The sequence below is a fragment of the Vicia villosa genome, linkage group LG1 (assembly GCF_029867415.1).
Source record: "Vicia villosa cultivar HV-30 ecotype Madison, WI linkage group LG1, Vvil1.0, whole genome shotgun sequence".
Classification (NCBI taxonomy): Eukaryota; Viridiplantae; Streptophyta; class Magnoliopsida; order Fabales; family Fabaceae; genus Vicia; species Vicia villosa.
The window spans coordinates 72,614,291-72,758,469 of NC_081180.1; the positions used below are offsets into that span (position 1 = coordinate 72,614,291).

Sequence of the window (144,179 nt, forward strand, 5' to 3'; positions counted from 1 at the left end):
ATGATATAAGTCGGAATTGCTTGAAGAACTGATTTGATCATAACTTCTTTACCTGCTCTAGATAAGGACCTCCCTTTCCAAGAATTGATACGATTCCAAATGCGATCCTTAATGAAAGAAAATATGGCCCTCTTGCTCCTCCCTATCATAGATGGTAAACCCAAGTAAGTACCAGTGCCCAAAACATGTCGAACTCCCATAATATTGGCTAGATCCTCCTGCGCCGACAAGCTCAAATTACGACTAAAGAAAACTTCTGATTTTGTCAAGTTAATCTCTTCTTTTGAAAAATGATATTTGATACACAATTATTTTATTCATATTTTTTACATTGTATATTTAATTAGTAAACACAAGGTATTTTTCCGTATCAAACTAACTAATAAAGTACACGTAATCGGATGAACGTGTAATAAAAACAATCCACTTAAAATAGTAAATTTTCATAAATGAAATTGTAAGGGATAATAAACAAATAATTACATTCATTCATATTTGTTTATTTAATTTTCAGGGGGACAAATTCTATTTAAGGGGAAAGAATGTAATATCCAGTATAATTATCACCTAACTCCTATCACTAAGTTATTGATGGAGTCATTAGAGGATAATTAGTGCTAATTATATTATTTGATTTAATTTGAAGTGTAATTGACTAAATGAGTAGTAAGGGGTGTATTGGACTTTACACCCTCTTACGTGAGTTTATTAAGCTTTGTTTGGCATAACCCCACTTAGTTTTGAAACATAAATCAGATTTTGTTTGGAGGAGAACGTGGAAAGGAAGGAAGAAGAGAAAAATCTCTTTTGGTTCAAGCTCAAGCATTAACTCTTGCATGCACCAAGGATCATCTCCATTCTCTTGCTTCATCATCGTCAATTTGTCAGAAGCATCCTCCTCATCCTCTTGAAATCAAGGTGAGTCTCATTAGATACCTATGACTTGGGTATTTTAGAGATAATTGCATGAATTGGGAATTGAGGTTTGATGTGAGAATCTCTAAATGCATGTTGATATAAATTGTATGTATGCATGTGAATTTCTGCTATAAAAAAACGAGTTTGCATGATTTGGGATGATAATGGAGTGTTGGAGTGGTTTGGATTAGGAAAAGATTGGAGGTAGAACCTTTAAAATGCATAATTATGATTTTTTGTACGGTGTAACCGGTTACCGCGTGAGGGTAACCGATTACCATGCGTTTTAGAAGCGAGGGGAGATTGGTTACAGGGGTGTAACATGTTGCCACTAAGTCTAAGGGGGGAAATTCTAAGCTTCAAAAATTTGTAACTTTTGCATCGAATGTCTGATTGATGCGTAGTACGTATCATTGGAAAGCTAGTTAAATGTGCTACGTGTTACTTTTGACACCCACATTTTATTCGTGATTGCATTCGAACCTCGTTAGCGAGACTTACCATTTGTATCATGGAAGGTGTAATATCATGTATGATCTCTTATGTGTAAATCTCATGGATATGTATGATTAATGAGTGCATTATGTTGGAATGATATGCTGCGATCATTGGTTGTTTTCCCACTCGTTCCAGTAGAATGTTTGGAGACATTTGCATGTGTGGCTTAATACGAGATGTGATTGCTAATGTTATATAAATGATATGTTATGTTTTCATGCCTTGTTTTCTAATTATACCATATTGAGGAACACTGACAAGATAAACCTGGATATGGCGTCCAGTTTAGGCAAATCCTTTGTGTTGATTGATGTATGCTTGAATCAAAGCAGACCTAACTACTAGGTGTAAATCACGTACAACCACGACTGTGTTGTTGGCAGTTCTATACCATTGCGATGCGTTGAGAGGGCCGGTAGTGGCGTTTCCTCCGATAGATAAACATTGGTGTTCTTAGTATATTGTACACACCTGAACTACCATTGCAATGTGTTGAGAGGGTTTTGATAATGGCGTTCCTGAAGGTGGAGAAAAACACAAGAAAGGGAGTTTGAATTGGGTTTTCAAAACTTTTCCCTTCTTAGAAAAATATTCGTTTAGATAAACATTAGTGTATGCAATAAAGAGAAAGATGACACATTCATTTATCCAGGTTCCCCTTAGAAACGGCTAGTCTTGTCCATCCGCCAAGGTGATTTTGCCTTGGAAAATGATTAATCCACCAGTCATAGAAATAATTACAATTGCACGGGCCAACTGTCGGTGACTAACAATAAAACATTAATCCAATTCTGTTGGTGATCTCTTAAGAATTCTGACCCACATGGTCCCTTAAGAGATATAACGATCAATGACTTCTTTAAGAATCTTGACCCAACTGGTCCCATAAAGAAGATTTCTACCAAAAAGCGTTGATCAAATTTGTTAGTGATCCCTTAAGAATTCTGACCCAACTAGTCCCTTAAGAGATATAACGATCAACGACTCCTTTAAGAATTTTGACCCAACTGGTCCCTTAAAGAAGATTTCACACTATGACAAACTGTCACCGTCTTCTTGAGTATACAGACTAAGACTAGTCACTCAAGGAACAATCAATAGAAATTGATTATTAGTTGTGTTTACAAGATTGCTTCTTAAAAGCATACTACACAAAAGATTTAAGTACAAACAACACAAAAGTGTTAAGCAAGATATGAGCAACAACTCCTTGCTTTTAAAAGATTCTACAAAGATGTTTATAATAAATTATTGTGTTACATCTTGTCGTAATTTTCTTTTCTTGTTCTTGTCCTCTTCGACTTCAGCTTCATGATTTGCAATGATTGAGCTTCAACTTCTTCACATTGATGTAGCATTGCAGCTTTAGCATGTGCGACAAACAACCTCTTCATCTTTTTGGAATTTACACTAGCAGCATATTTGACTTTTATAGTAGCAATGCACAGCTTTGATTATTTGGCTTACAGCAGTTTTGGCTGTTTACTTTCCACCAGCTTTTCTTATGAAGTCTTGATCTTCATTTATAGTCTTCAGATAAAGAGACGTTGAGAGGATAGCAAAGTCTTTTCTTAAAAGTCAACGGTTACTTTCCAACAGATATAAGTGTAGATGTTGGATATATGAACACGTTACTTCCTTAGCCTGTAGCTTGCAACTTTAATGTGATTGCGGGGAAGGCAACTTTTAATTAGTACGAACGTCTTGATATTTATGATTTGTTGAGCAAACTCTTGTACTGAATCTTCTTAAGAAAGCTTCTTGATGTTATCTTCAAATAATGTACTTTTGGTTCTGAAGTAGTAAGCTTAGAAGAGAACGCTTTCTTTTCTATGTTCTTTTGATGATGTATCTGATGAGTAGTTCAGAAACTACTTTATTAGGGTATCATAAAAACATTAGAACAAAATAGGAGCAGAATTTTGTCTTTTAGAAATAATGACAACACCATTTCTAAAGAGTGACGCAGAACTTCCTAGATCAAATATTTATCTAAAGAGATAACTAATTTGATAGTAAGACAACATGAGCAATACAAGCAATAATGTTTGAGTCCTTTCATAATAGAACAATGTCTTCAGATAATAGTGCAACAGCATATCTGAGGAACACGTCTAGATATCTGAACAAGAGTTGTCAATTAAACTGTATTTCTGATTTGATCCTTGTTAGTTGATCTTTGATTATGTCTTCAGAGCAATAAGCAACAGCTCTTCTGATGAACATATCTTTGACATCTCATTTTGAAGTGATAACTTGTATTTTATGTAGACTTTGATTCTGCTATGGAGCAATAACTTCTTGTAGACTTTTTTCTTCTAGAGGCACTTGAGACTTATGAAGCAAGAGCTTGTTGAGAAGTATTCTGGAGATCTTCTTTCTGATTCATTCAGCATTCGATATAGCTACCGATGTACCTACAAAGATGAAAGAGAGTAGTCTTTCTGACGACAACATTTATGATGATTCTTTACATAACAGTCCTGAATCACACAGAGCTTTCTGATCTGCACACTTAAGAAAACATTAGAAACAAAATTGTTTGCATATAAAATACATGTGTTGTTATCATCAAAACTTAGAGATGAAGTGTAAAAACAAATATTATTATAACAATTCCTCCAATGGATAAAACATCTGCGTGCATGGTATGGTGGGGTTGTGATGCCATGTAGGCAATATCGCTCCTGATAACCACCACTAGTGATGCCACGTAGGCAATATCACTAGGCTTTCGCCCGGTGGACTCGTGTAGTCATGATGGCGCATTTGCACTAGGGGTTAACACATATGCGTATGGGTGATTCACAGGGTCGTGACGCCACTTAGGCAATGTCACTTCAATAACTCTTCACGAATGAGATTCCAAGTAGGAGTTACATGATTCATCTTGCGGTGTGCATGTGCAAGTCTCCTAACACTAGGCACGAGGGATAACCCATCGAGGGTGTGATAGTGTGGTCTATGTAGGGGCATTAACGTGCTTCTGAATTCCTCGTACACGGGTACGAGTCTGCATACTTGATTGTGTTGGTTGTGTTCTTATTTGTTTACTTTTATCTCATTGGTTAGTTTTGGGACTTCTAACGGTGATACTCTTGTTGTGTATTTGTACTCGACCGTGAAGAAACCTCGGATCCTTGGTGGACCCGTTTGATTATATGCACCCTGTAGAACCGAGTGAACCCTTAAGATAAGGTGACACACTGAGATTTTGTAATCTCACACCATTTCAATTATCTTATTTTCAGATGGTTCGAGGAAGGACAAGGGCAAAGGTAAGATAACTTAGTCTTACAGAGATGTTTTTTGACGATATTCTTTCTTCTGTATCTTTCAGCTTATGTATCTTTTGGGATTATGTATTAGTACCTTTATGGGGCTTGTGTATTTTGGCCATGATATATTCGGCTTTTGTACTTGTACTAATACTTTATCCATTTTCGCTGCTTATGTATGTATGACTTTCATGTACCTTTATAATGTCTTACTAGTGAATATACCCGTGCGAGGCACGAGTTTAAATTTATGAGAAAAAATATTTTAGATTCATTTATAATTCATAATTTAAAATAAAAAAGTTTTAATCGTTAATATATATATATATATATAGTATTAATTAAAAAAATTAATCTATAAACCAATAATTGATATAGATAATACAAAATAACAAATAAATATTTAAGGATAAAAATTTGTTTTGTTTTCCATAATTAAATATCTAAATAGTCATTCAATAATTTAAAAATACAAATTCAAAAATTTGTTTTGTTTTCCATAATGATGTGTCAAATAAAAAGACAGTTCAAAACTTAAATATAATAATAATATAAAAATATTTTTCATATTTTTAAAATAAAACATGATTTTAAAAAGTTTTTTGTTTTAACATAACATTTGTAGTTTAAATATTTATTTAAAATAGAGTGATTGTAACACCCCGTACATATATGTTTAGAATAATATGCAGTGATGCTATAAATGGTACAAGAAACATAGATGAGCGATAAAGACAAAAAATTAAAATCATATACAATTCAAGTTTCCAACTAGTAGGTATACAATCGGCTTGTCTTCAATAATGCATAGCGGAAAGATAACGTCTTACGAGGTCTTCCTGCCAATTGCTTATCCATAGGCTTCAAGCCATCCATCCAGCAATTCGTCTACCTCTAACCTGTTCCTGAAAAATATTAAGAGGATTGGGGTGAGATTACTAAATCTCAGTGAGTTCCCCTATCTTATGGGTTCACTCGATTCTACAAGGTGCATGCAATCAAACAGATTTACCGAGAATCTAGGTTTTCCTCACGGTCTGGTACAAATACACAACAAGGGCAATATCACCATTGGTAGTCCCATAACTAGCCAACGAGATAGCAAAAAAAATAGGCTCACAGCCAAAACAAGCAAATATGCATACTCGCACCCATGTACGAGGAATCCAGGAGTAAGTTTACTTGCCTGCTACATAGACTACGCATCTACACCCTCGGTGAGTTACCTCTCACGCCTAATTATCGAGAGACTTATACATGTACATCGCAGGTGAAACGAATAAGTCCTATGTGGTTTATCTGTGACGAGTTACAGCGGTGACTTGCGTATATAGCATCACGGCCCCGTCAATCATTATACGCAAATGTGATCGCTACAATGTACAAAAACGCCATCTGTTAGAACAAGATTTGTTCTGATCAATTATCTTAGTTTTGATGATAACAATAATATGAATTTTGCTTAAGATAATATGGTACTCTAATCCAATGCAATTTCCCTTTCAGGAAATATATAAAGAGTACGCATAATTCAGCGCTCAGAAGCTTTGTCTCAAAAGGTTCAGCATGCAACATCAGAACATGGTCTGGCAAGACATCAGAAGATGGTCGAAGCAGAATCAGAACATGGGTCTATGGAAGCATCAGAAGAACAAGAGAACAGAAGCACTGAAGTTCTGATGGTATCACGCTCAGAAGCACTTCAAGGTCAGAAGATCAGAAGATGCTATGCACCAAGCTGTTTGACTCTGATGATATTCAAACGTTGTATTCACAAACATCAGATCAGAAGGAAGTACAAGTGGCAGGCTACGCTGACTGACAAAAGGAACGTTAAAAGCTACTAAAGGCTACGTCAGTAGACACAGCGTGAACAAGGCTCGAGGTAGTTGACAAAAGCGTATAACATTAAATGCGATGCTGTACGGAACACGCAAAGCATTAAATGCATTCAACGGTCATCTTCTCCAACGCCTATAAATATGAAGTTCTGATGAGAAGCAAGGTTAACGATTCTGCACCAAAACAACTCATATCAAACTTGCTGAAACGCTGTTCAAATCTAAACTCAGAATCTTCATCTTCATCAAAGCTCACTACATTGCTGTTGTAATATATTAGTGAGATTAAGCTTAAACGATTAAGAGAAATATCACAGTTGTGATTATCGCTTTCAAGAAGCATTTGTAATACTCTTAGAATTACATTAAGTTGTAAGGAACTAGAGTGATCGTGTGGATCAGAATACTCTAGGAAGTCTTAGGAGTGAACTAAGCAGATTGTAACTAGAGTGATCGTGTGGATCAGTAGACTCTAGAAAAGTCTTAGAGGGTATCTAAGCAGTGTTCCTGGAGTGATCAGTGTGTGATCAGTAGACTCTGGAAGACTTAGTTGCTGACTAAGTGGAGAACCATTGTAATCCGTGCGATTAGTGGATTAAATCCTCAGTTGAGGTAAATCATCTCTGCGGGGGTGGACTGGAGTAGTTTAGTTAACAACGAACCAGGATAAAAATAACTGTGCAATTTATTTTTATCTGTCAAGTTTTTAAAGCTACACTTATTCAAACCCCCCCTTTCTAAGTGTTTTTCTATCCTTCAATTGGCATCAGAGCGCCGGTTCTAAGGTGCAAGCACTTAACCGTGTTTAGAAAAGATTCAGGAAGAGAAAAACGCTTCAGTAAAAGATGGTTGATGAAAGTGAAAAGTCTACACCTACACCTGCATCTACATCTGGCTCTGCTGAGCAATACAACGGTAACAATGGTTATACTAGACCGCCAGTATTTGATGGTGAAAACTTTGAATACTGGAAAGATAAACTGGAAAGTTACTTTCTTGGTCTAGATGGTGATCTTTGGGATCTTCTGATGGATGGTTACAAACATCCAGTAAATGCCAGTGGCGTAAAGCTGACAAGGCAAGAAATGAATGATGATCAGAAGAAGCTTTTCAGGAATCATCATAAATGCAGAACTGTTTTGCTGAATGCTATCTCTCATGCTGAGTATGAGAAGATATCTAACAGGGAAACGGCCTATGACATATATGAGTCCTTGAAAATGACTCATGAAGGAAATGCTCAAGTCAAGGAGACTAAAGCTCTAGCTTTAATCCAGAAGTATGAAGCCTTCAAGATGGAGGATGATGAAGACATTGAAAAGATGTTTTCAAGATTTCAAACTCTTACTGCTGGATTGAGAGTTCTTGACAAGGGATACACCAAGGCTGATCATGTAAAGAAGATCATCAGAAGCTTACCCAGAAGATGGGGTCCTATGGTGACTGCATTCAAGATTGCAAAGAATCTGAATGAAGTTTCTCTGGAAGAGCTTATCAGTGCCTTGAGAAGTCATGAAATAGAGCTGGACGCAAATGAGCCTCAAAAGAAAGGTAAGTCTATTGCATTAAAATCAAATATCAAGAAATGCACTAACGCTTTTCAGGCTAGAGAAGAAGATCCTGAAGAATCAGAATCTGAAGAAGAAGATGAACTGTCTTTGATCTCCAGAAGGCTAAATCAACTCTGGAAGACCAAGCAAAGGAAGTTCAGAGGCTTCAGAAGTTCAAAGAAATTTGAACGTGGAGAATCTTCTGATGACAGAAGATTTGACAAGAAGAAGGTCATGTGCTATGAATGCAATGAGCCTGGACACTTCAAGAACGAATGTCCAAATCTTCAGAAGGAAAGTCCCAAGAAAAAGTTTCATAAGAAGAAAGGTCTTATGGCAACCTGGGATGAGTCAGAAGATGATTCAGAAGATGAGCAGGCTAACTGTGCGCTGATGGCGACAGAAGATGACAGATCAGAATCTACATCAGAATCAGATTCTGAAGAGGTATTTTCTGAACTTACTAGATATGAGTTAGTTTCCGGACTAACTGAACTTCTGGAACTCAAGTCTCAGATTAGTCTCAAATACAAAAAGCTGAAAAAGCTATTTGAATTTGAAACAAAGAAGCTTGAGTTGGAGAATTCTGAATTAAAAGAAAAACTTTTAAAATTATCCAAGAATGTTGGATCTCCTTCTAATTCAGAAAATTCCACTCCTAGTCTAAACCATATTCTGAAAGAATATGATTTAAGTTTCAGGAAGTTCTTATCTAGAAGTATTGGCAGAAGTCAGCTAGCTTCTATGATATATGCTGTGTCTGGAAACAAAAGAGTTGGCATTGGTTTTGAGGGTGAAACCCCATACAAACTTGAACCTGTTGATGAAATGAAACTCACATACAAGCCATTGTATGATCAGTTCAAGTATGGCCACTCCCATGATATTAGGCACACTTCACATGCTCAAAGTTTTCACATAACACACACCAAAAAGCATGTGACACAACCTAGGAAATATCATGAAACTCACATTAAGAATTATCATGTTGTTCCTCCTATTGCTTACAATGTTAAACCCAAGTTCAATCAGAACTTGAGGAGAACTAACAAGAAAGGACCCAAGAAAATGTGGGTACCTAAGGATAAGATTATTCATATTGCAGATATCCTTGACTGCAAAAAGGACAAAGCACAACATGTCATGGTACCTGGACTCTGGATGCTCACGACACATGACAGGAAGAAGGTCTATGTTCCAAGACCTGGTGTTTAAGTCTGGAGGAGAAGTCAAGTTCGGAGGAGATCAGAAGGGCAAGATAATTGGCTCTGGAACTATAAAGTCTGGTAACTCTCCTTCCATTTCTAATGTACTTCTTGTAGAAGGATTAACACATAACCTCTTATCTATCAGTCAATTGAGTGACAATGGTTATGATATAATCTTTAATCAAGAGTCTTGCAAGGCTGTAAATCAGAAGGATGGCTCAATCCTATTTACAGGCAAGAGGAAGAACAACATTTATAAGACAGATCTGCAAGATCTTATGAGTCAGAAGGTGACTTGTCTTATGTCTGTTTCTGAAGAGCAGTGGGTCTGGCACAGAAGATTAGGTCATGCTAGTTTGAGAAAGATTTCTCAGATTAACAAACTGAATCTGGTCAGAGGACTCCCTAATCTGAAATTCAAATCAGATGCTCTTTGTGAAGCATGTCAAAAGGGCAAGTTCTCCAAACCTGCATTCAAGTCCAAGAATGTTGTTTCTACCTCAAGGCCATTAGAACTCTTGCACATTGATCTGTTTGGCCCAGTCAAAACAGCATATGTCAGAGGGAAGAAATATGGATTAGTCATCGTAGATGATTATAGTCGCTGGACATGGGTGAAATTCTTGAAACACAAGGATGAGACTCATTCAGTGTTCTTTGATTTCTGCATTCAGATTCAATCTGAAAAAGAGTGTAAAATCATAAAGGTCAGAAGTGATCATGGCGGTGAATTTGAGAACAGATCCTTTGAAGAATTCTTCAAAGAGAATGGTATTGCCCATGATTTCTCTTGTCCTAGAACTCCACAGCAAAATGGGGTTGTAGAACGAAAGAATAGGACTCTACAAGAAATGGCCAGAACCATGATCAATGAAACCAATATGGCTAAGCATTTCTGGGCAGAAGCAATAAACACTGCATGCTATATTCAGAATAGAATCTCTATCAGACCTATTCTAAATAAGACTCCCTATGAATTGTGGAAGAATAGAAAGCCCAACATTTCATATTTCCATCCTTTTGGATGTGTATGCTTTATTCTGAACACTAAAGATCATCTTGGTAAGTTTGATTCCAAAGCTCAAAAATGTTTCCTTCTTGGATATTCTGAACGCTCAAAAGGCTACAGAGTATACAATACTGAAACATTGGTTGTAGAAGAATCAATCAATATCAGGTTTGATGATAAGCTTGGTTCTGAAAAACCAAAGCAGTTTGATAATTTTGCAGATTGTGATATTGATATATCAGAAGTTGTTGAGCCAAGAAGCAACGCATCAGAAGCAGAGCTTCTCAGAAGCAAAGAATCTGAAGATCAAGTATCAGCTTCTCTGGAGGATCTAAGCATTTCTGAAGAACCATCTGTCAGAAGATCATCCAGACTCATCTCTGGTCATTCAGAAGATGTCATTCTTGGAAAGAAGGATGATCCAATCAGAACAAGAGCATTCCTCAAGAACAATGCAGATTGTCAATTAGGTCTTGTATCTTTGATCGAGCCAACTTCTGTTGATCATGCTCTAGAAGATCCAGACTGGATAATTGCTATGCAAGAAGAACTGAATCAGTTTACAAGGAATGATGTTTGGGATCTTGTTCCTAGACCAGATGGATTCAATATAATCGGCACAAAATGGGTCTTCAGAAACAAGCTCAGTGAGAAAGGTGAAGTGGTAAGGAACAAAGCCAGACTGGTGGCTCAGGGTTATAGTCAGCAAGAAGGGATTGATTATACAGAAACCTTTGCACCAGTGGCCAGGTTAGAATCTATTCGTCTATTAATTTCATTTGCCACTCAACATAACATCACTCTTTATCAGATGGATGTTAAGAGTGCCTTCTTAAATGGTTATATAGATGAAGAAGTTTATGTCCATCAACCTCCTCGTTTTGAAGACTCTATGTCTCCTAATCATGTTTTTAAACTTAAGAAATCATTGTATGGATTGAAACAGGCTCCCAGAGCTTGGTATGAACGCTTAAGTTCTTTCCTTCTGGATAATGGTTTCACTAGAGGAAAAGTGGACACTACTCTCTTTTGTAAAACCTTTAAAAGGGATATTTTAATTTGTCAAATATATGTAGATGATATTATTTTTGGAACATCTAATGCTACACTTGGAAAGGAGTTTGCTGAGTCTATGCAGGCTGAGTTTGAAATGAGCATGATGGGAGAACTCAAGTATTTCCTTGGAATACAAATAAATCAACATCAGAAGGAACGTATGTTCACCAAACCAAGTATGTGAAGGAACTTCTGAAGAAGTTTAATCTTCTAGACTGCAAAGAAGCCAAAACTCCTATGCATCCAACATGCATCCTAGGTAAGGATGAGGTAAGTAAGAAGGTAGATCAGAAGTTATACAGAGGTATGATTGGATCTCTTCTATATTTGACTGCTTCTAGACCTGACATTCTGTTCAGTGTTTGTTTGTGTGCTAGATTCCAATCAGATCCTAGAGAATCTCATTTAACTGCTGTTAAGAGAATTCTAAGGTATCTGAAAGGTACTACTAATGTTGGCTTAGTTTACAGAAAATCTAAAGAATACAACTTAGTAGGATTCTGCGATGCTGATTATGCTGGAGACAGAATTGAAAGAAAAAGTACTTCAGGAAGTTGCCAATTTCTTGGAAGTCATTTGATCTCCTGGTACAGCAAGAAGCAAGCAACTATTGCTCTATCAACAACAGAAGCAGAATATGTCGCTGCTGCTGGTTGTAGTACACAGATGCTCTGGATGAAGAGTCAGCTAGAAGATTATCAGATATTTGAGAGTAACATTCCTATATTCTGTGATAATACTTCTGCTATATGTTTATCTAAGAATCCTATTCTTCATTCAAAAGCTAAACATATTGAGATTAAACATCATTTCATAAGGGACTATGTTCAGAAGGGTGTTATATCTTTAAACTTTGTTGATACAGACCATCAATGGGCTGATATCTTTACAAAACCCCTGGCTGAAGATAGGTTTAAGTTCATTCTGAAGAACATCAGTATGGATTTATGCCCAGAATGAGAAGATGAGAAGTTCTTATGTATGAGTATCTTCTGAAATGAAAATGGATTAATTTTTTTTTCAGAAGTTCTGATTGAAATCTTTTAGAAATTATGATTCGGTTATTACTAACGTTTCATTGTCTAAGTTGATTCAGAACCTCTTTTAAAGCAAAACAGCTGTTACGTTTTTATCTCGGGATGATAAACCTGTCGTTACTATTCATGGATAAACGTGCGTGCAGTTGAAGGGACGCCGACCATAGGTAACTGTGCTAGTCACCTCATTTGTCTTTATTATCTCTCCTCACGTCACGTAACATTAAATGCTATTCATCATTAGTTTCATTTTATTTTCTTTTAAATACTCTTCAAACACTTCTCCTTCCCTCTCATATTTTTTCTATTCACTCTATCTTTTTGCATTCATATCAAACCCTACCTGTTCATTTTCTGCAAATCCATCATGAACTCCTCATCAAGCCCAGGAAATCATGAAAATGATCAAAACAACAAGAGAAAAGCTGTTGAAACATCACCTTCCAAACCCAAAAAGATAAAAATCACCTATGATCCTCTCAAGGTGAATCCATTCGAAGCAATGTTATCTGGAAACTATTCCAGACGTGTGTTTCAACCCCCTGGTGAAAGCCCTCCATCATCTCCATCTTCTTCCTCATCTTGTTTCCTTCTAGACTCAACCTCCTCTTCATCTAACCTTTCCTCTCCCTTAATCCATTCCGAAGAAATCTCTTCATCTTCACCCGCTGAGAATGTTGTCTCTGATAAAGATTGTGGCAGATCTGCATCAGAACCAAGTCTCCCTGATCCCTCGCCTGGAAGCCCAAGAAGCAGTCAATGAGGCGTTTCACTCCTTCATGGCATGCTGGCACAGACTTTGTCTTAGCTAGGGTCTTAGGCTTTGGTCTTTGTAGTTTTCTTTTCCTTGTTGCATCTGCTTGTTAAACATCTTCATGTAATATCTTTTGATTATCAATAAAAAGTTTCTTTGCTTTTACATTCCAGTGTTTTTATTTGTCGTTTTAATCATCTGAATCTTTTGAAATATTCTTTTTGATGATATGACAAAAAGGGGGAGAAAGATAAATGATAAATGATTTGATTAATCTATCAGTTGCTGGGTAAAGCTCCCACACATTTACTAACAAGAACTGCAAGTTCTATATGGTTTAAGTGTTTTGCAGGTATAAAGAAGTGAAGAGAATCTTCAAAGCAAACACAAGAAGCAAAACCATGGAAACTGAAGCAAGCCGAGTGCTGTCAAGCTTCAGAAATCAGAAGCAAGAAAGAAGAATGAATCAGAAGCACTGATAATAGAATTTGATCCATATTTGTCTATTTGATTTGACAAAATTCTATTTGCTCTGATACATATAATGTTATGGCTCTGATACATTATTTGCTCTGATACATTATTTTAGCCTATATGGCTCTGATTCATATAATGTGTTCAAACATAGATTCTATGTTCTAACTCGTTCATGCTGACTTTTGTCGTTTAGTTTTTGTTCTGTAACATTTCAGGATGTAGAGATGCTCAGATGATGCTCTGGTACATTCAACAATGTTCTGATACAAATCTAGCATGAAGTGATGTTGGTAGAAATTCAAAGCTCTGAAGCTATCCGAGGGAAGCAGAAATTCAAAGCTGTGAATGTTCTAAAGATCCAGAAAACTCAAGTTCTGAAGCTGTCCTAAATGGAAGCAGAAATCAGAAGCTGTGAATGTTCAGAAGATCAAAGAAATTCAAGTTCTGAAGCTGTCCTAGATGGAAGCAGAAGTCAGAAGCTGTGAATGTTCAGAAGATCAAAGAAATTCAAGTTCTGAAGCTGTCCTAGATGGAAGCAGGAATCAGAAGCTGTGAGTGTTCTAGGGATCTAAGGAAATTCTAGTTCTGAAGCTGTCCTATGGAAGCAGAAGTCAGAAGCTATGAATTCTCTAAAGACAGAAGCTTATATGATCGTCTCTACCGAAATAATCAGGGAAGTCTTTTATAAAAGTTCTTCGAGTATTTATTTCAGGGGGAGATTATTTATCTCAGGGGGAGATTGTTAATCTCAGGGGGAGACATATTCATATGCTTATGCCATAGCTGTGTAATTTGTCTTTTGCCATCTATTCTTTCTGATCGCAAATTCATATCATTTATATATGTTTTTGTCATCATCAAAAAGGGGGAGATTGTTAGAACAAGATTTGTTCTGATCAATTATCTTAGTTTTGATGATAACAATAATATGAATTTTGCTTAAGATAATATGGTACTCTAATCCAATGCAATTTCCCTTTCAGGAAATATATAAAGAGTACGCATAATTCAGCGCTCAGAAGCTTTGTCTCAAAAGGTTCAGCATGCAACATCAGAACATGGTCTGGCAAGACATCAGAAGATGGTCGAAGCAGAATCAGAACATGGGTCTATGGAAGCATCAGAAGAACAAGAGAACAGAAGCACTGAAGTTCTGATGGTATCACGCTCAGAAGCACTTCAAGGTCAGAAGATCAGAAGATGCTATGCACCAAGCTGTTTGACTCTGATGATATTCAAACGTTGTATTCACAAACATCAGATCAGAAGGAAGTACAAGTGGCAGGCTACGCTGACTGACAAAAGGAACGTTAAAAGCTACTAAAGGCTACGTCAGTAGACACAGCGTGAACAAGGCTCGAGGTAGTTGACAAAAGCGTATAACATTAAATGCGATGCTGTACGGAACACGCAAAGCATTAAATGCATTCAACGGTCATCTTCTCCAACGCCTATAAATATGAAGTTCTGATGAGAAGCAAGGTTAACGATTCTGCACCAAAACAACTCATATCAAACTTGCTGAAACGCTGTTCAAATCTAAACTCAGAATCTTCATCTTCATCAAAGCTCACTACATTGCTGTTGTAATATATTAGTGAGATTAAGCTTAAACGATTAAGAGAAATATCACAGTTGTGATTATCGCTTTCAAGAAGCATTTGTAATACTCTTAGAATTACATTAAGTTGTAAGGAACTAGAGTGATCGTGTGGATCAGAATACTCTAGGAAGTCTTAGGAGTGAACTAAGCAGATTGTAACTAGAGTGATCGTGTGGATCAGTAGACTCTAGAAAAGTCTTAGAGGGTATCTAAGCAGTGTTCCTGGAGTGATCAGTGTGTGATCAGTAGACTCTGGAAGACTTAGTTGCTGACTAAGTGGAGAACCATTGTAATCCGTGCGATTAGTGGATTAAATCCTCAGTTGAGGTAAATCATCTCTGCGGGGGTGGACTGGAGTAGTTTAGTTAACAACGAACCAGGATAAAAATAACTGTGCAATTTATTTTTATCTGTCAAGTTTTTAAAGCTACACTTATTCAAACCCCCCTTTCTAAGTGTTTTTCTATCCTTCACCATCAAGACTACATGAGCTCACCGGGCGAAAGCCTAGTGATATTGTCTACATGACATCACTAGAGGCGAGTTTACTGAGAAATGCATCTCATATGGTACTGTTGCACCCCAATATTTGCCCATTTATTTATTTCCCAAACGGATTTCATACCACATTCATATGCATACTTCATCTAGGTCATTCATCCAATACATTCATCCATATCACAGTTACTGTTCAAGAAACTTGACAAAAAGAGGCTGAGATGGAGGAAATTCCTGGTTAAGAAGAGTCTGGTTCGAGTTCTTATTGAAGATGTTCATTTCCATGACATACTCTTAGAATCAGGATTTCATTCTCAATACTCTGGTTAAAAGATATAAATCTCAGGTTCATCGGGGTTTTCAAATTAGGGTTTTGACCAAAGTCAACCCTGTGGACTTCCTAGTCAAGATTTAATCAGGAGATGATTGTGGATGGGAAATATGGCCGCCTTGAAAAAATATCCTTCACTGGAGTTTCTTGGGTTGAAAGATGATTGAGAATTAAATCAGGAAATTCATCTGAAATCAGAAAAAATCAGAAATGTTGACTTTTTGGTCAAAGTCAAAGTCAACTGTCAAATGTTGACTTTTGGTGGAAAATCGGTCAAAGAAAGTCAAAGAAATAATAAAAATCAAGAAATATTCAAAGTTGCCCAAAGTGGAAAGTTGGTTAAATTTGGAAAATTCTATAAAAGGGAAGTTTTGTAACTTAGAATATTTTGAGAGTTTTTGAGAATAGGTGAATAGCTCACTTCAGGCCCAGATTTTGTATGGTTCAAGGCATTATTTCAAGTTGAGTTCAAAAGCAAAAATACTCAGATCATGGCCTATTGCAATTCTCTAGTTGGAAGTTTTCTCATTCAAGGCTTGGTTAGAAAGATAAAAGGATAGAAAGTTGGAAGAAACACACTGGATTTATGCTCTATACTTAGAAAAATTTGAAGTTTTAAGATTGATCGACCAGCTGACTCTAGGGCACATTTACACGTGGATTCGGGCATAATTTCAGAAATATTTCAACATCAAAAGTATTCCCCTCATAGCCCTCTCCAACTTTGCAGTTGGAATTTTATTCATTTGAGGCCTAGAATTTGAGTTATAAAAGCTGGGAGATTGAAGATTCAAACTAATTCATGTTAAGCTGCCAGGCACATTTTCTGGACACACGCAAGCATTTGCTCAAACATATGGTGGGCCATTTTCAAGCTCAATTTTTAAGAACTACAGGTGCATTTTCAATCCAACTCAAAGATGAACCTCTTGTATCCCATGATCTCTATCTAAAGAAATAAAAGCCATGGATTTTGAGTGTATGGTGAGCAAAATACAAATCTCCAAAGTCATGCCCTTGAAACTGAAGTTGTTTGGCTTTTTAGCTAGGGCACACGTGAAGCGATTCAACGAACAGGTGGCATGCCGTATTTGAAGCCGACTTTAAAGAGCTGTAAGAATCATTTTGAATCAATTCCGATGCAAAAATGTTCTCCCCCATGCCCTTTATCTATTGAAACCAGAATCAAGAAAAATGGGTGTGTATTCAATCACTTGTAAGGCATTAAAGTCATGTCTTGATCCCTTCACGTTTTGCCAAGTTCCTGAAGCCAGTTTACCACAAAAGCCCATGCAAAACCTGAGGTTGGAAAAGGCTCTTTGAAACTTTGCCATAATTTTCCATGACTTGTTCACTAAGTTGGAGAAAAAGTCCCACTTTACTCACTCATCAAAAAGGGAGCTCCCACACTTGCTATATAAAGCTATTACCTCACAGGCTCACAAACACGCACACATTTTCTCTTCCACTCTAAAATCTCTCCTCACTCTCTTCTTCTCTCTCGGTTCTCTCCTTCCACCACTCATCCTCAAGAGTTTGTTACACCTTGTAACAAACTCCAGCCACCTTCAACAACCGCCCTCAACCTCCATCCTCAACACCACGCCGCCACCATCTGAATCACAACAACCGATCCTCATCTTCCTCACCTACAAGCTCCATAACCTTCCATAAATTCTCCACCACCGTAACAGAAAACCGTCACAAACTCCGGCCACCTTCAACAACCTTCGTCATCCTCCACCTCATTCTGCAACCGTCACCGCCACAATAATCGTTACGTTTCGGTCTTCATCAAGAACTCCACATAATCATCGTCATTTCTCTCACTTCGCGAGCTCTAAGGAAGGAAGCAGCGAGGAGCTTGGTGTTTCTCTTTGTGCCAAGTCTGCAACAGGTAAATCCATGAACTCCTCAACATCACATGTATTGATATCTGCCTTGCATCTCTGCGCCGTTCGTATTCTTGATTCAGTTTGCTTGAGATAACTGCCATCGGACTGTTTAAACCTTTCATTTGAGTTCTACGTATGTCACGAGTCACGTTGATGTACTCATATTGTGTTTTGATGAACTTGTTAAAAGTTAGGTTTTAAGATCTGTTTCAGTTAGCATGATTTATGCAAAACTAATGCCGGATTCGTGTTCTACGTGCAAATCCGAGTGGAGTGGTGGTATGTTTCGTTATTTCTGGGAAAGAGGTGGTGGCGCCGCCGTGAGACCGGCCAGGGAAGACGACCGGAGCCCTAGCTCCGGCGTCTCTGTTTGTTCATAATCCCTTCCCCACGAGTGCTGAGGTGTCACACATGTGATGGCTAATTTTCCATTTCTTGTGAGTTTTTGTCACTTTGCATATGATTGGAACGACTGGTTGGCGTATGATGATTGGATTGAACGTTTAATTTTGTCCTATATCACTTAAATGAGCATGACCAATTGATTTTGTTAATATGCTTTTTCATGTCACGTTCTTAAGCCATGTCATATAATAAAGATAACCATGCTGATAATGAATAAGTGAAATAAATTGGTTTGTGAGGTATCGGGCCTCATGCGCTTTGGGCCTGGCCTATTTCTGAATTGCACCCTATTTCACTAGCGCACCACCAAGTGTTTGGACTGGGCCTTAGCGCCATCTATTATCCGCACCCCTTGTTTAGAGCCCAATGAGTGTTGTGCATAAATTCAGTTGACTGTTAATTGCTAATTCACCCCCTGTATGACAGATTTTATGAAAAACAAATAAATGGTTCTTTTATTACTTTTATGGCTTGATAATTGATTTTTGCTTAGATAATAAAATCACAAAAATATTTTTCTACCCAAGTAGAATTTTAAAGACTTTTAGTTACTTTTCTTTTTAGAATTTAATTGTTGTTTTTTTTCTTTTATTTTTGATTGGTATATGATATTAAATAAATACTTAGTTTTTTTTTAGTTTTAATTCATGAAAAATAGTTTTAGCTAGAATAAAAATACCATTTGCTTGTGAATATTTTCATGTTAGTTTAGAATTTTAATTCTTGCTTTTTGTGAATATTTTCGTATTTTGTGAAATGTCAAAAACGCCCCCTAATTGTTGAAACAACTCTTTTTAGTTAATTCCCTTTAGATCTTAGTTTAGATTTTAATTAGAAATTAGAATAACAATTAGGATAGATTCTAGGTTAGTCCCCCCTCATTCTTTTTTCTTTTCAACTTTAATCCATCTAATAAATATCCAAAATAAATCCCCTTAAAAAATACCAAGAAAACACTTAAAACATTAATAAAAAAGTGAAAATCATTAAAAAGGGAATGGAAGCTTGAATCTCCCTTGCTTTAGGGAATCATTCGAGTGCTTGGATCTACCTTGCTTTAGGGTTCCATTCGGGCGTAAGTTCCCAAATTCTAAAAAACACAAACCATAGAGTAACTCGAGTTTCCCTTGCTTTAGGGATTTCCTCGAAACGCTCAAACTCTCTTCTATCTCTCGCCCTCGTGGCATTCTTAAGAACATGTTGAATCCATTCCATAATTAGGCGTATAAGTCTCCAAAGGTCGAGCATCGTGGAGTGCGACTTTAACCTCTGTTCACCTAAAAAACACAAAAACATAGAAAATATGGAGCCGAACTACGGTCGCTCTGATTCCTTGTAAGGGATACGTAGGCATTGGGTCGCGGGGCCTAAGCGAGCACACTTGTAAATAATTCTTTCTTTTCCCCGTATTTCTTTTTTGCATGCATTCGCATTTAGGTTTAGACATTGATACACCCTTTAGATAGAAACAAACATAGGTGGATACCATCGAGTACGATGGGCGTGAGGGGTGCTAGCACCTTCCCCTTGCATAACCGACTCCCGTGCCCTGTTCTCTGGTCGAAAGACCTTGTTATTATTCTGAGTTAGGTTTTCTGGTATTCCTTTCCCTTATGGGATAAATATATTAGTGGCGACTCTAATTCCATTTTTCGCGGTAGCGACAGGTACCACTACCTCACCATACCAAGCACGCAAATGTTTACCTGCTAGAAGAACGCCATAGAAGACCCTTTCACCGCATTGCAATGGTAGTTCAGGTGCGTAAGACATACCCAGAACATACAACAAGGTATCCCATATCACACATCAAGGCACGAACTAAATATCACACAGCAATACCCGTGGTCTTAAGCGATTTATCATCTATTAGCCAGGCCTACTCTGATTCAAGCATATATACACATCATCGAGATCACACAGCACGATATAGGCTATCACACAGGCAATCACATCCGAATGTTCAACCGGAACAAACGGGAAATAATGCATAATTATACATAACATTACATGTGATTCATAACTCATCAAACATGCATACCAATGTCATAACCATAATGTAATCATGCATTTAATCCTCATAGAAACATATATTCAATCAATTAATTCCACGATAATTCTCTTTTCAGAACACGAGGCTTTCGGTTCCTGATTCAGAACGAAACTGCACTCAAGAGGAAAAAGTATAAATTCTGCATCAGACTAGTTCGCCACGCGAACTGCTAGCGAGCTCCAACGAATGAAGTCAGAAGCTTCATCTAATTATGGAAAGGAAGGTTCGCTAAGCGAACCTGTAGCGAAGCCCCGATTCGCTACGCAAACTAAGTTCGCTAAGCGAAGTTATTAGCACAAGGAAGAATCAAAACTTCTATAGTACTTCTACACTTCCTTAAATAAGATCAAGGGTCCAATACTCAGGTTAGAACAACATTATACAGCCTAATAACCAAGACAAACATCCTAGCCTAAGTTCAACATAAGGGTAGCATCTTATAGACATAAACTCAAGGCTAAAAGTGCTTATTCCAATATCACGCAACACCTATTCATGTACCATAATTTATAATTGCATCAAAAGTATGGCTGTATCCAACGCTTCCGACGACACTCCGTTTCGAGTTGTAGAACTCAAGTTATGGTCGTTTTAGTGAAACATAAATTTGTGCAGTCTGCAGACATTCGCTAAGCGAACACAAAGTTCGCTTAAACGAACCTGACAGTGCAGAGCTCGAATTTTGGGTTTCTAAGTCCACTATTTGCATCCCCATTCAAACCCTAACATACAATAACGACCCAAGGCATATACTAATCACCCAAAGCATAAGGAATCATCATAAGAACATATTTCTATCAAATGATCAAGCATGCAAAGCATTACACTCAACCCAAACCCAACATGTAATAATTCCCAAACTTTCTACCCAAGTTTTATCTAATGGAACTCACCTCATCCCATGAAGATTATGAGTTGTAGAGATGAAGATGATGACAATGCTGCTCCTACAATCCTTTCTTGATCAAAGTTCTGCTCTCATCATCATCAATCCCGTAACCAATAATTCACATATTTCAGCAAGAATCACCAAACTCCAAACTCGCTTATCTTCACCAACAAAGAAGCTATGAATACGAATTAATATATCAAATCGAAGGAAATTTCATGTAGAATCTTAATCTTCAAGAATGACCTAATATGTGAAGGCTGCTACAGTACTACGAAGGTGAAAATGAGGAAGATGAACATAAGTTGTTCTTCCTTCTCTCTCTTTACTCCCACCTCTAAAATCTGATTTAGAAAGAACCAAACAATCCCTTAAGTTATACTTTCTCCTTATTCTCAAAATGCCATTTAACTAATCCATAATTTTTGGTTTGCCACTTGGTTCCTTTCTAACCAATTCCATTTGATTCTACTAATCTATCAATTATCTTTAGTCCTTGAAAGTGTATAAATATACATGCTTAGACAATATGGGAATTACAATGATGTTATTTGTAGCGAAAGTAAAATTCACGAATGATCACGAATAAACTACAGCCATTGGATTGTGTGTCATTTATTGAATACATGAACTGATGAAAAATAAAGAGGTCCCACAATATATGCACCATTATGCTATTTGTGTGACATTCACTCAATCCTTGAATCAATAAAAATAAAAAGGTCCCACCATACATACAAATTAAGCTGTCGTGATGCTTTCGGGACAAAACTATTTCGCTACATATATCATTATTTTTTAAAATAATACTCAAATATATTTTTATGAGAAGTTACTTAAATGGTTTAAATTTAAAAAAATCATAGGAAAAGAATAAAATACTTTAAAAAAATTGTAAGAAACTATTTAAACAAAAAATTATTAATTTTAATTATATTTTTAACAAAAATTCTAATACTATAGAACTCATTTTTAGGAAATCATAACAAAGAGGTACCTCTTTTGTTTCTATGAGTTTGAATTCTAAATTAAAAAAATATTTTATAACTACTTAATCTGGCTTTGTTATAAATGAAGTTATAGTAACATTATAATCTGGCTTTGTTTTATTAGCATTACACAAAATTTATTTTTTATCAATAATACATTTTTTATTTATAAAAATATATTTGTTACTTGAAAATTTAATTTCTTTAGCTTTAATATTTTAAATAATAATTAATAGAATTTATAGAAACAAAAAATAATGCATTAAAATTACAATTATAGTTACACCTCATAATTCTTCTTGAGCCGCAACACAAGCGTAGAGAAACACAATACTATAACGGAATTTGGCACATACGTAACCGATTCCAATCTATTACATTTGCATTATTATTTCATATTTAGGTATGAAATTTAGTTTAGTAAATGTCTTTTTTCATGTTAATTATTTAATGTAACAAACTAACATGCTCCCTAAGTGTTACTATCATATAAAGCTTTGCAAATAAATGCATATATACATACTAACAAAGCAGTTAAAAAAATAAATGACCACAATTACTATTTATTTAGTGGATTAATATTATAGAGTAATGTTGATTTAAATTTATTTATTAGAGAGAGGTCATAATTTAAACGCTAGTACAAAATAATGGAACTTAAGGTAACACATCATAGAAAAACCAACCAAACTGCAACATCAACTGAGAGGAAAACAAAAACATATTCAAACAGAAAACACCAGTAAGCATTGGTAATAGAATTAGCTAGAAGGGAAGGCACACTTGAGGAACATTTCATCCTAATGCTCAATATGCAGATTCTTGGTTTCCATTAGAATATCAATTTATTCGCTTTTAAATTTTAAAAAGAAACCGAATGTGATTAGTACAGCGAATACATGAATATGATCATGGTTTCTCGCGCAAAACACTTTATATATTTCTTTAGATAAATTTGAATCATTTTCATTGAATCACCAGGAACTCCATCCATATTCTAGATTATAAACATAGAACTTTGACTTTCCTAACGCACCGTTATGTTTGATTTTTTTTTGTAATGAAGTCCCCTGATGATAATGATAAAGTATAGCTTACATTGATTGGTTCCTTTAGTTACAGAACTTTATGCCTTTGTGGCTCCTGGTGACGGTCGTTACGTTTAAGACTGAAGTGAGGATTGTAGTAAGAAGTCGTAGTTGCATAAGCGAAGGTAAACTTGGGACAAGCCATCCTAAGCATTAGGGAATTGAAAGTTAAGACCAAGGATTTTGGAAATCATCTAAACAACATTGTATGGACTCGAGTGAGGAGTAATCTAAAGTGTAGCCGCAGGAAGGGACATTGTAATAGGAATTCTCGAATAGTAAGTGGTTCAAGGAGCTGAGGAAATCAGTAACGTATGTCGAGCAAGGATAACTCAACGAAGACTAAGAAAAGGATACCCGACAAGAGTGGATTGCTAGGGCCTTCGACATGGTGGAGTCTAGTGCAGAGCAATGGAGATCTAAGACCTTGGAAGGATCTTTTACTAGGTATGTCAAGACGAAGTAACCAAAGGGATGTGTTGTGTAAGGATTAGGGTTTCTAGTCATGAGCAGTGGAACACAAGTGTTTAGGTGGGTTGTGCTTCCTTGGGATAGGACAGTTTTCGGACGAAATCGTAAGATCTATCCAAAGGAAAAGACGTGAAGATATTGTTGTCATGGTGATCGGAAAGAATTCGAGGACGAATTATATTTAAGGGGGGAGGGATAATGTAACATCCCATATTGTTTAAGCAAGTATAATCATACAAAAGAGTATTAAGTGAGTAAGTGGATTAGTTAGAATCCAACTAAGTGGCATCTTGGTAATTACCACTTAGTTGAAGGGCAGATTGGACATTCAACATTATGCATGAGCCATAAAGACTTGTTTGAAATGGAGGAATATGTGTCCTTATTGTAGAATCACTTCTTTTAGAAGGAAGAGAGATTAGAGCAAAGAAGAAAAGAAAAACTCATAACTCAAGTTCCATTTTCCAACAATGGTGCAGCTCCCACTAAAAAGGTAATATCTCCCTGCTCGTAACTCCGATTGAAACATATTTGGACTTTTTGGAAAGCTCACAAAGTTCTCTACGATTTGTATATAAGATCCGCGTTCATAGGTTTAGTATTAGTGGAGATAAGTGAGTTTGAAGATTGGAGATTCTTGCTGAAATTGAGAAGAAGGAGATTACAGATTTCTTGGTGATGGAGGAGAGTTTTTGGGTAAGAGAAGAGTTCAATTGCTGCTTGGGCATCATCTTAACCTCTATTAAATTCAAGGTGATTCCTTAGATAGAGACTTGGGGAAATTACATGCAAGGGTTCATATTGGGGTTTGGGGTTTGAGTGAATATCCATGAAGATAAACATGTTTATGTGATAATTGTTGATTCTATGTGATACATACTGGCTGGATATACTGTAAATATTTACATGCAGGTGTTTGAGAGGGGTGGAAGAACCCCCAAGCAGGTATGTTATCTTATGCGTTTTTCTGCAAAATCGCTATCTCGCTAAGCGGACTTAGGTCGCTAAGCGGACTTAGGTCGCTAAGCGAGTGCTGTTACAATTTTTCTAAAATCGCGAGCTCGCTAAGCTAACCTATCCCGCTAAGCGAGATTGTGAAATGTGAACCCTTCTATTTTACGTCTGTGGTACGCGCTAGGAGCCCGCTAAGCGAGCCTTGTGTTGCAGAATTTTAATTTTGTTTCCCCTGAGTGTAGTTTGGTTCCGTAGCGAGAACCAAACTCCTCCTCGACTATTGTGACATACCCAGATGTTGTATCTAGGATGAAATACCGTATGTAATTCTGTAATTGTCCTTACATACTTATGTAGGCGTATTACCCATATGTTGAACATTCGGAGACACCTTGCTTGTGTGGCTTGATTGCGCGTGAGAAGTATTGATAGGGCAAACCTAGTATGACACCCAATATAGGCGGATCTTGTGTACTAGAGAGAGTACTGACAGTGCAAACCTGGCATGGTCACCAATTTATGCGAATCATGTATACTTCATTGTATGCTTGAATCGGAGTAGGCCTAGGCTATTAGGGGGTAAACCGCAAGAACACATGATACCGTTGCAATGTGCATGTGGAGGTCTTATAGGGCATTTCTCCAATAGCCGTTAACACATTGGCATTCTCGATATGTTCTACACACCTGAGCTACCATTGCGATGTGCATGTGGAGGTCTTATAGGGCATTTCTCCACTAGTCGTTAACACATCTGCGTGCTTGGTATGGTGGAGAGGTAATGCCATGTAGGCAACATTACCTTTGATTCACCTCTAGTGATGCTACATAGGCAGGATCACTAGCCTTTCACTCGGTGGACTCGTATTGTCAAGATGGCGTATTCGCACTAGTCGTTAACACATCGGCGTATGGACAATGATGGGGTCGGACGCCACTTAGGAAATATCACGGTTGTAACTCATCTCGGATGGAATCCATTTAGGAAGGGAATCTGATTAGTCTTGTGGTGTGCATGTGCAAGTCTCTTGATGCGATGTACGGGTGTAACTCACCAAAAGTGTGGATTCCGTAGCCTAATGAGTGGGCTGTAACTTACTCCTGGATTCCCTGTACATGGGTATGGGTCTGCATACGTGTTTGTTTGTACTATTTGTGTACTTGTGATATGATGACTCCTATGGTGGACGATTCGTGTGTTTGCTCCGTACTTGTACCGGATGTGAGGATAAACCCCTGATCAATGGTGGACTCGATTCTGTTAATGCATGTACCCTATAGAACCGAGTGGACACATAGGATAGGAGGACTCATTGAGATTTAATAATCTCACCCCAATCACCTTATCTTTTTCAGTTGCGGTTTAGTAGTGTTTGATTGGTAGCAGGTTTGGATTGAAGATTAAGAAGTGGCGATGGCTCGAAGACCTGGTTAGATCTCATTTTCTGTTGTGCAGATCCATTGAAGACACATGTTTTATAATTCCTAGTAGAATTTCATGTTGTATTTTTATGGATCATCTTGTATCTTTGCTTTTGTATGTACTCAATATCAATTTTAACGTTTCATGCATAATATACTAGTCAGTTATGTATGGGATGTTATATTTTAACTTAGTGAAATTATTTTAAAATTAATAATCCACATTTCTTAAAATTATATTTTTTACTAAATTATATTAAAAATCATGTAATTTTTATTAATATTATTTTAAAATACATGATTTTTAATATTTTTTAAGTAACAAATTTTATTTTTCATAAAATAATGTCTTATCTCAATTTGAAACATATCCCAATTTTTATAACAAAATAAAATTACTTCTATTCACTTATTCTTATTAATATTTCTTAAAAATATATGATTTTTAATATTTATTAATAACAATTTTTGTTTTTAAATAAAAAATATTTTTTCTGAACTTTAAACAAATTTAACTACTTTTTTAAATAAGATTATATTATATTTATTTAAAATATACTATAAAATTGATATGTTTTTAAAAAACATTTAAAATCATATAAAAACTATATAAAAATATTTATAAAAACAACAAATACTGAGTAATGACTAACCCGAAAAAATATTTATATATAGTGAACAATGAAATTGATAGGTTCTCTACCATTTTTAAACAACTTTCGTTTTACATATGCAGCATATTCATTTATATGAATTTTTGTATTTTTAGCCTAAAAAGAGCAATGCTTCCACGTTCGTTCCGCTCCACCCTCATTTTTATTGAGGCACATTGAGACTCACATCTTCAACTATACTTGCCAGGGAGGACATGCCCATTTACGACCCTTAATATATTGTTTACTTAATGAAATTTTATAAAAAAGCTTTTCTTTTTAAATATTTAAAAATTAAAAAAAAGAAAAATATACCACAACAGCTGAATTAAATAACCTTAGTGATATAATATATATTTTTTATTTTAAAATAAATCCAAATGAAAGACGCAACTAAAATATTAAAGAAGTCACGAATTTGTTGCCAGTGAGATTCAAACTCATAAAAGATTAAAGATATCACTATGATTGGTCTAAACAACCGTGACAATATGTTCACAATTTTTAATTAAAAAAAATTGACGTCTTAGTTTTGAGATATCTCCACGACACTTCAAAGGACCATAATAATTTAGTTGTTTGATAACGAAATATATATAAATTTTTTTAAAGTTAAATATTTTTATTTTTTCGTCTCTTTACATAATTTGATTAGAGAACCGTCCCTCTATATTTCAAATTTTTTTATTGACAAGAACAAAATTAACTCATATCATTAGTCAATACAAGGAGGAACAACATTAACGAAACTACACCTAGATCCAGAATTAGACGCCTTAACTAACGAGTCGGCGACCATATTTGCTTGGAGCTTAATAAACTTAACCTCGAAGTTTGTAACAAGTCTCAACAATCTCTGGATAGAAATAATATTAGTATTAAACTCAGAACTACCCGTAACAGTAGAAGTAATTCCATGAATCACCACTTGAGAGTCGCTTTCAAAAATCACATTGTTCAGATTCATGGTAATGACATTATGAATAGCCTCTTTTAGAGCCAAGGCTTCAGTTTCTATGGGGAACATAATACCATTATCCCACGCAACACCTGTAGTGATAAATCTTCCCATATTATCTCAAAGACACCAACCCCAATTGGTAGTTTGATAATGGCTATTAAAACCAGCATCAACGTTACACTTCATTTGGGGAATCCAAACTAACAGAAGCTGAGAATCAATATTCGAATCATGAGTTTCACGGACATCAAACCAATCAAGTCAATTATAATAAGCTTGTATACCTATTCTAGCAAGATCCTTCCTGTCATTATTCCAAACAATATTATTACGATTCTTCCAAAGACCCTCCAACACCATAGCAAATCTCCCAGCATCTTTCTTACACTACAAAAAAAAGGTCTCCTGCCACGCCCAAGAAACCAAGGCTATATGCAAAATAACCATGGCGTAACGCTGATGCCACGGTTTGGCCACGAAAATCCAACCGTGGGATATGCGACCGTGGCCTAAAGTATAGTTCACGGTTTTTTGGTATATACCACGTCTTTTTGACAACCGTGGCTTTTATAGGCCACGGTTTTGGTAGCTTGATTAAGGCTGCGGTTTACATTTGCCATGATTACAGAACTGTGGCTATATGGTAAAGCCACGGTTTCAATTTAACATTTACCATACAGTTTTGGTTCAAGATATAGCCACGGTTTGGTTATGACCACAAATTTAAAACCGTTGTTATATGTTATGCATTCTAAGCCATTTATCTTGCCACGGTTTATTTCGGTATCATTACATAAATATTTCATTTTATATATATCTGTATAATTACATAAATATGTCATTATATTTATATATATATATATATATATATATATATATATATATATATATATATATATATATATATATATATATATATATCAAGAGGAGGGATCAAATTACACCCGAAGAGTTACACCACGAGTTACACTCGTTCAATAACTACATCTCGAAATAATATTTTTTAAATTCAACCGTTGGATTGAAACATAATATCATATAGATCATTCCTATAAAGTTTGAGCTTAATCTATAATGATTTACTATGTCATTGAATAACATCAAAATTAACGTTATATGAAAGCTCATTTTGACGTTAATCTTTGGATATCTTGATGATATAGTAAATCATTATAGATTAAGCTCAAACTTTATAGGAATGATCTATATGATATTATGTTTCAATCCAACGGTTGAATTTAAAAAATATTATTTCGAGATGTAGTTATTGAACGAGTGTAACTCGTGGTGTAACTCTTCGGGTGTAATTTGATCCCTCCTCATATATCAATATAAAATTAACAATAATATTGATGATTAGAATCTAATTAATTACAAGCAAATTAACATTAACGTCAAAAGTAAGTTTTTTTTGTAGTGCCACTAATAAGTTGGATACTAAGTTTTGATGTCATCCCAAATTCAAAATTCAAAACAACCATGGGATTCAAAACAAGAGCTAAATTAAACACAAGTTTCTCTCAAAGAGTCATTCCAAAATAACAAAAAAAAGTTCTAAGAACTAGCTAGCTAGATAATATAAAACACAACTATTCTTCTTGATCTTCTCCTTGTTCTTCTTCCACATCTTCAGGACAACCTTCTTCCACATCTTCAGCACAACCTTCTTCGACATCTTCATGATCATCACAAGCTTCTTCCATATCTTCATCACAATCTTCTTCGTCTCCACCCTGCAATAAACATCATTCCAAACATCATTCAGCATTCATACGTGTACTTGGAACAAAATCAATAGAATTTATAAGTGTACTTGTCCAACATTCTATATTATTTAGAATTTATAAGTGTATTTAGAACAAAATCAATAGAATTACTAGTCATGTTGTGTAACAGAATCATGAATAAAAAGAAAGAGAGTTTTAGGCCATCACCACCAGAATCACACAGCTATTTCAGAAAGATACACCTATTTCAGAATCATACTATTTCAGAATCATACACCTATTTCAGAATCATACTATTTCAGAATCATACACCTATTTCATACACCTGTTTCAGAATCAAACTATTTCAGACAAATCACCAAACCAATCACCAAACAAATCACCAAACCAAATTCATACACCTATTACATTCTCATAAAACCCACTGCCAAACAAATCACCAAACCACATTCATATGAACATGCATAACACCAATCCATGTCAGTCCATCATTTACCCAATTCCAATTCCATTCATCCATAGCTATTGCACATACATGATTCATTTCATTCAGAGTATTCAACTCATTCTAAGTCCATTATTAGCATTGCAATACCCTAAGCTATTCATACATGAATCAAATTTCCCTACAAAACCAGCTCAACTGTCATTCAGTCATAACAAGGATTCATAAAACACAGTCTGAATCCAGCAGAAAACATTTTAGGTGTAATTTGGAATTTCAAGCAGAAAACACAGTCTGAATCCAGCAGAAAACACTTGCCATCAATACCAACAAAACCAGCAGAAAACAAAGAAATAGGCATATACATTCAGAATTTCAAGCACAGTCTGAATTCATAATCAGTTCACAATAGATCATGGTAGCCCTGCACTTGTTCATCAATGACAACCATACAATTTCAGAATAACACACTTGTTCACAATATGATCTTGAGCTACATTCTACAGTGCCCTATAGCTAGCTGTCCCTTCTTGCTGCCACTCTAACAGTAACAAACAAGAGCACTATCCTGATAAGACACTAGGGCACTTTTATAATGCAAGTAATTGACAATTCAGTTTGTAGTTTAGATCATTGGTATGTGACATATAGTTTGACAATTCAGTTTCTAATTCTTGATAATTCTAAGGAAACTTAGAGGTATACTACATTTATCATGGTACTAAATTTTGTAGTTTAGAGTATACCTGTTCGCAATGCGGAATATGAGTTGATGCAGACGAATGTGGATCAGCAGGAGCAGCAGTAGTACTAATGGAACAGTCCATAGCAGTTGCCATCAAATTAGAGATCTCCTCGTCCCTCATATGTGGGTTTTGTTGCTTTATCATTGTCTTAAATAGTGCCTTCATACCATCCATCTCCCTCTTCATGCTAGCCACTTCATCATTATGCTGCTTTTTAATAACCAGAATTTCTTCTTTTCTTTTAAGCATGGTAGGTGTTATTGTTCTTCCATAGCAACAAACTCGTCCAGATATTTCTTTCCCAAATAAGGAGTTAAATGTCTCAGATTCAGTTGAATTCTGAACTGATTCTTGAAGCTTAGACTAATTAAAAAATATTCACTTTAGAAAATATTCACATTAGAAAAAGACATAATTTGCTAATAGCCTAGTTTCTCAATTTCTTTCAAATGTTGATTAAAGGCATAATGAAATAGAAAACTTACAATTACACTTGAAGTTTCCTCAACCGGCTGTTTTCCTTTTCGACTTTGTCTAGTCTCAATGAACATCTCTTCCTGGCTAACTTCCTTTCCGTTCTCTTTCTTAGCACACTACATTGGTTGATAATAAACACATCAAAAGATGAATCACTCAACCAATACATAATTGTAAATTGAAGGATGTATAAACACCCTACCAGTTTTTCACGAATCCTCGCAAAGTTTATTGGGCCCATCCGATGCATATACTTTTGCTTAGCTCTGTTCACAACATTGATTTTGCTAATTTTCTACATTCAGAAACAACAAAGTTAGGGACAGCAAATGTTAAATTACAAAATTAAATATTAGGGACAACATTGATCATAATATACAGCATTGCATGATATTTAATATAGGATATCAATTGCTAATTTATCTTACTTGGATGTTATTGTTCTTCCAATAGGATATCAATTGCTTGAAATGAAATTCAGGTACGGTTTGGGGACGATGCTTCAATCTTTCACTCATAGTAGTGTACTTTAAAAAACAACTCTTTTTGAGATCTTTCTTGTAACGCCTCCAAGCATCATTTATGCGAGAGAAAACCACTCTACTTCCATTATCAGGGATAATGAATTTATCCTACAACAAAGAAGGAAATTAGTGACAAGTAAATAAGGAACACAAGTAACAAAATGATTCATACAGTGACAAATTCCCACATACAGTGACAAATTCCCATATACGGTCCTTGTTTGCTTTCTTCAAAGCTTTGAAGTTAGTATAAACTAAGGGACACAAGTCTGAATTCCTCGCGACAGTGCCAAGGAAACAACTCAAATCTGTCACAGTTCGATCATTGGGTCCAATAGGTTCTCCATCATCGTCTAAGATCACCTCTTCACGATCCGCACTCTTTCTAGCATGGATTTTCAAACATTGAGTTGGTCCACGTGTCCTTTTCTTACTTGCCCATGTGTTAGATAAAATATAATTAGAATGGGATATAAATTTGACTGAAACAATAATAAAGAATGACGCATGACACGAAGCTTAGTACGTACCTTCAGTTTGTTTACTTCCAATTTGCTGAGTGTTTTCTTCTTCACCCGTTATATTTTCTTCTTCCTCAAGATTTTCACATTCATCTTCTTCACTATTTTCCCCATTTTCTTTGAGGAATTCTTCAACTGAAGTTGATTTACACATTGGGATTCGTTTTGTCTTCTTCAAGCCACTTCCTTGCTCTGTCCCGGAATTTCCATCAACTTCTATCATTGCCCTTTTCATACGATTCTGGTTTGACCTTGAATCAGCAGTGTCAGCCACCCGTTTCTCCTTAGGTTGCTGCTTTGCACTTGAAGGATTCTGCTTTGCACTTGAAGGACGTTGCTGATTCGCACTTGAAGCTTGTTGCTTAGCACTTGAAGCTTGTTGCTTGGCACTTGAAACTTGTTGCTTAACACTTGAAACTTGTTGCTTAGCACTTCCTTGTTGCTGCTTGGCACTTGAAACCGATTGCTTATCACTTCCTTGTTGCTGCCTGGTCCTTGAATCAACAATTTCAGGCCCTGTTTTTTTAGTAAGTTGCTGCCTGGTCCTTGAAGCAACTTCAGGCCCTGTTTTGGGAATTACTTGCTGCCTGGTCCTTGAATCAGTAAATTCAGCCCCTAGTTTTCTGGGAGTTGTCTTCCTTGTCCTCATTTTGGTTGGATACAACACATCGGCCGAACTATCAATCCTTGAATCAGCAGTTTCAAACTTAGATAAGTTGAAAAGTTCCCTAGATGCAGGCACAAAAGGAGTCCGGATGCCTACTTTACTAGGTCCTTCACAGTTACTATTTACCATCTCACATTTGATATCATACTTCTTAGCCAATTTAGCACTGGATCTAAATAGAGGCAACCGAAAATTGGCGGTAACTTGTTCACCCTTTTGTGCGGCATCCGTCTTCTTTTGCAAGTTTGAAACCTTCTTCATTTTCTGTTAGCATTGCAAAAAACAAAACATTAGGAATAACTTTGAAAAAATAGGTTTTCCTAAGCAATTGAAAAATCATATCACTCATAAATTATCTTGTAGCTAGAAGGAAAGAGCCTTAAATGTACATGGGAAAGAGTCCATGTTAAGCAATTTCAAACTCAGTAGACATGTCAATCTATATCATCACCTCTTGACACTCATTGGGCTACTGGTACCAGAACACTTATTGTTTGTTAACATTTTCTTAAAGTGAAAAAAGTTAGTTTAAGCTTTGTTAGAAATTAGTTAGCACACTTAATCTCTATTACCTACATCTTCTGTATCGAATGACTACTGCTGTAATCTGAAAAGCAGGTTTTGTATACAATTTTAATTAAATTCACATGGACATGAAGATAAAGTCATACATACATTTAGCTACACAAATCTAGTCTATTGGAACCAAACATATTTCTATTTCAATATTTAAAAATATTGTTGTATATTGTGAAGAAAACATATAATGATTCTAATTCTAATTCTAATGATATTAAGATTCGGCTAATGAATACAGCTCATAAAACCAATCCATGAAAAGTTCAAATGGAAAATAAAAAAGAAAAACCACCCCATCAAAGACAAAGCTAAGCAGTTTCGTGTATGAATTTCAAAGACAAAGCTAACAATTAACAACATTAACAATATTCAAATAAAGAAATGGAAAAGAGATGTATTTGTTCAATGCCATATCCAATCAGTTACACCAGAAATGGAAAAGAGATGTATTTGTTGATGATATACATTAGTCCATGAAATCAAATAGGGTATCATCATAATCAAAATCCTCTCCATCACTTTCAGCTTCATTCATTTCATGTGGTGTTTCAGCTATTGTTGCAGGTATGTCTTCCCTAACCCAATTTAATTCACCACCACCATCACTATTTTCTCCACTAGAAGGTGTTTCAGCCTGTAAGTTTGACAGGTCAGCAATGTTAAAGAAATCTCGTGGAACTGTTTGCAGAGCATAATGCCGGTTTGGATTAAAAGGGTCTTGGACATAGTAACATTGGTGAACTTGAGAAGGTAGCACAAACGGGTCATTCTGATAAATTTTCTTATTGAAACGCACACAAGTAAGTCCATATTTGTCTTTTTCAACCTCAAACCAATCGCACTTAAACAAAAGAAAGTTGAAATTTCCATAATAGTATAACTCAATTATATCAACAATGGCTCCATAATATGTGATGGGTTCTGTCCTAGGATTTCCATCCTAGGAGCTAGCAAAACTTGAAGTTAGTGAAACTAAAGTTACGCCAGAATTTTGAGTTTTGTGATTTGTATTTCGTTTCGTAGTATGGAACCTATATCCATTAATGATGTAACCTGGATACCTCTTTGCAATAAAATTAGGACCTCTAGAAAGTTTTTCAAGTTGTAATGGCACATCATCTTTCTGGGCACGAGTTTTAAACCATTCACCAAATTCTTTACTTTGACTTTTGGCCTTGGTCCACTTCCTTTTGTTAGTGTTTGAATTAACACTCTGATCATGCTCACTACAAAGTCAACAAATTATATGTTAACATAACTCTAATCTTAGGATTAGTAGATAAACACATAGGAGGACAAATAGTTATTGTACTACCTGATGTAAATTTGAACCTCATTGCAATTGAATAAGATGTATCGATGGGCATCATCCTTTGATTTCACATCAAGATGAAAAGGTTCACCTGCCCCCCTAAAGGACGATCGACAGTTGTAAATTAATCATCTGGATCTGTTTCAAGTGAATCGGTAACATCATAATTATGACTCTTCCTATTCAACCTTGTATCTACATTGCTATGCAAATACCTTGAGCAAAATGTTATAACTTCTTCATCCAGATACCCCTCGGCATTAGAACCTTCAGGATAAGCTTTATTGCGGACATAGTTCTTAAGTTTACACAAGTATCTTTCGGTGGGACACATCCATCGAAATTGAACAGGACCACCCAATCTAACTTCATTTACCAGGTGAATAGGCAAGTGAACCATTATGTCAAAGAAACTTGGAGGAAATATCATCTCCAACTGACAAAGTATCTCTACAATCTCATCTTCTAGGTAATCTAAATCTTCCACTTGTATAACTTTCTGACATAAAGAGTGGAAAAAGGAACCAAGACGAATTAGTGGGGTTGCCACCTCCTTGGGCATTGTGCTTCTTACTGCAATTTGCAACAAATAGTGTAACATGAAATGCGCATTATGGCTCTTGTAACCAGATATTTTTTTTGTCAGCAACTTGTACACATTTTGAAATATTTGATGCAGTCCCATCTGGTAACTTGGCAGCCTTTATAACTCCACAAAAAATTGACTTCTCGTGCGGAGTCATTGAGAAACATGCTTTTGCAAACTCTGAACGTCCTCCACCAATCTCCCTTGGATGAAGTCTTTCTCTAACTCCCATTTCTTTCAAATCATAACGGGCTTTAATATGATCTTTTGTCTTCCCCAGAATGTCCAAAAGAGTTCCAACAATACTATCAAATATCTTTTTTTCAATGTGCATTACATCTAAATTATGGCGCAATGTATTTTGAGCCCAGTAAGGCAACTAAAAAAAAATTGACCTCTTCTTCCACGGGCCATCAACTTTCTTCTTTTTCTTCTTCCCGAATTCATTATTGAAATCTTTTAAGAGTTCAAGAATTTCTGCCCCGTTTAACATGGATGGTGCAGTCCTATGTTCTTCTTCTCCGTTAAATGATTTGACATCGTCTCTCCAAGAATGAGTTCTTGGTAAAAAGGTACGGTGGTCCATATAACACATCTTATGATTGTGTCTGAGGTATAACAAATTGGTGTTAGATTTACAACAAGCACACACCGATTTTCCTTTGGTGCTCCAGCCCGACAACATAGCATAAGCAGGGTAGTCACTAATTGTCCACAAAAGAGCTGCACACATTTGAAAAGTTTGATTCATTGAAGAATCATATGTCTCTATGCCGGATTCCCATAACTCCTTTAGCTCCTCTATCAGTGGTTGGAGGTAAACATCGATATCGTTGCTTGGAGATTTTGGTCCAGGAATCAACAATGACAACATTGTATATTCAGGTTTCATGGACAGACAAGGTGGTGTGTTGTATACCATCATCAAGACAGGCCATGTACTATGAGATAAACTCATGGTCCTAAATGGATTAAACCCATCACTCGTTAAGCCAAGTCTTACATTGCGGGACTCACTAGAAAAATCTGGATGGAGCTCATCAAAGTCCTTCCACGCTTTACCATCAGCACGATGCCTCAATTTTCCGTCCTTTAAGCGCTCTTCTTCATGCCATTGAAGGATAGAAAAACACTTAGAAATGGGGGGTTTGAATAAGTGTACTTTAAAAACTCTTAAGATAAAAACAATTGCACAATGATTTTTATCCTGGTTCGTTGTTAACGAAACTACTCCAGTCCACCCCCTTAGAGTGATTTATCTCACCTGAGGATTTAATCCACTAATCAATCTTGATTATAATGGTTTTCCACTTAGATACCCTCTAAGTCTTCTAGAGTATTTTGATCACAACCTGATCACTCTAGGAACACACTGCTTAGATACCCTCTAAGACTTTCTAGAGAATCCGATCACAACTTGATCTCCTTTAGTTCTTTACAAATGAATGTAAACAAATTCTTACAAGAGTTATACAATGCTTCTTAAAAATCTATAATCACAACTGTGATATTTCTCTTAAAGTTTAAGCTTAATATCACTAAAATATTACAACAGTAATGAAGTGAGGTTGAAGATGAAGTTTGAGAGCTTTTGAATTTGACAGCGTTTCTGTATGTATGCGCAAAGTGTTGTTTTCAGCTTCTCATCAGAACTTCTATTTATAGGCGTTTGAGAAGATGACCGTTAGGAGCATTTAATGCGTTGCGTGATCCGTACATCATTGCATTTAATGTTTCATTCTTTTGTCAACTACCTCGAGCCTTGCTTTTCCTGCTTTAACTGAATTTGCCTTTAAAAGCTTCTAACGTTCCTTTTGTCAGTCAGCGTAGCCTGCCATCTTGTACTTGCTTCTGATCTGATCTTTGTAGACACAACGTTTGAATTAATCATAGTCAAACATCTTGGTGCAAAGCATCTTCTTGTCTTCTGACCTTGAAGTGCTTCTTAGCGTGATACCATAAGAACTTCAGTGCTTCTGCTTCTGAACTCAAGTTCTTCTGATGCTTCAGTAGACCATGTTCTGATTCTGCTTGACCATCTTCTGATGTCTTGCGAGAGCATGTTCTGATGTTGCATACTTGAACCTTCTGAGTGAGTGCTTCTTGCGCTGATTTGTGCATACTTTATATATATTTCCTGAAATGGAAAATTCATAGGATTAGAGTACCACATTGTCTTATACAAAATTCATATACATTGTTATCATCAAAACTAAGAATATTGGTCAGAACAAATCTTGTTCTAACAGCCATCTCATTGACTCAGCTGTCTTTGAACACATGAACAGCCTTTGTAGTCTAGGAATCAACGGAAAGTGCCTCAAAACTTTTGCAGGAACTCTATAGTCATTTTTTGGTTGCTCAGACTTGCATCCTTCAGTTGGAGCATTTTGTTTCCACCGTGAAGCTTCATGATCAGTGCATTTTGATGCACGTTCTTCCATGTTTGTGCTCAAGCATTTCTTCCATTTAGTTCAATTATTTTAATGTTTTAATATGTTTTTATAATTTATTTTATTTTTAGCTTTATTTAATTTTCGCACTTTATTTTTCAGCTTTAGCAGTCTGCACGAAAACGATCATAACTGGAGTTTCAGGAGTCCGATTAAGGCGTTCTAATAATCGCCGGAAAGCTAAGAGAGAGAGCTACGACTTTCATGTTAGAGTCAAAGTCAGATTTGGAGCCGATAATTCCCAGTTTTGCGTTTAAAGCTGCAGCACTTTATATTTTCTGTTTCAGGTCGCTAGTAGTGGGTCGGGTTTTGTAATTCGACCCAGTTGGGTCATAAATAATTTTTGGATGATTCCTAATAGGTCTAGCAGCCCCAAAAACACGTTTCACGTTTTTCACTATTCACGATTTTTCCAAACTTTTGCTCTGTACGCTCGAATGGAGAACTAAACATCCAGAGTCGATCTACTGTAATCGAATTCCAAATGCTTTGAGGTTTTTATTTTATCAATTCAATTTCGTTTCTCTTTCAATTATATTCTATGAAATTGCATTTGCTTAATCTGTTATTTCGTGGAATATTTTGATTAATTTCGTATGATTGTATTCCTAACTGTTAATCGTTATTTACGTCGCTTCGTCGTTAAATTGCGTTTCTATATCGTGTTTGCTTAATTCGCGATTGTATTAATCCATTTGCTTAATTCGGAATAGGAATCCAATCTGTTTAATATCTTTTGCGCTTGTCATTTGGTATTGAAATCGAATAGAGATCGAAGCCGCTTAGGGAATTAGTAAGGTAGAAACCTATGATAAGCCGGGACCGAAAACAGTAGATTGGCTTAATTTTATAATCACTTTTACATAAACATCTTATTTTTAGAATCACTTATTTTAAGCACTTTTTGTTAATCAGAAACCAAACCAACCCCCCCAACTCGATTTCAGTTAGTAATAACTAAGAATCCTTGAGACGATATTCGAGTTAAATTGTCGCTGTACTACGGTTTTGAAAAACAACTCGTTTTGATCCGCGCGCGACAGTGGATCAAATTGGCGCCGTGCCGGGGATTCTTGTTATTATTAATCGTTTTTAGAGTCAAAGGTTTAGTGTTCTCGCGTTTAGGCCTTAGTTTCCTCACGGTTTTGGCCAATCCGCGTTTAGAGTCGAAAAATTCAGTTTTTGAAAAACATTGTGTTCGATTGTAAAAAGTTTTTGCCTGCTGGAAGTAGAAAAATCGTGCGATTAATACTCCCTTACTCTAGAAGAGTATGGGAATTTGAGCCAAAATTGCCAAATTCATCGTTTTTCTATTTTTAATGAATTTGTTACTGTTTTCATAGAGTCGAAAAAACCCAAAAAAAATCTCAAAATTCTTATTTCATCTAATTAGATTAAATTTTGTGTTTTTATATTTTTCTGAACTTATTTTAATCGTGTTCCTTCATTCTATTTGTTTATGACTGTTATAGGACATTGTTGGCAGTTTCGCATTTGTTGCTGCATTGCTTAATTGATTTTTATTCTGAACTTGATTTTGATAACATGGTTGATCAAAGAACACTAAGGCCTGCGCTTGATGTTAATTATAATGGTTTATATATTGAATATGCTGATGTTGTTGTTCCCTTTGAATTGAAATCTGGTTTAATACACTTGTTGCCAGGGTTTAATGGTCTTGCAGGTGAGGATCCACATAAGCATCTAAAGGAATTCCAGATTGTTTGTTCTACATTATTGAGACCTAAAGGAATAACAGAAGACCATATCAAGTTGAGAGTCTTCCCGTTCTCACTTCAAGGTGCTGCAAAAGATTGGTTATACTACCTTGAGCCGAACTCTGTTACAAGCTGGAATGATCTCAAAAAAGTATTCTTAGAAAGATTCTTCCCTCCCCAAGTTACCACTTTTGCATCTTCCGAACCTTCACTAGAGGACCTTGTTAAGCAAATGGCTATGAATAATCTCCAGTATCAACAACAAATAGATTCTACTCTTCAGACTTTGCAAACACAATTGGGACAGCTTTCCACTTTGATGAATGCCATACAGCAAGCTCAAGGATCAAACCAACAACCCTTGGAAGAGCATTCTATTTTTCAAATTGAGTCGCTTTGTGAAAATGTTGATGATACTCGTAATGATTTGCTTTCATCCGATTTTCTATCACTGTCTGATTTTGATGATGTTTACTCATGTTCTGATTGTACTGACACTAACGTGTGTGTTGTTTGTGCTGAGATTAATGATGCCTTGCAGGGTGACATTTTTCCAACAGGTGAAGTTGTCGATGAAGTTGTTTATGCAGTTGAACTTGAAATCTCGGCTGCCAAAACACACCATCCGTTGAACAACCACCTTCTTTAGAGTCTGAACTACTTCCTGAAGATTTAAATTATTCATCAAAGACTGAATTTGAGAATGAAGAGAAATCATTGAAGAAACATAGAAATGGAATTGGATGGAATTTGATTGACATTCTTGATATTATTCCATCATGTAATGAGCATAAGATCTCACTTTCAGATGAAGAAAAATTAGTGAGGCAGCCCTTTCATCCATTGATCTTTGATGTTGTGATAAATGACATCACTTTCACGTGCGGATTCGACACTTTTACTTTTCGGAGATTGTTCTTTGATCCTGGAATAAAAGGAGAAGGCACTAAAATAAATTTCAAGGTCAATGTACACCGTATTAGGCTATTCCATGAGAGCCCTACTTTGGAAGGAGAGATTGTAAAAGAGGCTTCACTAGCAAAGGCTGTTTATGCAATCACATATCCTCCTTGAATACTCGGGTGTGTTCTTTCCTTTCTCTCACTTTTACTTTATATTTGAGTTCTTTTCATTGAGGACAATGCTTGTTTTAAGTGTGGGGGAGGGAATCATTTATTTTCTTTGCTTTTGTTCTTTGTTTTATTTTCTTTTGTTTTCTTGTTTTGTTTTGAGTTTAAAAAAATAAATAAATAAATATGCATCGTTTTGAAAGTTTTAGGCTATAGACTGATTTGAGTCGAGTTTGTGGAGACTTGGGAAAAATTCACAAGATTAGTATCGTTTCTAACACCGTAAGTCTCCTGCATATGGAAATTGATTTGAATTTTTTATTATGTTTTAGCCTTAAATTCTCATTCTCTGAAAGCTCTTGAGTAGTTTATTTCAGCAGTCGGCACCATCTCTCACACACTTTATGCAGGGAAGCCGATGAACATAAGTGAATGTTCCAAAAAGAAAAAAAAGGAAAAAAAAGAAAAAGGTAATGCGCCTTCTAAGTTTGGTGACCCTCACCCAGTCACTTAACCCAACGGTTGTGGAACCTTCAAAAAAAAAAGATTTCAAAACTCTTTGTTAGTTGGTTCAGCGGTTTCTGGTGCTGAACTTGGTAGGGAGGATTACGGTCTGATCCCCCGCAACTACATCTGAGTAAGCAAAGGGTTATGCCACGCAAGTACCGGAACCCCATGCAAAAGGATCAGAGTCACTAACCGGTCGTCCTGCTATAAGTGTGTGGAGATAACGGGCTTAATGTGATTGCGCCTGAATGAAAAAGAGCAAAAAGGATGAGTAAGTTAGGCTATTGTATAATAATACGATTTGAATTGGTTTGTGTATTTAGGAGGCTTATGTCTGCATAACTGTGGTTAGTGTTCTTACGATGTCCTTAATGTTCAAGATTAGTACATGTTGATGCAAACTTACCCGAAGAAGATTTGTAGCCTAGGATGAGTAACTGTTGATGTATTTGTGCTTTCTTTGTTTTGTTTTTCATTTTGCTCGGAGTGCAAAAGTTCAAGTGTGGGGGAATTTGATCAGTGCATTTTGATGCACGTTCTTCCATGTTTGTGCTCAAGCATTTCTTCCATTTATTTTAATTATTTTAATGTTTTAATATGTTTTTATAATTTATTTTATTTTTAGCTTTATTTAATTTTCGCACTTTATTTTTCAGCTTTAGCAGTCTGCACGAAAACGATCATAACTGGAGTTTCAGGAGTCCGATTGAGGCGTTCTAATAATCGCCGGAAAGCTAAGAGAGAGAGCTACGACTTTCATGTTGGAGTCGAAGTCAGATTTGGAGCCGATAATTCCCAGTTTTGCGTTTAAAGCTGCAGCACTTTATATTTTCTGTTTCAGGTCGCTAGTAGTGGGTCGGGTTTTGTAATTCGACCCAGTTGGGTCATAAATAATTTTTGGCTGATTCCTAATAGGTCTAGCAGCCCCAAAAACACGTTTCACGTTTTTCACTATTCACGATTTTTCCAAACTTTTGCTCTGTACGCTCGAATGGAGAACTAAACATCCAGAGTCGATCTACTGTAATCGAATTCCAAATGCTTTGAGGTTTTTATTTTATCAATTCAATTTCGTTTCTCTTTCAATTATATTCTATGAACTTGCATTTGCTTAATCTGTTATTTCGTGGAATATTTTGATTAATTTCGTATGATTGTATTCCTAACTGTTAATCGTTATTTACGTCGCTTCGTCGTTAAATTGCGTTTCTATATCGTGTTTGCTTAATTCGCGATTGTATTAATCCATTTGCTTAATTCGGAATAGGAATCCAATCTGTTTAATATCTTTTGCGCTTGTCATTTGGTATTGAAATTGAATAGAGATCGAAGCCGCTTAGGGAATTAGTAAGGTAGAAACCTATGATAAGCCGGGACCGAAAATAGTAGATTGGCTTAATTTTATAATCACTTTTACATAAACATCTTATTTTTAGAATCACTTATTTTAAGCACTTTTTGTTAATCAGAAACCAAACCAACCCCCCCAACTCGATTTCAGTTAGTAATAACTAAGAATCCTTGAGACGATATTCGAGTTAAATTGTCGCTGTACTACGGTTTTGAAAAACAACTCGTTTTGATCCGCGCGCGACAGTGGATCACTTCACAAATAGTGCAAGAATTGTCCTTTTCATGCTCCTTCCAAAATAGCATGCAATCGTTTGGGCATGCATCTATCTTCTTATAATCAAGGCCTAAACCATATATCCTGGCTTTTGTCTTGTAAAATGATACCGGAATGTTCAAATCAGGCATTGCTTCTTTCAACAATTCTAATAGGGCAGTGAATGACGTATTGCTCCAGCCGTGGAGACATTTCAACAAGTAGAGTCGAATCGTGAATGATAACGAAGATAAGTCTTTGCATCCAGGGTACAATTCTTGTTCCCCCTCTTTAATCAAATTGTAAAACGTTCTAGCCTCGTCATTGGGACCTTCATGAACTTCGTGTGCTTCTGCCCTATCTCCATATATATCATGCAATAAGCTAGGAATGTCATCATGTGATCCCTCTTGATCTTCCATCCCATCACCAATTTCCATAGACCTTTGTAGTTTCTCCCCATGGTGCAACCAAACGTCATAACTGTTTAGAAAACCTTTGGCTATTAGGTGATCCTTAATAATATTCCTTGTTTTCCAATATATATTTTTACACTTAGCACAAGGGCATAGAAGCTCATCTCCTTGAGGTCTTCCATTAGTGAAGGAAAAGTCTAAAAATCGAGTAACACCGTTGATGTACTCTTGACTAAACCACGGTAATTTAGTCCACTCTTTGTCCATCACTTGATAATCTATATATTTGAAACACAACATATAACACATTCAAAACTAAATTCATACAAAAAAAAATGTACTAATAGTACCAAAACATGTGCTGCAATGACTTTAATTTCCAAAAACAGAACCAAAACATGTTCTCTCATATGGGAGTAGTTTTTTATTTTCAAGTGATACAACAGAATATAACAACAACTAGTAATATCTCTATTATTATTATTATTATCCTAACAAATCATGATACTAATGGGATATTTTATTTTGTGTCGGTCATTGAAAAAATATTACAAAAGCATGTAACTGTTAACTCTCAGAAACAAAAACAAACTCACATATAACATTTCATAAGACTAATGAGGTATGAAAAGAACTAACATTATACCTAATTGAAAGAATTATTGTCTATACATTATACCTAATTTACAACTAATTAGGTAAGAAAAGAACTAACATTCATATCAATCAGAATACATAAATTAAATAAAAAAGGTATTGTTACCTGGGAGGATGTAATCTTCCAGTAATTTTGTGACGACGCTGGGAAGAACAACTTGGATATCTACATAACAATCAAGATTCACATCAGAATCATCACAGGGTGTATGATTTCGAGAAAAAAACATAGTGATATTAATGACAACACTTCGAACCATAACCACTATACGACAACACTTCGAACTATAGCGTATCGATTTGTTCACAATAGAACATAAACATCACATAACCCTAACAAAATCTATCAACTTCAAACAACTCAGAATTGGTTTTTTCTTATAGTTGTAACTAACTTTCTCCTTGAGTAGTGGCTATAAGTATAGCCTTAGGAGGGAAAAGATTAATCTGAACTTTTCATATTTGACTACAAGTAGTAAGGAAAAGGAAAAAAAACGTCACTCACAAAAACACACAAAACCAACTGCACATTCAACAAAACCAAAAAAGAAAACAATCCAACATACATATATCAAATAACCAAGACAGTTCAAAAAAGACATTTAACTCCAAATAGTTCAGAATTCAAGCAATAAATAGTCCTACATATTATCAATCTCAGCCTTACATCTACACATACAATAACAAGAAAACTCCAAACAAAATTGTGCAACAGATCCGCAAGAAGCAGAATTCCTATGATAAACAGTTCCAAAATCAAGTTACCCTAGCTGCCATACATTCACAAACATGTTCATACCATCTACAAGAGCTCACAAAATCAGCCTACGCTCATTCACACTAAACCAAAAATCAGCCCTCCATATCACAATTGAAAAGAAACCACTTGCATCAAAACAAAAAAAGCCATAAATCCAAAACTCAACCAAATCGGTTCACAAAATCTGGCAATTTCTTCACATCATCCCTGCACACAGTAAACACGGAAAATTTTAACTATATGTCACAGAAGATTTAACATACGCTCTTGCCCACAGGACCGAAAGTTTCCCTGCACTAGAACAAACTAGAAATAGAAGACTCGACTGGCAGTTGCAAACCAAAAACAGCAGAGTACACCCACCTTGACCATACTCTCCGAAATCAGACTGCGACAGAAATGACGACTAAACCGCATATATTAGTCCTATGAATAACATATGCAAGCATGAACATTACACAAGATGCATGGATGCAAAAGTAAATAATACACTCTAAACTCACTCCACTATGTAGCAGTAATTATGCTCAGCACTATTCCATATAAATTTTAGCCAACGCTTTATAACGTCATCACCCCACTTTAAACTCAATACAAGTTCTCCATACATGCATGTATTTTGAATCCTAAATCCATTAGTTCTCTCAACATCATTCCTATTCAAATTTACTAATATACTTGAAACACGAACTGATGCCATTATTTAGTACACGATTTTAACAGACAACCAATTCGCTTAATACCAGAGAGCTGCTGATGCCCGCGGAAGAATGAAACAGCTCTGAGGATAGGCCGTAGCAGCCCGAAATGGCAGTGTGAATAGCCTAAAGCATACCAAAACATAATCGTGGATAGGCTGACTGGCTGTGGCAAAGCAAAAACTGCAAAGCACCAACTAATGCCACTATTTATTACACTATAGTTCTTTGATGACTTGAAATAAATATACTAATTCTCTGATGATTTGATGTAAAGATGCATATAATTTCATTGATAAATGTACTAGACCTTCTAAATAAAACATCAATTGTTGTAAGCTTGTGCTGTAAAGTATCAACTAATTAAGGGTTTTCTTATAACTCAAACCTATTTCAATAACTAAACACAACAACAACAACAACAAACACAACAGTTCACATAAACATCACATAAACATCACCAAACACAACAACAACAAAATCATCGCAACAAAATCTAACAGTTATAACAATACGGGAAAAAATTAAACCCTACCTTATTAGCACAGGTAATCGACTGCAACAAAAGCTTCTGTTGGTTCAACGGAATCAAAACTGCATGCAAAACAAAATGTATAGGTTAACTGCAAAACAAAATGTTATAGGGTAATAGATTGAATCACAGATTGAATTACAAACACATAAATCCTAGACCAATAGAAGATTTAGAAAAAGGATGAAGGGAAGAAGAAAGTTAGGGTTCGTGAGATGAAGAGATTTAGGGTTCGTGAGATCAAGAGAGTTAGGGTTCGTGAGATGAAGAGAGTTAGGGTTCGTGAGATGATTGAGGTTAGTGAGATGAAGGTGAAGCAGAGATGAAGGCTGAGATGAAGGTGAAGTATAGACGAAGGTGAAGCGGAGATGGAGCTGAAGAAACTAACCTGTAAGCGATGGAGGTGGCAGCAGCGGCGCATCGAGATGGGGATGGAGTTAGGGTCTTCAGATCGTTTTGTGAGAGAGATGGAGGTGGTGTGCGTGTTTTTGTTCAGCGTGTTTTTGGTGTGCGTGTTTTGTGTTCGTTTTACAATTCAGATGCTTTTGTTCTTTCAATTTTTTCCTTTTTTTTAATTAAAAAAAATAGAAAAGAAAATATTAAAAGATAGAGGGAAACTAAAAAAAAAGGAGGGAACTTTTGGAGGGGTATTTTTTGGGGCTTTGGCCACAGTTTGAATTGAAAATTATAAGGCCTCGGTTTTTTGATTGCGCCTTAAAATATCTACCGTTACATAACCGTGACAATTGAAGTAAAGGCCACAGTTTCACACTCCGGATTCAATATTTTATAACATAATTCTATGCTTTGATAACCATGGCCAAATCATATATGTGGCCACAGTTTTTGAACAGTGGAAAATTTTAGCATGGCCGTAGGCCAAAAATGTAGTAGTGTTATCTTCTCTACCACAAATATAAAGAATAATAGATTTAGCATCACTAAAGGTTTGTAAACGGTGGTCAACAATAATAGACAAACCTGCTGTCCTCTAATAATAACTAGTAGTATGATAGCCAAAAAACGCATGTCAATCATCTTCCACTTTCAAATCGCAAAGCGGGCAAGACAACGAACATTGAACATAATGTTGCCTAGAAATTAAAAATTAGAAAGAAAACATTTGCTGGACATTTTATGATTAGCAAGAAAACATTTTGCTGGAAACGAAGGTGTAAAACTAGTGTAATCTTGGGTGAACTAACAAGGAAACAACTAATAAGCGTTGTTTTCATAAGTGATTTTATCAGATGCTGCTGTATTGGTTTTATTGACTTCATTTTGTTTTAATTTTGAAATTTCATGTTTTCGTTAGAAAAATAAGCACTCATCAATCTACGACTAAACCTGTAAGATGAGGATTAAATGATATAGATTCCAAACTTTAGTTCACATAAAAAAGAAAATTTAAATGAAAGCTTTTTGAATCCTGGTATCAAATTCAAATGATCTATATTGATGAATTATTATTATTATTATTATTATTATTATTATTATTATTATTATTATTATTATTATTATTATTATTATTATTATTATTATTATTATTATTATTTATTGTTATTTTATTATTATTATTGATGTAAATATTATTAGTTTTTATGTTATTAGGTAAAATTAGTCCATGATCAATGAAACTACGAGCTTTCATGAACTATGATTAGTATGGTTAATTTCTATTCTTTAATTTAACAATTCATGTATATAATGTTGGGTTAAAATTTGAATCAGAAGAAGAATGATCAATAATGAAAAGATATAGAGAGCAAAAGAATTAGAGTAAAAATATGATATTCTAATATTATTGATCTAATATGAATATTTAAACTATTATATAAAATAATACAACTAATTAATTAATGAGAAAAATAAACTTTCTAGTCACGCAACTGGATGCTCTAAATCTATGTTTCAGAAAACACACAAATTGGAAGGGGTGCAACCAGTTGTAAAATTGGAGCAATCATTTGTTCCAAATCTCTGCCTTGTACTGAGTGCCGCGGAACAGACTTGTAACCTATTGTACATTTACTGCAATCTATTGCACTGACTTGAATTATATAATTTTCTCAACATGTAACACACTTGAGTTGATCAATAATAATCATCAAATATATAATTTTTTATGATATCTGCTAGGATTTTAATACCAAATCTCTCCTAGCCGCCGCACTGTCTCATATCCCTCCCATCTCAATGGTCGACACCTCTTCAATCTCTAGTGGTGATTGTTAGAATAATAATACAAGTGTGAGTAAGTGGGGAAATAGTTTCACATTGGATACAAGTGTGGTGACTTGAACATTTATAAGTGGGAGAACCCACTCACCTATCACCTTAAGATTTTAGGTGAATAAGTGGCGTGTCTCTCACGAAGGTGCACAATCCCTAACTTTGTATCAATGCTCTTAGTAACTCCCCGTAACAAATGGTATCATGAGCCTTTGGTTCGAGAAAGGGACTAGTTAACATGTATTGAAATGCCTAAGAAGAGGTATCTTGTTACCCAAGAAGAGGTAACAATAGTACAAGTGTAAGTGGGGGAGTATTGTGGACTCACACTTAAGATTTTAGGTGCCTAAGTGGCGTGTCTCTCACAAAGGTGCATAGTCCTACACTATGTATCAATGCTCATAGTGAATAACTCCCCCCAACAAATGGTATCATGAGCCTTTGGTTCAAAAAAGGGACTGACTTACGCGTATCAAAATGCCTAGGAAGTTGCAAGGTGTCAACGACGGTACAAGCTTGTGACAGGGAGCATTGTGGACTCAAACTAATAATAATTAAAGTGTGAGTAAGTGGGGAAATAGTCTCACATTGGATAGGAATGTGGTGACTTGAACATTTATAAGTGAGAGAACACACTCACCTATCACCTTAAGGTTTTGGGTGAATAAGTGATGTGTCTCTCACAAAGATATCTAGTCCTATACTATGTATCAATGCTCCCTAGTGAAAAATTCCCCTAACAGGGATGACACGTCATTGACCGCCATTCAACCTTCAATAGCGGCACCCTCCAAATTACATTTTGCTTTCTCCACTAAAAATGTCAAATAAACCATGCCGATAATGTTAAACACCGATTACAATATTTTTCTCACATGGTCATCTCTCTTCAAGATTCAAATAGGAGTTCATAATATGTTTGTTCACATCATTCCGCATATGAATAAGAAAGATCATCAAAAGACAACACTACCAAGAACAACAACACAAAAATATAGAATCTTCTCGACGTTCTGTTATTATGACATTTTATCACAAGATATTCTCAACTCTATACATGTGGTTGTGACTGGGTCGACGATGTTGTTGCGACTATGTTCCTCAATAACAAACACTCAAGTGTTGTCCAACTTGAGAACCAATTCAGCAACACAAACTTGGAGGATTTTCCCTCCACCAAAGAGTATTGCAACCATCTAAAGCTCATGGTCGATCAACTGGTGAATGTCAACTTCACCGTCACTGATACATGTTCGGTGTTAAAAAGGATTTTTCGGGATCACTAGTGCATATGTTGGTTTTGTGACGTACATTCAACAACATGAGTTGTTGTCAACTTTTGCAACAAAAAATCGAGATTAGAACTCAAAGAATCAACCATGTTTCAACATGTTGCATGCAAATCCAATTCCCTCCCATCTCACGCAACATTCATAATAAAATCTCCAAATTTTGATGTTGATTTTATTATCCAAACTTCTTCTCCACTATAGTAATTGAGTAAAGAAAAACAAACAAAATATGGTTGTCGAACTTCCGACAATGTCATCCAGAGTGGCACCAATGGTTCACTAAGCGACGACTATTATCTTCTTGGCGATGGAGGTTGTGGATAATAATGGAAGAAATACAATTCATGCCAACAATGAGCTCCATAGTCACTTACACAATGCATGTAACCTTTTTACAATTTGACCAGACCAAATGATGCCACTAGGCCTAAGCAACCAGGTCTTATAGGCTCAAGGCTGCAACCTGCTGCTTTCAATTATTGTACTCAGTCCAAATGATATAAAAGCGAAAAATCATACTCTCAATTACTAAATTTAATCCTTTATGGTACATGAACACTAGAGCAAAACCCCATATTTGTTGGGAAAATAACAAACATAGAGAAAAAGAGGAACAAAATAACAACACAAGAACATAACGTGGAAACTCCAAAATTGGAGAAAAAACCTCGGGTGTTGTCAATAGACAATCAGAGAATAATACTATGTGAAAATTGTTACAACACATAATATACCCTCAACTATCCCAAGCCCCAGTATACCCACACCTTCCAAAACAAATATTTAACTACATCTCATGACACTCTAATACAAGACTATAAGAGAACAAAGAAAGTCAAATACAAGCTTAAATTTTTTTGACTGGTGCATCTTGTAATGAAGAACTTGAATCCTATATATAGCCTTGAATTCTCTCTTTTATCACTAAAATAACCGATGTGGAACTTAGGAAAACTTTAATCCTATATATAGCCTTGGAATCATTCTTCCTTCACAAAACTAAGCAATGTGAGACTTCTTCAACATATATATTTTCAACCAAACCCAACATTTCCACCTTGATTGAAAATAATACATTAACTTCCATTGTCTTCACCAACAATCATACTCTGCTATAAAGAGTATAGTTACTTGAAGCTACATCGCTCCAAGAATTTTCACATTGTCTTCACCAACAATCATAGTTTTAAAAACTATTATACTCCCTCATGAAGAATATATTTCACTTGAAGATAAACCACTTCAAGAATTTCACATTTTCATCACCGACAATCATATACTTTATCATGAAGAATAAATTTCACTTGAAGCTAAACCACTCCAAGAATTTCACATATCAAAAACTAGGTTGAAAATTTATGGTATAGCTTCCTTGTTGGCAGAAAGCTCTTCAACCACTAACATAATCTCATAGTATGTAATCTTGATTATATTGACACATCTTTGACTTGAACTTTCCACAGCCAAAAAAAATCTCCATAAATTTTCTCTAGCCCAAAATGCACAACAGAATTTGAGATTGCAGCTCAATAACTCTTTCACAATACCACTCATCTTTTCTGATGTGGAAGATCATAAAAAGATGCAACCACATAGCATACTAAGAATCCCATGTCCAGATCGAACCAAAAGCTCTTATACTAGTTGTTAGGAAAATAACAAACATAGAGAAAAAGGGATAAAATAACAACACAATAACATAACGTGAAAACTCCAAAACCGGAGAAAAAAACACGGCCATTGTCAATAGACAACCAGAGAATAATACTATGTAAAAATTGTTACAACACATAGTACACCCCACCCGGCCCACACCCTCCAAAATAAATATTTAACTACATATCACAACAATCTAATACAAGAGTATAAGAGAATAAAGAAAGTCAAATACAAGCTTAAAGTGTTTTTGATTGATGCATTTTGTAACAAATAACTTGAATCTTATATATAGCCTTGAATTCTCTCTTTCATCACTAAACTAAGCGATGTGGGACTTAGAAAAATTTTAATCCTATATATAGCCTTGGACTCTTTCTTCCTTCACAAAAATAAACAACGTGGGACTTCTTCAATATATATAGTTTCAACCAAATCCAACATATATTATATCCGCACAAGGTAATCTCTTGTCTTATTTTAATTTAATAAAACAAAATAGTATAACTTTTGTAAATGGTCATTCTATTCCAATTCATAGTTTTTGTAGTGCTAAATCATCCCTTCTCACTCTTTATTACTGGAAAAATGTCCTTCAAACTCCAAACCTAGTTAAAAAGTTAGTTTTCGTTCGTAAATTCACTACAAATAACCAAGTTACTATTGAACTTTGTCCATTTGATTTTTATGCGAAGAGTTTTCATACATGAATGACACTAATGAGAAGTGAGATTCAAATATAATTGTCACCATTCTTCCTTAAAGCTTAGTCGCCTTTCCTTTGACATGACCGTTTAGGTCACCTGTAAGCACTTGCTTTAAACTCTCTCTTGAGAAATAATTGATTGAACATACTATAATTAAACATATCAATTCAAGTTTTTATCATTATTTACCTCTTGGTAAACATGTTAAATTTTCATCTGTTGATTTTTCTAACTCTACTTATATTCTATTTAATATTTCAGATAGTGATGTATGAACGTCTTCCGTATTGAGTTACTTTATCCACAAATATTATGTTCTATTTTTTTATGACTATTTGAATTACTTGTGAACATTTCCAATCTCAAAAAAATATCAATTTTATTCATATTTAAAAAAATTAAAAGCATATTTTAATATTCAATTTCAATGGAAAGTTAAAAACATTCAAAATGTGACAGTTATAGAGAATGTGTCAATGGTCAATTTCAAAAAATAATGAAGAGAGAAAATTTTTCTTTCGTCTCTCTTCTCCTTGCGCATCCTCTTGAAATGGTACCGCAAAAGAAAAATACACTCCATTAATGTTAATAATATTATATGCACCTAATTAGTTAAGACTAATGAAGCGTCTTTTTTGGCATCATGCTTTGCATATGACAATATATCTCTTAAACATTTTGTCAAACAAAAGTCTCAATTTTTAATCACCTCTTCGAATGCTCTACCAGAAAGACTCATCGTACTATCACTTATGAGTCTCTGGCTATTTATTTTATCATCTATTCCCTTCCACTACAATACATAAACTCCAACCACGTTCCACCCCATGTGTCTTATTATGTTATTTATCACATCATCGTGGTTACAAATGTTATAATTTATTATTCAATAAAATTATTATTTTTTGTCATGTAATCTTTGATGAAACCATAGTTTTCCTTATACAAGATATATACTCCAAAATCCACGACATAGAATTTTCTAGATAATGGCTTCTCACCTTACAATACTTGACATAGAACCACCCCTGGTGGCTGGTACTACATGCAATTGTGCAATTGTAATATAAATTAACATACTATGTATTATAATAAAATAGTTCAATATTTTTTTAAATCTAAAATAGTTTAATTTTATTTTATATATATATATATATATATATATATATATATATATATATATATATATATATATATATATATATATATATATATATATATATATATATATATATATATATATATATATACTACTAAAAAATTCGCTTTTAGTGACCGATTTAGTGACCGAAAAATTTTGGTCACTGTAGTGACCGAATTAGCCACCAAAATTTTATATTCATGAGAAAATTTTAAGAGGTCACTAAATCGGTCACTAAAATAAATCAGCCACCGATTTAGAGACCAATACTTTGTGACCGAAATTTTGGTCACTATAGTGACCGAATTAGCCACCAAAATTTAATATTCATGAGCCAATTTTAAGTGGTCACTAAATCGGTCACAAAAAATATTTTTATATACAATTTAATTTTTATATATAAATTAGAGACCGAAATTTCGGTCACTAATATTTTTTGTTTTCTTTTTCTATTTTTAATCCTCTTTATTATTTTACTATTTCCTTTCCGTTTTTTTTAATGATTTTAATTCTCTTTCAAATTTAATTTTTTACTAAAATTTTCATGTTTTTAAGGTTTTAACATATAATATATTTATAAAAAACTATATATATATATATATATATATGTTTAAATATAAAATATAACAATAGTTATTAAGTGGTGTAGTGGCAAGTTGTTAATAAAATACACAGAGGTCACAAGTTTGATTCCTAGGTATCACAATTTTTAATTTTATTTTATAAAAAAGAACACTAAAATCGGTCTCTAAAATCGGTCACTGAATTCGGTCACAAATTCGGTCTCTAAATTTCGGTCACTAAATTCGTCGCAAAAGCTTAGCGACTAGCACTTTTTCAACCGAAAAGTAATGGTCGCTAAATCGGTCTCTAAACGTTTTAGTGACCGATTTTTAAGCTTTTTCGGTCTCTAATTCGGTCACTAAAAGCGATTTTTCTAGTAGTGATATATATATATATATTATTTTTTTTAGAATTCTCTTTTAATTTTGTTGTTATAATTTATTTATTTAATTTAATTATTTAGTCTCGTCAATTTGTGTGTTATAAATTCTTTATTTAAAAATTCTTTTCATTGAATCATTAAATTTCAGAGATGAGGAGGTTTTTGGTTCCTAGAACAAGTATTGAGAAAGTGAATGTTAGACAACCGGAAGCCGAAGTAGAAGAAACATCCCCTAATGTGGCCAATGAGTTTAATCCAAATGATATGTGCGTGATCCAGGATGTAGGAAACAAATTCATGAGTATATATGCTCCGGATATTCAAGACCAAGTGAGGAGGGCATATATATTGAAGGGTCCAACACAACCAGATTTAGAAAGATTTCCTCGTACTCAATTTGGGAAGTCTTCAAGAGCATTTTGTAAAGCATGGTATAAGAATTATACATGGATTGAATACAGTGAGTCGAAGGATGTAACTTATTGTTTCTATTGCTTTCTCTTTAAGCCTCCCGGGAGGGCCGAACACTTTGGTTATGAAGTCTTCAACAAAGATGGATTTAAAGATTGGAAGTATGCAACTAAAGGCTTTAAAGATCATATTGGTAGTCATGATAGTAAGCACAACTCATGTATGAAACACTATGACGATTATAATAATCAAAGAAAAAGTGTGACAAGTATCTTTGCTAGAGCAACTAGGGAATCAGAAGAATTGTATAAGATCCGTTAACTTGTTCTTTAGATTGTACTAGATATCTCATAGCACAAAGCATTGCTTTCCGTGGCCATGATGAAAGCTCTACTTCTCTAAACAATGGAAATTTTAGAGAGATGGTGGATTGGGTAAAATCTAATGATGAAAAAGTGAGAGATGCTTTTGATCATGGTCCAAAAAATTGCACAATGACTTCTGGTGACATTCAAAAGGAGCTTGCAACGTGTTGTGCACATGAAGTTACCAAGGTGATTATGGAAGAGTTTGGTGATAGACAATTCTCTGTGCTTATTGATGAGTCACTGATATATCTGTCAAAGAACAAATGGCGGTGATGTTGAGGTTAGTATAATAAGTTTGTTATTGAAACTACTACAATTATTAACTTGAACTTGTAAATTTCATTTAAATTTAGATGAATACATTTGAATTTTTATTTATATTTCTAGATTGTCGGTGTCGACAGCATCTGTTGAAAGAGAATTTTCAGCAATGAAGATTATCAAGTCTAATTTGCGCAACAAGATTAATGATGTGTGGTTCAATGACTTGATGATATGTTACACCGAGCGGGATATATTCAAGTCACTTAAAGATGTTGATATTATTCGAACATTCACCGCAAAGAAGTCTCGGAGAGGGCATTTACCTCTTAATTTTATTTAGCACACTATTCGTAGGTTAGATTTCATCTCTCTTATGTAGCACACTTTATGACTATTTATATATGGTCACATGTAGCGTGCAGTTAAATTTATTTGCCCAGGCTGCATAAAATTTCTGGCTCCGCCACTGCATTAATCACCATATTAGATAAAATGCAAGACTTTGAAAGTAAAGAAGCTTTCATGCGTAAAAAAAAAAGATATTATTAATGATAACGATGTTCGTAAAAATGACATTCATAAAATAGAATTTAAAGATATTATGAAAATATTTGAACCACCTAAAATAGTTACTATTAACTATTTAAATAATGAAATAAAGATATTAAAGACTGAATTAGATATCGAAAGGAACGTGGAGATAACTTAGAATTAAATTTTTTGAAGCTACAAGGAAATTTTATAGTAAGTCAAGAAAAAAATATTAGACCAACAGAGACTTCTTCTACATCAAATACTAATAATTCTGAGAATTACATAGATAATATTGCTAGGATTATATCCCATAAAAAGGTATACAAGAGTCCAATTAATTATTCAAAATCAAACTTATGAATTAATTGCGTCCATAGATTCTGGAGCAGATTTAAACTCTATTCAAGAAGGATTAAACAAATGATTTAAACCAAACAAAAATCTGGAGCATAATCAAACAAATGATTTAGGAAGAACAATTAAATTTGAATTTTTAAATTAAACAAATATTAGGGATCTTAGCTCCATTAAAGAAAAAATTATATTCCATGTAAATCAAATAGATATAAAAAGAAAATAAATTAATTTTATTAATAAAGAAATTCATTTGAAAAGAATAGATGAACAATTACAATCTAAGAAAATTTAAGAAAAAATTAAGGAAATACAAGACAAATTTGTTAAAGACCTTTGTTCAGAACAGCCTAACGCTTTTTGGAAAAGGAAAGTTCATGTTGTATCTTTATCTTACAAATCCAACTTTAAGGCTATGTTTGGATTGATGGAACACGACGGAGTGGAGCGGAATGGAATGGAATAATATAATGTTCCATTGTTTGGATTGATAAAAAGAGGATGGAATGGAGCGGAACATGATAGAATGCATTCCATCCTATTCCATCCAATTCCCCATTTTTTGTTCCATCCAATTTGGGGTGTATGGGATGGAATGAGATATTTTAAATAAAATAACCAAACAATAGAGTGGGATTTATATTTCATTCCGCTCTGTTCCATTCCGCTCCGTCATGTTCCATTCCGCTCCGCTCCACTGTGTTCCATCAATCCAAACATAGCCTAAGGAAATTAATATACCTACTAAAGCTAGGCCAATTCATATGAATAAACAACATCTGAATTATTGTAAAACTGAAATACAAGATTATTTAAAAAAGCGTATAATTAGGCCAAGCAAGTCTCCTTGGAGTTGCTCTTCCTTTTATGTTGTCAATGCCTCTAAATTAGAGCGAGGAAGTCCTCGTTTGATAATTAATTATAAACCTTTAAACACTGCATTACAATGGATTAGCTATCCTATTTCTAATAAGAAAGACTTGATTAATAGATTACATAATAAAAGTGTATTTTTTAAATTTGACCTTAATTTTGGATACTACCAAATTCAATTAAAAGAAGAAGATAAATATAAAACTGTTTTTGTGGCACCTTTTGGAAATTATGAATGGAATGTTATGCCTTTAGGTCCAAAGAACGCGGCTTTGGAATTCCAAAATATTATGAACAATATATTTAATGATTATTCTCACTTCACCATAGTTTATTTGAATGATATTTTAGTTTTTTTCAGATTCTATTGATCAACATATATACCATATGAATAAATTCTATGAAATAATTAAGTCTAATGGTCTAGTTCTATTAGAAAAGAAATTAAAAATATTTCAATCAAAGATTAGATTTTTACGTTTTGATATCAGCCAGTAAATGTATACTCCTATTAGCCGGTCTTTAGAATTTGTTAGTAATTTTTCAAATAAAATAAAAGATAAAAACCAGTTACAAAGTTTTCTAGGTTGTCTTAACTATGTCTCGGATTTCATTCCCAATTTTAGAACTATTTGTGCACCATTACTCAAATGTCTCAAGAAAAATCCTCCTCCTTGGGATAACTCTATGTCTCAAAGTGTTGTTCACTTAAAGAAAATAGTCAAAAAATACCATGTCTAGGAATCCCATGTCCTAGTGCCAAATTAATAGTTGAAATAGAAGCCTCTGACCTTGGATTTGGAGGAATTTTAAAACAAATACTTCCGGGTTCAGAAAACGAACAAGTTGTCAGATACTATTCTGGGACTTGGTCTTCTGCTCAATTAAATCACAACACTATTAAAAAATAAATTTTAGAAATTTTTTTATGCATTATGAAATTTCAAGATGATTTATTTTCAAAATCATTTTTATTAAAAACTGATTACAAATTTGCAAAAAATTCTTACAAAAGGATGTAAAAAATTTAGTTTCTAAACATATATTTGCCAGTTGGCAATCTTTACTTGCATGTTTTGATTTTGAAATCATGCATATTGAAGGAATTAAAAATGTTTTGCCTGATTTTTTGACAAGAGAATTTATTCAGGGTAACCATGAACAACAAAAAGACGAATACTAAATCGTCTCATGGCCCCCTATTACCATCAAATGATAAGCATGTTATTATGGGTTCGCCCACCTACTTATCAAAGATTAGCCCTCCCAGTTCCTCTTCAAAGGAGACTGGAGTAAAAAATGCATTGATTTCTCCTTTACAGTTCACTTAGAAGATTACGGCATCCCCTTCTCCCTAGAAGGCCTCGCCACCAAAGTTAGCATATTACACTTCTCCTCCTACGGAGAGGACAACTTTTATTACAAATTTCTTTCATTGCCTATTATTCCTCTGGAACAACATTTATGCCCTTAGGGCTCTTATTTGACACATGTTATTACAAAAATATTTCCTCAAGGATTATTCTTTTTACCAAAAGATACATTAAAAATAAGAGAATTTTATGAGTTTATACTAATAGACTCAGACTCCATTACTCTCACTCATGAATATGATAACTCAGTTATTAAATTTTCAAAGTTTAAAATTAATAAGTTCCTATCACCCGCTGATTAGAATCTTCCTCCAACAGCAGTTAAATCATTTTCAAGGCAATACACTCCTCAACATTACAGCTATCGACGCTTGGTCCAATTTTCTTTGTGTTAACTTTTTGAACACACCTGGTTTATTTAGTTTAATAAGAATATTTCATTATCTTTTCCTAATTGGTTCATACTATGGTTCAATGTGAATGGACTCAATGAAAATATATTTCCAGATTATGCCTCCAAAGCCTATAGAGAATTTACTTCCACTGTTACGTGCTTCAAGCACAAATCTTTAATGGCTTTTTGCACCATCTTTGGCATTAAATGGATTACTTCTTGGACATTCTCCTCTAAACAAGTATGGCCAGAATGTCCAACCCAATAATGAGTTAAAAATATATCTATTAAATGGTGGGTTAGGTTTAACCCTGAATTACTATCACAAACAACATTACAAAATTGGTTTAAATATCATCCAAAATTATGCAAGAATTTGTCTACTTTTGAAGATACTGCATTTTTAGCAAACAAATCTAAGGTATTAGCCACACTATCTTCTACTGCGGAACCAAGATAGAGAAATTAAAAGATGTTATGTTTGCCTTTTTTGAAAGTGATAGTGCCTCCAACATATCCGAACTGACACCGAAAAATGAAGACGACTGTTACATTATTCCAGATCTTTAAGAAGGAATTAGGATATTATTACCACGATAATATTACTATAATGATATTAAATTTCAAGATAAGAGTTGTCTTTGTCCAACATTAAAGTTACTTTGCCTTTTATGCCTAAAAAGGGATGAAGATAAAGAAGGAATAAAGTTGCTATGGTCTTTATGCCTAAAAAGAAATGAAGATAAGAAGGAAATAAAGCTTCTTTGGAATCATCTAAAAAGAGATGATATTATTATTACTTTATAGCTCAAATGAATCCACTATATTATTCCTCTTGGTGTTATTAAGTGTATTATGAAGCCATGTTGGCATTTTCTTTTATTTTTTTGCTTTTGGCCATTTAAGTTTGTCGGCCACTTGTGTGTGTATTTTCTTTTTGAAATTCGGTTGACGGTTGTAATAAGTTTGAAGTCCGGACTTCTTAGTTTACTCTTATACATAGGAGGTTTGTGGGTTTATTTAGGGCATTCGAAAATTTGGAGAACATACTTGTTCAACAATTATAGTTTCCCTGAGCAAAAAACTCTTGTAAGTTTTTAAAATAAAATGTCTTTGTCTATATTAATTATATTTTTACATTTCATTATTTTAACTATGATATTTTAAACAATATATTAATAAAAAATTTCTTATTTATTAATTTTGTTACTGATTCAATTTACGTTATTCGCCCGATCCATGAATTATATATATATATATATATATATATATATATATATATATATATATATATATATATATATATATATATATATATATATATATATATATATATATATATATATATATGAGGAGAGATCAAATTACACCCGAAGAGTTACACCACGAGTTACACTCATTCAATAACTACATTTCGAATTAATATTTTTTAAATTCAACCGTTGGATTGAAAGATAATATCATATAGATCATACATATAAAGTTTGAGCTTAATCTATAATGATTTACTATGTCATTGAATTACATTAAAATTAGCGTTATATGAAAGCTCATTTTGACGTTAATCTTTGGATATCTTGATGATATAGTAAATCATTATAGATTAAGCTCAAACTTTATAGGTATGATCTATATGATATTATGTTTCAATCCAACGGTTGAATTTAAAAAATATTAATTCGAGATGTAGTTATTGAACGAGTGTAACTCGTGGTGTAACTCTTCGGGTGTAATTTGATCTCTCCTCTCTATATATATATATATATATATATATATATATATATATATATATATGGGCGGTTCTATAGCCCGGCGAGCCCGGGCACGCGCCCGGGCTCAACCCCTAATTTCTTTGTATTTCTCCCAATTTAATAGTCGGTTTTTAAATAAAATCAGGGGCAAAATTAGTAAAAATAAAGATGTAAAAATTAAAACAGATGAATACCCAATGGTCCAGATAGGCTCAACTCAATTAATTATTTATAACTTAGAATATAAATTAAAAAAAACTAATTATATACTGCCCCTATATTCTCTCTGAGAGACTGTTCATATTTTCTCAATTCCTCTTTCCCAATCCCATCACCGTCACTTTGAAGCAGGTACTTCTCTTAATTTTTTTTTATAACAATATATTATTATATTATTTATATTATATATTATAGATTAAGTTTGTATGTTGAAAGTTGAATGTTGTAGTGTTATACGTGTAATCCTGTACCGCATTTGCAATAGATTATATAGGTTCAATTTCAATTGTATGTTGAATATTGTAGACTGTAGTGATGTACCTATACTGCTGTACCGTAATTGCAATAGGTCATATAGGTTTAATTCAATTTCATTTTTATTTTATATGGCTAGGTCATTGTATATATTACTTACGTCATTAACCATTTACTATATGATTCTGACTCATAAAGTTATCTACCGACACAAATCTCATCTCCTTTGCCTCTCTTTACCACTTGGCGTTCCTACCTCTAGGCCTCTATCTCTGTCCCCACAAATGAATATTTCTCCATATATAAATCACCACCTCTGTTGCCTACCAATCTCAACCTATAACTAGATCAAACACAACATCGTCCTCCTATTTACGAACCCATTTTAGGTTCAGAAACTAAACCTGTCATGAGGAGACACTATTGTATCTTTAACCCAACCACATATACTCAAAGACTCGAATTGAAAAATGGCCACGAATTACAAATATAGTGCTGTAACTAAAAATAAGACGTGAGATTTAGTGTCTCGTCCACCTAATGTTAATGTTATTCGATCTATGTGGATTTTTAGACCTAAGGAAAAATGATACGATACTTTATAGAGGCATAAAGTCCGACTTATAAATGATAGTGCAAGTCAATAAGTTGTGTAGATTAGGAATACAATCTTAATTCAATTGTTAAACTGACAACCATTTGACACATGTTCTCTCTCTCTAACATGACACATACATCAGTTGTATGTTAAAAATGCTTTCTTACACGGTGGACTTAAAGAAATTGTGGGTGTTTAAATCCAAATCAATCCAAATAAAAACCGCAAACTGATCCAAAAAAACCAAAAACCACAAAAACCAAAATTTATTGGATGCGTTTGGATGTCATTTTGTGAAAACCGCTCGGTTCGGATTGAATTTATGATTGATTTTTCAAAACCAATTCAAACTGAACCGAGACACATGTATACATTTTTATACATATTTATTTTTTCTTAGTATGATATGTGACATGAATTTATTATTAGATGATAACTATTTTTTAATACTAATATTTATTAACTTGGTTTAATCTATTTATTTTTATTATTACAACTATAAACGATCACTCTCATTTTGTAATATTAACTTTTAATATAATATATTATATTATATCAAATCTATGATTTATTAGTATTTTTATAATATTAATAAAAATATAATTTGTAATTTGGATATCCAGAAATCGATCCAAATTAAACCGCATTAAATTGAATCAGATAGGATCATTTTTTTTTAATATATCATCCAAAACCGAACTGAACCGCAAGTAAAATTATCTTTGGATCAGATGACTTTTTGCCTTAAAACCGATCCAAACCGAGTCGCGAACGCCCCTAAAAGAAATAATGTTTGTCTTCTGCGCAAATCACACCATAGCCTTAAACTATTCACTTCTTCCAAAGCAAGTCTCATAACACTTTCTTATCTACTAGAAAGACACTAAAATGACATATCTTCTTCTGTAGTGATGATGTTCACAACTTTATCATATCACTTCTCAACTCTGAATTTGCTATGAAAAGACTTGAGATTAGTTATTTTTTATACATTGTTGTCACCCGACATACTGGTGGTCTATTCTTTTCTCATAAAAAATATGCAAAAGAAGTTATTGAACGTGCTTGTACGTCTCATGTAAGCCATGCCTTATCCCGATTGATGCAAAATCAAATCTTCGCACCAAAACTAGCATTTCATATGGGGATTCTTTTCTTTATTACTGTCTTGCAGATGTTCTACAATATCTCACATTCACAGAACTAGACATCTCTTACACATGACAACAATTTTGTTTATTTATACATAAGCTAATGGATATTCACATGTAGGATATTAGGTGCATCTTGCGCTACATTGAAGACACTAGTCAATATAGGATGCACCTTTATCCATCATTTATTACATCTTTGATCTCTTACACAAATGCAAATTAAAGAGGATGTCCATGTACCAGGAGATCCTCTTCTAGTTACTGTGTGTTTCTTGATGGGAACTTCTCTCATGGTGTTTAAATCTTGTTGATTACGTAATTTGCTTCTAGAGTTGGATAGGTCGATTCTTAAAACTACCATGGTCTATTATGATAATGTTAGTGTAATATACATATCTGATAATACAATTCAACATCAACAGGCCAAATATATCAAGATGGACATTCATTTCGTCTAAAAAAAAAAAAAGTAGTCCATGACTAAGTTTGCGTCCTTCACGTCCCCTAGCATCATCAAATTGTAGATATCTTCACAAAAAGTCTTTCCTTGCGTCATCAAATTGTAAATATCTTCACAAAAAATCTTCCCTTAATTCTCTTTCAAGATTTCAAGAATAGGAAGGTGTGATAGAATATCTTTATATTATTATTAGTATCATATTATTAACGAAAATATTATTAGTCTTCGTGTGTATTTGTTAGATAGAATTATTCAATTGTCAAGGACATTACGAGCCCTTCATCAGCCATGATTTATTAACTCTCCAATTCGTGTATTATAGACACAATCATCAAATATATTTCTTATATTTATATATTACATGCCTTTAACCAGAATGAATAAAGAGATCTGTTACTGAAAACATTACATATGTTATACAAAAACAAAAAGGAGTAAAGAACAAGTAAATGTTTTCATTTGAGAATGAAAAACAATAACAAAGTGACATGTCTAACAAAACTGTATATCATCTATTTAGGTTCCACTTTAGTTGAAAGTGTGTACCCTCCACTGTAATCAAAGTCATTACTCTCATCAACACTATCCTTCTTAGTAAAACTATTATTAATGTAAGGATGTCTCTTTGCAGCACCCTTAGAAACTCCAAAATCAGTAGCAGATGAAGAAGCAGAAGTAGAATTTGTGTTCAAACCATCATTCTTTAATATGGTTTCTAATGTTTTCACAACGTCACTCATTGTTGGTCGGTCTGAAGCTGATTCCTCGACGCATTGTATTGCCAACTCTAAGAACCTGCCAAATCCTATCTGGTTGGCTGTGTTTCTCACCAATGGATCCATTACTTCGCTTAAACCATGGAACTCTTCATCTCTTTCATTCATTAAGGTTTGAACTTCGCGAACGATGTACTTACCCTTTTCAAGTGGTTGCTTGGATGTTATCAGTTCAAGCATAACTACACCGAAACTGTATACGTCACTCTTTTCGGTTAGTTGTTGAGTCATGTAGTATTCAGGATCTAGATAGCCCTGCATATGTTAAGCTTTTTATTATCAAGTTGCAGCTAATAAAAAATGGAGCACGGACTAATAGGGGTGGAATTAGGCCACACCAGGTCTTAGAAGGCCTGAGTCTAGCCTACCATATATTTTTAAGGCCTATGGCCTATTATAGATTTTTTTAATCTCAGAAACATAAGAAATGGTACAATGTTACTCACCAATGTTCCTTTAACCTGAGTTGAGACATGGCTTTTGTCACTGTCTGATACAAGCTTAGACAGGCCAAAATCCGCAACCTTTGCAGTCAAATTTTCATCCAGCAAGATATTGGTTGACTTCACATCTCTGTGGATTATGGGAGGGTTGGCAAGTTCGTGTAAGTATGCAAGTCCTCTAGCTGAGCCGAGAGCAATACGGAGTCTCCTCTTCCAATCAAGTTGAATACCAGATTTCCCTGCAACTCACATTGGTTAGATACTTGGATTCTATTAAATGTTTTTCTTTCGGAAAATAAGCTTAGCTTTGAGCTAGAGTGTTCCATCACTGTGAACTGACCTGACAAACCCTCTCTAAGTGATCCATTGTAGATGAATTCATAAACCAACATTTGTTCTCCTTGTTCAAAGCAGAATCCAACAAGGCTAACAAGATTCTTGTGATGAACTCTTGAAAGCAATTCGATTTCATTCTTGAACTCTAGTCCTCCTTGCATCGATCCTTGCTGAGCTCTTTTAATTGCAACTATTTTTCCATCAGGGAACACCCCTTTGTACACCTAGAGCCAATATTAGAGAATCATGAAACTCATGTTTATTAAATCAAGACTCAAACCACGACGAATAGCAAGACTTTTTTCCAAATTTTATTCCAAATAGAAAGCCACGACTCCCATGTATCGTAGGATACTGATAACCATGATGAAAACATCTCCCTAAACTAGAAGTATGTTAACATAAAGGAAATACCTTGCCATAGCCACCAAAGCCTAACTCGTTGCTTCCTGAGAAGTTATCGGTACACTTTTTGAGTTCATCGTAAGAGAACCATCTTGCTCCCTTCAATTGTGGTGCACCTCCACTATCCTGGCCACTTGGTGCCCAAGATGCTGGAAGAAAGAGAATTTTGTTGCATAAACAATGTTGATAATAGTTAACAAGAAAATCAAAGTGAGAACTTTGTTTAATTACCGAACGGTCTACTTATTCCAATAGCTCTCTCTGCGCGCTTCTTTTGCAGGATTGCGTATATAGCTAGCCCTATAAGGCACAAAATCAGAACTGCACTTCCACTCGCTATCAAAATGATAGCACCTCGGCTAAGAGAAGTTCCTCTGCGCGAATCTGAAATCATTTAAATATCACTGTCACCAGCTGCATAAAAGTTGCAATTGTAATTGCATTGTATTTTTATCTTACCTGGAAAAGAATAAGGAAATGCAATGAAGTAATAGGGTCCAAATTCAGGTGGAGGCTTGTACGTTTGATTACTCATTGAAAATCCAATTCTTTGAACTTCTGATCTATTAAAATATTGTCCTGTTGGTGGAAAGAGTGCGAGTTGCACTTGAAGATAATCATCACCATTGAAAAAAGGGTTTTGTAATGAAACTGAGCCTGGTGTTAAACTCAATTTCACCCATAAACTCATTTCGAGTGAATGGAAAACAGTTATATTAGTGAGTTCTCTAAAAAAAGGTGCCCTAAAATAAAATGTTCCTTGATACGGATATGCACATTCGCAACTCTGTGGACTGAGTTTTTGATCAGGTGGACATGATCTTCCTCCGCAATTAGCCAAGCTAGTTGAATAGGGTTGTTTCGGCTGTTGTTGAAGGCTGCAGTCGTTTGTATTAGAGAGGAGACCAGTTCTGCATACTGGATTTCCTATGAGACTGCATAGGTAGAAGAGAAGTAAAGAATAAGTAAGGTCAAACGGAGCCGAAGCATGTCAGATTAGAAAGGAAAAAGATGTCTCACATCAATGTGTTTTTGTACTGTGAACTAATGGTTACGGATGCAATTTGATTGTCTTGTAAATCCACAAGCTGCAATTGAGGACAAATGCTGTCTCCCATTTCAAGTGTTTTGTTGAATGCATTGTGTCTTAGTTTTCTGTGAAGAATTTAAAACATAAAAATTATGGTTACTCATTCCATTGTTTGTTTGCAGGGCCGTCTTTGAGGACGGGTAAGACGGGCTACTGCACAGAGTCTAAAATTTTCTACAGTTAAATCATAGCTAAAAAGGACCTCATAAAATATTTGTCACAGTTAAATCTGGCAACATAGGGCCTCTATTTGTTTGGTTACAATTTAATTGTCCTACACATGACCTCCAAAAACTTAAGACTGCAGACACTGTTTGTTTGTAGTATATACGTATCTTCTACATAGAAGTTTGGGACTTACATTTGTTGTATTTGAGGAAGGCCGAAGAGTTCTGATGGAAGAGTACCTTCAAGAGATCCAAACTCCACAATACTAAGCATAGTATAGGGTTATGAAGTAAAGAAATCCTTGTTAGATTTGATAACTTGATAAGCAAGAAACCCTTTTCCCAATCTAGAATTTATAAACTTACAGTGTGGTGAGTTGGGGTAGAGTTGAGAACCAAGTTGGAGCTTCAGATGGATCAAATGAATTGTTACTAAGATCCCTATATAATTAATCACGTATTTAAATTGCGTTAGCCATTTAAAAAGTTGTCACGAAAATTGTCAAAATTTGGTTTTGGAAAACCATTTCACTTGAACAAAAGAAAGTAGAAACACCAACTCATGCCAATTGCTTACACATAATTCAGGGTATCCATTGATGTTAAGTCCGGCAAAGGACCGGACAATTTGTTGTGTGCTAAATTCCTGTAAGAAAACAACTTATCGGTGTTATAAATGTCTTTTTTATGTTCACTTCTCAAATCTAAGTACTCACAGTTCATTGATGTTACTAAGTTTGTTGAGATTCGAAGGGACTTCTCCTGTCAAGAAATTTCTATCGAGCCGACTGTCATAAATTAAACAATCAACAAAAAGGTCATCAAATACCAAGGAGTATAGGAGTATATTCGGTATAATGGAAATAAAAGGAAGAAGGAATGTTAAGGAAGGAACTACTTACAGAACCTCAACTGTATGAACTAGTCCTATAGTAGAAGGTATACTCCCGATTAATTCATTTCCATCTAACAATCTGTCAGAAAGAAAACAAAAGATCAAACACTACAAACATCGAGAATATAATCTTATAAAAACCGACGAGTTCTGAAATGTGAACTTACATGTGAATGAGTACCATGTCAGAGTGGAAAAGTTTGGGAGAAATGGAACCAGAAAGCTGATTCTTGTTGAAATGGCTTCACAAATATAAACCAAAACAATGTTGATATAATAATCCCAAATGTCAACAAAGAAATGAAAATAGAATAACCAAACGACTCACAAGTGCTTAGCATGTAAAAGTTGGTCTAAGCCCGGGGATGTCGAGGTCGAAACCGGGAGAGGTCCTGTGAGCTGATTATCTGCCAAGTCCAGCCAATATAGTTTGGAGAGTTTACCTAATGATTGAGGTATTTTTCCAGTGAAGTTGTTTGAATTTAAAGCCCTGAATTATAATGAGAGAGATCGAATTGGTGAAACTTCTGGAGGAGTACAATTCAATTGGTTCAACCACCGAACTAACCAAAAATTTGGTCAGTTCATGGTTCAACCGATTGAACCGGCCAGATCAGTCTGATTTTTTAGAACATCAGTAAAAATGGTTCTGTCAAGATCATTCTTACAAGAAAGATAGGTCTGAAAGATTCCCTAATGCATCTGGAATATTGCCACTAAAACTGCAACCAGCCAAAATCCTGAAACAATGAAGTATAAAGCCTTATGCAAATTACTACAACTTGCACATGAAATGACATTACAAAATTAACTGATTTTATGAATCTAACTTACAGAATATTTAGGTTTTTTAAGCTTCCCAATTCTGGAGAGATAGAACCCATTAAACCTTTATTAAAGGATAAGTCCCTGCCGTTACAATAATTAACATAGTTAATATGCAAATACATGCTATGGAAGATTTTTTGTTCCTTCATTTTACAATACTTTTTAGTAAGAATCATAAAAAACCAAGGGTCTAAAAAACGATCCGTCACCACAAAAACGGCTGCGACAAACGGTATCAGAAGGTGCCGATATTGTTATTTACCATTTTTATGATGAAAAATAAATTATGGTTAATTCACACTTCAACGACCGCAATACGTATCGCAACACCTGTACCGAAGCGTTTACGCGGCCGTTAACCTTGATTAACCTTGATAAAAACAATACTTACAAGGATCTTAATTCTGGAAGTCCACCAATATCTCCACTTAATGTACCCTTCAGTCCCATGGTTGACAGTCTCCTATATTTTTAATGCACATGAAAAAGTATTCTTCTTAATTTAGTAGTTGGAAAAGTGCTTAAAAAGGATCAATAATGTTGAATTGAAGTTTATTACAATGAAGTAACCCTTGATTTGCTGCAGGTCACTCCTTCCCATGGTGCTCCACAAGGGTCATCTGATTTGTCCCAGCTTGGTGGTGTATTTTGCCATATATCTTTCAAAGATCTAAGTGCAGAAACTGCAACAACATATAACCATTATAAAAAAAGCACTTTTTGAATAAACAACTTAATCAAACACTTACTATAAAGGGAAGTGATAGAAAATTACCATCTTGAGGATCAGTAAATGAAGATATAAGATGAACTTCAGCCCATAAGAATACCAAAAAGAGCATCAAACTTTGCATTTCCATGTTATAAATAGTTTTCAATCACTTCTTGAACAACAATTGCTGATTATAGCATAAACAATAAGATCAGACAAAAATATTTGTCTCAAGCAAAGAAAGAACATGCATTGAATGTAACATGATAACTAGAAAAAAGCATAGAAAAGTCTAGTGGAAAGTTTAAGGTGAAGAGGAAGTAAGTAGTGACAAAACAATATACTATGAGGTTTCATAAAGGACAAAAGAAAAAAAAAGCTTGACTTGGTTGTTTTCTACTCTATTATTAATGATGATTTTTCTTATCTTAGAAGCTAATCCAATTCCATGTATAATTTTGTATGCAACTTTCTATAACACAATCATTGTATTTTTCTGACTTTTCAAACACTAACTTCTTCACAAACGAATTGCTATGTTTTCCCTTTCTTCACTTCTCAGCCAGTTGCTGTTAACTGTTTTGTCATCATTAATTTTACTTTCTTAGTGACCAATAGAAAGATATCTTGCAACTTGTGCATCAATGAGTTTATTATTATCAAGCTATTGACAGCAGTTGGGTAGGTTTGACATGGCCCCTCCTCACTAAATGGCCCCTCCTCACTAAATCGCATATATCTATTTCAATGAGTTGTAGGGAAAGTTATACACACCAATAGTTTGGTAATATATATATATATATATATATATATATATATATATATATATATATATATATATATATATATATATATATATATATTCATACACTTAAAAGTGACGTTGACACCGTATATACATACGGTTTGTTTTTTATAATATTTAATAATTTTTTTCTTCTTTTTTTTTACAACCAAATAAATTAAAGTTATGTATTTTAAGTGGTGTAAGGCTATGGTGTAAATTTTAGATGTAAGTATAGCAATCCTCTTTTATATATATATATATATATATATATATATATATATATATATATATATATATATATATATATATATATATATATATATATATATATATATATATATATATAGAGAGAGAGAGAGAGAGTATAGAGTTATATAGATAATTACACTAAATAATTACATTTAATGAGAACAAATCAATTTCTTGTTTATTTCTCTTATTCTAGAAACAAACTCTTATTCTAGGAAGAAACCCTTGTTCACATCCCCACTCAAATTGATGCTGCTAGCTTGTCAATGAGCATCAATTTGCTAACAAGAAACTGATGACGTGGATGCGAAACAGCATCAGTAAGAATATCTGTAACCTGCAACTGAGTACTGACATGAGGAAGTGATATTAGTCGGTCATCATACGCGTCACGGATTGAATGAAAATCAACTTCGATATGTTTCGTGTGTTCATTAAAAACAAGATTTGCAACAATTTGGATGACACTTGTATTGTCAGCATAAAGTGAGGTTGGCTCTTTTTATGACCCAAACTTGTTCCTAAAGCCATCAAGGAGCTCCAAGTCCATTCCCACGCCCATGTGATTTTTATTTCATTTTTTATTGAATTTTTATTCATTTAAAATGTAATTTAAATCAAATAATTGAAAGAAAATAAAAAGATTTGATTTGGTTCTATTCTTCAATCAATTCCAATCATTCAAAGATCATATTATTGACTTAAATTCGTGGCAAGGGATATTGGAGAGAGATGAGCTAAATTGAGGCCTAAAATATAAATATTCCAATCAAAAATATTTTTCTTTCAATCAAGGGATCAATCAACCAAATCAGTGGATTTTGATCAAATTTATTAACCTATTCCACTCCATATATAAGTACAAACATCACCAAATGCAGGGGACGAATTCATAAGGATTGCAGCCCTGAAAATCGTGTTCAAGCTTCAAGAAATCCAAAAGAAAATGCAAATCGGTTTTGGAGTTTGAGGCCAATTAAAAGACTTTTGAAGACTCATGGATAATCACTAAAGGTGTAGCAAGCTTTCCCAATCATCTCTGAAGCATAGGGCACCTGGAATCGCGTTCATCACTACCTCGGTTTGCAATTTTTTTTGCTATTTCAATCGTTATAATTTAAGCATTATAAATATGATTTGATACTGGATTCTAGTTCATATGTATGTGTAGATTATTTCTGGGCACTTTGATTTAAGATTTGATGCAGGGACCATGAAACGCCATTGTTAGGGTTTCCTGTTCGTGAAAAGGAGGTTCACGTTTTAGCCGGAATCGGATCAAATTAATAACCCCATCACGTTTAGAAACTGATTCCCAGCCGAACCATGGTGTTTTTTAGACATTTATTGGTTGAATTTTATGAGTTTAGAATTTGCAGGATATAGCTACTAAGCCAAATCGTAGCAAATTGGCGTTTGTTTTGTAGCTAAAGATCCACTCTGAACGAGGAAGACGATCCTACTTTGCGCGCGCGTTTCCATTTGAATTTAGAAATAATTGAATTTCATTTATTACGTGTGTGAAGCGTGGCATTATCAGCCAATGGACAATGGCCTGATGGTTGTATCGAAGCGTGGGAGTCCTTGTTTATAAGGGGACTGGTTCGATCCTTGGTATCCACAGATATTTTTACTTCTTTATTTGGATTGACTTGCTACAAGATCCGGTGCCCACAGCTGCACGCACGCCTACAATACGCCCTCAACCGACAGCCATCAGATCTCAGCCATAGCTAATCCAACGCTCCTAGGAGTGCATGTGCACCATGGACCTCACAAGCCAACTACACCAGATCCCAGCGTTTGTCTATATAATTTTTCTTTATTGTTTTCTTTTCTAACCTGTTTTTTACTAACCATTTTATTTTTCAATTAACTTTTTTAAATTAATTTAACCTATTAACCTAGATAATTTAGGATTAGGTTTAACAAAGCCTTTTTTTTCTTCTTAAATTTTAATTTCCCTTATTTAATTAGTTAATCCTCATATAATCACACAAAAAAATACTAAAAATAATTAAATTTAGTTAGGTTAGTTAATTTTAATTAATTAGATAATTTAGGATCTAGTGAATTAATTAGGTTAATTAGTTTATAATTTAGATTTAATTTTAGGTTTAATTTTAATTATAATTAGGTTTTTAGACTTAGCCTTTAAACTTCACAACCCATAGATAACGATAGAAAACCTTTAGGTAGGTGCTGCCCATTAACCTAGGCTTAGGCTTTTAACCCTGTAGGTTTATTTTACCCATTAGGTTTTTTAAGCCACTACCTTAACCTTTAAGATTTATGTTTGCTACTTTTGTTTTTAAACATTGAATTTCTTTTATGCGCGAATTCTCTTCTCATCTCATATTCTGTGAATTTCTTTTATGCGCGAATTCTCTTCTCATCTCATATTCTGTGATTGTCGAATGCATTCTGTGTAATATTTTTTTGCCCTTTTTAGTTTTTGCCTTGTTAATCCTTTTATTTAATTACTGCCTTTTGGTTTTATTGTTTAATTTCCTGTCATTTAAAATTCAAGAAGGTGTATAGGTTGCCTATTCAATTTTGATGTAATAGTAATTAGGTTTTATTTTCTGCTTTTTACTTTCCGCGATTTATTTTATGTAAATATATTAACTACGTGGTTAGTAATTTAGGGAGTGATAACATTTAATTGAATTTAGATCACTAAACTGCAAGATAAATATCTGAATCGAATTCACATGATTGTGCACACACACACCTTTAAGGTAATCCCTCTTACTGCTGTCTTTCGATTAAAAATAGTCAAGTCCCTCAGATACGAGGATGCCTAAGCAATGTTGCTCTCAGTTCATTATCATCATCAAAGATCATAAGTCCCTTCAATGTTGCCTACAAATGTATATGATCTTGTCCCTCGAGGTTGCCTACGATAAAATGATGATCGTCCCTTTCGAATGCTAAGGTATCCTCATTGGTTGCCTAAAATGACTATTATATCCTTCCCTGAGACTTTCACCCTCTTTACCCTCTTTATGGTATGGATAGCCTTATGGCGAACGATAATTCTCGACGACCCTTTTCACATCCAATGAAAAGACTACCTACCCTCTTTATGGTATGGATAGCCCTTTCAAACGAAATACTTAAAGAACAAGAAAGATCGTAATCTTAGGGTAGGTACTCTTAACTGCTTGCTCAATTCAAAATTCAAATTACTTTTCACATTCCTTTTCAAAACGATTTCCAAAAGGCTACACTTATTTACAAGTTAAAGTCCTTATCCAAATCTTTTTACTATACACACACGACACTTTTAAAACAAACAATTCAAAGTGAGCTAAGCAATTAAGAGCCCGTGGATAACCATGGATGCAAAGGGTGCTTACACCTTCCTTTTGTATAACCTACCCCCGAAATCAAAATCTTTCAAAGGTGTTTCCTTTTCTTTTTACCTTTCCAATTGGATAAAATAAAATTCGGTGACGACTCTTGCTATCCGCAACATTTCCAAAAGTCAGTTCTCCCACCGAGTTACAGCGAGATTCAAAATGCAAACAACAAAAGAGTCACTTGTGAACCAATGAAGAATCTACAACTCAGCATACACAACAATTAAATAAAATACAAGAGCTTAGAATCAAAGGAAGAATCGTTAGAAACACCATCACGTGCAAAACGGTTATAACATTTAAAAGGAACGACTCCCAAGGTTGAAAGAAGAAGCAAGCTACATGCAACATATTGAAGAAAGAAAAACCAGAATAGCACGCCAACTGACATCAAGATAAGGTTCTGCAAAGAGCAACACTTGTCATTAAAGGATCATACGAGACAGAGCTTTCAAAGCAACATTCAAACAAACCTCAACGGCTAGATTCTAACGGTAACACTAACCAAGCTATAAATAGAACAAATCTTCAAACTTGAAATGATATGGAGTGACCACTATATATGGAATTCATCCATCTTGCACTAAGTAAAGAACCAATCTACCCAGAATGGAGAATGAGTGATCATCCATCTCTTAAATGGATCCGGAAGAGAAAAAGATAATACCCAATAAAGATCATCCATGGAGAGAAGAAGAAAGTGTGCAATCAAAGAAATATTCTACATAAAAGGAGAACATACAAGAGGCAACACATACTCTGTATGTGATTAGCAACAGTGCTGATGTACACTGATCTTATGCCTATACAATACAAGAGAGAGAAAATGTGTGAAAATGCAAACACACATCGTAAGATACACATGAGGCTATGGATACTATGCATGTGATCATCCACAATGCTGTTATACACTAAACACATGCCTATGTGATGAAAATTGAGAGCATGAACGTGAAAGCTGGCGAGATAATTCAACTGCTCCATTAAGAGGCAACATACACTATGTGTATGATGATTAAGTGTTGAAATACACATCTTATGCCTACCATGAAGAACCTCTCAGAGGATGAAAAACAAAACCTGCATGATATGCAGAATGCTTCACTGAGGAAAAATAAAGACATCCAAGAATACTTGATCAAGCATTAAATTAATCATGTTGAAAGACAAAGGGAATCGAATACACTGAGTTGTTGCTCGTAGAGTGTTTTATGTTTGTCGATGTTTATCAATATGTCATCAGTTGTAATAGGCTTTAAGATCAATGTTGAAGAAAGGGAAGCTGAAGATCAATATGAAGAAGCAAGCAAGACAAGAGCTGATACTCTTTATCTGCTTTCAGAAGATGAAGATATCTTCCAGAAGCTCAAGAACAGAAGACTACAAGATTATGTATTACTCTTGTGATTAATTGTAAAACACACAGAGTTGTTGCTCGAAGTGTGTTATATCTTAGGAAACTTCTAATAGATTGTTTAGGCTCCAGAAGTGACTTCTAGTCAGTGAGTCGTAAACATATGTATTGAGAATAGGAGATCATCTGCTTAATTAAGAAGCACACCTATATATCTCGCTGAAATCACTGAACGGTTCATCATATGCAGTCAGTCACAGCAGGTAGCTGTGCAGGGAGTCAGTCACAACGCGTTGTTGTGCAGGTTATTAAATTGATGAACATTATATTCAGAATGGATCACTGAACGGTTCAGTCATCTAGGGGTTAGTCACAGCGGGTAGACTGCACAGGGTTCCTGAGTCAATGGACGTTATATCTCGCGGAGATGACTGAACGGGTCATTGTCCAGATGGTCAGTCACAGCAGTTGGCTGGGCAGGTTGTGAGTCACGACGGAGGATCGTGCTGTTGTAATCATGATTTGGTTATAGTGGATTAAGACCTCTGTTGAGAGACAAATCACCTGAAGAAGGTGGACTGGAGGTAACCTTAGTTAGAAGGTGAACCAGGATAAAAATGAATGTGTCTTTTACTTTCTGCTCATGTCATTTTAACCTTGAACATTCAAGCAAAAGCTCCTCAGAACTGTACTGAGAAAGTCAGAAGTTCTGATATCCTTTAGAAGTTAAAATGAACATCTTATTGGTTATGTAGTTTTACACATCATGCTTCCGCAACATCAAAGCATAATCCAATAGATGATTAAAAGAAAGAAAGAAAAGATGTTAAATTAAAAGGAAAGGGAATTTTATTTGATAAAGAACACAATTCAATCCCTCCTTTCTTGTGTTTTTCTTCACCTTCACTTCCATCCTTTCAAGACTGCCTTCCAGGCTCGACTGTCTATGGACTTCAAGAAAATCACCATACGAGGTTTCCAATAGTCATAACTACTTCCATCCAGAATAGGTGGTGTGTTCAAAAATTCTCCTTCCTTGTCCATCGTACCAGAAAGTAGCCTCCTTAGATCTCACCCAGATGTAGAGTAGGGTGTCTGCTCTGATACCAATTAAAATTCTGGTATCAGATATGTGATTTCGAATGAGATGTCATAACACAAATATCTGTTGATGAAACTAATAGGACAAACAACAGCAGTAATAATAACAGTGCAGAAAAGGTAAAGAACACACAAAATTGTTTACCCAGTTCGTAACAACCTTCCTACTCTTGGGGCTACCAAGCCAAGGATGAAATTAATATACGATAGTATCAATTCGAAGCTAAACTTCCTCGTTTACAACTTCTCACTTAATCAATACCCTTCCTATGACTTCTACCTAAGACTCACCTAAGTATGAGGCTCTCCTCAAACCCCCTCCGTCACAAACCCGTGACAAATAACAAACAATAAAAACATAAGACACTCTTCCAAGACACACAATCCTCAATGCTTAAAATCTTATGAGAACGAAACTACTCCCCTTGCTTAACAACTTTGAAGATTAAACCAGCATTCAACACCTACAGGTTTGTGAATGCACACATATGGAACTTACAACACAACTAACAAATAAGGATTCCTACAACACAACTAACAAATTAGGTCTTCAATCCAAACTTTCCTATATTGTCTCCAATTATAGAAAGTGTGGAAATCTCTTAATTGAATCAATCTTGGATAACACATCAGCTAATTGATTATTCGCAAATATTCTGTAGCTGAAACACGAGATTCCTGTAGCAATAAAAACGCCTGATTCACTTGACAGACCAACTTCTGCAGTCAGGATGTCATATCAGACATGTTGTGACATCTTGTTTGACATGCTGAAGTCTGAACGCTAGGACATCTTGCATTTCTTTCAACATGTTCTTGCTAAGTATGTTTTACCAAAATGCATGCCAACCTTAGAGAAACTACAATAATCAATTCCATATTCCTGTTTATTTCTCAAGGCAACCAATCGAGCCTTGAAACGATTGAGAGACCCATCACAATTCAGTTGCACAAAATACACCCATTTTTAGCCTGTGGGTTTGATATCAGGGGGACAAGAGACAATAACCCATGAAAAATTCTCTTCAAGAGCTTGAAGCTCCTCATTCATTGCCATTTTCCAACACACATCTTTAACATCACACGAGTAACATGTAGGAATATATATGCTAAAAAGTGAGACAGTTAGAGAAGTATGTGAGGAATCTTACCTATTTGGTTAATATCTATCAGGTGCTCGAGATATTCGACCAGAACGACGTGGTTAAAAATTACTAGATTAAGTGGCGGATCAAGTGGCAGATCAATGTTGGGAAGGGGAGTGGAAACCAGTTGTTTGTGTTTTCTTACATATACATGACTTGGTTTATAACGTGCAATAGTTTGAGGCATAATAAAAAACTTAGGAAGAGTGACAATATCATTCATGGCAGGAGAAACACGAGGAAACATAAACTGATTATCAAAAAATGTCACATTCCTACAGATGCGAAAACGTTTATTAGAGACATCATAACACACAAACCCCTTATGAGAGTGACTATACCTTATAAATGTACATTGAACAGACTATGCTCCGAGCTTATGTCTTTCAAATGGAGGTAAGTGAACAAAACACACACACCCAAAAGTATGTAAAGTCTTATAATTAGGATGAATTTTAAAAAAGACGAAAGAAAGGAGAATCAAAATCAATAACTATAGACGGAAGACGATTAATCAAAAAGAAATATGTGGACAACACCTCTACCAAAAATCGGGATGGCATAGAAGCTTGAAGAAGTAAGGTCCGTGTTACATCAAGCAAATGACGATTCTTGCGTTCTGCCATCCCATTTTGTTGAGGGGTATTGGGACAACATGTTTGAGATAAAATGCCTTTTTGTTGAAGGTACTCATGAAATTCATTAGACATGTATTCACCACCATAATCGGATTTTTTTTTACTTTTAATCTAAAATAAAGATATTCAACCTATCGATATCCATATTTGACACTTATAAATTTTTATTTCGTCAAATTTGAGTATGTTATTCATGAACATAATCTTAAAGATATTTATCATAAAAATTAAATATTGTTAAAGATTAACTTCTATATAAACTAAAATAAAGTTATTATTCTTATGAGCTATCTACGAATACGATGACAGCATTTTCCTACACCTTATCAATTTACATCGTATATACACATTCAATTTGGTCTTGCACGGATACCAAAGTGAAATAAATAATTATTATAAAAAGGATTAGTATATATTTATGATATGATGTACAGTGTAAATGTATAATTTGGTGTCATAATATCAATTCTCTATGAGAAAAAAGGATATACACTGATAGTGTAAAATAATTTTACACTGTCAACCAATCACGACCATGTAAAGTGTCAAGTCATTGTTATTCTTAAAAAGGTTATGTGACATGATTGATTGATGAATTCCAATTGGATGTGAGTGTAGTAACTTTAACCTCATTCTCTATTCTTATTCACCAAGGATGTGTTTGGCAATGAGAAGAAAGTGAAAAGAGAGAAATAGATGAAAAAGAGTATGAAAAGAGAGAAATAAATGAGAAAGAGAGTATATTTAACCTATTGATTAGAACAAGAGAAAGAAATAGAAAAGAAAAAAGTGAGTTTAATTTTTAAAAAGACTAAATGTCCTTATACTAAAAAAATGTTATTATATTACGATAATAATTTAATTTCAAATATAAATTAATTTAATTTTTTTATTATTTTAATTCATAAATAAAATTAATCATTTTATATAAAACTAAATTAATATTTAATTTATTGTTAGAAGATTTTTATTTAGTCAAATTAATTTCCTACTTAACATTGAGTTAATTATGGCAATTTATTTTATTAATTATTATTAACTTATATAATTAAATTATGGCACTGTTTTTATTAAACTATTAAATTTATATTATTAAATTTCTAAAACTAACTCAGATGTGGCTATATGTAAAATAAATATTTATGACTTATAAAAAAAATTAATTAGCAAGGTTATATTGGAAAAAACACTCATAGTTATGTAATTGATTTAATTTCTCTGCTGATGGGAGAGAGAAACAATTTTGATGTGGGACCCAATAATTTAAATCTCTCTTTCCTATTTCCTATTTCTATGCTCACCAAACAGATTTGATGGGACACTTCTCTCCAATCTCTCTCTTTTCAACTTCTTTCTTCTCTTTTTCCCTACAAACAAACAGACCCCAAAGAAAATATTCACAAAAAAAAAAAAAATAGCGAGAGTGACGGAAGCGCATTGTTCCCGCCAGTACGCTTAGGTCTACTTCCCTGCATTCGGCACAGTCTCTTCTTCTCTAGTTCTTCGTCACCACTGTTTCTCCTCTTCCACTAAACCCTAATCAATCACTTTGTATTCTGTTTCTTCCTTTTCTTTTTTTCATTTTTATTTTAATTTCCCCAATTTTGAAATTCATAACAACAATACTCGCAGGGTAGGATGGCAACCAATGTTGAAGATTTCTCACAATTCGGAATTTCAAAAGAGGTATATTCAATCTTTCCCTTAAAAAGTCACAATTTTTAGGGTTTTTGATTTTATTTTGATTTTGTATTTTAGGAAAAGGATAAGCTTGTAGGAGAAGTAATCCGTTACTTGCTTTTCAAAACTCATCAAAACTCAGGCTGTCCAATTAAGAGAGATGAACTTACTCAGCTTATTACCAAGAATTATCATCAGAGGAATCTTCCTACTTTTGTCATCAATGAGGCTATGGACAAACTTTCCGCCGTCTTTGGTTATGAAATGAGATTGCTTTCAAGGTCTGTCCCGTCATCTAAAGCGCAGACACGCGCTTCACAAAGTGAGTTTTTTCGCGCGCACTATTTGTATGCAACAATCTTAAGTTGTTGCTTTGTTGATTTTATTAATGGGTTATTGTTTCAGCATTGTGACGTTTCCTCTAACTAAAGACTTATGACATGTGATCCTCCAGGTGGTGTGGATGCAAAGTCATATATACTCATTAGCCAACTTCCTTCTGATTTATATGAAAAATATGTTGTGGATCCGAATACAGCGTACATGTCTGGTTTCACGTTTGTCATAATTAGTATTGTACATCTTGCTGGCGGCAAAATTCCCGAAGGTATGATTGAAGTTTCATAATGATATAATAATATTATACACACATAATCTTATGCACATGTTGAACTTATGGAAATCAAAACTTGCTACTTTAAGGTCTCTATATGAATGCAACAAATATATGTTTCTGATATTTACACCTTTCAAGGGTAATTGAGATTTGTGCCGTCATCGTAACATAATGGAACTTGATATGGTTGGATATTGCAGAAAGTCTATGGAGCCAGTTGAATAGGATGAGTTTGAGTGACAGTGAAGCAAATCATCCTGTCCTTGGAAACATTAAGCAAGCCTTGGAACTTCTTGTTCAGCAAAGGTGAAAATAAATTACACGATTCATTATATTCTGTGGCACATATAGTCTTCCTAAAAAAGCAATGAACAAAGAAGTAATTAATATTTTTTTCTGTAGGTATTTACAAAAGGACAAAGTTCATGGTCCTGAAGGCAATACCGTATATTATGAGCTCGCTGAGAGAGCTTCAGATGGACCCATCTACGACAAGGTCAAGGAATATATATCTCAGGTAGTGTTTCGTTTTGGAAATTAAATTGTCTTTCTGTTCTGGAATTCTAAAATTTTGTATACAATTTCTGAAATAGCACTGCGTGTACCTATAGTTGAGCAGTAGTGATATTAATTCATACATATGATAAACAAAACCAACAAAATATGTCGTAGCTTGTGCTTTGCTGAATGATACTCTTCATCAAACAAAACATTGTCTTGCATTGTTGAATTTGAATACTTTTGTTATATATATTATTTATAAAACAATTCTCTTGCAGATTATGAGGGAAACTTCCTAATCAGTTGCCAGCTCTTCAGCATCTCAATTGTGATATAATTATGCGTACAGAGGGAAATGGCGAGATACTAACTTGGTTCCAATTTACTCCTGATCTATTTAAGGCTAAGCTCTGCAAGAATATCAATCTACATTATGTGTTCTTAGCCAAAACATAATTTTATTTTGCATTGTAGAGGGTATTTAGTCCAAATTTCACACTAATTGTAGTTACGAGTTTTTGAGTTTATCTGGTTTTGAGTTTATGAGTTTATGAGCTTTTGAGTTTATCTGGTTTATAAGACGGATGTCTGGTTTTCATATCTCTCATAATATTGCATACCAGGAACTGAGACATGTGAAGCTTCTTTAGATATTACGACAAGATTAAGAGATGTTTCAACTAAAATGAAATTCATAAGCAATGTAAGGGTCCACTTCTGTCCTCCCAAGTACATTTGTGGCATCAAATATAAGTAAATTCTCATCAAATAAGAATTTCAAAATAAAAAAGACAACATCAATACCTCTTTTAGTGTGCGAACAGTGTACAAAGATTCAAAATTTAAGCTGTTTTGTTGCATTTTCTCTCTAAGAAATCCTGTAAGTCTTAGAGCTCCCAGCCCCACAACCTCCACACCCACCTTTCGCATCACTTTACTATTTAAAACTGTAAAGCAAAAACGCATATATGCTCAATCAGGGGAGAAAACAGAAGAGATCAACAATAAACCCATTGACTTCAGAGAAAAGTATAATGTATATATTAGAACACAAGAGGTGATGTTTAAGTGTTGACTACTTCTGAACCCGATTATGCAAACTGACTTAACGGAAATCACATTTGAAAACCAAACTAACTAACAAAAGATACATTTGGTGATCAAAATAACAAACACAATACACATCCGAAAATGTTTTAGTAATTTTGATACATTAAGGGACTATAGTGGTAGCACCTCACACGTTAAAGGACCAAAATGATTGTAAACTCAAAAAGATAAACTAGTTCAGGCTAGGAGTAGTTAGCTTGGTAGTTAGACGGAATTAGTTACCTAATTAATAGGAGGGGTCAAGGGTAGAGGGAGATCATAAAGATTTGTAAACATACGATGATTTGAGTGACCAGAGCTATGGCTCAAAATTTTGGAGCATAGATTTCTCAATATTCACCATAATTATTCTCTTCTTTTGATTCTTCCTATCAATTTTTCCACATTTCTAAGAGTTCATCTATTTTAGGTAAGAGATATTTAGTTAGAGAATATCTCATTATACCCTTGATTCTCTTAAACATTGAAAAAATTTCAATTACGCCCCTTGCTTCCGTAGATGCACATCTGAAAAATACATTTTTTTTCAAAAAAATTGTTTTTTTTTTCTTAGGTACATATACGGAAGTATTTTAAACTAGTGTATGTTGGGAATATATACACATAAATTCAGTTCAGGGATTATTCCGTAGGTGCATCTACATAATAATTTAGCGCCAGAATATTCCGTAGATGTACCTACGGAAGCATCTGGTATAGTTTGAACCAGCTTCATCACTCCCCCATTGTTACATTTCTTCCTCAAACTCCCTTCTCCACAACCTAAAAACCTTACATCATCAATGTCATTTTCCACTCCAAAACTTCAACTTTTTGATACAACAAATCAAAGGGAGCAAGAGAAGATTGAATTTCAGGTAAATATTCATTTATCCATTGCATTGCTCACATTATGCATTAATTTTCTGTAAAACATCAGTTGAAGATGAACAAAAGAGCTCGCATAAACAAACTGCCTCTGACACCTTTTCCGCCTCCGACACTTACTCCACTAAAAATTCCATTATCGAAGAGATGCCTATTCCACCGAAAATTCCATTAATTGAAGAGATGCCAGTTTTTATGCACCCTTACATCGAACGGATCGTAGATGTTGCGGGGGACGATAATTGCAGTTACCGGGCCGTCTCAGCGTTGCTTAGTAATGAAGAGGATAATCATACGCTTGTCAGTCATTAACTTATCTAAGATTTGAAGACGCATAAAGAATCGTACACGCGGTTATATGAAGAGGAAGTTAAATTTGAAGCGGCTAATGAAGCTCTTGTACCCCGGTTGGACGCTTACGCATCGGTGTCAAAATAGATGAGATTTCCAGAAATGGGACATCTTATTGCATGCGCATATGATAGGGTGTGCATTGACTTGACGCGTTATGGTTTTTCGAAAACCTTTTTCCGCTCAGCACCGCACCGCCTACAAATTCAAATGATCGCATCATGTGTATTTGATGGCTTTCTAAAGCGAGATACTTTGTGCAAGTTTACTTTACTTGAAACCGGGATGCCACATACCACCTACGTTACCGGAATTAGCGCTTCATCATACCGAAGATGCTGAGACGTGGCCGGATCTTTTTGTTGATAAGATGCACGAAATCGAAAGATTGAACGACATCGAAAGAGAATCGAATAAGGAAAAGTCAAAATTGGAACCATCAATAGATTTAGTCGGCGACAATTCTTTTGATATAGTTTCAAAGTGTAATATATGCACTCTTTAACATTGCAATATAATCAATTTTTGTCAATTATAACATTGAACTGTTTATTTTGTATTTTCTTTCCTTCTATTTAATTTTGTTATGTTAAAAAACTAACAGGGAAAGTTTCATAGATGTATTTACGGAAGGCTCTAAATTTGAAAACTATGGGTTTTTTCCGTAGGTACATCTACAGAACCAAAATATCTAAGATCATTTCATAGATATACCTACGGAACATTCTGTGACAGAAAATGTGTGGTCCATAGTCACCTAGGTTTTCTATAAGTTTGGGGTTTCTAATGTTGTATTTTACATAAACACAAAAATGTCTCAATATGAGTACAACATCAGTTGGCATGTCGCAAGTGTCTACTACTGTGACGACAGAACACCGGGGCGGATGATCAAACGACAAGAATACACCTCGCTCGAAGATATCATTGACGAAATCCAATACCACCTACCTTACGGTGACAAACGGAAGGTTGTGAAGCTCGAGTATTGGTCACCTTCATTTGACAACGAAGGAAACGTCGTTTACAACAACATTGAGCTCAAGAACTGAGCGGCTGTTTTGGCGATGTGGCGAACGTATGACGGTTTCGAAGAGAAAATCCTACTTGAGTTCGTAGCAACGGTCCAAAGAACGGTGAGCAAATCTTAGAGATGTGCAAGCGTCCACCGGACTATTGATATGTAATATTTAATTTTCTGTTAAAATTATCGATGTAATTCCTATTTTAAGCTATGAATGTTGCTTTTATCGTTGCAAATGTTATTTTTTTGGTTTTCTTTATTTGGTTTTTCCCATAGATATACAGACGAAATATTTTCACAAAAAAGTGCTTCTGGAAATACATCTACGGAAGCAGATGAATATTTTTGGCAACTCGCATGGTGGATAAGAGATCCAAGGGGTGGGGTTAGAGTTTCTTATTTTTAAAAATAGGGAAATGCTAACGAGTGCCCCAGGGGCACTCTTTAATAGCTTTAAAAAGTAAGTTTTTCTTGGAAATATGCGTAATTAATGCATCGAAAATTGAAATGGTGAACTTTTGAAAGAATATTTTCTTTATTTAGAATGCTTAAAGAGTGCCCCTGGAGCACTCGTTAGCATGACCCTTAAAAATATCATAAAGAAAATACAAAAATTATTAACTGTGTTTTTAAAGTCGGTGTTTCAAATAAGAATATCAACAATTTAAATTTAGATATTCAATAAAAACTAATAAAATCACAATCACACACGAATTAATTTGCATAATAACTTAACGTTAAGAGTTGATGTTATAGTAAAGACTTTGACCTAAGTCCTAACAGTGTTTTCTCAAAGTCTCGTCCTCTTAAATACTAAGAATCTCTTTTGTTCCATGAGGAGTTTTCTTTTAGAAGTAAAATTAATCTTCTTAAATAAATCAAGGAGCTATAGTATGTCATACTTAAAGTTTGATTCAAACAAATTTATTTGATACTCCCTCCGTCTCATAATAGGTGTCTTCTTTCCTATTTTTATTTGTCTCAAATTATTTGTCCTTTTAGAATACCAATGTTATATTTATTATTTTTTTCATTAACTTACCCTTATTTATTGTGTTTTGAATCATTTAAATATTTCACTACCTATTATTAATAAGGTTATTTTAGTAAATGACATTCATTTTATGATTGAAATCAACATAATTAATCATTATCTTAAAAAGCGTGAAAATCTCAAAGAGGACACCTATTGTGAGACGGAGAGAGTAAAAGTTTATTTAGTGCTGAAGTCTCTTAAATTAATTTCAATTTGGTCATTTATTTAATAAATATTACAGATAAGTCTCTTAATAATGATTCTGTTAACCAATTTGATTCATTCTGTTAATTTGGTTGAAAAAACGTTAACTGAGCTAATGTGGCATGACAACAAGGATTAGCTTTCATTAATGATTTATCAAGTGCTTATATTAACGTTTTAAACTCCTTATTTCTTCAAACATCGTTTTCACGTGCTCTGCAAAATTTAGGGCTACTATTCATCTTCTTCCTTCATCTTTTTTCTTCAAAATTTCTTCCATAATCCTCTTCATCTAAACCATTTTCGTCATAATTTATGCTAACATTTTAATGAATTCCACCAACTACTCAAAATCAAACAACCAAAGTTGTGGGTCATTTGAATCTATGGTGAAAAGAAATAAAATAAGGGATTGTTGGCGCCAAGAAGAGTGTGTTATTTATACTGTTACAGATTTAAACAATATCAATCAATATTGGGAAAAAGATTTGGGATTGTAGGAATTACATAAATCTGTTGGAGAAGGGATGCAGTTTTTTCAAGTGGATATGTGATGAAGTTGTCAATGAAAGACATTTGAAGATTGAAAGACAAAGGAAGAAAATATTCAAGTTGAAGAATGAGGTTTAGAGCACAAGAGGAATGTTGAAAATTGCAATGGTGTTTGACATTATTAGTTTAAAGTTTAATTTAGTGTTTTAACCACATATTTGAAATTGGGTTGTGATCAAAATAACATTACATCAGCATGTAAAATTTCAAAAGGGGCATAAGTTTGAGTAACACTATGATGAAAGGGTAATTTCTTTTGTTTACCAAAATGACAAGAATCACAAGGAATGTCATTATTACATTGTGAAGGAATAAAAGGAAACAATTTGAAAATGTTTTCTAAACCTACAACAAGAATATGGCCTAGTCTTAGATGCTAAAGATTACAAGGATTTTGAGCAAAAGAATGAAAAGCATAATGATAATGAGTTGAGGAGTTAAGAACATAAAGCCCTCTTTGTAGTTTAGTTGTACCAATCATTTCCTTGAAATGATTCTGCATAATTTTGTATGAATCATCAGTGAAATGAACACAACAATTATTGATATGCACAAGTTTAGCAATAGAGAGCAAGTTAACATGGAAGCTAGGTATATACAAAACATTATGGAGTCTTAAAGCAGATGAAATAGCTACACTGCTAGAAATAGAAGCAGTCACATGAGAACCATCTAGCAAACTAACATGAATAGGAATAATGAATTTATAGGAAAGAAAAACAGCTAAATCAAAAGCATTATGGTCAGTGGCATCAGTATCAATGATCCAGAGATGAGCATTCTTACCATTTTCATTGTGAGAATGTGAGTTCAAAACTAAAGGTGAGGTAGAGATGGGATTAGCTTTGGAATTGGTTTCTGATTGTTGAAGTAGTTCCGGGATGTTGTGATATTGCTCTTAAGTGAAGTCAAAAGAGGATTGGGATGAATTCTGCTGAGATGATTCCTGACCTATTTCAACTGAATCAACAGATTGAGAATCAAAATTTGTAGATTCACTTTTGCTTTTAAATCCAGGTGGATATCCATGTTTGAGAAAACATGTCTCAACAGTGTGATTAGTCCTTCCACAGTGGGTGCATACATGATTATAACCCTTTGCTTCACCATAGCCATGTGACTTTGACATAATTGTTGTCAGTCTTAGTATTACTATTGCCTAAAGAGGAATTGAACTGAAACACTGTAGATTCTTCGGTGCTTGTGGCATTAGGAACAACCATGGAGTTAGAATTATTAAATTCCCTTGTTGAGTAACAAGAGAAAAGGCCTTATAAATATCTAGTAGTGGATTCATCGTCATGATTTGAGACTTAGAATGAGCAAATTTCTAATTCAATCCTTTGAGAAAACGAATAACATAATCTTGTTCTCGATACGTACAAATAGAAGCAAGAACACCACATGAACAAGGAATAATGCAACAAGTAGTGGTAGGACGATAAGTCTCTAATTCATCCCACATAATATTCATCTGTGTAAAATAATTGGAAACATCAAGTGTACCTTGGCGGAATTTGTACAAATCCTCCTTAATATCATAAATTTTGAATATATCACCATGAAAAAAACGAATTTGCAGACTTTTCCATACGCCAGCAACAATATTAATCCACGGGAGAAATTTAGCCATGGAGTTAGAAATTGATTGATGAAACAAGCTAAAACCATCGAGTTGCAATGAATCTACGAAGCGTAGAAAAGATCAGAAACGAGAGGTTTTGTCAAAGTTCCATTAATGAATTTTTCTTTATTCTTGAAAATCAAAGCAATATGCATTGATCTTGCCCATGTATGATAGTTCTTGTCATCAAGTAATGGTGAAAGACGAACGAGAGATGGATTTTCATTCGGATGTAGGTAAAACATATTCAACGAATTATTGGAAAAATCACTATAACTCTGGTATATGGAAGAAAATCGAACAAAGGTGATGATTGCGACACGAGAATAAAAAACGAAATCAATAACTGATAACGGAAAAAATACAATCGAGCAGAAGCTTATAACAATGGCTACCCGGACTGTTTAAGCTATGATACCATGGTAATGGTGAGCAATTCAAATTAGTGATACATTGGAAGAAGAAGATGCAACTAAGGGTGTTCAAAACCAAACCGGCCCAATAGAAAACTGAAAAATCGAATCAAACCAAATCGAAACCGCAAAAAATCGTATTTGGTTCAGATGTGTTTGGGCCATTTTGTAACAAACCGCACGGTTCGGTTCGATTTGCGGTTTGTATTTTACAAACCAAACCAAACCGAATCAAACCGCATTATGTTAAAACCCCCCAAACTTCAATTAATTTATATCCAACCCAAACTCAAACCTATGATGCTTTAGCCTTACGATTACGAATGATTTTCTCTTCCTCACACTTAAGGTTTCAGTTTAAGTCTTCTCAAATCTCTCCTAATAGTATTGCACCTTCTTCCCATCTTCTTTTCCAAATACGTATCACATATTCTTTTCTAGTTTTTCATCTCTTAAGTTTTTTTTTTCATCTTATTATTTTTATTCTACTATTCTCTCTTTCAATTACGTTTTTAATGTTCTTCTTCTTATCTAATTGAATCTCTTATTGAATTTCCTTTACATCTCCTCTTTTTTTCTATTTCATTATAATGTTTTTAATATTATTTTATACTACTATTTTATATTTTTTATTCCATTTTTATCTAATACTATTTTTGTATATTAAATGGAAAGTTGTTATCCAAATATGATAAATTTTGTTGTTATTTGATAACGCATAAATAACTAAATACAAAGTTATGTTATCATCAATATGTGTATGGCTGAATAAATTTTTGTAAAAAAAAGAAACCGAACCAATCCAAACCGCATTAGTTTGGTTTGGTTCGATTTTATTTCTAAAAGTCAACCGAACCACACACTTTTTTCTCTTGCGGTTCAGAAGATTTTTTACGTCAAACCACCCAAACCGCACCGCAAACACTCCTAGATGCAACCATGGATATTCAAGTTAGTGATACCTTGGAAGAAGAAGATGCAACCATGGATAGTTTGTTACAGAAAACGGTTAAGATAAAAGTGTATGGATGATAATAGCTAAAGCACTACCTACGTGAATAAAAGGTGGTATAATATAATATGCTAGCAAATATAGATGTTTAGTCCAAAGCTTCACTCTTTTTTCAAATAGTTCATATTTCAGTACTTATAAGACTTTCAATGCTTTCACAAAAGATAGTATCACATTATAAAAAGATATGCACAGTTTCTTTTTTAACAAATAAAATACAACTCATAAGATATTAGTTTATGATCATACATGAAAAATAGTTCCTTATGATTTTATTTATTTTCATATTAAAATACACAATATCCATACTCCATATAAACATATACTGCATTAATGTGAGGATAGTGCAATTTCCTGCTCAAACATGACCTCCATCAGTTTGTGGCTGATATGTTCGACGCCTAAGTTGAGAATCGGTATTTGGTTGCTGCAGAAATATTCTTGTTGGATCGTTAGGATCAACATACCTGCATAATGTTTTCAACTATAAATCTTCGGTTTCTGGATTATAAACAACACAATCCATACACTAACAGACTAACAAAAAAAAACTAAGTTTCAACTTTTACTTACGCATGTCTCATCATCTCATCGACAGGAGCCTGAGATACTGGCAGAGGATCGACACGAGGTTCTGTAGGCGCACTAACACGTTGATTATACTGTCTCACTGAAGCAATCAAATTGAAGAAAAGAGGAATGAATGTTCCACAGCCTCCCTCTTTGAATATGATCTTAAATGAGTGTGTGGAGTAAAGAGCTCTGTGTTGATCAGCTGGGACTACCTATATTGCAATTTTAAAAAGTTACAAATTTTAGGACCAGAGATTTTGATGCAACAATGAATAATTACAGAATATATAGGACAAAAATCAGGGTAGTAAATAATGAAAAATTAACTTACGGGATCAACAAGTCCAGAAATATTGTTGCAGTGAAATATTGGTTGGTTAAATTTTTCACCATTGATATACAACTGCATAAGGATCAAGACATTGAAAATATCAAATATAGAGCATGTACGTAAATTGAATATTTAATGGCAATCGAAAAATAAAATATAAAATGCGAAATACATTTTATCCATTTCTAGTAAATAGCTCTTTCTCAACTTAACCCCCTAAGAAACGAAATAGCAACACACAAAACTATCTCAAAGTTTGATTTCAAGTGAAAAAGTAATAGTTTGGAGGTTAAACTTGAGCCTTAAATAACAAGTATATGCATGCCAGGATTAATAACCTGACACACTGACATAATAAAACCTAAAGTTAGCAGGCCTCAAATAATAATGACAATTTTTTCATAAACAAATCAACAGGCCTAAAATGCACCCTCATGGTCACATAGTAATCATAATTTCACATGGCTATAACAGAAGATATACAGAGCAACGTGATATATTTATAAATCCGATAATATGACATATATTTGTACAACCTCTACAATGATTCTATTCTACTACTCATAAATAATCATAGTAACACAACAAGAACCTATAGTTTAGCTAAAACGGAAAATTTAGCCTGCCGGCAATTGGAAGCAATGAAAGAATTGTATCACATACCAAAGGCATATCAAAAGCCACAATGCCGTCAACAGGGTTTTTAGCAACAAAAACCATCCGTACATTTGACAAATATATGATCCCCTTTGCTTTGAGACGGCCCCCGTGACTTCTGATCATTCAAAAGGAAGTTAATAACAAAATGATTAATATATCTAACTGTATAATATAAACTGAAACAAAAAGTATCAAATTGATTAATATATCTAACTGTATAATGTAAACTGAAACAAAAAGTACCGTACACAACACAAGATGAAAAGAATTTTAACAACTACTTTATTTTACTTTTGCCTTGAATAAAGCTAAAAAAATGTTCCAAGTCATAGCCTTGTAGTTTACAATGACATGTAATATTTTCATGATTGTGAACACAATTCTCATATTCTGCATCATCATGTTTTATTAATCTTTCAATAAACACTAGTCTAGCATTAGAGTTTAAATCAACCATATAGTCCAAATTAATAACAATATTACTCACAGACTCTCCAATTTATCATTGTCTCCTTATGTTTTCACAGGATACCAATGCAATAAGTTGGTGAACCATTCTCTAACTAGGATTTTCTCTTTTTAGCAACTTGCTGACATCTTTTCCTAAATTTTTCACTGTTGTTGTTTCAACACCTTTTTTTTATAGGTAAATATTAGTTACTTAATGATCATGTTAGTTTTCAGGGCTTAAACTTGGCCCTTTTGTTTAAAAGTTTTTATTGTGAAGAAAAATAAACCCCTCAAGACCTTCAACTGTTTCCACTTCAACTAACCATGATTCTAAATTGTGGTTGCAGTTATTCTCTAAACCTCGATATTGCAAGCAAATGAGATTGCAATGCAATAGCAGAAAGCTCTAAAACTTTACGGTGACAAACCACAATTTAGAACTATACAATACAACCAACTATACCTATTGAAGCTGCTAAAGTACAAAATTTTCACCTATTGCCGATTCTTAACAAAAATTAATACACCAAGCAAGTAAAAAAAAAAAAAACCTAATTTTCAAAAATTGAATGAATCATAAAAGGAAAATTAGAAAAGAAAAACGGAAAAAATACCCAGCGCCAGGAATCTTGTCAACCTCGAATTCGACGCCGTCTCTTGCCAATACGAACATCTCGCTGACGAAAGGAACAGGCATTCCATTTGGGAAGAGTTGAGGATTCAAAGCCATATCTACGAATTGGAGAGAGAAAGAGAGATTCTGAATTCAGAAATGGCGTTTGGTTTTGAGGGTTTTGTTGAGAAATGATGTAATTGGAATGTTGGAGCGTTTAACCGAACGCGGTGACAGGTTTCTAGAACAGCCCAGATCTTCAATTAGTTTTTAAATGAGGATCATTAATTAGGTGAATTCTAAGGTGAGGGTTCAATTAAATCCCTCACCGGTGGAGCATTAGAAAAACACCGTTAGATTTAATGGATGGATTAGATTTATTTTTATAAAATAGGAAACAGTTGCATTTTTCACAGGCAATTTCATTCTATCTCTTCCTGTTTATCTTCTCCAACTCATCTAAAATTGATTCTAAAGAGACCAATTATATTTTCATCTCTTTTTAGTAATTTGTTCTCTCAAACTTAACAAAATTCATAGACATTTATTGAAAAAAATAAACAATTTGTGAATGTATAACTTAAAGAAGATGGAAAGAAATAGGAGGAGTTGTATTGATACTGGTTTCTTCGTCGGAAAAAGAGCAGTTAAAAAGATGGTTATAAATTATAATAAATCTATTATTTTAATCATAATAATCTTAAACAATAAGGGTATGTTTGGATATCACGAAATGAACGGAGCGGAATGGAATGGAGCGGAGTGGGATGGAGCGGAGTGGAACGGAGCGGAACGAATGTACCATTCCATTGTTTGGAAATTTTAGAACGGAATAAGACAAATTATTCATTCCGCCCAAACCGGAGGGGAAGGAATATGGTGGTAAGTGATGGAATGGAATGGAATCCATACCACTCCTTTCCGCTCCGCTCCATCCGTTTTTAAATTATCCAAACAAGGAAATATCATTTTATTCCATTCCATTCCGCTCCATTCCATTCCGTTGTGATGTATGATGTATCAAATAACTTTTGCAGTAATTTTTAATTCCTATAAATGTTTAAAGTGAGTGTACAACTTTTCTATCAATTTCTCTTCCCATTTGCAAAAGTGAGAAGACCTATATGCAGTACAATTTTTAAAGAATCTTATGATTCCAATTTTCAGCCCTTTCATATATGAGAAAACCAAATGTTTTGAAACCAGTTAACACCATCAATAGTCTATCGATGCCCTTAGCCAATTAACACCATCAATAGTCTATCGATACCTTTTTCAATTAAGTGTTTGCAAACTTATTTTTATCATATTTATTTGATTATCAACGGCAAGCATGAGTTATAGAGATAAATAGATGGAGTGAAATTGTACGTGAAAGAATATTTGTTTTCTATATTTTAAAAATAAATATGATCCATCCATTTGATCTAACGGTATATTTTTTAAGATTTCACCGGTGAGGGATTTAATTGAACCCTCACCTTAGAAATCACCCATTAATTAAGGGTAAAATTACTCTATAATTTTTTAAAATTATTTTTGGTGAAAAGACATTAGAAAAAGAATTTAATTGGAATACACTAACGGTGTAAAGAAGTTTTACAGCGTTAGTGAATCACAACCGTTAATCTATTGGAAGTGTTTGACTTTTATTTTATTTTTTTAAAAAGTGATATAATTGAGTGATTGTGATGCATTGATAGTGTAAAAAGTTTTACACTGACAGTGCATAGCAATTAAACTCTTAAAAAAACTCTATCATTAATTCTCTATTTTAAATTATATTTTATCCATGAAAAAATATTTTGATCTACTTTATTTTTATTTTCCAATGAAACATTAATATTTCTTTCTCTATTATATTCTAATTATTTATTATTCTTTTCTAAAAATATTAATTTTTTAATTTGTTTTTATTCTTATTAATAAAAGACTATTTATAAAAATAATATATATTTTTGGTAAAAAATTAATAACATTTTTAATTTGTAAAAAATTGTTGGACTAATATATAAATTTGTGATGACAATGTGCATAAAAGAGGTTTTTCGGGTCCTTTTTGGTGTAGTCTCCGCAGAAAGTAGGAAGAATCTTCTTCTCATCTCTTCTTTAATTGCCTTTTTGCGTATCTAGTTTGGCATGGTTTCCTGGTATGGATAAAAGCCCTCATGCCCTTGAACACTTAATAGGCCATTAAGATATGTCAAAGGGGCTGGAACAATCTTTGATTGAGACTGGGATGCAGGTTGTGGCTATGACTGAGGCGATGCAGGGTTGTGACGGACACTCAGGCTGGCAGGGGTGTATATGTGTTGGGTTGAATTGAGTTTGACCTAACCCGTTCAAACTTAAATGGGTTGGGTTTGTCGTCCAACCCGCAATTTCATTATCAAAATCAACCTGAACCGACTCGTTCATCTATGGGTTGGGTTGAGTTGGGTTCGTCGATTGTTTTTCAAATTAAAAATAATATTTTTTTCAATTAAAAAAATATTGTAACAAAATTCAATATATTTATACTCATTTCTAGCACACAAAATGGATGAAACACATTATATAATATCTAATAATATTTAGCAACATGACATAACACTGAATAATAGTATAAAATTCTACAAGACACATTATTTTTATAAAATACATAAGTTGAAATGATACAAAAGAAAATAAAAAACAACATGTAGTCTTAGAATTATATGAACTCATTGATCTAGTAGTATTGTTGGTAGAGAATAAAGTTTTTTTTGGAAAAATTATGGTTAATGATATAGTAATTTTATATTTTTATTTAAAATAATAATAAAAATAAGAAATTACTAATGTCACATCGATGAGTTGAGTCAACGGGTCCGCGGGTTGCAAAACTCAAACCCGATACCCGAACCAAAAATATATGGATGATTGTGGGTTGGGTTGGGTATACCCGTAAATGAATGAGTTCGGGTGATTTATGGATTGGTTCGGTTTGGGTTAGAGGGTTTGTGGGTCGACCCGCACCCATGAACACCCCTAGAGGTTTAAATGCATTAGGCACTGACTATGTGGCCTCAGGTGTCGGTTAGGAGTGTGATGTCTCTCCTGCCTCAAATATCATAGGTGAAGTTGTGTGTCTATGGGAAGATGGAGGCGGGGAGGGATGATCTTGAGAACCTCGACTGCTGCGGGAGGACGATGAAGTAGGAAGAGAAATATGAACACTAGAACCTGTTGTTGCATCCGCCACATCTTGTCCAGAAATAGAAGAAGCCTGGGATGCCTGGCTCCCTTCCCTCCGAACCAAAGCATGTTGTGTAAGCCTGACACATGCATCTCAATTTAGATGATCTTTGATCCATAACACTCTTGCAGAAGTAAGAAACACACGCTATCAAAAAGACTCGTGTTAAAAGAAAGGGAAAAAATGCAGACAGACTAAAACCGGAGATACATTTCCAGTTTTTATGTAAACGTTGAACAAAACTGAAAATGTATCTCCGATACGTCCTCCAACTTTCTGCTTCGTCAATGGCAAAGCTCAAGCTACTAAGACATCAAAAAATGTTCATTGATCATAAAAACAACCTAACTAAGATGTTTGACCATATTTCTAAGCTTGCAAACACTAAATATTTTAATTATCTAACCTAAAACTCAATTTCTACATTTAACTCAAAAAACACTTACAGTTTCATTTCAAAACGTGATTTTTGTTGGGTTGATGAAGCTTCAACACTGATGTTAGATGATGCTTGATTGTTGTTTGTTGATTTCTATTGATATTTTCGCACAAAGGAGTAAGTGGAGTTTTTAGAGGTTTTTGAGGTTGTGTTTTTAATGTTTTTCTAAAAGTGAGGAAGAGGAAGAGACGAGCGTGCGTGCATATTTGTGTCAATATATTTCGAAAATATAACCACGAGTCTCTCCCGTAAATGCATATTCGAAATATTTCTACGTGACATCTAATGTTTAGGCTAAACTATGGTTTGTAGTTGGGGTGGTTTTGAAAATACAACTACGAGTCCCTCCCATAAATGTATTCATTTTTAGTTTCATGCTCTTTTATACGGTCTTGCCCATCAAAGGTCTGGTTAATGGTGCTTCCAAAAATATATTTCCAATAGCTTAAGTATTTATGTATTTTCGCACGGTGCGCTAAAAAAAATATGGTGTGTTAAAAACCTTCCTACTAAAAATAACAATAACAAAATAAACTATTTACAACAATATACATTGTGCTGTTTATAACGTTCTATAGATTAGATTGATGTATAATATGATTAGATTGGGGCATAATAGAAAAAGTGAAAATAATAGTAATGTCATATGGAAGGAGAAAGACAACGAAACATAAATTGATTAAAAAAATGTCACATTTCTAGAAATACGAAAGCAGTGCTTAAAGACATCATCATTTTGTTTCAGCTTTAAAAAAATGGATTTTTTTTGTATTTTTGAAAATAGACTTTCGAAATCATTTTTCAAAATATTATAAGTTTTTTATATTAGTTTTTTCTGAAACATCCTAAAATATAAACATACATTATTGAAGACCATAACTTTGTCAAAATCTCAATTTTTAAAAATAGTTGTATTTCAAAAATGATTTTCATAAAAATCTATTTGACATAGCTTCAAAATTAAGTGATTTTTTGAAATTTTGTTATCCAAGTTTTTTTTCTTCTATTAATAGATGAAATACCTAAAATCACATTTTAAGAATAATTTTTCAAATAAAATTTTCATTTGAAGCTTTTATAAAAAAAAAATTGTAAATTTTATTTTTCACAAATTTATGTAACACTATAAAAGTCATTTTAAAAAAAAATGTCAAAACAAACGTGCCAATAACTCACAAAACTCGTATGGTAATGACTATGCTAAATGAGTTCATGTTAAATAGACGGGGCTCCAAGAGTATGTATTTCAAACGTGTGTGGGTGTACAACACGCACCCCAATTAAATGAAGAGAAAAAAATTAAGCAACGATGTGAATAACAATCACAAATCGGTCGCAACAAACACAGAATCACCTAACAAACGAGAATTGATCTCAACCAATATAAAATTAGGGTCACAAAGAAACAACGGATATCGCCCAGGCGAAATCAAAAGACGTCAACCGAAAACTCTGAACTTAGAATTGCAAATGAGCGACAATTCATAGCGCAACCAAGAATAAAGATCTCAATTCTTGGTTGCGATTTCGATTTCAGATACACAATCAAGAGACAGAAAGGAACCGCAAGCAGATACAAGGTTTTGATTTCAGAAGAAACGATTTCAAAACGATTTCGAGAGCATTGAACACAACCAAAATTATGAGATTCCATTTATTTGATCGAACCAATAGTGTTTGATCAACTAGTGATAAAGGCTAAAATATTAAAATAATAGAGCAGCTATAATACAGCTATTACCTTCACACCTTGATTTATTTTCACAAATTTATGTAACACTATAAAAATCATTTTAAAAAAAAGTCAAAACAAACGTGCCAATAACATACAAAACTTGTATGTTAATGACTATGCTAAATGAGTTCATGTTAAATAGACGGGGCTCCAAGAGTATGTATTTCAAACGTGTGTGGGTGTACAACACACACCCCAATGAAATGAAGAGAAAAAAATTTAAGCAACGATGGGAATAACAATCACAAATCGGTCGCAACAAACACAAAATCACCTAACAAACGAGAATCGATCTCAACCAATACAAAATCAGGGTCACAAAGAAACAACGGAAGTCGCCCAGGCGAAATCAAGAGACGACAACCAAAAACTCTGAACTTAGAATTGCAAATGAGCGACAATTCATAATGCAACCAAGATACAAGGTTTCGATTTCAGAAGAAACGATTTCAAGACGATTTCGAGAGCATTGAACACAACCAAGATAACAACAAGATTCCATCTGCTTGATCGAAGCAATAGTGTTTGATCAACTAGTGATAAAGGCTGAAATATTAAAATAATAGAGCAGCTATAATAGAGCTATTACCTTCAAACCTTGTTGTATATACAATAAATTGATCTTATTTCCTTCTTGCAACAAAAGAATTAATTTAATACAAACTCTCAAATTTTAGCAGACAATAAATAACCTCTCATTACAAACAAGACAATAAATAACCTCTCATCACAAACAAGACTGGTTTTTAAGACTTATAGTTATACTACTGTACTGCTTTTCATCACTTGAAGAAGAATTGTTTACATTCACTTGCTAGGATGTGTTTTCCTTTTAGCAAAGAACATAATAACCTTTGAAGGAAACAATGATTTCTTCTTCTTCTTTTTGTTCTTCGCTTCCGAAGACGATCCACTTTCATTGCTATTATTATTATTATCATTATTAGTATTGTTTTCTAAAGGAGCTTTTCCCTTTGAGGTGTGTGATGAATCATTTACATTCACAGTTGGAGCAGCAGCAGTAGTAGTATTAACCTCACTATCCTTCCTTTGTTGTTCTTGATCAGCTCTCCATGATCTCAACTCGTGTTCTACAGCTGATTTTCCTTCTGCCGCTTTCTCAGCATTCTCGGTTGCAATTTTCAATGACTCTCTTCTCACACACAGCTCTTCATTCAGTTCTTCTAGTTTCTCCAAGCTTCTTAATTCAGATTCCTTTGCCATCTCAATCTGTGAATTTGCAGCTGCGATTCTTAGATTAGCTTGTTCCTCGGCTTTCTGAGTTCTCTTGCTGAGTTCATGATATTCATCTAATGTCAGTGTCACAAGTGATGAAGTATCAACTTCTTTCTTGTTGCTTCCTCCTCTAGTTGATTCACTTCTCTCCAAAGCTTTGATTGAATCTTTAGCCAACTTTTCAGAAACTTTCGAAGCTCCTATTATAAGAGATAAAGTTAGTTAAGAGTTTGAGCTCGTTTGTTTTTCGTTAATGATCAATTCATCAAGTTATCAATAAATGAGATATTTCAGTAATACCTATCTCCATTTTTGTTGCTCGTAATCTGTTTTGCAACGTAGCTAAATTTGCTTTGGCTCGTTCAGCTTCTTCTTGTGCTTGAAGAAGTTCAGCTTGAGCAGCTTGAGATAATGATTTGGCTTCATCAGCTTCTTGTACTGCTGCTTGAAGTTTCTTAGGTAACTCAGCCATAACCTCTCTTGCTTCGTTTTCTTTCATCTGAAGAAAAGCTATTGCTGATTTTGATTTCTCGAGCTCGACTTGAAGGTCAGTGACTTTAGCAGAAGCTCTTTCTTCGCTTTCTTTTAACTTGTTGAGACTCAACTTCTCTTCTTCTAGTTCTGATTGAAGCAATATTGAAGCTTCTTTCAAGCTATTGACCTCAGCTGTTGCTTTTTCTATGTTCGTTTTCACTTCCTCGAGTTCCTTCTTTCTTAAAATATCGGTTTCATCTTCTAGTTTTGATTCCATGTACGCTGCTAACTCGGCTTTCAAATCGAGCAACAAAGAGGAAGAAGCTTCCAATTTTGATTTGAGAACTCTTGCTGATAAAACTTGTTGGTTTAGTGTCTCGAGTTCTTCTTCTGATTTTTCGAGTTCAAGCTTACAGTTGCGAGTTTCTTCGTCAATGACGCCTGATGTTTGTTCCTCGGCTTCCAAATGCGCTGTTCGAGTCAAATTCAATGACTCCTTTGTTGCAATTAACTCAGCATTTAAATCTTCAACTGCTTTTTCAATCTCTTTAGATGCTGCAACAGCCTCTTCCGCGTTGTTGATAGCCACATCCCTTCCATTCACCATAGAATCATACTCTCTCCTTAAAGAGTCCAATTCTTTTTTCAAAAACTCCAATTCCGAAGCCGCGGAACTTTGCATGGATTGTTCAACCTCAAGCTGTGCCTTGGCTTCAAAACTGGCTTCATCTGCAATGTCTTGCTCCAGCTCCTCAATTTTACGAATCACAAGTTCGGCTTCTTCTTTAACCTGAACCTCGTCTCTTTCTACACTTTCTAAATTGACTCTGAGTTCTTCTATGAGTTTCTTCGTGTTTTCCAGTTCCTCGGTCGTGCTCGGTTTTGCAAATTCATGTCCTACCATCTTGCTTCTCTGATCAACCCAAAGAATAAAAGAGAAAAAAAATAAGAGATGGCGTCACGACGCTAAACGAGTTCTAACCAGAATATCTACGGTTCAAAGTACAAACCTTGAAAGCTAACATAACTAGTAATTTACAAATCCAAAAGTTCGAAAGCAAATAAACATTCTAGCGAGAGATTACGACATACCTCCAGACTTTGGGTTCTACGGGTTTTCCAATCAACTATACCTCCAAATTTGGAGACAGCATCTTTGACAGATTCAAAAGGTGCTGCTGTATCAATGTCATGCTTAAGACCTTTAGCAGAATCATAAACTGGTGAAGATTCTTCACTAGACTGAGTAGGGGATTCTGGAAGGTTCTCCATAGATGATTATTCTTTTCCTTCCCAAAGTGGCACTTCTTAAACAGCAATTAGGAGTGCCACAAAAAATGTCTGAAATTGAAGTTGTGTGATTATTAGAAAACAAACAATGGATATAATATAACATGTATGATGAATATAATGACAATTATCACAATGTACGATGGTGCATTTGCAGCCTCCTCCATCTTTCATTTGTGTGTTCCAAACTCATGCAACATTCCCATAACGTGTGGTGTGAAAACCACCACACCTCATTATTTTGTACCTATTTGTTACCACCATAATTAAATACAAATTCCTTTTGAGAAAATGTATCTCTATATTCTTATATTTTGTCTCATTATAACATCAACCTAGAAAAAACGCGGCAGAAAGCCACATCAACCTACAAAACCCCTGAGGGTTGGCATGTTGGTGAAGAATTGGGTTCTGAGATTGTATTTCTCTTTAAGATCTCAGGTTCAAATCTCGCTAGGTGCTAACAACCTTTATGTTGGACTAATTCATATAGAATTTTGTTCTAGCTTTAAATGGGTCCCCGCCAAAGGACAGGGCAGTGAAATTGGTCCCCTTGAATTTGTCGGCCTTAATGCCGGTTACCAAGTTTTCAATAAAAGAATCAACCTAAAAAAACCTTGGCAGAAAACCACATTAACCTAAAAAAATGAAAAGACAGCATTCAACAACATCATGTTGCAATTGTAATAATAATCATATAACAGAAGAAGAATAAACAATAAGGACATGCAATGCAATGCAAGAAGAAATGAATGAAATGAAAAAGAGAGAAGAAAGTGAAGGAGAAGAATGAACCTGGAATAATAGAAAGTGATTAATGATGAATTAAGGAGGAGCAGAAGAAAGAAAGGAGAAAGGAGAAGCTATAACACGGTGGTGGAAGAAGTTGTTGAGATTGAGGCGATGATGAAGGAAGGAACAACTCATTACTTGCCCAAAATTTCTTCCTTCCAACTCATCATGCAATTGCAAAATATGCAATTGCATTACAACGTTAACATATCCTTCCACCAAATACTCTCATTCATATTCAAACACGTGTTGGGACACAGCATGTTACAACCTTTTCCACCACCATTTCTATTCTTTTACATCTAAACAAACATATTATATCATTATATTATGTTCTTATTATAGTAAAAACATATGATCTTATTTTAAATAAATTTTTGCAAATTATTATATTGTCTAATTATAACTTGTCTGTCAAAATAAAGGTTACTAAGAATATGTTTAATGAATATATGACGTTCCATGCTATGCTATTGAATATGATATAAATGTCTACGAATGTCAGCTCAGTTCGGAGCTGTGCAGAAATAACAGAAGTGACTATGTTAAAAGATCAGAGAAAATAATGAATATGATATAAATATTTTATTACTCAAATGAATAGATTATTGCATTCTATACAACTCACAAAATAATGATTCTCAATATATTTCTCTATACATTTGTACTAGTACTTCCATAATAAAAACAATGGAAGTTATGGCATAGGAAGGAATGAAAATAGTAACAGGTTGTGATATTGATGATAATTTCAGCCAATAATAGCAATCAAGCTTTGTCTGACAATAGGAATTGAACATAGTAAAGATCCAAATATGCCATTCAGAGCATAAGCAATGGCACAAAATGGGAGAGCCTCAGGTTCCTTTGCAGATAATGCTGCTGTTCCAAGTCCATGTGCACTGTACAAAATTTATTAAAAAACAAACAATTACATGTATGCATCAAGAAGAAAATAGTTTGTATACTTATATGTTACCAAATATCATTTCTAGCTCTACTTGACGAACTACTCATAAACTAAAATCTGTTTGGATTGATTTATTTAAGTTTATTTGATGGTATAAGTATTTGTGAAACAAGAGAGTTTGTGAAAATAGCTTACGACATGTTCATTATTTGTTATCAACTTATTTCCAAAGTGCTCCGATATAGTTTATATGAAAACAACTTTATTTATTTTGTCATAAAAATAGTTTATATATAACCACTAATCTTATAATAGTTAATTAAATTGTTTATCCGACAACAACAATAACTAAATCTTATCTCACTAAGTGGTGTCGGGTACATTGATCAAACGACGTCGTAATGCTCTATCATATATCATATTTTTTTGCTATAGTTTTTCTCTATATGAATCTAGTGATTAGACTACTCTCTTATCTACTTTCTTTACTATAAAATCTACATGTCTTCTCTCCACATGTTCAAACTACCTAAGCCAAATTTTCATCATTCTTTCTACTATAGGTGTTACCGTAACTCTCTCTAATATTGACATTTCTAATCATATCCTATCTAGTCTTACTACACATCCAACATAACATCATAACGTCATATCCGAACGAAACGTAAATCAGAACGGTGGCATGGAAATTGTAAGAGTCCACACCGACCCACACGACACCATAGTGCAGGATCCATATACAATGTTTGTGCAGGATATAGAGAAAAAAGATTTTTGGTAAGTAAATGATATATTGGTTACCGAAAAATACCTTGAAGCGGTTGCTATTCCTCTGGCAATCGGATCACTAAATCTGAGTTTATCAAGAGTTGCTTGCACGAAATTAGCCCCAACTAGACCAGTTACAACAACCACGGCTGCTGTGAGAGATGGATTGGCACCTGTAGACAGAAAAGGAAAATTCTCTAAGGTGGAATGAAAGTACAATCAAGTACAAAGCAAATTTTAGAACATCCCTTTTAAGATTATTGGGATGGTTGCACTGCAAGCATAATATTTACCGTCAAACAAGGACACAATGCTGAGGGCCAATGCCACTGTTATACATCTGGGTAGAATGGACACAGTTAAGGATGGTTCTAATTGAAGAAGTCGTCCAACAAGGGCGGTTGAGTACAACGAGAATATTGTTGAGATGATGACAGAGGTGAAAATCTCAGCAGCATGCCTTTTCACAAGCTGAATGTAGTAGACAAATCACTAGTTAATGATTAATGATTTTGTCGTTATTTAATTACGGTATGTGAAAGAAAATTTTGCAAAGCAAGTTTTCTATTCGGCTTATCTGATTTAGTTTTTTGCAACAGTATAAGACTCGTTTACAAGGAAACCTAGATAGATTACCTTTCTTTGCTTGAACATAGAGAAGGAAAAGGAGAGAATAACAGATCCCAAAAATCCCATTAAGATGTCACCAGCTCCGGGATTGTTGGATACATTGGTAAGGTAATATCCTAGAACAGGATCGAGTCCTAACTTGGAAAAATACCCGAAAGCAAATGCTGTCAGAACTGATGATAGTGCACAGCAAATTATAGGATGGAAGACTTTCTTCACACTTGATGGCAACCTGAAGGGGGGAAAAACAAGAATCAACTTCTAGTAAAGATTCGAATTGCATACGATAACCGTCGGTAACAAAAATGAAAATATTTACCCAGTACCAACTATGTAGCCCAACACTGTGGATGAAAGCAAAAATGGAAGGCATGTTCTGGCACTTGTCCCTAACAATGTTGGATAAAATAGTGCACTAACAAATGATGTTGCGAGAATCACAGTCCACGTCCACACTTCAATAGTAGAAAACGGAGAAGGCTTTCCCATCGGCTCAGCATCTATCAATGTTGTTTTGACGGCTTTTCTTACCGCTATAGCTGTGAAACCAGCAACACATAGTGTAGCTAGCCATCCTCCAACTGAACAAGATTATAAACATCGCCATTAAAACATCAATCAAATGAAGAGTTGTTGTGTTGTAGAAAGAGACAAACAGTAGATGCGTGCACGAACCTACAATAAGGCCAATTTTGATGCCAGAAGCGGCGGGAATATCTCTAACAGAAAGGGGCAAGACAACCAAAGAAGGAACATAGAACAAAGGGAGCCATCTCTGAATGAACATAAAAGCAGGCTCAAAGAAGTTCATCACTGCTGTAGCTGCAGATGGCACAGTTGAGTCAAGAATAATCAAAACTGAGAATATACAAAACATTCCAAACAATGCACTAGGGAATTTGATTGCAGCAGCTACAAATGCTTGCTTCAAAAACTTGTCTGTAGCAACAAAAAGCCCCAGAGACACAATCAAATGTAACACCCCAAACACCTGAAATTTAGAAGGAAAAAAAACTCAAATTTATTACATATAGACTAGTTGGTTCTATGGTGGCAAAATTTGATTTTGACTGAATTAATTTTGTAAAATTGGTTTTAGATAAAAATGAATTTAGGATAAATTAATTTATATTTGGATATGCATGTGTTTGGCTCGGCAATAAAGGAAATTGATTTTGAGTAAATTGATTCGACTAAAAATAAGTAGAAGATAAATTGCTTTATGTTTGAATAAATTTTAGTTTAAAAATCATATTTAGAATCAAAAGTTATGAATCTAATCTTCAAGTAGAATCAATTCTAAATCATAATCAATTTTACTCTAGAGCAATCAAACGTATAAAAAACAATTTTGGATGCCTCAAACTTGAAATCAAACATATACTAAATGTATGTTTGGTTCTGCAATGAAAAAAATTAATTTTGAGTGAAATGATTCTATAAAATTGATTAGATTAAAAGTTAGTTAAATATAAAATGATTTATTTTTGAATAATTTTATGCACAATTGAAAATTTCAATAGAAAAATCATGATTAAACTCAAAAAGTATGAATTCTAACGTCAAGTAGAATTGTGTCTAAAAGCATAATTAATTCTACTTTAGAAGAACCAAACACCTCAATAACATTTCAAATCAATAACATTTCAAATCAATTCTACGCCTCTAGAATTCTTTTCGGCTTTTCCAAAAGTTAGATTGAAAAAATCGCTTTTAGAGTCAATTTCTAGAGTAAAAAAATCAATTATATATGAAAACTCTCAAACAAGTCAAAAACAATTATTTAAAGTCTTGAGAATCACTTATGCTCTCCAAACATGCAGATAGAAACATATAAAGACTCACATTTTGAGTGAGTGATGAAGTGCTTCCAGAATCAGTTTGAGCTGAACGAGTAGAAAGTTGTCTACTTTGGGAACTTCCATGAGTACCCTTTTGCAATAAACCGGAATTCAACATTGTAGGAGCTATTGGGCTACACAAAAAGGAAGACTTTTTTTTAATATTTGGGAGAGAAAGAGGTGCAGATTTTGCAGAGGGGGTGGAGCGAAAGATGGAAGATGGTTTAAGAGATTGGTTAGTGATAAGTGGAAAGGGAGTGACGAGGTAATGGGTCGCCATTGAATTGACCAGAAGGGGAAGTTAGGCGTCATCGAGCTGGAGAGAAGGCGTTTATGAATTGAATTCTGTTTTTGTGGGACCTGGGAGAATATATTGTATGGACAAAATGAAGAAATGATAATGATGAGATGATGAGATTAAAGTTTACTACATCCATAGATTTTTCTCATAACGTTTTTTTTGCATGGAAAAGTATTTGGTGCTAATTTGAAAGATTAGTCCAACAACTAAATGGCTTAATAAGTCACTTGGCTTTGTTTGGATTGATGGAATCGGATGGAGCGGAGCGGAATGGAATGAAATAAAATGATATTCCGTTGTTTGGATAATTTAAAAACGGATGGAGCGGAGCGGAAAGGAGTGGTATGGATTCCATTTCATTCCATCACTTACCACCATATTCCTTCCCCTCCGATTTGGGCGGAATGAATAATTTGTCTTATTCCGTTCTAAAATTTCCAAACAATGGAATGGTACATTCGTTCCGCTCCGTTCCACTCCGCTCCATCCCACTCCGCTCCATTCCATTCCGCTCCGTTCATTTCGTGATATCCAAACATACCCTTAGGCTTTCTTTTGAATAGGTAGAATAAAATTGAACCGAATAATGATTTATCGTTGATCATTTGAAATCGGATGGAGCAGACAGAATTAAATGGTAAGGATTTCATTTCAATCTATCATTTATTATCATATTTTTTTGGCTTAAATGCACTTTTGACCCCCCTATTTTCAGTTTTATGAACTTTTGATCCCCTTTTACCAAATTCGTTATTTTGATCCCCAAACATTCATTATTTTGGCAATTTTGAAGTCCCCCTCCAAAATTACATATGTGGCACATGTAATTTGCTGAGCTGTCTAAAATTACTTATGCTATGTCATTTCATTTATTTAATTTATAATTTTAAATAGAAAAAAACTTCTGAATATCTTAAATAACATTAATTCTCTTTTTATAAATCAAAAACAATTCCTAACCTAACCTAGAACTTCATCCCCAAATTGTAACGTAACCCAGAAAAATTTCATCTTCGTTTTCGTGACCTCTCTTCGTCGATGAGCAGTCTTTCATTGTCGCTCTAATCAGTTCTCGTCCATTCGCCCAAGCATCGGAGAAGATGAGCACATGGATTTAGAAGCTTCGATTAAGGATGAGGGATATATAAATATCAAATGTAGGAGATGGGATTTAACTGGAATCCCTTGCAGTCATTCGATCACATGTATGTGGCAAATCAAGAAAAAACCTGAAGACTATGTTTCTCAATATTACAGGTATTATGATCTACTATCTGAATTGCATCTGTGTATTAATGTTGTATGAACTAATTCTGACTACTATTATGATTTTCATTGGTTCTGTTGTGATTTACAGGAAGAGTAATTTCAACAACATCTACTCCCATATAATTTACCCTACTAATGGTCCACAGTTGTGGCCTTTGGATGAGGAGTCCACTATGAATCCTCCAGCTATGAGAAGGGCCATAGGTCGTCCCAAGAAAATGAAAAACAAGTCTAACGATGAACCAAAGAATCCACATGTCCTACCTAGAAAATTGGCAACTGTTACTTGTCATAAGTGTGGCGCAATGGGGCACAATAAAAGAAGCTGTAAGGGAAAGAGGGCTGCTGAAAGAGCCATTCCAAAAGGAGGCAATAGCAAAGATGGACAAGGGAAGAAGAGTAAAACAAACCAAGTTGAGATTGGAAACTATTCTATTATAATCATTGGCATTGGCATTGGTTATTCTGTTATGCTGATTAGTAAACTATTCTGTTATAATCATTGGCATTGGCATTGGCTATTCTGTTATAATGTGCTTATGATATTCTGTTATGGCATTGGCATTGGTTATTCTGTTATGACTTTATTGATTGTCTAATAAAGTCTTGGCATCTGTTATATGACCTGCAATATAGGGATAATTTTAGGCCTGCATTATTAAGTCTTGGTCTGCAGTATAGGGATAACATGACACTTTCCAATCTGTCAAAAGTTGCTTATATATGAAACAGAATTAGTTAGACATAAAATTACAGTTATGATTCGACACTTAATGCCTATGTGTCAATTCATGAGCCTTTATGAGTTGTCTCATGACTTCATGAGTCGATACATACTGTGATAAATCACAAACCAGTAGCTTCTCAACTTATATGAGTCGATGCAAACGTCGTATGGTTCGAACCATACACTTATGGTTCGATGCATAAAGGCTATGGTCCGATTCATACTAAGTAAAGATGCAAAACAGAATTGCATAACAATTATGGTTCGATCCATGTATCGTATGTATTGGCTCATGTTATTTTGGTTCGATGCATAAAGGCTATGGTCTGATACATGTTGAGTTTGAATTGAAAAACAGAGAAGCAGAAGCTGTATGAGTCGATACAAAACACGTATGGATCGGCTCATGGCTTTTCAGTTATTTAAAATTATAAATTAAATAAATGTAATTACGTGGCATAAGTAATTTTAGCCAACTCAGCAATTCCCACAGCCACATATGCATTTTTGGAGAGGGGCTCTAAATTTGCCAAAAAACTGAATGTTTGGGGATCAAAATAAGGAATTTTGAAAATGGGGGATCAAAAGTTCATTAAAATGAAAATAGGGGGTCAAAAGTGCATTTAAGCCTTTTTTTTTTTTTTTGTGAATTCAATGCCAATAACAAAGTATAAAACAAGGAAGAATAAAGGACAAGGAAGAAGAGGAACACAATAATTGGTTATAACTGCTATTCTTTCACTTTCTCTTAGAACAAGATTACAAGTTTACAAGAATAACAAATAACCTCTCTCACCCTAAATTAGGATTTGCAACTTAGCAATGATGAGAGACTAGTATGCTATTTATAATAAAACCTAACATACTAACTAATGGGCTTTTTCCACAAGGCCCATTACACAAGCCAACTTAATAAACAAGCCAACTTAACAAATTAGGGTTTAAACACTAAAACCTAATTTAACATGCTAACAACCCTAGCATCTTCGACACAAGCATGTGAATAACCTTCGACTTCATGCTTAACCCTGTCGAACCAAGAAGCTACCCTTCGGCCATACTAGAGTTCGATCCAATATCTCACAAATCTCCACCTTGGATTTAACTCTACAACATCAAGGGAACAAACTAGCTTTCTTCATGCAGCTTTAGCAACTACATACAGTGGAAAAACTTGCAACTCGGTAATGTCTTGGTGATCATATCAGCAGCATTGTCTTCAGTCGAAACCTTCAACACTTGGACTTCTCCACGCTCGATTACTCCTCTGACGAAATGCAGCCTCACATCAATGTGCTTAGTTCGCTCATGATAGGTTGAATTCTTCGACATGTGTATTGCACTTTGACTATTGCATTTAATAGTGATACCTCGACCTTGAAGTTTCAGCTCCTTCGCAAAACCTTCAAGCCACAATGCTTCTTTCACAGCTTCAGTTAATGCAATATACTCCGCTTCAGTGGTTGATAGAGCAACAACCTTTTGAAGTGTTGCTTTCCAACTAATTGCTGTGCCAAACATAGTGAAAACATATCCAGAAATAGATTTTCTGGAATCCATGCAACCTGCATAATCAGAGTCGACATATCCTCCAATTGCTGCTTTACCATCTTCACCCAAGGCTCCACCATAAATTAGGACTCTTTTCATAGACCCATTTATGTACCTTAAAATCCACTTCAATGCTTGCCAGTGAGCCTTTCCAGGATTCGCCATGTACCTGCTTACAAGACTTACTGCGTATGCTATGTCGGGTCTAGTACAGACCATAGCATACATCAAAGAACCAATTATATTAGCATATGGGATGCTATTCATATAGGCTCTTTCCACATCAGTACTGGGACACTGATCAATACTCAGCTTGAATTGAGGATTTGTTGGAGTCACAACTGGCTTCGAATTCGACATACCAAACTTTTCAAGAATCTTCCGTAGGTATGCCTCTTAAGATAAACATAACTTAGACTTCTTTCTATCTCTTTGAATGTCAATTCCAAGAATTCTGGAAGCAGCTTCCAGATCCTTCATATCGAACTCCTTATTGAGTTCAGCCTTCACCCTCGTCACATCTTCAACATTGTTGCTTGCTATGAGAATATCATCCACATAAAGCAACAAAATAACAAATGAATTACCAGGTCGAAATCTGAAGTAAATGCAGTGGTCGAACTGACTTCTAATGAAACTTATGCGTGCCATGAACTTATCGAATCTCCTATTCCACTGTCGAGGAGATTGTTTCAGCCCATACAAAGATCTCTCTAACTTGCACACATAATCTTCCTTCCCCTTTTCGACATATCCTTCAGGTTGCCTCATCAGGATCATTTCATCTAGATTACCATACAAGAACGCAGTCTTCACATCCATCTGTTTCAATTCAAGATCAAACTGTGCTACCATGGCAAGTAACATTCGAATGGACCTATGCTTCACAACAGGAGAAAACACATCATTGAAGTCGACACCTTCTTTCTGAGTGAAACCCCTTGCAACTAACCTTGCCTTGTATCTTTTCGACGTCACCCCTTCAATTCCTTCCTTAACTTTGAAAATCCATTTACAGCTGACTAACCTTGCCCCAACAGGTTTCTTGATCAGTTCCCAAGTATGATTATCATGAAGAGATTTCATCTCATCATCCATGGCCTTCAGCCATTCAGTCTTATTTCGACTCCTCATAACTTCCTTGTAGTCTCTAGGTTCTTCGTCTAGAACCTTACTTGCAGAGATTAAGGCATAAGCTATAAGATCTGCATACCCAAGCCTCTGAGGTGCCTTTATGACTCTTCTCGACCTATCTCTCGACAATAGGTAGTCATCGTCAGTTTCCTCAACTTCCTCGGCATCTTCTGCTTCTTCTTCGACTTCATCGGGGATATGCAATTCAGCATCAACATGCTCCACCTCAACAGGAATCTCTACCTGTTCCAGCTCTTCGTCAGATGTTTCTGTACTTCGACCAACATCATCAATTTTCTTAAAAGCCATTTCAGCTTCATTGAAAACAACATCTCGACTGGTGATACACCTCATGTGACCTGGCTCTAGGCACCATAGCCTATAAGCTTTGACTCCTTCTGGGTATCCCATGAACATGCATTTCAGAGCTCTAGGTTCGACCTTGTCTTGCCTAATGTGAGCATAGGCTACGCAGCCAAATACTCTCAGTTTGTCGAGATCTGGTGGATGTCCCGACCAAACTTCTTCAGGTGTCTTCATATCTAACGCTGTCGAAGGACATCTGTTTATTAGATATGTTGCTGTCGAAACAGCCTCAGCCCAGAACACCTTCGTTAACCCCGCACTAATCAACATGCATCTGACTCTCTCCAAAATAGTTCGATTAAACCTTTCAGCCAAACCATTTTGTTATGGAGTACCTGTAGTAGTTCTATGCCTTGCAATACCAGAGGCAGCACAAAAACTGTCGAATGCCTCATTGCAAAATTCAAGGCTATTGTCGGTTCTCAACCTCTTGACCTTTCTGCCAATCTGATTTTCAACCAGAGTCTTCCAACTTTTGAAATTCTCAAAAGTTTCATCCTTAGTCTTCTGGATAAATACCCATAATTTTCTGGAATAATCATCTACTATGGATAGAAAATACCTTGCTCCTGAATGTGATGGACACCTTGCAGGCCCCCAAAGATCAGCATGGATGTAATCAAGGGATCCATGTGTTCTTTGTTTGCCTTTGTTGAACTTCACTCTGCAAGATTTTCCAAGTACACAGGGTTCACAAAACTTCAGCTTTTCGACTTTGTCTCCACCAAGCAGATTTTGTTTCCCTAATTCGACCAGACCCCTTTCACTGACATGGCCCAATCTCATGTGCCAGATTTCTGTTTTCGACAAAGGTTTCGTGGATGCAACATTTGTCGAACCACTTACAACTTCAGCCTCAAGGGTATACAAGCCTTGTTTCTTCACGCCTCTCAAGACTTCCTTCGAACCCTTCATGACTCTTAGGATACTTTTCTCTCCTTGGAAAACATATCCTTTCTTGTCGAATTCACCAAGAGAAAGCAGATTTCTCTTCAAATTAGGAACATACCTGACTTCAGTCAACAACCTTATTGACTCATCATGGAGCTTGAATCTCACAGATCCAACACCTGCAATCTTGCAAGCCTTGTTGTTTCCCAGCAATACTGATCCACCATCTTGATCACATAATTCCTCGAACAAGTCTTTGTTTGGAGTCATGTGCCAAGTGCAACCTGAATCCATAATCCACTCCTTCTTAGAGTCACTGCTTGAAACCACAAGAACATCAGATGATTCGAAATCATCTTGAACAATGGCAGCGTTGCCATTATCCTTACCTCCATGATATTTCAGGCGTTCAGGGCACACCTTTCTTGTGTGACCCTCCTTCTTACAATGGTAGCATCGAATGCCAGATGCTTCGCCACTGTAAGACTTGGACTGGCCTTTGCCTTTCTTCTTGTCGAACTTACCATCCTTTCATAAGAGTTTTCCTTTAACGGCCAAACCTTCGCCAACAGTCGAAGGTTTATGCTCCTTTCGTTCATTCAAGTCCTTAGAGTACAAGGTTGATTCAACTTCTTCAAACGTCAGGGACTCCCTTCCATACAAGAGAGTTTCTTTGAAGTGAGCATGTGATCGAGGCAAAGAACACAATAGTAACAGCGCTTGATCTTCATCATCGATCTTCACATCAATATTTTCAAGATCAAGAATCAGCTTGTTGAACATATCCAACTGCTCAGTCAATACTTTGTCTCCAATCATCTTGAATGAATACAAAGCTTGCTTCAGGTAGAGTCGATTTACTAGCGATTTGGTCATATACAAACTTTCAAGTTTCACCCATAACCCTGATGCCGTCGTCTCCTTTGATACCTGCCGGAGAACCTTATCACCAAGGCTCAACAAAATTGCGTTGTGTGCTTTCTCGATCATATTCGTCTTCTCTGCTGCCGTCAATTCTGCATTCATGGCTGCCTCTCCCTTCAACGCTTCCAAACAACCCTGCTGAACCAGTAGGGCTTTCATCTTCAAGCGCCACAGACCGAAATCATTCACTCCGGTGAACTTTTCAATCTCATACTTTGTTGAAGGCATCTTCTCCACGCTCACCGCACCAATTTGTTGTGAATTCAATGCCAAGAACAAAGTATAAAACAAGGAAGAATAAAGGACAAGGAAGAAGAGGAACACAATAATTGGTTATAACTGCTATTCTTTCACTTTCTCTTAGAACAAGATTACAAGTTTACAAGAATAACAAATAACCTCTCTCACCCTAAATTAGGATTTGCAACTTAGCAATGATGAGAGACTAGTATGCTATTTATAATAAAACCTAACATACTAACTAATGGGCTTTTTCCATAAGGCTCATTACACAAGCCAAATTAATAAACAAGCTAACTTAACAAATTAGGGTTTAAACACTAAAACCTAATTTAACATGCTAACAACCTTAGCATCTTCGACACAAGCATGTGAACAACCTTCGACTTCATGCTTAACCCTGTCGAACCAAGAAGCTACCCTTCGTCCATACTAGAGTTCGATCCAATATCTCACATTTTTCTTCCTCCTATTTTCAAACAATGGAATAGTATCTTTATTCCGCTCCACTCCATTCAACACCGCTCCATTTCACTCTCGTCATTTTATAATATTCAAACATAGTTTTAATGTTAAATGTAATTAGGCGTGAAAATTAGGGTAGAAAAATATAGTTGCAGATGCGGGTTTAAAATTTTGATTTATCCCATAAAAAAATGAGGGCGAGGCGGACTTGCAGGAACTGCATTTCTAAAGTTTAAAAATATAATAGTTTATGTTAATGTTTGCCCCAGCAAAAGCTTGCAAAAAAATACAAAAAATTATGTTAATGTTTGCACCAAAAAAAGCTTGCAAAAAAATATAAAAGTTTATGTTAATGTTTGTACCAGCAAAAGCTTGCAAAAAAAATTAACAGGGTGAAAAGGACACATTAGACAGTATGAGTCAAAAATCTTGGTTTGTTCTACGAAAAAGTATGGGCAAAATAGACATCTTTTGTGAGCCGAGTTTGTTGAATATAAACATAAATTTGATTGAATTAATTTGATAATTGTTCGTATTGGAACCAGAAATTGAGTGACAATCGGAGATAATGGTGAATTTGAGCTTCTGGTGCGTCGGAGATGGGGGGTGACCTGCAAGGTTAGCGCTTCAACACTCAAATCAATATATGAGAAAGAAGAGTGAATTGAAATTGAATTTGAAATATATTACTTGGATTGGCGCGTTCAGGATATATAAAGTAGATGAAGTAACAAACTTGTTATTTGTTAGGAGTGGAATGCAGAGAGTCGTTAGACTCATCAGGAGACTAGATCCTCTATTTTCTCTTCAAGGATAGTTCTGGTGTGCTAAGAAGGTTCTGGAAGGACTATGGCTCCTTAAGAATGGTCGTCAGGAATCAATATGGGCTCCCCAGAACAGTTGCCCCCAAGCCCTTGTTTCTACTTAGCAGAGCAAGGGTTTGTCATATTAGCCTTGAAGGTCTACCATTCTTTCATATATCCTAGAATTACGAAAATAAACGCTTCAATTTTTTGGGAACTCGTGTCTTTATTGCTTTGTATCTTAAACATATTTTCAGATGTGTCCTCATTATGACCCTTGGGAACTGGAGCAATTGAGTGTTAAGGACACTGGCAAGAGCAGATGTTGTAGCGTCCCTGGGTATACCCTGCAAATACCCGAATAGCCTCAATATTGCTTAGGTAAAGGCTCAATGTGGGAGCCCAACCATGCATAGTCCAATAGAACTTATCCAATGTATATATTTCACACACGTGAGATTCAATATACACGTTTAGATCTCCACGTTTTACTTCACTCATCTTGGACTCCGTAATTGACTTAAATATGCTAACCCTTTAGGTCCACCCCATGCCGCCATATCGGAGACCAGTATCACTGTTTCAAGAGTCATACATTATTAATCAACACTCATTCTAGTTTCTTTACATAATAGTACATAAGCGATCCCACGATTTGTGACCAAAAATCGAGGAAAACGCACAAGCACAACTAACTTCTAGATCTGACCTCGATTTTGTTACGACACTATAGTGCTCTAAAGACATCACTTTTATCCCCTAAAACATGGAGGTCAGGTGGAGGACTTACACTGTATATTGTTTTAGTTAAAAGACAAAAATTTAATGTGTCTATTCCCGAGGTCATCTACTTCCATTAAACACATCTTCAATCGTGTCTCCAAGTTAAACACATGCCCGAGTATTTTGAAATGGCAAAGAAGAACAGTCTTGTGGTTGGTCTCAAAGCTTTCAACATAATTCTAGCTTCATGCATGATAATAAAGACTTTGGGGCAATTGTTCCAGCCTGACCATATGGCTCTGCAAGCCCGATCCAACGCCAAATGCCAAATCCAAAATATCTTCTCATGAGAATGATGGATAGACGGACCATCGCCAAATATCCGCTCACCAGATCATAGTTATTTGCTCATCATCAGCCATCAAACCCAATCTCACAATGTCCTGTATTCTATGACACGCCAATCGCGGGTAGTTTTAATTTCCCATCATATATAAGCTCGTCTACGCATCATAACATGTATTTTTCATTCACTCTTGTAAAGTTTTACCTCTTTAATCTCACTGGCTTTGGTGTTAAAGTGCTAACCTTATATATGAACCCCTACTTCACCGTACTGAAGATCAACATCACTGCATCGAAAAGTTTTGGATCCATATATCTTTTAGAGGTGTAGAAAGTAAATCATTAACACTATAGGTTTATAATTTAAATAAGGAAAATGAGCTTTACACATTGTATAAATAATAGCTAGCAAAACCTTTTGTAGATAACGATCATAGAGAGTGTAACAAAATTTGGAGAATGAAAATTTTTTTACTCTTCTTCCTCTTCATTTTTCTCTACATACTTTCTAGTTATTATTCATACTTCATGTAGATTGAGCAAGACCTAATATGGTATCAGTAGCTTTTTTCTTCAAATCTTGAATCCACAAGATTTGATTTCCATTTGCGCATTTCATTCTTGCTTCGCAATCTCCATCGTTTTCATTCACTTCATCATGGAAGATCAACAGCAAAATTCTTTTTTCATTCATCATTCTGATCATCCTGGTCTGGTTTTGGTTTCACACCTCTTGACAGAAGAGAATTACCCGTAGTGGCGCCGCGCCATGCTTATAGCTCTCCGTGCAAAGAACAAGATCGGATTTGTTGATGGTTCAATTTTGCAACCTCCTGATGGTGAACCTCAGTTTCATTTATGGAAGCGCAATGATAATGTTGTTGCGTCTTGGATTTTGAATTTTGTTTCAAAAGAAATCATTGCCAACATCATTTACGCATCTACCGCGGCGGCGATATGGAACGATCTTCTAGAACGTTTTCTTCATAATAACAGCCCTCGGTTGTTTCAACTTCGTAAATATTTCATCACGTGTACTCAAGGAACTCCCTATGCCGGTGCATACTACTCCAAAATCAAAGGACTCTAGGAAGAGCTAGCTGAATTTTGCCCAATTCATCAATGTGTGTGTAGCGGTGTATCTCCTTTGATTGACCACGTCAACCGTGAGTATGTTATTACCTTCTTGCTAGGATTGAATGAAACCTTCAAACCTATTCGCAGCCAGATCCTTCTCATGGATCCTTTGCCTTCAATTAGTCGTGTGTTCTCTCTTGTGATTCAAGAAGAGAAACAGATGATGTTCAATGCTATCCCTACTAATAACACTTAAACCCTAGCTTATGCTATCCATGATTCTAATGGTTCTAAGTCCAAGAATGGAAAGAAAGATATACCTTTGTGTTCTCATTATGGTGGACTTGGTCATATCAAGGACAAGTGCTTCAAGCTCCATGATTATCCACCTGGATACAAAAAGGCCAAATTTGAAGGATAGAAAAACACTTAGAAAGGGGGGGTTTGAATAAGTGTAGCTTTAAAAAAACTTGACAGATAAAAATAAATTGCACAGTTATTTTTATCCTGGTTCGTTGTTAACTAAACTACTCCAGTCCACCCCCGCAGAGATGATTTACCTCAACTGAGGATTTAATCCACTAATCGCACGGATTACAATGGTTTTCCACTTAGTCAGCAACTAAGTCTTCCAGAGTCTTCTGATCACACACTGATCACTCCAGGAACAACTGCTTAGATACCCTCTAAGACTTTTCTAGAGTCTACTGATCAACACGATCACTCTAGTTACAGCTGCTTAGTTCACTCCTAAGACTTCCTAGAGTATTCTGATCAACACAATCACTCTAGTTCCTTACAACTTAATGTAATTCTAAGAGTATTACAAATGCTTCTTAAAAGCGATAATCACAACTGTGATATTTCTCTTAATCGTTTAGGCTTAATCTCACTAATATATTACAACAGCAATGTAGTGAGCTTTGATGAAGATGAAGATTCTGAGTTTAGATTTGAACAGCGTTTCAGCAAGTTTGATATAAGTTGTTTTGGTGCAGAATCGTTAACCTTGCTTCTCATCAGAACTTCATATTTATAGGCGTTGGAGAAGATGACCGTTGAATGCATTTAATGCTTTGCGTGTTCCGTACAGCATCGCATTTAATGTTATACGCTTTTGTCAACTACCTCGAGCCTTGTTCATGCTGTGTCTACTGACGTAGCCTTTAATAGCTTTTAACGTTCCTTTTGTCAGTCAGCGTAGCTTGCCACTTGTACTTTCTTCTGATCTGATGTTTGTGAATACAACGTTTGAATATCATCAGAGTCAAACAGCTTGGTGCATAGCATCTTCTGATCTTCTGACCTTGAAGTGCTTCTGAGCGTGATACCATCTTCTGAGCTTCAGTGCTTCTGATCTCATGTTCTTCTGATGCTTCCATAGACCCATGTTCTGATTCTGCTTCGACCATCTTCTGATGTCTTGCCAGACCATGTTCTGATGTTGCATGCTGAACCATTTGAGACAAAGCTTCTGAACGCTGAATTATGCGTACTCTTTATATATATTTCCTGAAAGGGAAATTGCATTGGATTAGAGTACCATATTATCTTAAGCAAAATTCATATTATTGTTATCATCAAAACTAAGATAATTAATCAGAACAAATCTTGTTCTAACAATCTCCCCCTTTTTGATGATGACAAAAACATATATAAATGATATGAATTTGCGATCAGAAAGAATAGACGGCAAAAGACAAATTACACAGCTATAGCATAAGCATATGAATATGTCTCCCCCTGAGATTAACAATCTCCCCCTGATATAAATAATCTCCCCCTGAAATAAATACTCGAAGAACTTTAATAAAAGACTTCCCTGATTATTTCGGTAGAGACGATCATATAAGCTTCTGTCTTTAGAAAATTCCTAGCTTCTGACTTCTGCTTCCATTGGACAGCTTCAGAACTAGAATTTCTTTAGATCCTTAGAACACTCACAGCTTCTGATTCCTGCTTCCATCTAGGACAGCTTCAGAACTTGAATTTCTTTGATCTTCTGAACATTCACAGCTTCTGATTTCTGCTTCCATTCAGGAAAGCTTCAGAACTTGAATTTCTTTGATCTTCTGAACATTCACAGCTTCTGATTTCTGCTTCCATTCAGGACAGCTTCAGAACTTGAGTTTTCTGGATCTTTTAGAACATTCGCAGCTTCTGATTTCTGCTTCCCTCGGATAGCTTCAGAGCTTTGAATTTCTACCAACATCACTTCATGCTAGATTTGTATCAGAACATTGTTGAATGTACCAGAGCATCATCTGAGCATCTCTACATCCTGAAATGTTACAGAACAAAAACTAAACGACAAAAGTCAGCATGAACGAGTTAGAACATAAAATGTATGTTTGAACACATTATATGAATCAGAGCCATATAGGCTGAAATAATGTATCAGAGCAAATAATGTATCAGAGCCATAACATTATATGTATCAGAGCAAATAGAATTTTGTCAGAATAAATAGACAAATATAGATCAAATTCTATTATCAATGCTTCTGATTCATTCTTCTTTCTTGCTTCTGATTTCTGAAGCTTGACAGCACTCAGCTTGCTTCAGTTTCCATGGTTTTGCTTCTTGTGTTTGCTTTGAAGATTCTCTTCAGTATACCTGCAAAACACTTAAACCATATAGAACTTGCAGTTCTTGTTAGTGAATGTGTGGGAGCTTTACCCAGCAACTGATAGATTTAATCAAATCATTTATCATTTATCTTCTCCCCCTTTTTGTCATAACATCAAAAAGAAATATTTCAAAAGAATTAGATGCATAAAACGACAAATAAAATGAAACACACGGAGAAAGAAGATGATTTCATTGAAGTGCAAACAGCAGGTACAGAAGTACATGAAGATAAGAAAGATCAGATGCACAAAGACAGATGCAACGAGAAGAAAGAAACAACACAGACTCAATCTAAGATGGCCCTAGTCTTGACAAGATCTTGGTCAGCATCTCTTGAACCATATTGTTGTGTCCTTCTTGCCTCACCATGAAAGCGCTATACTGATCATTGAGTGAGCTTTGCTCATCCTGTCTCTTCTGAATTTCTTCTAGAGTCCTTGCAAGACGAGAAAATTCACCAGAAGAAGCTTCACCGCTTTCAACCACAGGAATGGCATGTTGATCTGCAGCTTCCATAGATAGATCATTTGCAGGAATTTCCTCAACAGGGACAGTTTTAGCAACATGATCTTCAGCATCTGCTTCTTGCATAGAAGCATCTCCATATTCTGCAGCAGGAATTTTCGAGTCTCCATTCTCAAGTGCCTGAAGAATGGCAGCTAGATTCCTGGGAGCAGAAGGACCTTCAACTACTGGTGGGTCAACAACTTCTGGAATGACCAAGTTTGGATCTTTCTCAGACGGGTTTTCCCTCAGATAGTCAAAGAGAGTCTTGAAGTCTCCTAGCAGAACAAGATAGTCAGGAATAAATATAACCATATCCCTGCATGGATTTGCTTCCATTTCAGCAGCCAGTCTTAATACTTCCAATTCATCCACAAAGGGCTTCTCCTCAGCAGCAACACAATTTCTGAGAGGATGGTAGTATATACCATTATCTTCCTCCAGAAGGTAACCAGGGTAACCAGGGGCAGCAGCCACTAGTCTTTTCTGTACTCCCATTGCTTCTACTTGAAAATCCTTGCGAAATCTTCTCCAGAGATTTCTTGTAGAAACATCATCCAGACCATTTAGGAATGCATCCTTCAGAAGGTCTAGACTGCTAATCACCTCAAGTCTGAAAAGTTCCAGGTAGGTATAGGGTTCAGGTTCAGGCGGATTGAAGGTGAATTTGTAGTCAGGATAGAGAAGACAGTAAGGTTCGGATTTTTCGGTAGGTAAGGGATGGGATATAGAAGTTGGAGGTACGGTAGATGAGGAAGAGGGGATATCTGAGAGAATGATTGATGAGGATGGAATATCAGAAATGATAGATTGAGACGAGGATGGAGTGTTTGTAAAGGGAATTGGTGAGAGAGATTTATCAGAAGGAGTTGGGGGAAGAATACTTAAAGGTGTGGGGTTTAGAATGGGAGAGGAGAAAGATGATGGAGAAGGATTTGGTAAGGTGAAGTTTACTTTTGGTTCAGATGGAGGTGATTGAAAAGATGGTTTAGGGACGGAAGGAGGTGGAGTAAAGACCTTTCTGGAGAATTGTACAGAAGAAGAAGAAGATCTGGTTCTGCGAAAGGAATCTCTGATCCTTTTATCTCTTCGTTCTTTAGAGTCCACCTTGTCAGGATCATAGGTGACCCTCAACTTCTTGGCTCTCTCAGCCTCATCTTCTTGTGCTTTTCTTTTTAGCCTTGCCTGTCGTTCCTTCTTATCCTTCTTCAGAATTTCATCTTTGGATGGGAGTACTCTGCCACGGATCCACGCAGGATCAACGTCTGATTGCTTCCTAACACAATCTTCCAAGTAAAGCTTGATAACATGATCAAGTTCTTTATGAAACAAGGAGATGAATCCTTCAACAGCAATTCTTCTTGACAGAATGTCAGGAAAGCTTGTGCACACGAAAGGTACATTCTTAATGAGTTCCAGTCTGAACAAATCAACACCATTGAAGATGGGACCTTGAATTACTCCAAGAGAATGCGATGCATTGCGATTTCTGATAGAGTCCACAACTTTGCTTTCAACTAGAATGTCTGAAATCATTCTTCCGAAAGGAATGGTTGTTCTTGGAATATGAGGGTACTTCGCCCTTTCATCTTCTCTTGATTCAAAGATAGATGTTTTCAGATTCTCAAACAGAATATGAGAGATGTTGATCTCTATCTTTTTGCCAATGCAGAAAAGAGTGTACTTGTGAGTCGGACTGATGTAGGAGGAGAAGAGCATCCTTTTTCTATGGTGAAGAGAACCCAGAATAATCTCAGCCCATACTTTATAGAAAGGCCTTAAGGTGCCTGTGTTATGAGAATCAATTCCAAAAACCGTAGAGATTAGTTTTTCAACTGGAGTCCAGTCAACTGTATTGGGTTGAAGACCAGACCAACCTTCTTCATCATCAAGATTGTACAGCTTCCTGATGAGCTTCTCAGTGATAACCACTTCATGCCCTAGCACAAATGAAATGATGGCAGTTGGTGTAACCGTTGCGTGTACCCAAAAATCCTTCACAAGTTCAGGATAAATTGGACCAACCAATCTATCAAGATAATTTGACCATCCTTGCTCAAAGATTCTTGCATCACACTGAAAGTCATTAGCTTTAAGGTTGTTGATGTCCACAGCAGTTTCACATAAAACCTCCAAGTCCTTCGTGGGTATCAAGCAAGTTTTCAAAGGAGCATCTTTAAAACTTCGTAGACGGATTTGTGAAGAAGTCGGTCTCTCTTTTGAGGAAGATGAACAAGAGAAAGAGTTCATGATGGTAATGCTTTGAGATCAAATCAGAGAACTAGGGTTTGAAGAGAGATGCAACGAAGTGAATGCACAAAATAGAGAGAAAGAGAGAAAAAAGAGGGAATGAAGATGAAGCGGGTTATTTAAAAGATTTAAAAAAAAGAAATCATTATGCATTTAATGAGAAATGACATTAGGAGAGAGAACACAGTAAATGAAATGAAATGATTTAATACAGTTACCTAGGTCGGCGTCTTTTCAACTGCACGCTTTGTACTAACCGTACAGACACGTGTTCACCATCAGATAATAGATGACAGCTGTAGATTTCAGAATAGACTTTACGCCTTCAGATTCTGATCGCTGCTTCTGATCTGATCAAGTTTCTCTTCTGGAAACATTCCTTCTGAAGTGTGTTGGTATAGATCTGAATAATCTTCTGATCCATTACTTCTGATATACACAGCTTCTGGAGATTCACTTCTTTGTTCTGCAGCTTCTGATACGACAAAATTGTATCTGCAGAAATTCTTAAGCTCTTTGTTTCATCAGAAACAAGTTTATCATCAAAACAGATGTTTATAGATTCGTCCACAATCAATGTTTCAATGTTGTATGTTCTGTAGCATTTAGAGCATTCAGAATAATCAAGAATGAAACATCAATGCTTTAGAGGCAACCAAAACAGATGGTTCCAAGACTAATAAACTTTCTTTTCTGAATTCCTACAAACATAGTTTCTTCAACAGATTTAAGAACCAGAACTTGGAAGACAATCTTTCTTCCCTTCAAGTGTTGAGATCAACTTGAGTCCAGGAGACATGTCATGTTGACTTTTATCTTCTTTGTCACCAAGAGAATCTGCAAAAGAAATAGTCTTTTTCTTTGGTACCCACATTTTCTTGGGTCCTTTCTTGTTAGTCTTCCTCAAGTTCTGATTGAACTTAGGTTTAACATTGTAAACAGAAGGAGGAACAGCATGATAATTCTTAATGTGAGTTTCATGATATTTCCTAGGTTGTGTCACATGCCTTTTGGTGTGTGTTAAGTGAAAACTTTGAGCATGTGAAGTGTGCCTAATATCATGGGAGTGGCCATACTTGAACTGATCATACAATGACTTGTATATGATTTTCATTTCATTAACAGGTTCAAGTTTGTATGGGATTTCACCCTCAAAACCAATGCCTACTCTTTTGTTTCCAGACACAGCATATATCATAGAAGCTAGCTGACTTCTGCCAATACTTCTAGATAAGAACTTCCTGAAACTTAAATCATATTCTTTCAGAATATGGTTTAGACTGGGAATGGATTTTTCTGAATCAGAAGGAGATCCAACATTATTGGATAATTTTAAAAGTTTTTCTTTTAATTTAGAATTCTCCAACTCAAGCTTCTTTGTTTCAAATTCAAATTGCTTTTTCAGCTTTTTGTATTTGAGACTAATCTGAGACTTGAGTTCCAGTAGTTCAGTTAGACCGGAAACTAACTCATCTCTAGTAAGTTCAGAAAATACCTCTTCAGAATCTGATTCTGATGTAGATTCTGATCCGTCATCTTCTGTCGCCATCAGCGCACAGTTGGCCTGCTCATCTTCAGAGTCTGAATCATCTTCTGACTCATCCCAGGTTGCCATAAGACTTTTCTTCTTATGAAACTTCTTCTTGGAATTTTCCTTCTGAAGATTTGGACATTCATTCTTGTAGTGTCCAGGCTCATTGCATTCATAGCACATGACCTTCTTCTTGTCAAATCTTCTATCATCAGAAGATTCTCCACGTTCAAATTTCTTTGAACTTCTGAAGCTTCTGAACTTCCTTTGCTTGGTCTTCCAGAGTTGATTTAGCCTTCTGGAGATCAGGGACAGTTCATCTTCTTCTTCAGATTCTGATTCTTCAGGATCTTCTTCTCTAGCCTGAAAAGCGTTAGTGCATTTCTTGATATTAGATTTTAATGCAATAGACTTACCTTTCTTTTGAGACTCATTTGCGTCCAGCTCTATTTCATGACTTCTCAAGGCACTGATGAGCTCTTCCAGAGAAACTTCATTCAGATTCTTTGCAATCTTGAATGCAGTCACCATAGGACCCCATCTTCTGGGTAAGCTTCTGATGATCTTCTTTACATGATCAGCCTTGGTGTATCCCTTGTCAAGAACTCTCAATCCAGCAGTAAGAGTTTGAAATCTTGAAAACATCTTTTCAATGTCTTCATCATCCTCCATCTTGAAGGCTTCATACTTCTGGATTAAAGCTAGAGCTTTAGTCTCCTTGACTTGAGCATTTCCTTCATGAGTCATTTTCAAGGACTCATATATGTCATAGGCCGTTTCCCTGTTAGATATCTTCTCATACTCAGCATGAGAGATAGCATTCAGCAAAACAGTTCTGCATTTATGATGATTCCTGAAAAGCTTTTTCTGATCATCATTCATTTCTTGCCTTGTCAGCTTTACGCCTCTGGCATTTACAGGATGTTTGTAACCATCCATCAGAAGATCCCATAGATCACCATCTAGACCCAGAAAGTAACTTTCCAGTTTATCTTTCCAGTATTCAAAGTTTTCACCATCAAATACCGGCGGTCTAGTATAACCATTGTTACCGTTGTATTGCTCAGCAGAGCCAGATGTAGATGTAGTCTTTTCACTTTCATCAACCATCTTTTACAGAAGCGTTTTTCTCTTCCTGAATCTTTTCTAAACACGGTTAAGTGCTTGCACCTTAGAACCGGCGCTCTGATGCCAATTGAAGGATAGAAAAACACTTAGAAAGGGGGGTTTGAATAAGTGTAGCTTTAAAAAAACTTGACAGATAAAAATAAATTGCACAGTTATTTTTATCCTGGTTCGTTGTTAACTAAACTACTCCAGTCCACCCCCGCAGAGATGATTTACCTCAACTGAGGATTTAATCCACTAATCGCACGGATTACAATGGTTTTCCACTTAGTCAGCAACTAAGTCTTCCAGAGTCTTCTGATCACACACTGATCACTCCAGGAACAACTGCTTAGATACCCTCTAAGACTTTTCTAGAGTCTACTGATCAACACGATCACTCTAGTTACAGCTGCTTAGTTCACTCCTAAGACTTCCTAGAGTATTCTGATCAACACGATCACTCTAGTTCCTTACAACTTAATGTAATTCTAAGAGTATTACAAATGCTTCTTAAAAGCGATAATCACAACTGTGATATTTCTCTTAATCGTTTAGGCTTAATCTCACTAATATATTACAACAGCAATGTAGTGAGCTTTGATGAAGATGAAGATTCTGAGTTTAGATTTGAACAGCGTTTCAGCAAGTTTGATATAAGTTGTTTTGGTGCAGAATCGTTAACCTTGCTTCTCATCAGAACTTCATATTTATAGGCGTTGGAGAAGATGACCGTTGAATGCATTTAATGCTTTGCGTGTTCCGTACAGCATCGCATTTAATGTTATACGCTTTTGTCAACTACCTCGAGCCTTGTTCACGCTGTGTCTACTGACGTAGCCTTTAATAGCTTTTAACGTTCCTTTTGTCAGTCAGCGTAGCTTGCCACTTGTACTTTCTTCTGATCTGATGTTTGTGAATACAACGTTTGAATATCATCAGAGTCAAACAGCTTGGTGCATAGCATCTTCTGATCTTCTGACCTTGAAGTGCTTCTGAGCGTGATACCATCTTCTGAGCTTCAGTGCTTCTGATCTCATGTTCTTCTGATGCTTCCATAGACCCATGTTCTGATTCTGCTTCGACCATCTTCTGATGTCTTGCCAGACCATGTTCTGATGTTGCATGCTGAACCATTTGAGACAAAGCTTCTGAACGCTGAATTATGCGTACTCTTTATATATATTTCCTGAAAGGGAAATTGCATTGGATTAGAGTACCATATTATCTTAAGCAAAATTCATATTATTGTTATCATCAAAACTAAGATAATTAATCAGAACAAATCTTGTTCTTACAAAATTGACTGCTACTTTCAATTCTGCAGCAAATGCAGTCAACACAGGCAATCTTGAAGATGGCATGTCATTGAATTGGTCTTTTAAAACTCAGACTGGTGATTGACCCGGTCAATGCATTGGAACACTGGGTTAGTGATCGAACCAGCGGGTCACTAGTTAACCCTCATGATTGTTGACCCGGTCTCTTTAAAAAATCAAAATAATAAAACATGTGCATATAAAATTTAAACATATTAAACTTAATAATAACTAATCCAAAATATAATTGATCTATACAATATCTTAATATATTTAAATTTAATACTTATATTTATAAATATAGCATGTATGCTATATTATAATTTATTTAAAAATAATATTATATATTAATATATTAGTTTTAACTAAAATATTATATATATATATATATATATATATATATATATATATATATATATATATATATATATATATATATATATATATATATATATATATATATATATATATATATATATATATATATATATATATATATATATATATATATATATATATATATATATATATATATATAAACAAAATAGTGTACTATTACTTATTTATATAATATTGTATATTTATACATAAGGTTTTATTTCTTATTAAAGTATATATTTACCGATATCAAATATATATAAATTATCTCATTTTAAACAAAGAAATATTAATGACCAAGCGGTTGAAGCCCTAGTATATGAAGTGCAGGTTGTGTGTTTGATACTCTGTTGGGCCTTGGAATCTTTTTATTAAATATTGAGGTAGTTAACCAGCTATTGGTCTGATTCATGGACACTAGAGGTCTAGAATGTAAATAAGGAAAATAGGCTTTAGACATTGAATAAATAATAGTTAGCAAAGTCTTTTGTAGATAACGATCATAGAGAGTGTAACAGTATTCGGAGAATGAAAACTCTTTTCATCTCCTTCCTCTTAATTTTTCTCTGCATACTTTCTGGTTATTGTTCATACTTCATGGAGATTGTGCAAGACCTGATAATAATATGTTATATAATATTCATCCATGATCTTAACGTTATAGTGTCACTAAAGCCGATGAGAATATTTATCAAACCAAATTGTTTTTTCAACAAACAAACAAAAGTTAAAAAGATCAAAGTAGGCATGACAACAAAACTCATATCTGCGGGTATTCACCCGAACCCGCTCCAAAGTTGACGGGAAAAACCCGTTTTGACTGGATTTGGATTTGGGTTTTTCCCCATTATAAAATATGGGGACGAGTCGGATAATGGAGACACTAGTACCCACCCCAAACCCGACCCGTTTATTTCATTATGTACATTAGTATTATTTATATTTCATAATTTATATTATTAAATATGTGGCTGATGTTTTAATAATTTGATTTGTATTTATTTTTTAAAATAGGGATAATAGCTATTTTCCCCCCTGCCATATTAGCGAGGTTTGAAAAACACCCCTGTAAAAAAAAAATTTAGATTCCCTCCCTAACATATTCAGATTCCTACAAATTGGTCCCTCCCCCCATCCAGTCACCAGAATCTGAATTTTTTTAATAATTTTTTGAGTTATTTTAATTAGTGACATGGAATAGATGATGAGTTGGCACAGTAATTGAAGGTAGCTGCGGTAAAAACTTTTCATGAGTTCACAACCCTCAATCCCAAACCGAAAACCCTAAAACATTATTTGAAGCAAAATCAACCACAAATTTCCTATCTTGTTAACGTTAAACCCAGATGTTCATCACCAAAATCAACCACCTGCAAATCAATTTTTGAAGCAAGGCACAAACGCTCTTCCTCGCATTGAGTTTTGAAAGGTATGTCATGTATAAACGTTGTTTTTTTGTGCGTTAAAAGATTGAGTTGTTCTGAACATTTTTTACTTCTCTTGTGGTCCCAATCCAATTTTGTGGTCCCCTAATGCGAGTTGTTTATATTAAATTTCAGAAATGTCCACCATCAGTGTCGTATTTCACCATGGGGGTCAATTTGTGCGTGAAAAAAGGTTCATCTTCTACAAGGGTGGGGACGAAACTACTGTTCACGAACAAGACCCGGATACTTGGAGCTACTTTGAAGCTTTTAGTTTAGTTAAAGACTGGGGTAATGTTGGTTTTAGACTGTGGAGGAAGATCCCCGGTGTTGATGATAGTTACTTCCATGTCACTGATGACAAAGAAGCTATGGAAATTGCCATACATTGTATCAATAATAACGTCGATGGTCATATATGGGTTGAACACAATGTTGTGGATACTGTAAGCAAGGTTTCTGTGCCATCTGGTTGTAACCCTATGCAAGAAAATGATGACAGCAGTAGCAGCAGTGATGACAGTGATATTGAAGGAAAATTGTTTGATGATAGTGAAGAAGAGAGGGGAACAGTAGAAAATGAAGGTTACGAGGAAGAACAAGCAGCCCCTGAAGTTGATGCTGATTATGTTGAAGTGGAATTAGAGAAATCCACATAAGGTAGAAGGCTTGAGGGGAATGGCAAATCAGTTGCTTACAAGAGATGTGCTAGCAAGAAAAGCAAGATGACTGAACAATCACCCAAAGTCAAGGTATCTGTTCCATCTAAACTGTTTGGTTGTACCTCAAGCAAGATCCCCACTAATATCCCAAGAGATGATGTTGATTATTGTAGTGAGGAATTGGACAGTTCTGATCCCGATGAAAGTGGTGATGAAAAGAATCCAAAATATGAAAAGTTTAGAAGTGAGTTGATGAATAAAGACTTCAAATTCAAGTTAGGAATGGAATTTAATTCTTTGGTGGAGTTCAAAGATGCTATTAGGGAATGGTTTGTTCTTAATGGAAGAGAGATAAGGTTTGTAAAAAATGAAAACTATAGGGTTAGGGTGGAGTGTAAGGGCAAATGTGGTTTTTTGGCTTTGTGTAGTAAAGTTGGTGACAGACACACTTACCAACTAAAAACATGGGTGGGGTCACATAGTTGTGCTAGGGTTTTAAATAACAAATCAGCCAACTCAAAGTGGGTATCAAAGCTAGTGGTGGAAAAAAGGAAGTCCATGGGAAAGGTAAAAGTGTCTGAAATAATGTCTGAAATGAGAATGAAATATGCTGTGGGTATCACTAAAGGCAAAGCATGGAGAGCACAATGCTTGGCTGAAGAAATAGTTGAAGGAGATGCAACTAGGCAATACACTATGTTATGGAGGTATGCAGCAGAGCTTAAAAAACAATGTCCTGGGAATACTATCAAGATTGATGTGGAGAGGCCTCTGCCTACTATTCAACCAAGATTTGATAAGTTTTACTTTTGCTTGGATGGATGCAAGAAGGGATTCATTAATGGCTGTAGGCCGTTCATTGGTGTGGATGGATGCCATCTTAAAACAAAGTATGGAGGTCAACTCTTAGTAGCTGTGGCTAGAGATCCAAATGACCAGTATTATCCATTGGCTTTTGGAGTTGTAGAGACTGAATCAAAAGAAAGCTGGAGGTGGTTCCTGCAATTACTTATGGAAGATGTTGGTGTAGAGAGGAAATATGTGTTTATATCAGATCAACAAAAGGTTTGCTCTTTTATACAACTTTATTTTCTTACTTGTTGTATATTGTTCTTTCCTTTTCCTGACTAATCCACTACTTACAGGGACTTGTAGCAGTGTTTGAAGAAATGTTTGAGCAGATTGAGCATAGAATTTGTCTTAGACATCTCTATGCAAATTTTAAGAAAAAGTTTGGTGGTGGTGCAGCAATTAGGGATCTCTTAATGGGAGCTGCTAAAGCAACATATTTTCAAGCTTGGGAGAAAAAGATGAATGAGTTGAAGGCCCTTGACAAGAAGGCATGGGAATGGCTTATGGGTGTTCCAACCAGATTGTGGTGTAAGCATTCTTTCTCTTTTTATCCAAAGTGTGATGTATTGATGAACAATTTAAGTGAGTCACTTAACAGTACAATCTTGCAAGTTAGGGACAAACCTATCCTCACAATGTGTGAGTGGATTAGAAACTACTTGATGAATAGGATTGTTAATAATTTAGAAAAGCTAAGTAAGTGGAATCACAATATTATGCCAATGCCTAGGAAGAGGCTAGACAAGGAAGTCTCAATGAGTGGTCAATGGCTCCCTACTTGGAGTATGGGTGACATCTGGCAGGTGCATCACCCATTCAATGGTAAACAGTTTATAGTTGATCTTGGGAAAAAAACATGTTCATGTTGTTTTTGGGAACTAGTGGGTATACCATGTATGCATGCTGTGTCTGCCATGAGTTATCAAAGTTTGAATCCAGAGTCATATGTAGATGAGTGCTATACTAGAGAGGCATATCAAAAGTGTTATGAACATAATGTGAGCCCCATCAATGGGATGGACATGTGGCCATCAGTAGATGTGGAAGATATGTTGCCACCTATGTTTAAGAAAGGACCTGGTAGGCCAAAGAAGTTAAGGTATAGGGAACAAGATGAGTCTGGTTCAAGAATGAGAAGGCCTGGTATTTCATATAGATGCACAAAGTGTGATCAGTTTGGGCATAACTCAAGGAAATGCAAAAGCAAGGAACAAAACCCTAATGCACTAAAGAGAAAGGTAAACAACTTAATACATTTATTCAATTTAATAGCTTGTTATTTATAGCTGGTTGCTTATAATACATTGCATGATTTTCAGAGAAAGGCACCAAGAGCCAAAGCTGCACCTGCTGGAAATGAGGAAGATCTCCCTGCTGAAAATGATGAAGTTGCACCTAATGGAAATGAGGAAGCTGCACCTACTGGAAATGAGGAGGCTGCACCTATTGGAAATGAGGAAGCTGCACCTACTGATACTTATGATGATCCTGACATAGATGCTGCAATTGAAGCTATGCTGCAACAAGAAGAATTATCACAAGTCTGCAATCCCACACCCTCTACAGATGTTCAAGCTGCAACAGTCAATCTTGCTCCTGCATCACATGGTCAAACTGAAACAACAACCATAGCAGCTGATCAACCTAAATCTACTGCATCTGTTGCAAAAAAAAAAAGAAAAAAGCATCTGTTCACAAGCCTAAGAGGAAGAGGGTTAGTGAAAGGATTAAGATTTTGAAGAATTCAAGGCAAATTAGTGGGCCTGGCTCAACTTCAGATACACCATTGGTACTTGATGATGCGGATGAAAAATGGAAGGACATTGCAAGAAGAATGACTCAGTAGTTTATTTGTAACTTTATGGCATTAGGGGAATTCATTGTTTTTGGTGACTGTTTGCAATGAATATGTAATAGATGTTGTAAGGTTTCTAAACCTCTTTTTGTAATGAACATGTGGTTCAATTGTTTCTGATGCTGTAATGAACAAGTGGTTTCTAAGCCTCTTTTTGTAATGAACATGTAATGATCATGTGTTGGTTCTATGCCTCTTTTTGTAATGAACATATAATGATCATGTTATTGATCATTGTAATGCAACTGTTATCAGTATTATAGTGGTATGAGCATTCTGTTATGAGCATTTTGTTATCAATATTCTATTTGTTTTGGTCTGCAATAAGAAATTGTATTATGGCATTTAATTGTATCATAGCAGCTGGTGTTATAAGGATTCTGTTATGGCATTTTCAATATTGGATATCACAATAAAGGCATTTATATGGCAGTCTGGTGTTATGGTATCAAAGTATTAGATATCTGTTATTAAGCATTCTGTTATGGCAGATAAATTTGGCACATAAACCTTGGCATGTAAATTTGGCACATAATTGAGCAACATTGATTCACAACAATCTGAAATAACAATTGAATATGGTCTGTTACATATAATTGAGCAACATTGATTCACATTAGAAATTTGAGTTACACGACATTCATGAAATCATGTTTCTTACATTCTTCCTAAGCCTATAACATAAATTCTTACATTCTACCTAAGCCTATACCATAAAACACACAGTAACAAGCAACTATTGATATCACAAATTTCACTACTTTTCTAGTGTTGTCAATAGTAATCTTCAATTCTTCGATCTCCTTCGTGAGCATCTTAATCTGGTGAGCCACAGTCTCGCACGTACAGACCAAACGATCTTCCTTTGAAACGTCCACTCCAAAATACTCATCATCCCATAGAAACAGCTCGCAATCCTCCTCTTTCTGCAAACACATAATACAGTTATGTTCCAAATAGCTGGAAATCAGAATAAGTAGAAGAAATAGAAAATTGGAAAGCTAATGAATCTAACCCCCCCAGTGCTTGCACTTCCAGTATTTTCTCCCTGGATTTGCTTTGGATTTGGAAATAAACATTTTCATTGGGAGATCGTGTCCACATTTGGGTCTTGTTCTTCCATTAGAGAGGATGCTTGTGTTTGAGCTTTCTTCCATGAAGACGAAGATGAGAACGCAACAGCGGGAATACGACAAAGGAAGAACGAGGGTTTTGCTTGTAGAAAGAAGAAGATGATCGAGCTTTCTTATGAGAAGAAGAAGATGACTTTCTCGGGCTGCTGTTGAAGAAGGGAGAAGAAGAAGATAACTGTTAGGAGTAAATTAATGGTAAATTTATGTGTTAATAGAAGTGATTTAGTCTCCAAACCAATGCAAAATGTGATGAATCCATAGGTTTTTATGAAGAATTGAACTGAATAAGTTTAGTTCATGTATAAAGCAAATCGAATCACTTGTGGGTGTTATTGTTGCAGGTTTTGAGCTAAATTGGAACTTAAGAAGAACATGAGGAGGATAGAGAGCTTGAAGTCTCAAAGGCAAAGGAAAAAGTTGGTTTCTGCAAAGGTCGCGCCGCGAGAGTTCTTCCTCGCGCCGCGAAAATATCTCTGTTTGAGGGGCGCGCCGCGCCAGCCCGTTGCCGCGCCGCGGCCTCGGCGTTAAAAGCCCAAAAGTTCTGTTTTAAAGCCCTAGTTTTCCAAGTGGTGGGATATACTTTGTTGGAGCAAAATTAGGAGATCTATCTGATTCTGAAGCTGAGAACAACAATTGAAGGTGGATTCTTTACCAATTGAAGGCATTCCATTGATGAAGATGAATTCCTCCATTGATTATTGTGTGTTCTTCATGTCTATGGAGAGCTAAATCCCCCTTGTTGAGTCTAAGGTAGTAGTTAACCTATGAATATACATTACCATTGATTAATTCCTGTGAACAATTGTTTGAATTTATTATCAATAAGAAACCTTGCTTTTAATTTACATCATTGTTGAATCTTTGATCGAAAGAAAGGATTTAACTTTTGCCCTAGGTTACTATATTGATTCAATACCAATTCGCAGAGATGGAATTGTGATTGGGTTTTCATAATTATCGTTCTTAATTACTATTATCGATATTGATATTTGGAGAGATCGAATCTCATACCGGTAAAAGTTTATCTAATTTGATTTGCAGACATGGAATCTTATTTGAGGATAAGTGAAGATAATAATTCAACGGATTGTTCTATTGTGAATTAATTGATAACTGTATAGGATTAGGTTGATGAACCCTAAAGGCTCAACATATTTCTCTAATTGTTAACACAAAGTCTTTTACTTGCTTTTATTTTATTATTTGCTTTTGATATTAGTAGAAGTATAAAACAAACCAAACCAAATTTCCTAACTCAAAATAAACAACTATAGAACGGCAGTGATATTAACCAATCCCTGTGGATACGATATATTACAGAAAATATTTACCCACAAATACTTTCAACAAATTGGCGCCGTTGCCGGGGATTGGTGTCAATATTGCACGCATTGCAATAGTTCTTATTTTGAGTTTTAATTTTTATTTGGTTGTTTCACGTGTTTGCTAGTTTTTGCAGAAGATTGTGTATGCGCAGCAAAGTTTCTAGCGATCAACTTCTTTTTGATCCCGAGATCGAAAGGACCGCTAGGAGGTTAAATAGCAAAGCACGAAGAAGAGCAAACATAGCAAAAGCAAGAGACAACGCAACCGCGACATCGTCACAACAACTTGAAACCATTGACGAGTCGCAAGAAGGATTCTTCTTTCACGAACTATTCACGGAGGAAGAACAGGAAGTTTTAATACAACCTACTGTTGGCAACATGGCTGCTAATGGTCCATGTGCTAATAGTCCAAGACTCAATCCTCAGTTCGCTAGAACTGCCGCCAACGGGCGACCGACAGAACTGAAGACCGGTATCATACAATTGATTTGTGCAAGTCCTTTCGCCGGATTGGACCATGAAGACCCGTACACGCATCTTACTCGATTCTATGAGTTAGCGGGTACTACGGGTGTCGCTCAAGCTGATGAGGAAGCATTATTTAAGAGGTTGTTCCCACACTCTTTGCTATCTAAGGCAAAAGATTGGTATCTGGATCAACCCGAGGTAGTGATGACAAATTGGAACACATTGGAAGAAAAATTTCTGGAAAGGTTTTACTCTCAAAACCGATTCTTCGAAGCAAAAACAGCAATAGCAGTATTTTCTCAAGGTAGTAATGAATCTTTGAATGAAGCATGGGAAAGGTATAAAGCTATGTTGAGAAAGTGCAAAGGACATGGTTTTTCAGACGTTGACCAAATCCATATGTTCCGTAACGGTCTCACAGCTACAAACAAGACACTTTTGGACGCTACAGCTGGTGGTTCTCTCATGTCCAAAACACCTGAAGAAGCTACTCAAATAATAGAGCGAATGGCTCTAAATGATCGTCAAGGCAATCATGATCGAACGGTAAGAGATAAGAAACCCGGATTGTTGGAGCTGAACAACAGTGATGCTCTACTTGCTCAGAATAAATTGCTAACTTCACAAGTGGAAATTTTGACACAACAAATGTCCAAACTACCACAACAACTTAAGGAGCTGAACGGGGTATCTAATTCGTATCAAGTTGCGAAGTGTGAATTGTGCAAGGGCAATCATCAAACAGGATTCTGTCCACCAGTCCTAGAAGAAGAAGTAAACTACATGAACAACACTCAAGGACCAAGGCAGAATCAATACCAAAATCAGCCATATCAACAGAATTATCCTCCGAGGAATAGCAACCAAGGGTATCAACAAAGACCCAACAATCAAGGGTACCAGCAACAAACTTTTCAACCATACAATCAACCGCCGCCACAACAACAAGGAGGACAATCTAAGTTGGAAGAGACCATGAATCAATTCATGCAAATGTCAATGACAAATCAGAAGAACCAGGAAGCTGCAATTAAAAATCTGGAAACTCAAGTAGGGCAACTGGCTAAACAAATTGCAACTACTCAATCAAATGCAACATTCTCCGCCAACACTCAAGATAATCCTAAAGAGCATTGTAAAGCAGTGACGACTAGAACCGGTAAGAAAGGTGCTGAGAAAGAAGTGGAAATCAATGATACCGAGAAAGAGGATAATAATCAGGCTGCGGAAGATGAGGAGAATGAAATCATAGTGAGCACCATGAGCAAAGATGCTGAAAGAGAAATAGATGAGACCAAGAAAGAAAGAGGGATGACAGAGAAAAGAAAAAGTTCTAAGACAAAGAAGGTAGATCCTGTGATACCAAGCCAACATCTACCATACCCCCACGCTCCGTCAAAGTCAGACAATGCCAGGCAATATAACAGGTTTATGAGCATCTTCAAGCAACTCCATATAAACATACCATTTGCCGAAGCATTAGAGCAAATGCCCAAATATGCTAAATTTATGAAGAAAATGCTCACAAAGAAAAAGGGATGCATAGATGAAGAAACTGTGGTGCTTGATGCTCAATGTAGTGCTATAATCCAAAGAACTACTCCAAGAAAGGAATCCGATCCGGGGCGAGTAACCTTACCATTAAATATTGGAGGTAATTTCACTGGCGATGGGTTAATTGATCTGGGGTCAAGCATCAACCTAATCCCTTTATCCATTGTCAAGGAGTTAGGGAATATTGTGATGAAGCCCACTAGTATGACTTTACAATTGGCCGACAAGTCTATCACTTCACCCTATGGAGTGATTCAGGATCTGCTAATTAAAGTAGACAAATTCTTTTTCCCGGTAGACTTTGTGGTTGTTGACATGGAAGAAGATCATGAGGTACCTGTGATTCTAGGAAGGCCATTCATGAAAACCGCTCGAATGATGATTGATCTGGATGAAGGGATCATGAAAATAAGGGTGCAAGATGAAGAGGTAAAATTTAATCTGTTCAAGGCCAAGAAGCATCTTAAGAACAAGAGTGATATCTTCCAAATCGATACAACTGAAGGAACAACCAAGGAAGACAAAAATCAACCTCCGAGCTACTTCCAAGTTGGACAAGAGGTACTCCTGTGCAACTCAAAACTAAGATGTCTCTCGGGTAAAGCAACAACAAAACGGTCTGGACCACTGATAGTAAAAGATATATGCGACCACGGTGCCATTATGGTAGAGAATCCACTGACAAAAGAGAGGAGAACCGTTAATGGAAAACGGTTAAAAGATTTCTTTGGGGGAGTGGAGCAACATGCACAATTTTTAGTTCCTTGAAAGCATGAACCGTCGAGCCATGCGACGTTAAACGAAGCACTTTGTGGGAGGTAACCCACACTTCTAATGTTTTGTTTTGTTTAACTTTTATTTCAGGAAATAATAAGGGAACCTTTCTGGTGAAAGCTAGGAAGAGGCAATTGATATTGCAATACCCTCTGTGAGTCAATCCTCTCGGGCTTGCTACGAAACATTGAGGTCAATGTTTAGTTCAAGTTTGGGGGTGGATTTACTCTTTTGCATTGTGAAATTTTTTTGCTTTTATGTTTGTTATTTGTCCCCAGTTTAGAATGAGTAGTCCCATAACAAAGCGAGAATCTCAAGCGAAGTATCAACAATGAAGCAACATGTATGAAAGTGGTAGGCAGTGAATGTTCAAACTTTTTCAGTTTCACTTTCTTTTTCAAATAAGTAACAAAGCAGGTATGAATTTTTGAACTCAAACTCTTAATGTGTGCATGAAATGTAGGTTGTTAGTAAATTCTTAACAGAAGTTCTTTATGGTACATCGTTTGTTGGATCAGCTTAGCCTTAACCATTGTGAGGAAAGCTGTCCATTGTTTACTATATGCAGGAGACCATCAATTGTTTTGACTTGTTTGTATCATGCTAAACCGGTTGTTGCATCGTCTGTGGAAATCTGTGGAAGTGATTTAGGCAATTGTTTGAATCTGAGAGCTCTTTTAGCCTATTCTAATGTACAATTCATTTTCTTCTGTGAGAGTGTGACCCTTTGCTAACCATTCTTTGAGCCTGAGGTCAAGATAAGCATTATAATATACACCAAGGAAAATATCTGGTGAGTTTTGATCTCAATAATTTTTTTTTGGTTTTGGACCATCAACCATAAAATTTGGTGATGTGTTGTCTCTTTGACCTTTGTTAGAAAGTAGGGGAGCATTCATATAATCTAAATACAGGTTGATCTCCAAGTTGGGGAGAGTCACATTCAAAAGAGGAGTAAGTACATGTGGTAATTGGTGAAAGATAAAAGAAGTCGTAGTTTGAAAAAAATTTTGGAAAAATGAACACCGTTTGAATATAACGGATGTTGAAAAAAAAAAGAGATGAAAAAGAAAAACCAAGCTATGAATGAAAAAAGATGGACAGGTAAAGGAATTAGAGTTTTAGAGAAAAAGAAATAAGTTATGAATTGGATGCTTCCCTGTATTAGGAACAACCCTTGATTATCTTCTTTTCTTTGAATCTAAACCACATTACAACCATAGAAAGACCTTCTGATTCTCAGATTCCACAAGACTTGATGCGAGCAATTTGGTGAACGTATGATATGGATCTTTGTTGATTTAATTGTTTGGATGAGTGTTTAACCCCTCTTTTATTCATCATACTTTTTGATGAGAGTGATTAGTGCTGATTCAATTACAATTGTGTAGTGTTTTGAACTTCTGGAGGTAATTTGCTTTCAACGTTTGTTTCATGTGGATGTTCTGAGTTTGCAGGTAGAAGAAGAGTATTTGACTTGGTTACTGGATTGAACCACTTGAGAAAAACTTTTTGAAAAACTTGTTGCTTGATTGTCGGTAAACTTTACTGGAGGTAAGTAATTTTGTTTAGGGACAAACAAAACTCTAAGTTGGGGAGAGTTTGTTAGGAGTAAATTAATGGTAAATTTATGTGTTAATAGAAGTGATTTAGTCTCCAAACCAATGCAAAATGTGATGAATCCATAGGTTTTTATGAAGAATTGAACTGAATAAGTTTAGTTCATGTATAAAGCAAATCGAATCACTTGTGGGTGTTATTGTTGCAGGTTTTGAGCTAAATTGGAACTTAAGAAGAACATGAGGAGGATAGAGAGCTTGAAGTCTCAAAGGCAAAGGAAAAAGTTGGTTTCTGCAAAGGTCGCGCCGCGAGAGTTCTTCCTCGCGCCGCGAAAATATCTCTGTTTGAGGGGCGCGCCGCGCCAGCCCGTTGCCGCGCCGCGGCCTCGGCGTTAAAAGCCCAAAAGTTCTGTTTTAAAGCCCTAGTTTTCCAAGTGGTGGGATATACTTTGTTGGAGCGAAATTAGGAGATCTATCTGATTCTGAAGCTGAGAACAACAATTGAAGGTGGATTCTTTACCAATTGAAGGCATTCCATTGATGAAGATGAATTCCTCCATTGATTATTGTGTGTTCTTCATGTCTATGGAGAGCTAAATCCCCCTTGTTGAGTCTAAGGTAGTAGTTAACCTATGAATATACATTACCATTGATTAATTCCTGTGAACAATTGTTTGAATTTATTATCAATAAGAAACCTTGCTTTTAATTTACATCATTGTTGAATCTTTGATCGAAAGAAAGGATTTAACTTTTGCCCTAGGTTACTATATTGATTCAATACCAATTCGCAGAGATGGAATTGTGATTGGGTTTTCATAATTATCGTTCTTAATTACTATTATCGATATTGATATTTGGAGAGATCGAATCTCATACCGGTAAAAGTTTATCTAATTTGATTTGCAGACATGGAATCTTATTTGAGGATAAGTGAAGATAATAATTCAACGGATTGTTCTATTGTGAATTAATTGATAACTGTATAGGATTAGGTTGATGAACCCTAAAGGCTCAACATATTTCTCTAATTGTTAACACAAAGTCTTTTACTTGCTTTTATTTTATTATTTGCTTTTGATATTAGTAGAAGTATAAAACAAACCAAACCAAATTTCCTAACTCAAAATAAACAACTATAGAACGGCAGTGATATTAACCAATCCCTGTGGATACGATATATTACAGAAAATATTTACCCACAAATACTTTCAACAATAACCTAATTTGTTTTAGGGTTTTCGGTTTGGGATTGAGGATTGAGGGTTGTGAACTCATGAAATTTTTTTACCGCAGCTACCTTCAATTACTGTGCCAACTCATCAACTATTCCATGTCACTAATTAAAATAACTCAAAAAATTATTAAAAAAATTCAGATTCTGGTGACTGGATGGGGGGAGGGACCAATTTGTAGGAATCTGAATATGTTAGGGAGGGAATCTAAATTTTTTTTTTTACAGGGGTGTTTTTCAAACCTCGCTAATATGGCAGGGGGGAAATAGCTATTATCCCTTTAAAATATTTGAAATGTATGTATGACATTTTTTGAGATTGTTTTGTTTTATAATGTAATTTGATTTTTGAAAAAGTAAATACTTTTATTTTAAAAATTAATTTTACTAAATGGACGGTGGCGGGACGGGGATACCCAAACCCGTTTAGAACGGGTTTGGATTTTAATTCTCCATCTCCATTTAAGATTGGGGCGAGAAACAGAAGTTGATTGGGGATTCGGGTTTGGGGACGTGAAAACCATCCCCGACCCGTTGTCATGCCTAGATCAAAGTGACCCTTTTGAAAATAAAGAATCAACTTGAACTTTAAAAACGAGTCAGAAAACCAAGAAGATAATTAAATCACCATTGAATGATTATTTTGTATTATTGCTACTACATAATAAGTTAGATGGTTATGTCATCTTTATTAAGCATGACCTAACACCTAAAACGTTTTAAGTGAGTAATACATCTCACAATTATTAAGAATAGACCAAAAGATAAAGTATATATTTGATCTCTTAAAATTTTAAATAGATATTAATCTCTTAGTGGTCGCGATCATTTGTCTGTTGTCAATCTCAATGGTCCCAAGAGTCTTAAATAAAAATCTCATACAATTTCATATACTATCTTGAATCTCATAAATAAAACTTGATTATAGAAAATTGATATATTTAATTTAAGTTTTAAACCAATTTGACTAATATTATTTTTTGTTTGATGAATTGTTTTACCTGAAGCACCACAATCCATATAATGGACAATACTCGGGTCCCTTTAAACCTTATCACCTACCGCAACACTAACATTTGAAGCAGCAGATAAGGCATGAACCTACAATACAGGTTGGGTTTTGCTGTCAAAAGCAAGATAAATTTAGAATGAGGGACCATATAGGATAAACCGGTCCTAATATTACATATGATCGATCGACTTTGATATAATTTTAACTAGATGCTATTCAAAAAACAATAACTTGTTGCTATTTGGTTAGGTTATCTTCCTGAAAAGCAACATCAAGAAGGAAGCTAGATTCTAATGAACACCCTGCACAGCCTCTGTCTAACTCTAACCACTTTGTTTAGTGTCTCCTCCACCCACATGCTCCACATGCTGATCATTCTGGCCCGGCACGATATCCTCGTTCCTCGGTATCTCCCCCTGTTTCGCCTGTAAAACCATTATATCTTTGTATCAGGTAGCAGGTTTAGTATTTGCATAAATCTTTTAAAGAATTTGGGAATGCAATGCAAATTGAAAGTGAAATGGTCACTTGGTCCACCAGACCTTGTTGACCCTTATCTGAATCGGGGTTGAAATATTTTTAGATATAAATGGTATGCGGAAAAGACAATATCGAGATACCAAAACATAAGAACATGTTCATGCCAAAATCGGCTTGTAGGATGGGGATTGCCCCATTTATAAGCACATTTTCAGGTTATATATTATCCAATATAGAACTTTGAACACACCCCTTACACCTAGAACTGGACATCTGCATGGAAATAAATAGTGGATGACCCGATAATGGAAACCTTATAGCAAGTGGTCCACCAAATCTTAATTCAGGTTTTGATACCAATCTGAAAAAATATGGTTGGGACTAACTCAACCTTACAAAACCAGTTTATAAGGGGGGAGGATTGCCCCCATTTATAAACACATGTTCATGTCATATATTGTCCGATGTGAGACTCCTAACACAAGATTTCAAAATCACCTTGAGGGCTGCATTCTCAGCAAGTGCCTTCGCGTGCTCACTCTTGATCCGGCTTAGTTCAGCACGGAGAGAGGCATTTTCTTCACTCAAAACATCAGCACGCTGAGCTAATTCATCACATTCAGCCTGAAAACCACAAACCCCAACATTAATTTGATACATGTCAATTATGAGGCAGTAGTAGGAAAAGGCTAACTCTATTACCTGCTTTCGCAACCTGGATCTACGTGCAGATTCCCTATTAGACTGCTTCCGCCTTTGTCTTTTAAGCTCCCTTTCATCCTAATAGTTAGCCAGAAAAGATGAGAGATTTAGCAAAGTAATGATGCAGCAAAATAACATAACCTGATGACAAAGTTAACCTGTAGCCAAGGTTGTGAATGAACACCATCTCTAGGCCCAGCATTAACCATCCCTCCAGCAACTGCAGTAGAAGGTACCTTTCCATGCATTGCAGGAACGGTGGATGAAGCTGGAGTTCCCCAGAAATCCATTCCTATATTTAAATTAGTAGTGGGACCAGGAACTGCTGCGAGAGGACCAGCAACAGACATAGGCACGACAGACATAGTCTGGTTAACGACTGTATGAGGTGTATTAAGTACCCCATTTTGAGGCGCATGCGCTGAACTTCCATTTTGAGACGGCTCATCTGTAATACAGCAAAACACTTCAGCTGTAACAAACATAATGTATTGATATACTCAAATCAACACACAATATTTACAAATGTAACAATACCAGACCTTCAAAAGAATCTTGCCTCTCCCCGGATTTCAATTGAGAATCCTGCAAAACCTATTGAAATAAATACCATGCATGTAGGCAGTGAAAAATCAGCAGGAGAAACTAATAATTTTAGGCATCACCGTGAAGATATACATGCTATTATGTAGAATGCCCCCTTATAGCAAGATTAAGTAGATGTCATTTCTAAAGATCAATCTAAACCTTTCTAAGATTCTAAACAGGGTGGATCATGAACATATTGCACAATGTGGGGGTATTTTCATTTTAAGATACAGGATGTAGCATTTTTGTGAAGGTATTTCATTTTAATATTTGACTAACTGTGCTAAAGCTGGAGTAATTCTTAAACAGACTACAAGAAGATGTGCAGTAGGAGCTATGCACCCTAATTTTCTTTTCCAATTCTTCAAACACATTGGACATTCTTATAAAATGAACAAGTTAGAAATGATTTTAAGCGATAACATGTCAAAAACATTAATAGGCTCTTGCTGTTTTACAACAAAATGTTATCCTCATATTTGCGGAGATATTTTCATAATAAGTGCATGCAAGAGAAAACATGGATGAAAGGTTGTGTCACTACTTATTTGGAGAAATATTGACCAAGCAGTAGACAACTAACAGGTGGCACAGAACTTACATTGTGGGAGTTTTCATCGCTTCCTTCACTAGTGCCTTCACTTGCACTTTCACCACTGTAAATACAAGTTTTCATATCAGAATAGTAGTAGGCAGTATACAATTATAAATAGCAAACTGAAGCATTCAAGGGACTTAGATGAAGTGATTAACCACCAACTATCAACTCTACCAATAAATTTTGTACACTAAGGCAACGAATCAGAAATATTGATAAATTAGAAAATGAATATAGTAACTGGTGTTTGAAGGCATTAGAAGTTAAACATACAATGCTCCTCTATGTAAAAATTGACACATAAAACGTCTGTATAAGACATCTTTGAAGCTATATGAAAAAACCCGCAATGCTAGCTCATCTAAAGAAAGTTCACAGACCACTACTTATATCAATCATTATTACATTTCTAAAAACCATTATTTGACAGGAATTCATGCAGGGATTACAGGATTACTTTCATTCAACTAGAAGAGGGCATTATTCAACAACTAGGTCGATCAATACACTGCACCTTACCTTTTGGAATGAATTCCATTGGCAGATGCCCCTGGTGTTTTACCGAGTTCATTATTTTTTCCTGTAACCATATTCAAACTACCCATACTTCCTTTTGATCTTTTGATTGGTAATTTTTCCTTCACCTCATGAGGTTTACCATCAGCTTCACTGCTGCCTGGAGTATTTCCCTGCATTTCCATTCATAGGTTACTGTCTGCGTACTTGAATAAGGACAAGTCCAGCACAGGAGAGAGAAAAAGTGCAAAGGCCAAAGAGGAAGTGCAAAAAAGGTGAAGGCCAAAGATACTCACTGAAGCATCCACCATACCATTTGGAGAAGGCATGGCATAAGGACTAAAAGGATAAGATCCCTAAATAAATTCATAGAGAAGTGCAAATATTTGTTAAAGAAGTCCAGATTATACATATCGATCAATTACAATACAATAACCTCAAGAAAGCACAGTCTACGAAAGAATACCGGAGGCATGGATGGATGAGCATATAAGCCACCATGGGGATACATTGCAACATAAGGATGTGGTGGGGTGCCATAGGGAGGCATAATATGCTGCATGTAAGCATTTCATCAATGAAACAAAGGAAACGTGGAGGAAAATTCAATTCAAAGTAGATATTTTTTAGTATTGGTGTAGCAAGCTATACACAATTAGACTTGGAAAACAATAAAAAAAATGACATAGATGTAATAGTCAATTGATTAAGTTAGAAGTAATAAAGATAAAGGAGGGCATCAAAGACTCAAGGAAAAATAGCTGACCAATAAAAAGAATCAGGAAACAATTAAACATAATGGTATAGTTAAAGAAAAATATACTTTAACTATGGGTCACAACAACAAATCCCCTCAAAGAAAAACGAGGAATTGGGCCTGCTAGGCCCAGTTAGAAAACCCTAATTGTACTGATTGTTGACTTGAGAGGAAGCAGTAAACAGCTCGGCCATCACCATTGCATAAACAAATTCCTGGATTTTCCTCCAAAACCCAACTGATCCCTTCAATTAGGAAAATAGGATTTTTGCAAAAAACTCCATGTCAGATTTCTTGAAATACGGCCGCAAGTTGACTGGAAATTGCTGCAGTTTTCCCAATCATTGAACAATCCTGCCAGTCCCGATCCCATGTAAATTGCTGCAGAGAGGGAGCTTCAAACATAGTGGGATCAAACGATGTTACGAGGTGACTCGCGATTCCGCAATCACTGGTTTCACTTCATCCCTTTTTCCGTAGTTGTGGAGTTGATATATTTTATGGAGTATTTTTATAAATGACTTGGGAAATTATGGAAATTGTAATTGCATACAATTTAAATTCAATATGTTTATGTTTTTATATTTCATATGTGATAAATTCTTCTTTACTCAATTTTCTAAAATGTTTGTCAATAAAAGTGCAAATACTGATATTTATACCACGATTCATACCCATATCCTGAAACAGAAAAGCTCAAACATAAAAATTAACAAGCTACTTCCAATTTCAGTTTAATAATGATTCTATCTTGTCAAGTAAAACCAAAAAATATCTACATTCCCCACTGGTTTACACAGCTGAAGGAATTTGAGTCCCATTAGGTCTTATATGTGATAATTGTAATCGGATAAACTATTGATAGTTACCAACAGCAGTAGTGACGTCAGTAACAGTAATAAATGTTCACCAAATCGTTTCAGAACTTGGAAACTGTGATTGATCAATAATTATCTATGTGGCAATTACCTGGACACCCCACATATATGGGTGGGCTTGGGGACTTGATGCCATGTATCCAGGTGGAGGTATAGGAGAATATGCCTGCAGAGTGAAAGAATTGTGGATCAAAATCCAAGTTTGACATTAATTAAAAGACGTATGATTACAAAGACTTTTTCACCAAAAACCTGATAGTTAGCCCATTCAGGATTAACTGCCGGAGTGCCAGTTGCCGTTGAAGACTGCTCCTGGAAAAGGCAACAGGATGTTGTTGGCATCACACATAAAGTACTCAAACAACAAAACCATCAAAAACAAAAACAAACAACAAAGACCTGTGATGTAGCCACTGGAGGAGTCTTCGGCTCCTTTTCTTTTAACGATTTGTCTACGTCACTGCTACTCATGCTTTTAACAGATAAGTACCTTTCAAAATTTTATACACTAAACCATTCTGCACCAACAACATAACTTACATCACAAGCCAGCTAAAAGGACAACAGTCTCCATTGAAATTGACAAATAAACTCTACCAATGAAATGCTAAAAAAAACACCCAAAATCCAATTTTTTTTAAGTTGATTTTCTCTGATAATTCTTAAAAATCAGAAATTCAGCATAGTAATTCTCGGCAATTTCATCTCAATACTAACTAACAACAGCACTATTACATTAATTTAGTCCTATCAAAATTAAGTTGTGATCAATCAATAGCCAAAATTGAACACAGAGTGAAACAATCACCTCTACAAGACAGTAATGTGAATAATTAAAATCAAAATTATGGGAAAAAATAAAATAAAGGTAGCTAGCTAGTGAGTATGAGTTGAAATTACCGTTGAGGAATCGTCAAAGCTGGTGAAAAAGAAGCATGGTGATGAAACCTGATCTACAGAGGTGTCGAAAACAAAGAAAGGAATAGAAATTAAACAATTAAAAGAAAAATATAAAAAATAAGAACTTGTGTGTGTGACACGAGGGCTGAAAGGGGGCAATTATTGTGGAGAATTAGGGTTGAATCTTCGTGAAACGAAGAAAAATGGAGAAAAATTGGGGAGAAATGAGAATTAGGGTTTGGATTTGTTGGGTTGTGGTGGTGACTCACGGCGAGGAAGGAATGGGTTGCTGTACGGCGTCGCTGTCT

The 144,179-nt window shown here is 35.2% G+C and overlaps 10 protein-coding genes and 1 long non-coding RNA gene across 20 annotated transcripts in view; 3 read left to right on the forward strand and 8 right to left on the reverse strand.

Annotated features, from left to right (window-relative positions):
* Positions 1-29,237: 29,237 nt before the first annotated feature.
* Positions 29,238-31,965, reverse strand: LOC131645579 (uncharacterized). Its single transcript, XM_058915957.1, has 6 exons — positions 31,930-31,965; positions 31,662-31,865; positions 31,436-31,528; positions 31,242-31,349; positions 30,757-31,119; positions 29,238-29,571 (listed from the first exon to the last, which is right to left on the reverse strand). Exons 1-6 carry the CDS (start codon positions 31,963-31,965, stop codon positions 29,428-29,430), a joined length of 948 nt encoding a protein of 315 aa, XP_058771940.1. The 3' UTR covers positions 29,238-29,427.
* Positions 31,444-33,085, reverse strand: LOC131609407 (uncharacterized). Of its 2 annotated transcripts, none has more exons than XM_058881105.1 (4): positions 32,288-33,085; positions 31,950-32,186; positions 31,662-31,865; positions 31,444-31,528 (listed from the first exon to the last, which is right to left on the reverse strand). In XM_058881105.1, the coding sequence occupies exons 1-2, from the start codon at positions 33,072-33,074 to the stop codon at positions 32,143-32,145; spliced, it is 831 nt and encodes a 276-aa protein (XP_058737088.1). In that variant the 5' UTR covers positions 33,075-33,085; the 3' UTR covers positions 31,444-31,528; positions 31,662-31,865; positions 31,950-32,142. The 2 variants fall into 2 exon arrangements, with proteins under 2 accessions (XP_058737088.1, XP_058737092.1); XM_058881109.1 differs by having other exon boundaries at positions 31,950-32,190.
* A 22-nt stretch (positions 33,086-33,107) lies between these two features.
* Positions 33,108-45,903, reverse strand: LOC131609423 (uncharacterized). 2 transcript variants are annotated; one of them, XR_009286185.1, is made up of 3 exons: positions 45,843-45,902; positions 43,956-44,015; positions 33,108-33,209 (listed from the first exon to the last, which is right to left on the reverse strand). It is a non-coding gene; the product is annotated as an uncharacterized LOC131609423 (long non-coding RNA). The 2 variants fall into 2 exon arrangements; XR_009286175.1 differs by lacking the exon at positions 33,108-33,209 and adding an exon at positions 42,843-43,470 and having other exon boundaries at positions 45,843-45,903.
* Positions 45,904-53,963: 8,060 nt separating this feature from the next.
* Positions 53,964-54,865, forward strand: LOC131645595 (uncharacterized). Its single transcript, XM_058915958.1, has 2 exons — positions 53,964-54,444; positions 54,558-54,865. Exons 1-2 carry the CDS (start codon positions 53,964-53,966, stop codon positions 54,863-54,865), a joined length of 789 nt encoding a protein of 262 aa, XP_058771941.1.
* Positions 54,866-63,144: 8,279 nt separating this feature from the next.
* Positions 63,145-69,119, reverse strand: LOC131641827 (leucine-rich repeat receptor protein kinase HPCA1-like). Its single transcript, XM_058912132.1, has 19 exons — positions 68,537-69,119; positions 68,321-68,444; positions 68,153-68,224; positions 67,768-67,842; positions 67,602-67,673; positions 67,262-67,423; positions 67,101-67,175; positions 66,941-67,012; positions 66,755-66,826; positions 66,616-66,684; positions 66,405-66,479; positions 66,233-66,304; positions 65,802-65,936; positions 65,241-65,716; positions 65,013-65,165; positions 64,791-64,930; positions 64,381-64,600; positions 64,044-64,279; positions 63,145-63,852 (listed from the first exon to the last, which is right to left on the reverse strand). The coding sequence occupies exons 1-19, from the start codon at positions 68,619-68,621 to the stop codon at positions 63,334-63,336; spliced, it is 2,904 nt and encodes a 967-aa protein (XP_058768115.1). The 5' UTR covers positions 68,622-69,119; the 3' UTR covers positions 63,145-63,333.
* A 9,332-nt stretch (positions 69,120-78,451) lies between these two features.
* Positions 78,452-80,436, forward strand: LOC131609431 (uncharacterized). Of its 3 annotated transcripts, none has more exons than XM_058881137.1 (7): positions 78,452-78,663; positions 78,750-78,798; positions 78,871-79,114; positions 79,247-79,399; positions 79,609-79,714; positions 79,811-79,925; positions 80,188-80,436. In XM_058881137.1, exons 2-7 carry the CDS (start codon positions 78,751-78,753, stop codon positions 80,206-80,208), a joined length of 687 nt encoding a protein of 228 aa, XP_058737120.1. In that variant the 5' UTR covers positions 78,452-78,663; position 78,750; the 3' UTR covers positions 80,209-80,436. The 3 variants fall into 3 exon arrangements, with proteins under 3 accessions (XP_058737120.1, XP_058737115.1, XP_058737107.1); XM_058881124.1 differs by having other exon boundaries at positions 78,453-78,663; positions 78,745-78,798; XM_058881132.1 differs by having other exon boundaries at positions 78,452-78,798.
* Positions 80,437-88,297: 7,861 nt separating this feature from the next.
* Positions 88,298-91,012, reverse strand: LOC131609451 (UPF0664 stress-induced protein C29B12.11c-like). Of its 2 annotated transcripts, none has more exons than XM_058881152.1 (5): positions 90,731-91,012; positions 89,670-89,778; positions 89,007-89,078; positions 88,676-88,887; positions 88,298-88,569 (listed from the first exon to the last, which is right to left on the reverse strand). In XM_058881152.1, the coding sequence occupies exons 1-5, from the start codon at positions 90,844-90,846 to the stop codon at positions 88,461-88,463; spliced, it is 618 nt and encodes a 205-aa protein (XP_058737135.1). In that variant the 5' UTR covers positions 90,847-91,012; the 3' UTR covers positions 88,298-88,460. The 2 variants fall into 2 exon arrangements, with proteins under 2 accessions (XP_058737135.1, XP_058737130.1); XM_058881147.1 differs by having other exon boundaries at positions 89,670-89,781; positions 90,731-91,007.
* Positions 91,013-96,674: 5,662 nt separating this feature from the next.
* LOC131641835 (protein WEAK CHLOROPLAST MOVEMENT UNDER BLUE LIGHT 1-like) lies at positions 96,675-100,104 on the reverse strand. The gene is made up of 4 exons (XM_058912139.1): positions 99,916-100,104; positions 98,923-99,171; positions 97,657-98,743; positions 96,675-97,556 (listed from the first exon to the last, which is right to left on the reverse strand). The coding sequence occupies exons 2-4, from the start codon at positions 99,100-99,102 to the stop codon at positions 96,928-96,930; spliced, it is 1,896 nt and encodes a 631-aa protein (XP_058768122.1). The 5' UTR covers positions 99,103-99,171; positions 99,916-100,104; the 3' UTR covers positions 96,675-96,927.
* A 371-nt stretch (positions 100,105-100,475) lies between these two features.
* LOC131641846 (plastidal glycolate/glycerate translocator 1, chloroplastic-like) lies at positions 100,476-104,381 on the reverse strand. The gene is made up of 7 exons (XM_058912146.1): positions 104,066-104,381; positions 102,896-103,211; positions 102,540-102,801; positions 102,227-102,452; positions 101,884-102,061; positions 101,634-101,763; positions 100,476-100,814 (listed from the first exon to the last, which is right to left on the reverse strand). The coding sequence occupies exons 1-7, from the start codon at positions 104,339-104,341 to the stop codon at positions 100,664-100,666; spliced, it is 1,539 nt and encodes a 512-aa protein (XP_058768129.1). The 5' UTR covers positions 104,342-104,381; the 3' UTR covers positions 100,476-100,663.
* A 22,365-nt stretch (positions 104,382-126,746) lies between these two features.
* Positions 126,747-129,850, forward strand: LOC131645611 (uncharacterized). Its single transcript, XM_058915959.1, has 4 exons — positions 126,747-127,748; positions 127,829-128,773; positions 128,855-129,249; positions 129,754-129,850. Exons 1-4 carry the CDS (start codon positions 126,747-126,749, stop codon positions 129,848-129,850), a joined length of 2,439 nt encoding a protein of 812 aa, XP_058771942.1.
* An 8,679-nt stretch (positions 129,851-138,529) lies between these two features.
* LOC131641853 (bZIP transcription factor 16-like) overlaps positions 138,530-144,179 on the reverse strand; it is a 5,716-nt gene continuing 66 nt past the window's right edge. The window contains exons 1-13 of one of the 5 annotated variants that reach the window (XM_058912164.1): positions 143,872-144,179; positions 143,371-143,489; positions 143,224-143,283; positions 143,063-143,137; positions 141,803-141,892; positions 141,633-141,692; positions 141,340-141,509; positions 140,824-140,878; positions 140,177-140,228; positions 139,871-140,082; positions 139,635-139,712; positions 139,431-139,556; positions 138,530-138,877 (exon numbers count right to left, since the gene is read on the reverse strand). The exon at positions 143,872-144,179 is cut by the window's right edge and continues 65 nt beyond it. In XM_058912164.1, the coding sequence (XP_058768147.1) occupies positions 138,776-138,877; positions 139,431-139,556; positions 139,635-139,712; positions 139,871-140,082; positions 140,177-140,228; positions 140,824-140,878; positions 141,340-141,509; positions 141,633-141,692; positions 141,803-141,892; positions 143,063-143,137; positions 143,224-143,283; positions 143,371-143,442 (1,152 nt within the window). In that variant the 5' untranslated portion in view covers positions 143,443-143,489; positions 143,872-144,179 and the 3' untranslated portion in view covers positions 138,530-138,775. Of the gene's footprint in view, positions 138,878-139,430; positions 139,557-139,634; positions 139,713-139,792; positions 140,083-140,176; positions 140,229-140,823; positions 140,879-141,339; positions 141,510-141,632; positions 141,693-141,802; positions 141,893-143,062; positions 143,138-143,223; positions 143,284-143,370; positions 143,490-143,871 lie in introns of all 5 variants that reach the window. The other 4 variants (XM_058912151.1, XM_058912168.1, XM_058912156.1 and 1 more) reach the window with 4 other exon arrangements.

Coding starts and splice junctions, on each gene's coding strand:
- LOC131645595 (XM_058915958.1), top strand. CDS start 53,964: ATGAGGAGGTTTTTGGTTCCTAGAACAAGTATTGAGAAAGTGAATGTT. Junction 54,445..54,557: donor TGATAGTAAGCACAACTCAT/GTATGAAACACT, acceptor CTTGTTCTTTAG/ATTGTACTAGATATCTCATA.
- LOC131641835 (XM_058912139.1), bottom strand. CDS start 99,102: ATGGAGAACCTTCCAGAATCCCCTACTCAGTCTAGTGAAGAATCTTCA. Junction 98,744..98,922: donor GTAGAACCCAAAGTCTGGAG/GTATGTCGTAAT, acceptor TGGGTTGATCAG/AGAAGCAAGATGGTAGGACA. Junction 97,557..97,656: donor AGCAACAAAAATGGAGATAG/GTATTACTGAAA, acceptor CTCTTATAATAG/GAGCTTCGAAAGTTTCTGAA.
- LOC131645611 (XM_058915959.1), top strand. CDS start 126,747: ATGACTGAACAATCACCCAAAGTCAAGGTATCTGTTCCATCTAAACTG. Junction 127,749..127,828: donor TTATATCAGATCAACAAAAG/GTTTGCTCTTTT, acceptor CACTACTTACAG/GGACTTGTAGCAGTGTTTGA. Junction 129,250..129,753: donor ACAAGCCTAAGAGGAAGAGG/GTTAGTGAAAGG, acceptor GTATCATAGCAG/CTGGTGTTATAAGGATTCTG.
- LOC131609451 (XM_058881147.1), bottom strand. CDS start 90,846: ATGGCTTTGAATCCTCAACTCTTCCCAAATGGAATGCCTGTTCCTTTC. Junction 89,782..90,730: donor GACAAGATTCCTGGCGCTGG/GTATTTTTTCCG, acceptor TTGAATGATCAG/AAGTCACGGGGGCCGTCTCA. Junction 88,570..88,675: donor GATGAGATGATGAGACATGC/GTAAGTAAAAGT, acceptor AACATTATGCAG/GTATGTTGATCCTAACGATC.
- LOC131645579 (XM_058915957.1), bottom strand. CDS start 31,965: ATGGGAATTTGTCACTGTATGTGGGAATTTGTCACT. Junction 31,866..31,929: donor GTATGTGGGAATTTGTCACT/GTATGAATCATT, acceptor TCTTTGTTGTAG/GATAAATTCATTATCCCTGA. Junction 31,350..31,435: donor CGAGGATTCGTGAAAAACTG/GTAGGGTGTTTA, acceptor CAACCAATGTAG/TGTGCTAAGAAAGAGAACGG.
- LOC131609407 (XM_058881105.1), bottom strand. CDS start 33,074: ATGGTAAATAGTAACTGTGAAGGACCTAGTAAAGTAGGCATCCGGACT. Junction 32,187..32,287: donor TGGAAGTAAACAAACTGAAG/GTACGTACTAAG, acceptor TGGGCAAGTAAG/AAAAGGACACGTGGACCAAC.
- LOC131641846 (XM_058912146.1), bottom strand. CDS start 104,341: ATGGCGACCCATTACCTCGTCACTCCCTTTCCACTTATCACTAACCAA. Junction 103,212..104,065: donor CTTCATCACTCACTCAAAAT/GTGAGTCTTTAT, acceptor TCTAAATTTCAG/GTGTTTGGGGTGTTACATTT. Junction 102,453..102,539: donor GGCTACATAGTTGGTACTGG/GTAAATATTTTC, acceptor TCCCCCCTTCAG/GTTGCCATCAAGTGTGAAGA.
- LOC131609431 (XM_058881132.1), top strand. CDS start 78,751: ATGGCAACCAATGTTGAAGATTTCTCACAATTCGGAATTTCAAAAGAG. Junction 79,400..79,608: donor TGGCGGCAAAATTCCCGAAG/GTATGATTGAAG, acceptor TGGATATTGCAG/AAAGTCTATGGAGCCAGTTG. Junction 79,926..80,187: donor TCAAGGAATATATATCTCAG/GTAGTGTTTCGT, acceptor ATTCTCTTGCAG/ATTATGAGGGAAACTTCCTA.
- LOC131641827 (XM_058912132.1), bottom strand. CDS start 68,621: ATGGAAATGCAAAGTTTGATGCTCTTTTTGGTATTCTTATGGGCTGAA. Junction 67,843..68,152: donor CTTCCAGAATTAAGATCCTT/GTAAGTATTGTT, acceptor TTGTAACGGCAG/GGACTTATCCTTTAATAAAG. Junction 64,601..64,790: donor GCTTTGGTGGCTATGGCAAG/GTATTTCCTTTA, acceptor TATTGGCTCTAG/GTGTACAAAGGGGTGTTCCC.